The sequence below is a fragment of the Populus alba genome, chromosome 9 (genome assembly GCF_005239225.2).
Source record: "Populus alba chromosome 9, ASM523922v2, whole genome shotgun sequence".
NCBI classification, from domain to species: domain Eukaryota; kingdom Viridiplantae; phylum Streptophyta; class Magnoliopsida; order Malpighiales; family Salicaceae; genus Populus; species Populus alba.
The window spans coordinates 1958948-2103126 of record NC_133292.1 but is presented as its reverse complement, the minus strand read 5'-3'; the positions used below and the strand labels follow the sequence as shown (position 1 = coordinate 2103126).

At 32.0% G+C, this 144179-nt stretch overlaps 11 protein-coding genes and 1 long non-coding RNA gene across 21 annotated transcripts in view; 4 read left to right on the top strand and 8 right to left on the bottom strand.

The window, feature by feature from the left end:
- Window positions 1-7486: 7486 nt before the first annotated feature.
- Window positions 7487-16314, bottom strand: LOC118034711 (homeobox-leucine zipper protein REVOLUTA). 2 transcript variants are annotated; one of them, XM_073411351.1, is made up of 19 exons: window positions 15237-15338; window positions 15115-15154; window positions 14547-14706; window positions 13994-14076; window positions 13788-13878; window positions 13577-13672; window positions 13347-13460; window positions 13166-13249; window positions 12871-13026; window positions 12724-12798; window positions 12152-12258; window positions 11822-12005; window positions 10422-10610; window positions 9931-10011; window positions 9380-9514; window positions 8869-9200; window positions 8554-8659; window positions 8241-8390; window positions 7487-7908 (listed from the first exon to the last, which is right to left on the bottom strand). In XM_073411351.1, the coding sequence occupies exons 2-19, from the start codon at window positions 15132-15134 to the stop codon at window positions 7759-7761; spliced, it is 2313 nt and encodes a 770-aa protein (XP_073267452.1). In that variant the 5' UTR covers window positions 15135-15154; window positions 15237-15338; the 3' UTR covers window positions 7487-7758. The 2 variants fall into 2 exon arrangements, with proteins under 2 accessions (XP_073267452.1, XP_034895952.1); XM_035040061.2 differs by lacking the exon at window positions 15115-15154 and having other exon boundaries at window positions 15237-16314.
- A 17667-nt stretch (window positions 16315-33981) lies between these two features.
- LOC118034715 (vacuolar fusion protein MON1 homolog) lies at window positions 33982-42272 on the bottom strand. Of its 4 annotated transcripts, XM_073411281.1 has the most exons (16): window positions 41514-42272; window positions 39756-39835; window positions 39576-39647; window positions 39418-39457; window positions 38871-38972; window positions 38620-38741; window positions 38085-38162; window positions 37588-37720; window positions 37350-37441; window positions 37120-37212; window positions 36800-36881; window positions 36547-36611; window positions 35399-35701; window positions 35193-35284; window positions 34651-34715; window positions 33982-34149 (listed from the first exon to the last, which is right to left on the bottom strand). In XM_073411281.1, exons 1-16 carry the CDS (start codon window positions 41949-41951, stop codon window positions 34054-34056), a joined length of 1953 nt encoding a protein of 650 aa, XP_073267382.1. In that variant the 5' UTR covers window positions 41952-42272; the 3' UTR covers window positions 33982-34053. The 4 variants fall into 4 exon arrangements, with proteins under 4 accessions (XP_073267382.1, XP_073267383.1, XP_034895960.1 ...); XM_073411282.1 differs by lacking the exon at window positions 37120-37212 and having other exon boundaries at window positions 41514-42271; XM_035040069.2 differs by lacking the exon at window positions 38085-38162 and having other exon boundaries at window positions 41514-42271.
- A 10644-nt stretch (window positions 42273-52916) lies between these two features.
- On the bottom strand, window positions 52917-53822 carry LOC118034726 (protein S40-4-like). The gene has a single exon (XM_035040084.2). It carries the CDS (start codon window positions 53729-53731, stop codon window positions 53192-53194), a length of 540 nt encoding a protein of 179 aa, XP_034895975.1. The 5' UTR covers window positions 53732-53822; the 3' UTR covers window positions 52917-53191.
- Window positions 53823-72261: 18439 nt separating this feature from the next.
- Window positions 72262-74047, top strand: LOC118034723 (aquaporin PIP2-2). The gene is made up of 4 exons (XM_035040081.2): window positions 72262-72649; window positions 72780-73075; window positions 73476-73616; window positions 73715-74047. Exons 1-4 carry the CDS (start codon window positions 72346-72348, stop codon window positions 73826-73828), a joined length of 855 nt encoding a protein of 284 aa, XP_034895972.1. The 5' UTR covers window positions 72262-72345; the 3' UTR covers window positions 73829-74047.
- A 5264-nt stretch (window positions 74048-79311) lies between these two features.
- On the bottom strand, window positions 79312-83118 carry LOC140955914 (uncharacterized). The gene is made up of 2 exons (XR_012170674.1): window positions 82972-83118; window positions 79312-82856 (listed from the first exon to the last, which is right to left on the bottom strand). It is a non-coding gene; the product is annotated as an uncharacterized lncRNA (long non-coding RNA).
- Window positions 83119-88670: 5552 nt separating this feature from the next.
- Window positions 88671-92911, top strand: LOC118034716 (protein disulfide isomerase-like 1-4). The gene is made up of 12 exons (XM_035040071.2): window positions 88671-89325; window positions 89401-89530; window positions 89953-90118; window positions 90210-90328; window positions 90430-90510; window positions 90631-90717; window positions 90816-90890; window positions 91081-91149; window positions 91279-91359; window positions 91453-91587; window positions 92317-92373; window positions 92488-92911. The coding sequence occupies exons 1-12, from the start codon at window positions 88748-88750 to the stop codon at window positions 92653-92655; spliced, it is 1746 nt and encodes a 581-aa protein (XP_034895962.1). The 5' UTR covers window positions 88671-88747; the 3' UTR covers window positions 92656-92911.
- Window positions 92912-98446: 5535 nt separating this feature from the next.
- LOC118034728 (uncharacterized) lies at window positions 98447-99163 on the top strand. The gene has a single exon (XM_035040085.2). The coding sequence runs from the start codon at window positions 98535-98537 to the stop codon at window positions 99027-99029; it is 495 nt and encodes a 164-aa protein (XP_034895976.1). The 5' UTR covers window positions 98447-98534; the 3' UTR covers window positions 99030-99163.
- Window positions 99164-100542: 1379 nt separating this feature from the next.
- LOC118034712 (4-hydroxy-3-methylbut-2-en-1-yl diphosphate synthase (ferredoxin), chloroplastic) lies at window positions 100543-107097 on the bottom strand. Of its 2 annotated transcripts, none has more exons than XM_035040062.2 (21): window positions 106938-107097; window positions 106750-106813; window positions 106436-106649; window positions 105928-106085; window positions 105393-105499; window positions 105187-105287; window positions 105029-105105; window positions 104523-104642; window positions 104194-104424; window positions 103816-103932; window positions 103638-103712; window positions 103472-103549; window positions 103299-103358; window positions 103137-103199; window positions 102913-103057; window positions 102664-102802; window positions 102188-102265; window positions 101946-102105; window positions 101749-101847; window positions 101546-101650; window positions 100543-100842 (listed from the first exon to the last, which is right to left on the bottom strand). In XM_035040062.2, exons 3-21 carry the CDS (start codon window positions 106641-106643, stop codon window positions 100738-100740), a joined length of 2226 nt encoding a protein of 741 aa, XP_034895953.1. In that variant the 5' UTR covers window positions 106644-106649; window positions 106750-106813; window positions 106938-107097; the 3' UTR covers window positions 100543-100737. The 2 variants fall into 2 exon arrangements, with proteins under 2 accessions (XP_034895953.1, XP_034895955.1); XM_035040064.2 differs by having other exon boundaries at window positions 106754-106813.
- A 3810-nt stretch (window positions 107098-110907) lies between these two features.
- Window positions 110908-115888, bottom strand: LOC118034718 (uncharacterized). 3 transcript variants are annotated; one of them, XM_035040073.2, is made up of 8 exons: window positions 115370-115888; window positions 114053-114547; window positions 113567-113741; window positions 112756-113053; window positions 112427-112499; window positions 112259-112349; window positions 111853-111932; window positions 110908-111359 (listed from the first exon to the last, which is right to left on the bottom strand). In XM_035040073.2, the coding sequence occupies exons 1-8, from the start codon at window positions 115448-115450 to the stop codon at window positions 111096-111098; spliced, it is 1557 nt and encodes a 518-aa protein (XP_034895964.1). In that variant the 5' UTR covers window positions 115451-115888; the 3' UTR covers window positions 110908-111095. The 3 variants fall into 3 exon arrangements, with proteins under 3 accessions (XP_034895964.1, XP_034895963.1, XP_034895965.1); XM_035040072.2 differs by having other exon boundaries at window positions 115364-115887; XM_035040074.2 differs by having other exon boundaries at window positions 113567-113729; window positions 115364-115881.
- A 6974-nt stretch (window positions 115889-122862) lies between these two features.
- On the bottom strand, window positions 122863-131500 carry LOC118034730 (zinc finger CCCH domain-containing protein 24). Its single transcript, XM_035040087.2, has 14 exons — window positions 130827-131500; window positions 130596-130688; window positions 130177-130506; window positions 130003-130075; window positions 129626-129758; window positions 129398-129551; window positions 129135-129218; window positions 128797-128919; window positions 126569-126742; window positions 126364-126498; window positions 125964-126059; window positions 125489-125821; window positions 123472-123515; window positions 122863-123389 (listed from the first exon to the last, which is right to left on the bottom strand). Exons 1-14 carry the CDS (start codon window positions 131421-131423, stop codon window positions 123146-123148), a joined length of 2613 nt encoding a protein of 870 aa, XP_034895978.1. The 5' UTR covers window positions 131424-131500; the 3' UTR covers window positions 122863-123145.
- Window positions 131501-132264: 764 nt separating this feature from the next.
- LOC118034731 (serine/threonine-protein kinase GRIK1) lies at window positions 132265-139231 on the bottom strand. Of its 3 annotated transcripts, none has more exons than XM_035040090.2 (12): window positions 138918-139231; window positions 138379-138751; window positions 138159-138233; window positions 138025-138069; window positions 137663-137737; window positions 135507-135594; window positions 135239-135363; window positions 134089-134184; window positions 133269-133335; window positions 133055-133170; window positions 132873-132951; window positions 132265-132724 (listed from the first exon to the last, which is right to left on the bottom strand). In XM_035040090.2, coding segments are annotated over exons 1-12 (1320 nt in total). In that variant the 5' UTR covers window positions 138920-139231; the 3' UTR covers window positions 132265-132545. The 3 variants fall into 3 exon arrangements, with proteins under 3 accessions (XP_034895981.1, XP_034895982.1, XP_034895980.1); XM_035040091.2 differs by having other exon boundaries at window positions 132265-132730; window positions 138913-139230; XM_035040089.2 differs by having other exon boundaries at window positions 132265-132730; window positions 138918-139230.
- Window positions 139232-143525: 4294 nt separating this feature from the next.
- LOC118034735 (probable pyridoxal 5'-phosphate synthase subunit PDX2) overlaps window positions 143526-144179 on the top strand; it is a 4355-nt gene continuing 3701 nt past the window's right edge. Inside the window, exons 1-3 of the mRNA XM_035040095.2 lie at window positions 143526-143720; window positions 143808-143935; window positions 144040-144127. Coding sequence (XP_034895986.1) covers window positions 143666-143720; window positions 143808-143935; window positions 144040-144127 — 271 coding nt within the window. The 5' untranslated portion in view covers window positions 143526-143665. The remainder of the gene's footprint in view (window positions 143721-143807; window positions 143936-144039; window positions 144128-144179) is intronic.

Sequence of the window (144179 nt, the reverse complement as noted above, 5' to 3'; positions counted from 1 at the left end):
TCTTCAATCCAAGTTTATGGAGTATTTTTTTTTCTCTAATTTGATCCTCATTCTTTATTTTTTTTTCTTTTGTTAAAGTTATTTTTCTTTTTGATTTAACCCTTCAATCAAAATTCTAGGCTACCTTCTAATTTATTTTTTTCACCTTCATTCTTTTAATTAACATTTTTTTTTATCTTAGATCCTTTTATTAATTGATTTTTCCCTTGATTTCATCCTTTAATGTTTGATTTGTTTGAGATAGGGTTTCACATTTTCTTTAGGTATGGTGCTTCTGGTCTTATAGCTTGGATTATAGGTTTCAAAATTAATACGGGTTGATATTTTGTTTTTTACTTATTTCTTTTTTTATTTCATCATTCGATATTGTTTTTTTTTTTTTAAAATATTAGTTTGGTGTTTTTCTCTAATTTTTTTTTATTAAGTTATCTTGATCTTTAACCTAGGCTACAGATTTCACAGACTAACTCAGATTGGCTTGCCCTTTATTGTCCAAATTACATGTTTATCACGCTACCCTGAGTTGACTCGTCTTGATTTTTTTTATTCAATATCGTGTTTCTAAATATTTTTCCCCATGTTATCGTGATGATTTTTTCACATTTATTTACATAAATGGTTCTCAATTTATTTAGTTAGATGCTTGCCTAAGCCTTTTGATTTACACTTGGAATCTTTTATGTTAAAATACATGTCGAAAAAGCTTGTGTATCCAATTTTTTTGTTGGAAAAAATATATATAACATGTGGTGGAGCGCGGGTCAAATAACTAGTACAAAAAAAATTCCTAATTTCAACTTCAACTCCTCTTGAAAACCCAAAATTCCTTATGCACTTACCATTTTCACTCCGTACCCATAAAATAACACTAACCCACTTTAATTTTCAATCATTTCAATTTAGATTCAAATCCAAAATCATAACTTCCCTAATTTCAAAACATTATTAAATACATAAAAAAAAAAAACAGAAACACTAAAAAACTCACATTCATCGCAATAACGATATTGAACCAAAGCAATTTCCAATAAATACAACAAAAAATCCTTGACCAATCAGCCTTATAATTCATGTAGAAAAACCCTAAAAGAAAGTCAAAGAGAGACTAGGGTTAGGTTTTTGAAACCAAACACAACAACAAAAAATATAATGATTAAATAAGAGAAAAATCAATTAAAAAAACTCTAAATAAATAGTCTAGAAAAGTGATTTTAAAGAAAAGAAGAGGAAGGGCATAAAACAATTGATGGAAGAAATGAAGTTTTTTAATAAATTTTTTAAAGAGCCATCCTTCTCTCAAAACCCTAACCCTCCTCTGTCAAAACCATCAACAATGCCTCTTAATAGTAACTAATTACTAAATTGTCATCTCAAACCTCTATTTCAGGAAGTTTTTATATAAAGAAAACTAAACTCTAAGATCTTTTAGCTTTTTTATGTATTTTAAGTGATATATTTTAATTTAAATTGATAATGATTCAAGAACTAATATAGAGAAAACTAGACTCCACCATCTCATCTATACATGTTTTTTCTGTTAAATATGGATTTTTTCCTTATAGAGTTGAGAAATATATGTTTTTATGGGTTTTGAATTAATGTAGCACATGGTGGTTGTGGAGACATTTATGATCAATATAAGTTATTTTCATTTAGTCTATGCTAGACTATTTACTCCTGCTACATTGTGAATAAGATCAAAAGTTAGTTTTTTAATATAAAAAAGTGTATGTATCATCAAGGTGCTTTTTAGATTGAAGATTTTTTATTATTATTATGGACCGACTTGTTGATGCATGTTTAATAAAATAAATCAATCAAATTAATAAATAAAATTTGCAGGTCAGATGACATTCACTCTATTTTGATTTACAGAGGAAATTATTTTTGGCCTTTTTTTCTAAAAGAAAAAAATAAAACAACACATCGTTTGCTTGCCTAATTCTCAAATACTATAGAGGTGGTTGAAAATTAGGCATTTTTTTTTTAGATCTACAAATTTATTTCTCAATCTATTTTCACTTAAAAACACATAATAAACATTTTTATCATATTAATAAACTAATTTTTCAATTCAACACATCCCTAAATTGGTCCAAAAATACAAAATCAAATCAAGATTTTTTTTTCTCAACTCTTATCTACATTTTCCAATAAGATGAAGGTCTAAAAACACTTCAATGGACTTTTTCTCGTCGAATGAAACTTGTTAACACCAATATCAATCTTTTTTGTTACTAAAATACGACCAACCAATAAATTTCTCCCCCTCAATGTTTTTTAGCTAGTTTCCTCTCCTCTTCCAAACTTAGGGACTAAAAAAAATCAAAATAAACTTATTTACCAAAATTAAAATTTCAAAAGCAAAAGGGACTAAATCGAAGAAGAAAGGAAAATAGGTGGTTGAAAACTATTGTTTTTACCGACTTTGACACTAGCCATGTGTTTTCCCTGTATTTTACATCGTGGTCCTCTCTCATTTTATTTTATATTTCAATAATAATTTAAAACTTAATCGATAATAGAATGATTAAATTAAAACAAAAGGTTTAAATATAAAAAATAAAAGGAGTTGCTTCATTATAGCATATGACACGTCATCTAATTGCCTAATTTTCAACCATCAAAGAGGTCATTGTAAAATTAGATTAAGATTTTTTTAATCTAAAAATTCATATTTTAACATATTTTCGCTTAGAAACACCCGATTAACATCATTCTCATGACAATAAACCATTCTCTCAACTCAAAACACCCATGAATTAGCTCAAAAATACAAAATAAAACATAAAAAATTATTTCTCAACATTGATCTACTTTTTTTTTCTAGTGAGATAAAGGCCTAAAAAACTCAAATGAACCTTCTTTCATCGAATAAATCTTGTTAACACTAAGATTGGTCTTTTTTGTTATTAGATAATGGCTAACCGACAACTCCCTCTCTCTTTCACTATTTTTCAATAAGTTTCTCTCCCATCTTCAAAAACCTAGGGACTGGATGATACGGTTCAGCCTTGTGATACGACCCAAGTAAGGTCATATTCGGATTTTGGTGTAAAAAGCGCAACAGTCCAGGTTTACGGCAACAATCATAATTCTTAATCCGACCATTGGATCGGGCTAATATTTTATACGGACTCTCCAGACATGTTTTCCTATCTTGGGTTAAAAATTCAGGTCAATCAGAATTCAGGTAGGTACCACAATACTGGCCAACAAAGGCTGTACGAATTTTGTTATTTATTTTCATTTGACTTGTGAACTTCCTATTTGGTTAGGATTCTTTTCCTACAAGGATATGACTGCTGGTTTTAGGAATTTTCTAGTTCTATAAGGATCCTTAATGAGCTGCAATATAATTTACAAGTGTGGCAATGATTCATTAATGTTTCAGAATCCTTTTATGATAAAAATTCCTTATTCATCCTAGCTACACAAGGAAAGAAGGATTGGTGATATTTAATGATAAATTAATTATTTTTATTATTTTCTTTCATGTTTGGGCTTAATTAAAACTTTGTTTTGAGCTAGGGTCCAAGGCTTATTTGGATCATGTTATAGGCTTTTTAATTTAGGGTTTTTGGGTCAGTTTTGTATGGGGTCAGTTCAGTCCACAAGGGTAGATCCAATAGGGTTACTTTCAAGAACTATTTAAACACATGTAACTAAAATTTCGACAGCTTTGATGATTATTACTTCTGAATTTTTTAGTTTTAACGTGTGAGAGTGATTCTTGCATTCTTCAGTTCTTGAACGAACTGAAATCTGACTTATCTAAGATTAATTGTGTTCATGGCGTCATTCTACTCATTCCAATAATGTTGGTGCCTTGGGGCAGGTTTCCATTGTGTTACACTCCTATCAGACCTATTTTGACTTTCCGAGATCATATCTCAATCTTGATTGTGGGTTACGTGACCACGAGGTTCACATAAGTTGATACGGTTCAGCCCTGTGATATGACCTAAGTAAGGTCATATTCGGATTTTGGCATAAAAAACGCAACAGTCCAAGTTTACGGCAACAATTATAATTCTCAATCTGACCATTGGATCATGCTAATATTTTATGTGGACTCTCCAGACATGTTTTTCTACCTTGGGTTAACAATTCAGGTCAATCGGAGTTCGAGACGGCACCGCAATACTAGTCAACAAAGGCTGTATGAATTTCCCATTTAACTTGTGAACTTTCTATTTGGTTAGGATTCTTTTCCTACAAGGATGTGGCAGCTGGTTTTGAAAATTTCCTAGTTCCACAAGGATCTTTAATGAGCTGCAATATAATCTACAAATGTAGCAATGATTCATTAATGTTTCAGAATCCTTTTCTTATAAAGATTCCTTATTCATTCTAGCAACATAAGGAAAGAAGGGCTAGTGGTATTTAATAACAAATTAGTTATTTTTATTATTTTCTTTCATGTTTGGGCTTAATTAAATCTATTTTGAGCTAGGTTCCAAGGCTTGTTTGGATCAGATTATGGGCTTTTCAGTTTATGGTTTTTGGTAAGTTTTGTTTGGGGGTCAGTTCAGCCTATAAAGGTAGATCCATTAGAGTTACTTTTAAGAACTATTTAAACATATGTAACCTAAATTTCAGTAGCTTTGATGATTATTATTCTGAATTTTTCAATTTTAACGTGTGAGAGTGATTCTTGCATTCTTCAGTTCTTGAACGAACTGAAATCTGACTTATCGAAGATTAACTGGCTTCGTGGTATCATTATACTCATTCCAATAGTGTTGGTGTCTTGGGGCAGGTTTCCATTGTGTCACTCATATCAGGCCTATTTCAACTTTTCAAAATCATATTTCAATTTTGATTGTGGGTTACGTGACCACGTGATCACGAGGTTAGCATCACTGGAAAAGAAACAAAAAGATCTTTTGAACAAAAACTAAAATTCTAAAAGTGAAAGCAACATAATCGGAGAAGAGAAGAAATTAGATGGGTTAAAAAGCACTTTTTTACCGACTTTGAGAAGAGCCGCATGTTTTTCTCGTATTTTACATTGTGGTCCTCTCTTTTAATTTTATCTTTCACCATTTAAAACTTAATCTTATAGAATTAGGTAACAAAAGGTTTAAATAAAAAAGAGAGTAAGGAATTATTAATTTTATCTTTTACAATTTAAAACTCAATCTCATATAATTAGATAACAAAATGATTAAATTGAAATAAAAGGAACTTAAATTGAAAAAAAATAAAGAACTAAATTGAAAAAAACATAAAGAATAAGGAAAAAAAAAAGGAATTGAGTTGGTTCACTATTTACATGAATAATGATTCCAGCTCAATATTTTTAGTATAGTAGTTAATAACATCAAAATCAAGTTAAGCAAAGATTTTTTTTTTTTTTTTTTTTGAAAATTTGAAGCTGTAGAAAGAGAGAGAGGGAGAGTGAAGCCTTAGTTTAGAGCGCAAAAAGGAAGAGAAATATGAAAATGTGTTAATATTTTATTTCAAGGTAGAGTTAAGCAAATATGGGCTGTGCGATAGGTGAGTTTATCGAGGATACAACAGTGCTCCTTGGTTTGTAAAAGTGTAGATATAAGCTTTTTAATTCGAGATACACCAGACTTGTTTTTTTAAAATTAATCAATTTATTAAATTAATTAAAATATATTTTAGATATTATTTTATTAATTACCATTTAATTTTATAATATTTTATATAACAATCCCTTGTAATATTAGCAATTCTTTTATAACCCATCATTATTTTATAAAAAAATCTTATCTAGTTGCTTTTTAATAGCGTATTTTCTATTATTATATAATTTATTAAATAAAAAAACAATGTTTTTAAACCCCATTATCTTAGTAATTTTTTTTAAAAAAAATGCTTTATATTTTAAGTTCATATAATCAAGATTTTACTGACAAATAAAAAATATATAAGTAATATTTAACATGCCCGCATACCATGATTATGATTATTTAATGTTAATTGACATGTATTACCTGTTTAGAATTATATTTAGAATTATAGTAGCTATTATTGTTCAAAATATTTTTTTTTTAAAATATTTTAAAATAATATTTTTTATTTTTTAAAATTAACATAATCTAAAAATATAAAAAATTAATTTTTAAATACATAAACAATATTTATTATGCCTGCATATGATGATTATGATTATTTAAAAAAATACTTTATATTTTAAGTTCATAATCAAGAAGATTTTACTTACAAATAAAAAATACATAAATAATATTTATCATACCCACATATGATGATTATTTAATGTTAACTGACATGTATTGCCTATTTAGAACACATGTATTACCTATTTAGAATTGTAGCTGTTACTGTTTAAAATATTTTTTATTTTTTAAAAAATATTTTTAAAATTAACACAACTTAAAAATATAAAAAATTAATTTAAAATAAAAAATAATAATAAATTTCAAAAGCGTTCCCCGACACGCCCTTGCTGCTGCAAGCTGCCTAGGGCCTCAGGATATCTTTGTTCCAAAAGCATTTCTATTTAATTTGCGGCCGTGATGGCAATAATTAAAAAAGATGTCAGTGCACGAATTCCCAAGCAACCACGTTTAATGAGCTAGCTGATAAAACAGACACGAATCTTGGATAGAATCCCACGTACGAGAGCGAGGAAGAAGACGAGCGGGAACAAATTTTTAAAAACACCAAGATCTGGCATTCAAAGTAGGGTTCTCAATTCTGCTCTATTCCGTTTAAAATGATCAAAATATTCCATATTAATTCAAAAAATAAAATAAAATAAAATAAATTTCATCTCATTTTAAATCTCAATTCGTTCTAAATTTTAAAATTCTAAATTTTAAATTTCACCCGAAACATTCCAGTTTCGTTCCACATGTTCCATTCCGCTCTTGAAAAGTCATTAAATTAAATTAAATATTGCTCAATTTCATTAATTAAACCATCCGATTATAAAAAAAAAAAAAATTTATTACTATTTTAAATAACAATGATATTAATAATAATATTAAAAATTATTATTATTATTTTCATTAACAATAATATTAATTTTTTAAAATTAAATTTATTACTAATATTCATAATTTATATTCATTAAATTATTCATGTTTATACTTTTAGAAATTTAAGCAAAATAAAAAAATCTTTAAATTCCATTAGCCACTTGATAACATTAATATAACTTCATATTTAAAATATTTTACTTTCATAATATTTTAATATTTTATTTATATTAAATTACTTTAAGATTTAATCTTGATAATTTAAAAATATTTTAAATTTTAAAATTATATTTGTTTGGTATTGTATTTATATTACATAATTTATCTTGAATTTGAATTATATTTGTTGAATATATATATATATAAAAAAACAATGAAACAACACGGAAAAACATTTACCAAAACAAAATTGACAAGCCTCCCTCGTAAATCCAAGGGAAAGGAAAACTCCACTCGAATACTAGCAGTGCGCAATGTGGAGCTAATAAATAGCAAAAAATCTTAAAAGACAATGCAAGGCTCAAATTGAAGCTGGAGCTGGGTATAAACACTACAGTAAAGTGCAAGAAAAGCTCCGCTGACATTGGAGGAAAAGTATATTTACATGGACAAAGCGAACTAGATGAAAAATAATTAAATTAATATGATGCAAACCTGCAGCTGGGTATAAATATTACAAAACTTATCTTTTCATTTTCAAAAATCTCCACCATGCCTTTGTTGTCTCCATATTCAACTGGGAGGGAAGATGGGCAGAGAGAGTTGGGTGAATGAACTGTGGCCTTCACAAAAAAGACCAGTTTACAAAAGAGAAAGCAATGCAGTGGACAGTGTTCTCTTCAGCAGCAAGCACTTTCCATGAAACAGCTTGTTCATATGATACATTACGCCCCATTGTTGACATGCAGATTCCAGCAGGCAAGCATGCAAATCCCTGATCACAGGACAAGTTTCACCAATTAGGGTTTGCAAGTAATACAGTTTATGTTCCATTTTTCCCTAATGAAGGCAACCCGGAGACTAGCTGTGCCCAGTAATAACAGATGGCAATGCACAGAAAACATATTTACTGTAGCCAGGATCTCATTAATCAAACCAGCTACAACCATTGTCTTAGAATGATCCAATCATAAGAAAACAATTACGTCACGGATCTTTACAGTGCCTTATAATGATGAGGGAAATTTTCATAAAGAACCTAACTTTAAGGCAAACATCCAAACAAACGATCAGAAGGAACAACACATATTTCCAAGTAAAACTTGCCTGTTGCATTAACTTTGCGAAGTCTGTAAACAATGCCTTGTGTCCAGATTCATCAAATATCTTATCCAGTGTGATGTCTTGGAGAGCCACTAGAGTTGTCTCCAGCATGTCAAGTCCTGCCTGGTTAGCAAAGATGAACACTGGCAGTGCCTGCAACACCAAAAAAACATAGATACATGAAAAAATACTGAAGAATGGATGTTGTCCTCAATCGTGGCATCACTGGTCTGGTGTAGTATATGCAATTTTTAAGAGGCACTTCAACTAAATATTTGACAGATATGTCATGTTATCTAATTGGATGTAAATGTACCTCCAATGAACAACATAAAATTGCATCCGGATGATGCCATAGATGTTTCAGGACAGAATCCCCACCCACAGAATCAGATCTCAGTAATTCTGCTCCTAAATGGTAACTGATAAAAAAAAGAAAGATCAGAAAGTTCTATCAAGCTCAAAATATCATAAAAGCTGTATAACAAGATGCTTTGGCAAATTAATGAACAGATATTCTACTCTAAAACACATAATAACAGTACATGGGACAAATTGATTATTATAGCTTCATTACTATTAATATTATTAATAGTCACTAAACCATGATGAAACTTGAGGCAGGACTTGCCAATAACTTTGGCAGATCCAGTGAGCCAGTGTTAGAGCTTCAGGGGAGCCTGCAGATAGCTTTGGTCCCAAAGCTGGATTCAATCCTGATGGAGATATGGCCGTGGCAACCCTCTGGACAGATGAAATCACACTGCGGACATACTGACGGGCCATGGTGGCAACATTATCTTGTAGATTGCTCTCAAACGGGAACTGGAAAGCAATAGTCAACACTGATCGCAAATGACATGATGAACCATCCACTGAAGCATGGTTTGTTACCGGGCCCACTTCAAGACTTGATGTTAGATCCAGAGTGCGATTTGTGGTCAATGCCTCCTGCGCATCCTTCTGTATAACAACATCAACATATTGAAAAAAAAATGGGATGCAACTTCCACCAGTAAGGCCTCAAGCCAACACAGTAAAATGCAATTGAGATATGTTTACTTTATAAGCAACATGCTTAACAAATGAAACTCCGGTCCAATGAGGCCAAAGGAAAGGACAAAAATCCACTCATACTTAACTGTTTTTGATTCCAGTGGAATGACACGGAAACCAGAGGGTAGCAGTGGAGCATCATCCGGAAACATTTCATCAATTGGAGCAAAAACTAGTTCAGAACAGGCTCCAACAGCATTCTCATCAATTCCACTACATATCTGCCCAAAAGAAAGGAAACACCATTAAAGCATATGCAGTTGGTTCTAGTTAGTATATGCACGCTGGACTAAACATGATCAGGCCTCTTTCAGGCAGCCAAAAGTACTGCATAAAAAAAAAGTGCAAAAGAAATTTTCTGAATTCTGTAAAATAGTAAATAGGAATGAAATAAGAAACTGATCTCAACCTTGGTATAAACTAACACAGTAAAATTGTGAACCTAATAGGCTCATCAACCTGGTTACCATGCCCAAGTTGAACTGGTTGAGGTTAGCCGTGTCAAAAGAGGGGTGCAGATTGCAACTGTAGTAGCCCCAAAACTCTTTAACACTCAATTAAACCAAAAAAAAAACTGACTGCTACATGCTATAGAAAAGGAAAAGGTAAATAAATAGAAATGCTAAAAAAATAGCACCTGTAGGAGATGGATGTCCCGTGAAACAAAAGCATCTTCTTGTGCAAAAGAATGGCCTTCAAGTCGAATAACTTCAAGCAACTGGACACAAGTTTCAGTTAGGAACAAAAGTACTTGAAGATACATGTTCGCAACACATATGATTGCACTCATAGCAGTATATGGCTGAGTTTAGCAGGGCACAACATTTTTGTTTGGACAGAAGACTCGCCCACTAAAGCATGATAATGTTTTGAAATCCCTTGAGAGGACTAGGGTGGGAGGTCATGAAAAAAGAAGCAACCATGGACACAAAGCAATTGCTCAGTAATCATCGGGACAATCTGAATACTGAAATGCTCATGAAAAGGGAAACCCATAGCGCACCAAAATAAAATATGGATTGGGATATCACATCATCTCATTTTTAAGAAATTACATAATCTTTTTGGTTCCATTTATCAGTAATGTAGCGATAATGAGCATGAAACAATTGCCATCATAAAACATACCTCTTCTTGTTCAATTGTGTGGCCCAATGGCATGATGATTTGGCTCCCGGTAAACCTCATAGATCTCATCCCTGGATATGCATATGAACCAGCTTTCAACGATGCAGCAGAATAGGCATCAACACTGAAATCAGCCCACTCAGAGCGATGCTCCCTTAGGAAACGGACCAGCACAGCTGGAGGCACATTCTAGCAGATAAAAGGAAAGAGAAATCAGTTTTATCCAAAGTCATGTTGCACTAAATTCTTTCTTTTAATCATACACAAGTGCTAACGCTACGTTTGGCATGGGGCAAAAGAGGTGAAAAGTTCCCCCCTTTTGTAATGTTATGTATGATTTCGGGAAGGGAGGATAGTTTCATGGGGGGTAACATTGACCCCAAAAGGGGGATTAATGTTAGCCTTGTGGGGGGGAAGGTAAAGCAATTTTGGAGGAAAAATCTGGTTTATGTGCCTTCCCTCCCTTTTTTGAATTTTATATTTATGTATTCTTTTTTTTCTTCCACTTCCTATTTCGGACTGCAAATATATATTATTTGATATTTTAATAATTATATTTTCATTTAAAATTTGATTTGATTTATAATGGGACCTACTATTACTCTTAATGTTTTCAACCCCTACCAAACATCCTTTAACACTTTGCACACCCTCAACACTTACCCCTCTTAACATTTTCCCTCTGGATTTTTAACCCCATGCCACATGCAACCTAAGATTTCCACATTGTCTATAAACAGTACACCAACATTTGACATATCTTGATGCCAAAAGGAAGAAATAACTATCAGTTTCTATATCACTCCCTCTGTCCCATTATTATTGCCCCTTTCACAAAAAAACACAATTTAAGAAAACACCAATTGCTCATTAATTGGTGTTGAATTTGATATGTTGTTCCTTTTCTACTCCTAATTTTCCTTAACTAATCTACACCATTATATTGTAAGTTTAAAAGGGCATAATAGAAATTTAATATTTGTAAAACGTTTGATTTTCAAATTGGCCAAATAAAATGAAAAAGGGCCAAAAATAATGGGATGGAGGGAGTATAATCTAGCCTCAAACAACAAAATTTCAGACATAAAGACTATCCACATATAGCAAGAAATATGAAAAAGCCAGAGCATTCAGCGAATATCCTGAAAAGATTTCAGTTGTAATTTCAGATTCCAACGGCAAGCACAAATAGTCAGTTCAAAGTAAATAAGCAGTCAAACGTAGAGGACAAAAATTAAATTGGTTAAAAAGTGCACTTTATTCAACAACCACAATTAGCACTCAAGATGAAAATGCAAATGAACTTGCTTATTCAGGGTTTGCTAGAATGCAAGAGCATGAAGTTAACAATTACATGCTAAAGATTTCTTTATTTTTGTGATCATAGTTTCAAAACTTACTTGCAGTAGCATGGAAGCCTTTGCACAAAGAATCCCTCCCAAAAATGAAAGGGAATGAGCAGGATTATTAGCACTGATCAAATTCTTGGTTGTGTTAACAGCAATTATTACATCCTCAGCTCCATCCGAATTCATCAGTGACCAACCATCATCATTAAACCCATTGATTGCATCATTGAAGCCTCTATGAGAAGTAGACACAGAACAGAAACACACACTTAAATCATATGTACACACACACCTCAAATGCTTAAATATACATTAGGTTGGCCCACATGAATGTCTTTGCAAGAAGACCACTTAAAGTGACAGGCAGGGTCATATAACTACCTGCTTAATCTTTGGCTAAAGGTTCTCAGCACAGCTGGCTGCCTGCCCAAACCATACACCACCTCACCACTGGTTTCATGAGCTATTTGCCTGACATGGCGCAGCGCCTTGAAAGAAACCAGGTAATCAGTACAGTAGTGTTGAAACTTGTCTTATCCATTAAAGCCATAACATCATATGCAGCGGACCAATAAATAACAGTCCACATGGAAATTATTTTATTTCAAGGATTCCAAACTTGTAAACATGCCAAAATAATGTCATAACAAGGTAGAAGAACATGCCCGCATTAGAAAAAAAAAAGAAAAAAGATAGAAAGACAGAGAAGGTTCCTAATTTTCAACTTGCGGAAGAATAGCCTGCAATTTCACAAGCATAAAAGGCATCTCGACCATATCAAACAATAATGTAAAACAGATGCAAATTATTACATGCAGCAGCCCATGCCAAAATAGATTGATAATGAACTGACCGAGGGAAAGTCCTCTCATAATAGAGGTAAAAAGGGCAAAGATAGTTGATCCCTTGTAATACAGCTTTATGAAAGATGGTCGCATCAAGAACCTACTCACCGTGATTGTCACTTTCTGTGCCACTGCTTTTGATGATTCATAAAGTGGTCGCAGCACCTCAGGCACACTCCATGCCTGTAAAAAATATGAAAGAGATTAACTCTGACTTATTAAGAGACACTTAATGCCAATTGTCAAAAACTATACCTGAAGATTCAGGTGATCCACGATGTGGATAATTGACCCTCCTCCTTCACATGGCCTTATCAAATAGCCACTAGGAAGCATTTCAGCCCTCACAAACTGAGCAGCTGCAGCTGCATTTGGTCCAGCACCAGAACCAGAAAGAGACCTCTCACACACCTTAACATAAGATACAAGTGCAACATCTCATAAGGCCACTACAATTTAAAAATACAAGTGCAACATCTTGACACTAAAGCTGAATTGACAAACATTGATAGTCCGTACGAATTAGTTGAACTATGGAAGGTATACATACCACAAGACTGCCATTCTCTAAACTTATAGTGTATCTCAGAGTCCAGAAATCCCGCGCAGGAGCTAGAGTGGTCGGAGCATATATCTGAGCCAATTTCAACTTTTAGCTGCTCTGGTAAAGAGCATAAGAGTCTAGAAAAAAAATAGAAGAGTAAATCCCGCCTTTATCCATTTCTGATTACCTGACTGTATAATAGTTCAATTGTTCCACCGTTTCCAGCAGGAAACATAGTGAAAACTTCAAGGTTCCGACAATCCCGGAACCAAGATTGACGATCTTTAAGGATCTCTGCAAGCTGTCATATTTTGAAAAAAAATAATCAAACAGCACATATATACCACATTAAAACAAGCAGTCAGTAATAAATGACAAGAAACATCTTAAATTATTTACAAATATGAGTGTGCATACCTTTGTAGGTTCTAAACTTACAAGACCACAGGCTCTAGCTGCCACTCCACTGCACCTTTGTGAAATGGCAAAGATCCCAACCGAATCCGGACCAGGCTGCCAATGAATTTAAATGACTCATTCAGATGGGAAAAAAAGTACTTTCAAAAAAACTATCAACCAAACTACTGGTGGAATTGATGCATATAAGAAAATAATTAATGAAAACAACCTTCATCCCAGGCATCTGGACCCAATCAACAGCAGTTCCTGTAGCCTTTGAAAGGAACTCTGCCAAGGTCTCCTCTGCCAATGAGAGGAGTCTGCCAAAAGAACACAGAAAAAAGAAACATGATATTACTTGTACAGCAACAGACATACATCCAGCCAAACACAATGAAAAACATGATGGAAAACAGATCCTGGTGAATGATTTACCCAGCAGGGTTATTGGCATCTCTGAGTGAATGCTGTGGAGTGGTAACCGCAGAGTCACAGCTCGCATCAGCTGCCGCAGGTGCCTGTACAAAATATCAAATTATGTGAATCATGTCCAAACATGAAGAAAAGAAAGAAAATTACACAAGTTCTCAATCCAGAGATCTCGATTAGAGCTATCATTTATAAAACAGTAAAACACACTACTGGTGCTATAACTAATTAATGAAGTGAAACATGACCAAACACAGAAGAAAGTGCAGCAAGAAAATAGATGAACATAATAAGCATAAAACCACTAGCTTGAAGGAAGACAAAAACAAGATGTTAACAAATGAAATGTAAATACTATTTTTTTCCTTTCCCTAGATGCGGACTTTATTTAGACTTCAATGCTAGGGCCTCAGACTGCAACAATTATCACAGAATCACCCAGAAGTACATGCTAGAGTTACTCTGGTTCATCATGCCAAATTTATATCCCAAGATCACCCACAGTACTTCCCAATTTGGAATATGGATTATAAATAGAAGACCATGATCAGAAACTTACAGTTTGTAGTTGTTGCTGCATGAAACCATTTTCACACACCAGCTGTGACACCTGTTTTTGTAGGCGATCATTCTCTTCCATCAACAGCTTATTCATTGCAGTCAATTTCCTGTTCACAGTCTGGAGTCTTGAGGACTCTTTTCTCTGCTTCTCTCGACACCTGCACCCCCAAACACCACCTTCTCTCAGTGCCCAAGAAACCCCTTCATCCCCAAAAGAATTTTACACTATGATTCTCTTTTTGTACATCCCAAATTCAACTAACCAAAAACCCATATTGGCGTAAACAACGTACACTAATGCATTTCCTATGAATAGAAAGTACATAAACCCGGTGTGAAATCATGACCCAATACAGGAAAGCTTGCATTAATAGAAAAAAGGAAGAAACTAGCAAAACAAACAAAAATCAGGAAATTAAACCCAAATGCAGTAAGGATCTAGCCTTTCTCCCACCTAAAAAAATATAAAAGAAAGCGACACCAGTACTCATTCATGTACTAATCTGATAATGAAACTCAGATATTTATACAAAAAATATCAACGCATTTAATGTCAAAGTGTAAACCTTTTCTTCAAAAATGTCATTAATCCAGTCCCTCCCAGACCTGATCGCCCAAAAAATCAGTAAAAACAGACAAACAAACAAACAAAATGATTATGAGTAAATTTATTTTCTTTTATCTTAACCTGCGATTTTGAAACCAGACTTTGATCTGCTTGGGCTCAATATTAGCCAAAATGGGACACTCTCTGATCAACTGTTGCCTGCGCAAAGAGCTTGGCTTGGGGCACTCGGCGTAAACTCTTTCAAGAGCCTCCACTTGCTCTGATGTGTACCGAACATACTTTCCATTATCAGTAAGGTGCTTGTTTAAGCTCCCACTACTACTGCTCTCTCTGTGCTGAGGGGCCACCGCCATCGCCATTTCCACCACCAATTAAATAATCAAACACAGATATAAATAAAGGTGTCCGCTTTCTTCCCTGAGGAGCTTATCAGTTAAGATTCTTTGGCCCTAGTAATGTCCGTCTCTTACTCTTCGCAAGATACAAGAGATGAGAAAGGAAAAGACGAGTATGATTCGAGCTATGAAAAAACAAGAAAAAAGAAAAAAGGGTTTGTAGAGAGGCAAGTAAAGGCCAGATGGGGTGGTTTTTTTATCTTCTGTTGCAGAGGTTAAAACTAATATAAATATGTAATGCTATAGCAAGACAGATGCTGTGTGTGTAACTTTGTGAGAAACCTCTCCTTTATCAGTTTCAAGAATCTTTCAAGAAAAAACCCAACTCCTGCTTTCGAGCTAAAACCAAAAACAAAACCAAGACCAAAACCAGGAGCCTTAAAAGAGAAAAAAAAAAAAAAAAAAAAAACAAGCTTTATACTATCCCTCTCTCTTGATCTAAAATCTAAAAGAAAACAGAAACCCAGTTCAGTATCACAAAAAATTTCACAAACAAGCTTGAGTGCAAGAGAGAAATCTAGAAGCAAGGGCTCTCTCAAGAAAGAGAGCCAGTGGGTGTGACATTAGAGAGCTGCTGCTGCTGCTGCTGCTTCTATGGAAAATTAAAGAAATGAAGAGAAAGAATGCAACCCTAACCATGAGCACAAAAGCATTTTAGTAGAGAGAGAATGCGCGTGTGACAGTGAGTGATCTAAGTCTGAGCTTGAAACAGTAAGGGAGGAAAGAAAAAAAGAAAAGAAAAGGTGAGAGAGGAGAGAGGAGAGCAGTTTGATTTTGCACGCATCCCGACAAATTACTTAGACCGTGGCTGTGTAGTGTAGTGAGAGGATTGGTTTCTTTCTTTTCTTTATAATTTCGGTCGGCGCATTTACGCCCCTATCCCTATTCCTTGTCTGAAATGACATGTTTAGACTCGGAGCCAGCCAGAGAGATGGCAGCACCTACCCTCCCGCTCCCTTTCCCACTGCTAATTTTTTGTTAAGCGGCCTCTCCTTCACAAAAATAAAACAAAAAACTTCTAATCTCGCGTGCAGTTCACCCGACTCACATTATTAGAAGGAATTTTCACTACGCACGCTAATTTTTTTAAACACATAAAAAATAACCAAAACACAAACATCATTTAAAAGATTCTATCTAAACAAAATAAAAAAAAAAAGAATGAGTATTAATTTAAATATAAATGATTTTTTTAAAAAATAAACATTAATTTAAAAAAATAAAAAAATATATAGTTTTTTAAATAAGAAAAGGTCAATCACTACTAGGCCTAGTAAACCAAGCCAACCAGTTTGACTAAGGTTGTCAAAAATATATTTTTGACATGATATGGAAAATGCAAGATAAACTCGGATCGTAAAATCATAAAAATTGAAAGGAATTTTTTTTCATACATAGTTTAGGAATCTTAAAATACTTGCTTCTGATAAAAATTTATACATAGTTCAAGCATCTTAAAATACATGGTTCAAATAAAAATTCATACATAATTTAAGTAACTTCTCATTAACTAACAATTAACAAACTTAAAACAAACAATTTGTTGGTGTGTCATGTAAACTAAAACTAGTTTCATTGCCTTCATCTTGTTCATTATTCCTCAGACATTCATCAATATCATTATCATCAAGAGGATTATTAGTGTCACTACTAGTACCAACACCGATATTATAAACATTAGTGCTACTACTAATATCAACACTAATATTATCAATGTTATTTAACTCAAAACACATCAAGCAATTTTTACCAATAAATAAACCAGCAACATCATAATAAGGTACATCTTGACAACCTTGGGCGGCTCCTCTTAATTCTCTCAGCAATTCTATTTTTTCTTTCTCTATTTTCCTTCCCATTTTTAATGGAAAATGTCAAGAAAATAGCAAAATTAACTAGTTGGTTATGATTTTCTCCGATTTAAATGACAGTTCATCAGTGTGAATCAAGATATTTAATGGAGTAATTATTTCTCCAAGTCAATAATAATAGACAATTTGACATTTCAATTATATTTTATTCTCTTCAGTCTCCACCATTAACAAAATATTATAAACAATTGAACATATTTTCATATTCCCTTTACTGAATTTGCCTTCAATAAAACAAACGAGAGAGAGGCAGACACTAAGAGCATAAAATAGGCAGAGAGCATAAATTTTTGAATAAAAATACATTACCAAATCTGCAAATCACTTCAAATTTTCTACTACATATTCATTACCCAATCACTTCAAAATCATCATACTAATCATTCCATCAAGCAAAACATTATAAAGGGAATACTTTTTATTCAAAATCATAGGCAATCAGAACTGGGAAAAATACAAGGGATTGAGGAAAATGACATTGTAAATAGAACTTCTTATGGTGAATACTGAAGAGGAAGTCGGCAAGCCGAAGATTGAACTCTGAAGTCTGAAGACAAAACTGTTGATGTTAGGGAAAAAGAAGTTCGTTGTCGTTGTTGATGAAGAGTGAAAACTGAAAAGGATGTCGTTAATGATGGAAATAAAGAGAGAAGGGCAAAGAGCTATTGATGAAGAGTCAAAGACTGAACTATGAAGTATGAAGAGAAAATGGTTGGCATGGAGGAAAAAGCGAGATCACTACCGCTATTAATGAGAGGAAGCCATGAGACATGAGTCATCGATCTCAAAGATTTTCTCTTCAAAGATAAGGAATTTAGGGTAAAACATGGATGAGTGACAATTGGCATTCCACTTTTGGTTTGAAGGAAACATGTGCTGCCATATTGCAGTGCAACATATGTTTTTGTTGAAATCATAAAACCAATACTAAAATCATGATTTTTTATGATTTCATATGATTTTACCGATTTCACTCGATTTTAACCTGATTTTAACAATTTTTTAGTTTTTAAGGCGATTTTGCACATTAAGCATATATTGACTCCTAAAATCATACAATTTTACGAGTCAAAACGCGATTTTAACAACCTTGCGTTTGACCCATTTTGTTAAGGCCTTTTATGTTTTTGTAGCTGGGGCAAACGACATGTCACCCACTTTTATTTTTAAAACAAAATACTTTTACGGTTGTCGTTTGTATTGCTAAGTTTTCTGACCACTATGGTGGCTAAAAAACAAGGTTGATTATTTTTTCGACCCAAAAACTAAATTTTCAATTCATTTTTTACCCAAAACACCTAAAAAAACATCATAGGCAACATGTTAAACTCATTCATGGCCTCAAAAAACCTGAAAATCATCTTAAAACCCGAAATCAACCTGAAACAAAAAATCTTTCCAAGATCAGATTTGTTTTTCTTGGCAACTTCAATGTAAACAAAAACTCCTAATGTTAGCTCCCCTCATTAAAATGAACAATTTGGTCTAATAAAAGCCAAATAAAAAGAAAAAGGAAAAGGGACGAACAAAAGGGCAGTGTGAATAATTTATCCAACTTGGTGGTGAAGTACCAAAATGACAAGTGGAAAATTTTGAGGAATAAGATTGGCAAAATTGGCACCCCAATTCTGATTGACAAAGGGTCTCATTGGTGAAAATATTTTTATTTGGTGGTAAAGAAATGTAAATTTAGATAGGTAAGGATTCAATGATAATTTTGGAAGGTTTAATTAATCTTATTGAGGACTTGATTGCAAGAAAAATAAGTTTTTAGAGTTAATTTGGGTGTTAATTGGAATAAATTAAAGTCCAGGGATGTAATTGGTTTTTTAGAAGGTTTAATTGGACAAATAAAGGTTTTAATTGTAACAATATTGAAGTTTGATAGGTAATTAGGGACTTAATTGAAGAAATCCAAAACCAAGGACTAAACTAAAAAATATGTGTGATTGTAAGGGCTAAAACTAACCAAAATAGAGGCCAAATTGAAGGAAATTAAAGGTTTAATGGTCAATTAAGGTCCAAGTGCACTAGAAATCAAAGACCAAAATGAAAAAGGGGTTGAACTTTGAGACTATTGATTAAGTTTGGCAGGAGTGAAATTACATAAAATTAAAAGTTTCGGAAATAATTATAGGTGCCATTAAAAGCAATCAGAAGAATAGAGACTAAAGTCAAAATTTTTAAATCCCAAATTAAAATCCTAATTTATAGAGTTTAACCTTGATGATGCATCATTCAGCCACTATTCAGCTTCTTCTTTGACAATTTTTGTTGATCGAATAGGCACCTACCATTGAATGAAAGTGATGTCTCCAATTACCTCTAAGCTGTAACCATTACAATTCAACTAAGAAACACCTATTCTATAAATATAAGCCACTCTCATTAAATTTTTAAATCTTATTTTCTTCAACAAACTCAACAATATATTGTTCCTGATCAGCCATCACTGTATTTTTAAACTCTCGGCTAATCAAGTTGGCACAATTAAACGAATAAATGTGAAGCCATCGAAAGGTATGTTTATCCTTTACCAAGTTCAAGTGGTCTTTGATGACGTTTACATCAGAGTTGCTCTGGCAAAGCCTCAAAATTGGTCAACTCAATCAGTCTTGCCTGAGATAACCATTTGTGCAAAACCACCCAACTTTTTCGTGTGTTCACGCTTAGAAATTCCCAATGGTTCTTATTAAGGGTCATAAATCTTTCATCCAAAATCAAAAGTTGAGGAATACATGCTTTTATCTCCTAGCAAAAGAAAACCATATAAGTAAAATTGTTACATAAGCAATATCCCCAAACCATTGAAGAACAGAGGTTCCAACTGTTAACATTTGTCTAAAACCTCTCATTTTGATCAAAGGGTGAAGCTTTAATCAATTTATATTTGAATCCATCAAGAACACTTAGCAAAACCCTATAAATATCCCCTGGAAAACGACGAAAAGGGAGAGATAGGAAAAACATAGAGAAACACACTATGAAAAAGTCATAATTTAAAGGTTCAAAAACCTAACATAGAAGGTCTAACAAGCTTTGGAAGGAAAACATAGTGAAAAGGAAAGAAAGAAAGAAAAGAGAAAGAAAACAATAGTTCCTAGACAACAAGCTTAAAAAAAGCATAACTATGTAAAAGTTCAAGGGTGAAATCAATTTGGCATGCCTATTCATGATTTCTTGATGTTTAAACCTCTTTCGATGTTGTTTGAGCTTATCTTGAATTTTGGTTTGATTTTGATGCTAGAATAATATGATGTTTTTTGGTAAAGTTTGTTTTGCTCTTGTTCTTGTTCTAAACATGTTTTAGATTGCCTAAACTTTCATTATGATTGTTTGTCTTAGTTTTGGTCAGTAATGTGTTAGAGAGGCTTGCACTAAAGGCATGATTCTTAGTTTAGATGCTTGTTTGATTATGTGTTTTTATCCCAATAGCATTGTTGATGGTGAATTTGAGGTATTTTGATTAATGTTTTGTAATAAAATAGTAAATTGCTTTTGTTTATGAGTTAAAGATTTTGGAAGCATGTTGATCAATTTGATGTCTTTTAGTGCTAGTTCATAGTTCGCACAAGTATGTTTTAGCATATAAATGTTAAAAATGTCTAGTTTTGAATCCAAATAGCATGAATATATTTGTTGTTTAGCTTCGATAGTTATGAACTTTGGAACTTCATACATGTTATTGCTAATTTGTTGTTATTTATTGGTGTTTTGGATTCAACTATGTTTAGCATTGGTAATGTGGTTTGTAAGGACAAAAAACATGTTTCAAAAGCCTAAGAAGTTAGTTATGGGTTTAATAATAAACTGGGAATTTCTGGGTTGTTGGGTTTAATTTGTTCATAATCTTGGAAATAACATTGCCTTAGTTATATGATTTGGACCAGTTTTGATCCAATTCTTTGTACTAAACCATTCGGGCAACTTGACTAGTAGATAATCTAGAGTTTATTTGCATCAATAACAAGTTTATGGAGGTTTTAATCTTAGAGTTTTGATTTTAAATCGAAACCTATTTATGTTGATTATTTGATAACTAAAGTGAATGAATATTAAATTATAGATCCTTGCATGATTTTGAAAAAACCCTACCCTTGATTGCATGAAAACTTGTCTAAATTAAGATTTGCGTTTGTTGAGTTCTTGATGAATGTTCTTCGTGTTCTTCATGATTTGTTTTTCTGCGAAAATTTTTATGCTTTGTGTTAATTTTCAACTTTGATTTTGTTTTAGTTTAACCTTAGTTTTAGTTTGTTTTTTAGGTCAAACATTGGTTTTTAGTTCGGTTCATAGTTGAACCAGTGTCTTTGGGCTCACTCGTTTGGTTTTGTTTTGGGTCAAGTAATTAAGGTTTTGTTTGTTTGGGTAACCATTTGTCAAGAAATTTAATAAAAAAAAATGATGCCAAATAAAATAAATAACAATTAAAAGAATTGAGACCGAATTTTAAATAACAAAAATCATAGGGGGTGAAAATTGAAAAAATATTTATAAAAACAAAGAAAACCCGATAAAATATCATAAACCTTGTCAAATTTTAAAAACTCGCAACCCGTGAAACCCTATACTTAAGTCCAATCAAGAAGTTTATTATGAGACAATTTAAAAATATAAATTTTAAAAACTTGTCAAAGAAAAACAATTAGTAATTAAAAAGAATAAGGATTAAATTTGATAGGAGAAAAATAAAAATGAGTGAAATCATAAAATAAAATCATTTATGATTAAAAACAAAGTTGTCAAGGCTAAGAAATTGAAAAAAAAAAAAAGGATTAAATTTGATAGGAAAAAAAAAAAAGCAAAGGTCGATGAAATTATAAAACAAAATCAATTGAAAAAATAAATTCCAAATAAAAAAAAAAATTAATCAAAAGAACAGGGATCAAATTCAATAAATTATTCAGGATAAAAAAAATCATAATAAAAATAAAATGGGTCAAATATGAAGAATCAACAAATTAAAAGGTTGTTCTTGAATTTTCACGAATTGACGTGAAAATACAGGTGGAAGGAGAGAGAAAAAAAAAGAAAAAAAAAGTCTTTGATGCCAAACTGCCATGAATCTTGGCACATGCATTGTCTCATCTGGTCTGGGAAGATGATGTCTTTCAAATGCTGCCTGAGAAAGCAGCGTTTGATGGCTGAATGAGCCCCTATGCACCGCCCGAACAACATCAAAGTTGTTCACATGCTCGGTGCATGCTGTTGCGCTTGTGCCCACCAGTTTTTTAATTATATTTAATAAATATAATTTACAACAATACCTCATGACATCCTTGAAAATTACAATAAAAATAATGTAAAATGATAAAAAAAAGTCATTAAGTGAGAGTTCAATTGTTTTTCTTTTTAAAGGAATCAATGTAACTTTATTGTACAAAATAAAACAAAATTACTAATTTAAACCCATATAATTTTAAAAAATAATTATATGATATTGAAAAAACAATTTTATTCTAAAGCTTAATGCATTGTCTTTTTTTTTTTCTAAGAGTAAATTCATAATTATCTATTATTCGTGTTTTGATGGACGTTAACTTCCCTGCGGGTTGGTGGTGTCTGCTCACACCCAACATTATCCAGGCCTTTTCTATTATAGTTGTTTTTACTGAGGAATGTTTTCTAGATTTTATTTTTCTTATTATTTTTTATTTTTTTTGTAACGGAGAGGAATATTGCGATGACTGGTGTTGGAGGAAAGTTGTTTGACTACTGTTTTGTTTTTTGTCTATAGCATGTGTGTACGTGGCAACTGCCCAATGAATTTAGAGCTGTATTTTTTTACAGATAGTTTTCAATTTTACTTAAAATAAATACTCCTATAATTAATTTTTAAGACATGAAGATCATCTGACCTTCATGCAAACTTTTTTGAATTTTTTTTAATATTAAATTTTTAAAAAATATTTTGTATAGTTTTAATATGCTAATATTAAAACAAAATAAATAAAAATAAATAAATATTTTTAAAGAACACTTTTCACGAAAATATCAAACAAACTTTAAAGAAGATTATCTAATCTTGACACAAGCTTTGCCAACAACGGTACGTGGCTAATATTGCCTTGGTGAGCTATAAATGAATTCTTTATAAAACACTTGTCTATAACTTAAGAATTCAAGTGTCATATATATATATGCTATAAATGAATTCTTTATAAATGAATTCTTAAGTTATAGACAAGTGTTTTATAAAGAATTCATTTTTTATAAAGAATTCATTTATAGCATATATATATATATATATATTATTTAAGAGTTCAAGTGTGATAGACACAATCCCATTCCTCCTCGCATCAATAATAAAAAAGCAAGAAAATCATCTTTACCTTAGGGTATGTTTAATATTGTAGTGAGTTTTATGGTTGCATGTAGTTTTTTTATTTTTAAAAAATAAGTTTATTAAAAAACCTTTTAGTTGCGCTTAAAAAAATGTGTTTTTTTAAAACTATTATGAAATGATTTTTTTCAGGCAAAATAAATAAATAAAAAATAGGTCTCTATGAATGAAAAATAAGTTACTTTAGCTCTTACAAAATCAAGGTTTGAAACGCAATTATATGTGGGTCTAATGCAAAAAACATAAGCTATTTGACAACCCAAACAATTTTTTATCTATGGTTGGATAAAAAACAAATGCTACCACAATATCAAATGATCTTTTAATTAGTGTTTGGTTAGTATTGTAGTAGCTTCTGCTTTTCAAATTTCTCTTCGTATAAAAAAATATCAAATTAATTTTTTAAGTGTTTTTTAATGATTTTGATATGTTGGTGTCAAAAATTAAAAATTAAAAAAATATATTATTTTAATATATTTTCAAAAAATACATTTTGAACAAAATACACACTTAGAGTAGTTAGCTAAACCAGTTCTAAAAATTTATATCTTTCTTACCAACATCAATAAAGTAAATGAGTCGAGTATAAACAATATTTTTCAAGTATATGATGTTTTCCTTGTGAATATAAGACCAAAATATGAACCTAAAATAAATCAAATCAAAGGTAATTCAAATTTAAACAGGTTTAAGAAACAAAAATAACATGTTTGTAAAACTTAAGGTCATTTATGATAATTTTTTATTTTGAATTCATCTTTAATTGGGGATAGGCCTTCTGTATCGAGTGTCATTAAACTCCTTTGTTTCTTCATTTTCATCTCTTTGTTTGCTACTTTAATCGACATAAATAATAACTAGTTATTTGATTTACGCTTCGTTGTGTGTTGGAAAATTTCTTTTGGCAAGAAAGATAAATGTGCAAGCTTTTCAAATGCATTTTTACAACAAAAATCCAAATTATAAAACAAAACGTCTATGCATGTATTCAATCAAATAAGTTAAGAACCATATGTGCCAATAAATACACAAAATAATAGTGTTAACTTGTCTAGTTGCATGTCTAATAATTTTTTATAATGCAAATGAATTAATGTGTAGGCTTTATTAGCATGTTTTTTTTTTTTTATAGCGAGTAAAAAAATATAACTATGAATTAAAAATTCAATACTTACATATAATAAAATATATTGAAGATCATATTCATGAATAAAAACATGAAAGATCCCAAGCTTATTTTTAACGTAGTAGAAAAATAAAATAATGTTACAATTGCTACATTGAAACACCATTTTCTAAGTTTTTGTATAATAATTTTTCAAAAAAAAAGAATGTAAAGAAAAAAAAAGAAAAAAATTATAAAAGAATGACGATAGTAACAAAAAGAATAGTATGAATAGAACAAGTATATAGTGATAAATATTTCAAGTGTGAAGAATAAAAAAAATATTTTCTTCTAAAAAAAGGTGTAAAAAAGAAGAAAAAACTAAACAAATATTGCAAAAAAAAAATAAAGATATGAAAAAAAATGGTGATAAATAGGCAAAATGTAAAATAATAAAAATATAAAATATAAAAAGAAAAATAAATATAAGAAGAAATTGTTTTCTAAAAAAAACCAAAAATTATAGATTTGCCACCACTATAGTAAAAAACTAAAGAAAATTTCAAATGAGTCATTTCTACAGCAAAAGACCATTTCCTTTTTGTATATGTACTAGATATGTTGCTTGCGTGTTGTTGAGGGTTGACAATTATAGATTTGCGTGTTGTTTCTACAGTAAAATCAGAAAAACCTGATGAGGATGAAATCAATAAAAAATTTACCACAAATAAAAAAATGCAATTAAAAGAATTAGGACAAAACTTGAAAGATTAAAAAATCATAAGGAGGTGAAATTGAAAATCATTTGTAATATGATAGATTGTTTATAGATTAAAAAAAGATAAGGGTGAAATAAAAAAAAAAAATTAAGGGCTAACCCAATAGAATCAAACTAAAAAAATAAGACAACTAAGGTTAAAAAAGAGAATCAAACAAAAAAAAAATAAAGTAAAAAATAAAAGATAAAAAATAAAACAACATTAATTTAGAAAAAGAAAAAAATAAGGTAAACCTCTTAAACTTAGTCTCATCTCTAAAAGCCACATCCCGTGAAATTGTTTACCTATATTCAATTAAGAAGCATAATTCTTAATAAATTTAATTTTGAAGGATGAAATCTATAGAAAATATTAATAAAAAAAACCTACAAAAGTAATGAAAAGAATGAGAATAACACTTGATAAAAAAAACCCAAGGAGGATGCAAGATAAAAAATTAAAAAATAATCTCAAATAAAATAAATATAAATTAAAAGAATAATTAAGGACCAAATTTTAAATATTAAAAAAATCATAAAGTGGTGAAATTAAAAACATTTGTAAAAACAAAGCAAACTAGGATAAACATCCTAAACATGATTAAATCTTGAAAAGCTCACAACCTTTAAAACCCTAAATTCAGGTCTTATCAAGAAGCTTATTATAAGCCAATTTAAAAATATAAACTTTTAAAACTTGTCAAAGTAAAAAAAAAAAAAAAGATAACAAAAAAAGCTTTGAGCGAACTCGGTAGCCAACCTAGGTTAACAAATCAAACGCATGATGCAGGACATGAAATCGGGATGACCATATACATAGGAAAGTGAAAACAATACCACAACAAATATTCAAAATCAAATACTTAAAAAAAAAACAGAATTCAACCTGGGTTAATCTTTCAGATCTATTACCTGAGTCATAAAACTAGAGTGACCTTAATAAAGACAAACCTGAAAAAAATAAAAAAGCATGATTCTTAATCAAACAATTATTAAGGAACGAAATTAAGAAAAAAAATTAATAAAAAAATAGTGCAAAGAAAAAAGAAATTAAAAAAAATTAGGACTAGATTCGACATAAAAACTAAATAAAAATAAATGCTTATGAAAAAGTTGTTTGATATTTATGTTTGTTATGCATTGTCTTTATGTCTCTAGGTTGGCCTAACAATTAGTTTTCTTTTCCAAAGGTGCCTCCATATAAGTCATAAGCACTTTGAATTGGTTTAAGTTGTTCTTCTCGTTAATGTGCATTGTTGTTCCTATATATAGGCAATGTATAATATTTTCTATAATTTTTGTATTTAAAATTCTTTTTTTATGTATAATTTGTAATGATGTGAACTCTATTGTATTATATTGAAGTGAAATGATTCATTATTGTTACGAGACTTTGAGAAACATTTGAAGTGAAGTTATTAATCTTAGTAAATCATGGATTGTGATAAAACAAATAACATATAAATTGTAGAAATAAGAGTTTTAAATGTGCATTTGTAGTTCATTGGGGGAAGTAATTGATTAGTTTGTTAACTCTAAGCCTGCTTGAGTTTGAGGTGATTTTTGCTTCCTTTTTTTATTTTAACCACGACAATATAGTATTTGATTATCAAATAAAAGTGTAGTTTAATTTATGGGGCCTACCATTAAACGAAGCCTAACCGTAGTTGTGGTAAGGCTACTTTTTCGTGGTTTTTTTAATCATAAATCTGCTTTTATTTTTATTTTTTGGTTTTCTTATCATTAAAAAATTTATAAATCATTTTAACCTTTGTAATTTAAACGCTCTATTATTAGAGAAATAAAAGTTCTGTTTAGCTACAATAAACAATCCATCATATTTACACAAATCATTCCTATAAAATTTGAAGAGTTTTGAATTAAGGATCTTCATGCATGCTAAATGCCAACAACAAACAACAAGAGATATATTTTTTATGTTTTAATAATTACATGCTTCTTATTTAATATGAATTAAGCCATGAATTTAATACTTGTTCATTTTAGTTATTTTATTTTTAAAAACAGTTTTAACCAAATAAGTTTGAAATTTTTTTTATTTAATACAATAGTTATTTCAACAATAATTTTAACCAAACACATATAAAATTCAAATAACAATAATTAAAAATGTTTTTTTTTATTAAATCAATCTTTTTTAAACTACAATCATAAAAATTATCATAACACTAAACAAACTCTTTACAACTTGGCTTGAGTGAGAGGCTTCTTCCTTGATGGACTACCCTCTTAGTCTCTGTCTTCTTTTGGTTCAAAACAACCTTTGATGACTTTAATTGTCTTTGAGTAGAATAGCTGGGCATAGGCCCCTCAATGGAACCAGGAATAAATAATAAAACGAAAATCAAGTAAATGGAGGAGGCAAAATTTTTTTTTTTCAAATGTTCAAGCAGCTGAAGTTTCTTATTTGGACTGATCTCATGTGAATACGATGCCTACTTTGGCTTCTTTTTGACTCATGCATTTCATTTGCTGTAGGCTGGCCACGTTTTTCATATGTCTTTGTTGGTGCTGGAGTATTGTATGTTGTCTTTTCGTGTCACGAATGCATTTTAGTGCTATAAAGGGCTTTAAGAACTTTTTTTCGGGAGCTTTAGCCACATTTTGTGATTCCTGTAGGCTCCCAAACCATTTGCTACACTGGTTTTCTCACTCTCTCTCTCTCTTCGTGGCTGTGTTTTGCTTCTTGCTCTGAGGTTCATATAGCATCTTACCAAATCAGTCACGTTGTTTTTTTTTTTTTTTACTTTCCCCAACCCCTGCATTTGCTTTGAATGTTCTCTTTTGTTTTGTATTCGGTGTTGATGGTCATTTGTGGATTGCTTGATTCCTTCTGCGCTTTTCAAAGTATTAATCTTTTATTTGCGATATTTTATTGGGTGACATTCAGGTTTTCTAGGGCTAACCATGGCTGGTGCTTGCTTATGCCTGGGATGGTCTTTTTTTTGTTGATGTGGCTAAGGACTGCCTATTACAGGTTTGCCGACATTTACGCTCTTTTGGCTGTTTAACTTTCTAGTTTTGTTTTCATGGGGGTCTTTTTGACGTGGTTTTTCTTACCTCGGATAACATGCATGCTTGCTAGAGGGTGACATGCTTGCGACTGTTTTTTTTATCTCTCGTTCTTATCGATTCATTAAGTTGATGTTGTTTTTGTTACGTCCTTTCTCCTCTCTATCCTCCCAGTTTACTCTTCTATTCCTCCCCCATTTCCATCCTTCGTGATAAACAGATGCTGATTTTTAAGAGTTTACAGGGTGGAGCGTGGCTTTTGGAAGGCGTCTTCGAAGTCTGATTTATTAGGTTACCGACAATATTCCATGATCTTTCAAAAGAAGGGGAGAATTCTGACAGTATATATGCTCATCTTACAATAAAAGAACTGTGTAAAAAAAAGCCAGTATAAGACCTGCAATTAGAATTTATGAATGTGGATATTTGGAAAGCGCGCAGTAGCTTCCAGACTTTCAGTTGAGAAAGATTAGTGCACGTCCTTAGACATCAGAGTGAGACTGGAAAGATTTTTTCTGATTTAATCAGTAAGTGAACATATATATTGGATTCTCGAAAGCATGAATGTGTAAAATCTGAGGGATGACATACTTTTTTGGTCTCTCTGTTGGGACATTTCTTGCTTCAAGTTGGTAGACATTAGTACATATATAGCTTAATGTTTCTATCATTTAATGGCGAGGTCGGAAGCGGGTTCGGAAAGAGCATCCATCTTTATATATTAACTGGTGGGAAAGCAGCCATTTTCGAAGACAGAAGACAGATCAGCAGCTGCCATGTCAACATTTGATGATGCTTCACCGGCCGTCCAAGCAGATCAGATCCTCGATTTCCCCCAGAAAGTTCTTCTTCATGTTTAGATGCGCATTCTGTTCCGACGTCTGGCAATTCCACGATTGTGTAGCAGAAATCCAAGTTATCTCTGACCCGATCGAGTATAAACTATAAAGGTCATGCATGGCATTTATTGATATGAAATGGTAGTCTTCAGAGGTGAAATGATTACAGGATGAAAGCACTGTAAAAATGGGGCTATACGCGAAGAAAAAGAGAAGCATTCAGAGATTTAAATCGATCAAGAAAGTCAACATTTTATGCTTTTTGTGTGGGGACGCCATAACTAGTCTGTCAGGAATCAATCAACCCTCCTGGGATTAGAATCTAATAAGAACTTATTTCGGATAATGGCTTTCGGGATCCAAATGTGTTCATGAGGCGCAGAATAATAACTTGAAGCAATAGAAAACCTTTTTTTGAAAAAATTGTATGATTAATTAACGAATCATAAGCTCATTGATTCCAGGGGTGCTTATAAATTTAGTTAATGAATCGGCTTACAAATTAATCTAATTTAATTTTTGGTATTTTATAAATTATAAACCCTATAAATTTAAATTTTTTGGATCTAGTTGGATATATATAGTTGAACTAAATTTTTTATGGATATATATATATAGTTTATGTTGTTGATTTTTATTCGTTGAGTTTAATTAGAGTTAAGATTTGAGCCGGTCGAATTGATTGGATTTTGAAAATCTTGACCAGTATTTTAACTTACTATCAAATGTAATATTTAAGTTGTGTTTGTTTATCGGAAAAGTGATTTTTGAAAAATTATTTTCCAAACTTTCGTGTATTTATTTACTATTAAAAAAATTGGTCAATGAAAAACATATTTCAATCAAAGAAAAATTTAGCTTGATTTCCAGAAAAGTGTTTTCCTTTTATTTTAAGCGTAAAATATTTTCTAGAAGTTGTGAAAAACTTAGAAACATCATATTATTTGCTGATTATATCGAATTTGGTCCTCAAACTTTTGATTGTTATATATATTTTATTTTGAATATTTGTTTTTCAATTTCATTCCGTAGAATTTAATTTTTATATTAATTTTGGTCCATATTTTTATAATTGTTTTTTGCTTTTCCCTTATCATTTTTAATTGAAATTCTTTATCTATCAAATTTGATCATCGTTATTTTGATTGTTACTTATTTTATTTGAAATAATTTATAAAATGTTAATTATTATTATTTTAATTCTTTTCATCTTTCAATTATTTATTTTTTAGATTTGATCTCTATTATTTTGATTATTATTTATTTTATTTGAGATAATTTATGAAATTATATTTTTTTTTTCAATTTCATTCTTATTCAACTTTTTAATTTGTAAGATTTGTTCCTCATTATTTTAATAAACTTGAAAAAAATAAAATATTAATAAGTTATTTTCTAGCTCATTTTCCATGATATAACTAAACACTGGAAAGTATTTTTCAATTTATTTTTCATTACACTATCAAACATCGAAAAATAATTCAATTTCTCGGAATTTACTTTTTTTAAAAAAAACTACTTTCCAGCAAACAAATGGGCCCTATATTATTTGACTTTGAGCAACTGAATTGGATTAAATAATAATAAAATTGACTATTTTGAATATCTCTAATCAATTCTAAATGATTTTGTTTTGTATTTTTTTAATAACTAGGTATCATGACTAGAATTCCATAAACTAGATTAATTTTCTCCATTTTGAAGAAATAAGTTGTTACCAAGTTTTTGCTTCGAAGCAATTGAAAGGTCATTTGAGTGCTCCATCCATCCATGGCCATCTTTGGCAGGGCTAAAATACAAACAAACAGCATGTTTGAAATCATCAGCACGACCAGAGAGAGTAAAAGCTGGTCTGTGATTGACAATTATTTTATTTTATTTTATGGATAAATAAATAGGGTCCATGTTTCCCATAAAAAACAAAATCCATATAAGTACAAATCAAATGTATATGATGATGGGATATAGCAAAGTCAAATGGCTATATATATTCTTTTCTAAGCTTTAGGTGATGGGATTAACATCCTTCCACTTTGTCTCCCTCTTTTCTTTCTCACTTTTATTATTATTATTATTATTATTTGCCAATTCTTCGTTTTTATTGGATTTGTTCCTCCTCCCTCCCTCCCTTGTGGGTGGATGGAGGGTTCCTGTCTCCTTTTTCCCTCGAGCCATTGCTTTTTCTCGCAGGGAAAGTAATCATGCCACTTCTTCTTAATCCCTTCTGGGCCCCGTCCAGGTCCAGTCATGTGGGCCCGACTCTTTTGGGCCGACTCCAAAAAACAAAAATTGTTGCGTAAATCAATGGGGGCGATGACGTGGCATTGCTTTGGGGGGGGGGGCTGGTGTCGTTGAAGTGGAGACCTGGCCCACCCGAATTTAGAGACTGTGGCCCTGTGCTCTCTCTCTCTCTCTCTCCCCTTTGCTTGAGCACCACACTCATTGCGGATATCACTTTTTTACATCACTTCATCTCACTCTCCCTGCCCTATTCTTTTCACCGTGAAGGGTAAAGGTGCCACCACTGCATTTCTTGGTGGTGGTTGGGAGTATTGCTGAAGCAAAACTAGTCTCTCTTCTTTTGAGCTGATTGCTTGTGCCATAAGGGACTTAGACAGGTCCTCTTTATATTCCATGACTGTTCTTTCTTCTTCTTCTTTTTCTTTTTTTTTTTATCTAAAACCCTGGAATCTAGAACTCCATTAAATCCCAACTGATCCAGTTGAGTTGGGTTGGCCATTAAAAGATAAAGCTCTTCATGTGATAATGTATTCAATTCATAAAATTTAAATTCGAGACCTTACTTAAAAGAAACAGGTATCAAACCACTTGAACTATTTTATCACCTAATTTGTAATGACTAATTACTCCCTATGTAATTAGCACACGGTGAAACCTTTTGTAATGAAAAGAATAGACATAAATACATGGTTAAGTTCAATTGAAGATTTTCCAGGCTCGGTTAAGGGAAGGGAAAATTTGATAGGAGAGATTTTTGGCTTACATTTTGTCAAGTAGATGATTGAAAGAAGAAGAAATAAGGCAGGTGAGGCTAAGATCTTGATGTTCCATTTTTGTAAGGCTCAGCTTTGAATTTGTTTTGGAGCGGAGGATCTCTGCTTAGATTTGAAAGGAAATGAACGTTGGAGCAATCTTTGAAAACAGGCAGCATAGACTTCGGTCTTGGATAATGAAAAAGGGGCTTGTTAAACTGGGTGAACAAGTAAATTTTAAAAGAAATTAGTTATTATTAGATAATCCAGTTAATTTGAATATTCTAATGGAACTCAAATTACTTGTAAGAATATATTGGTAGTTTAAAAAATAACTCAATAACTTTTTTTAATATTAAAATAAAAATATATTTAATTGACTTAAGTTTTGGAGTTTAATTTCTCGAGCCTATAATTCAAGTTATTGATTCCACTTAATTTAAAAAATTATTTTTTATTTAATTATATAATAACAAAAATAGATATTCATAGAATCAAACACTTTCTAAATTTTAAAATATTTATTTAAAATTACAATAACTTTATAAAAAACAAACCAAAATAATTTATAAAAACATTTAAAATCAAGCAAATATTAAAAAATAAAATTACAAAAAAAAAGGAAAAAAAGAGAAAGTGAGGTGGCATCTTATTGTAAAATTTAGTTATATTAAAAGGGTGATTGAAAGTATAATAGTGGTTGAGTTTAAAGTGTTTTTAGTTTAAAAATAAATCAAAATTATATATATATATATATATATATATTTAATATATTTTTTTAACATTAATACACCAAAACAATATAAAGACATTAAAAAATTAATTTTAAACAATATTTTTTTTTTTAATGAATTTTTAGGAAAAGTGTTTTTGCTTAATTAATGATTCAAAACCATCTTGATTTCTTTTGAATAAAACTGTCTAGCTAGCTTATGTTTTTCGAAGTATCATCAACCAGACATTTCCTAACAGTCTTGGACCTTTCACTTCAGCTAAGATCCTTGCCTAGTGAAATTCTGGACCCTAGATCAAATCGTCAGTAATCAACATAAAGACCTGTTATATAGACAATTATATTGTTGTCCTGATAAATGGATAAACAAGGGGAAAAAATCTCAAATTTTATTTCATAAGTAATTGAGGGTTAGCTTTGACCTGCAATCTGTAGATGTTCTGATAGCACCCAGCGGCAGATTTTTACAGGCGGGAGTCGTATAATCAGGTCCAAGTGTTCCTCGAGCTCTTCGCTTCTACGTTGAAACAAACAAACAAAGAATACTCTGGAAGCCTAGGCTTGAAAAAGAAGAAAAAAGAGGAAGTTTTGGCTTCCCAACTTATACCCAATTCGAAAGGAGTGTATATACCAAATCTAAAATTCGTTGAGTTGCTGCCAACGATCTGATATTGCAAGGACGACTACAATTTCTGGTAACAACATGAGGATGCAGCTGTATGCAAACCTTTAGAAAGTAAATGAAACAGATTTTTGGTAAACTATTGGCATGCTTCAATTAAACGTGAGATTCACAGAAATCAAATGTGGGATTTTATTAAATAAACAAACCCTAGTATACATGCTGTGTTACAAGATATTTTTGGGGTCACCATGAAAAGGGGCTTGCTCCCAGCAAAAATATCTCATTTTCAACATCTTTCACCCATTGACAGACCCTGTTGCAAGTCTTTATTGCCAGACCCTGCAAATTCAATACAGTTAAAAAGTCAGCAGTGTATCTAGATTGTGACAAAAATATACCAAGAAGGACCAAGCAATCCATCTGCAGAGTTATTTTAAGAGGAGTGGCAAGCAGAACGATCTAGTCTGATCAAATGCAAAGGCAGCATAATTAAGATAAAAGTATTTTAAATATTTTAAATGAAACAAGAATATAATAATGAAAAAATGAGAGTACACGAGATCAATTTGGAATTTGGAGAACAGGTCACCCTCCAAATTACGAGGACATCAAAACAATAACGAGCTTGGCCTTCAGCCCTTCACAATTAATGATCCTGGAAGCTTATCTGGTGTGCCGAAGAAATATCTTGTTCGGTAGTAGATTATAATTTATAGAGTCCAATGAGCTAGCCAAAGTGATATGGTTGCATAGGCCTAAGGATTCTTGTCTCAAGGTCAGGTGTCCACAGTTTTTAGAATACAAAGGAAGAACTTAAACATGCATGAGAAAATGTCAAACCTTGTCTGCAAGTGGATCAAATGTCGCATAAAGCTCAAAATCTGGGGTGACCCAACAGAGGAGAACTGTCACACAAAGTAGATACAATTTCACCATGAAAGTAATTTGAACTAGTGCTAAAAATTGAGCCATTGAAACAAACATCAAGGAACATGATTAGGGTAGAATTTCAGACAGCAAAAAATGAGGCTTGTTGAACAAAATCATCAATCAGAACAATAAAAATGACCTTTGCAAGACATTTAGCATGGTTATTCAAATTCTAAGTTATATGCACTGAAATAAATTGCTTGATCCATAAATCTACTGCCACCGTCACCTATTATATATATGCAAAATTGATATTTAAAAGCACGTCTAACAAGACAAGAAAACACTTTCTTCATTTGTGTTACATATAGATAAATGCGTACTAATGGATCTTCCATAATTTCATAAACTATGGAGCATATAAATACACACATTGCTATATTATGTACTTTGTGGATCTGATAAAAAACAAATTTAAGAAAAAAACATAACATAAATAAAACATAGTTTACCATAATTCTCATCTCTTCTAAACTGTGTTTTGTGGGCCCCATTGCCTTTATCATGCATCGAAGCGTAAAGTTTCTGGTAAGCCCTGTACAATCTGCAAATGAAGATTTTAGTTTTGAACTGATAGCAGATGGCCAGAACATGGTGAACCATGGAGGGCATTTGAAATTTCTTTCAACAAAAAGACCCAAAGATTCAGCAGCTTTACCTTTTCTGCTGTTGTGGACTATTAATTGGTGCTGAAAACTCAGAAGATATATATTGCTCCAGATAGATACTACGATATATGAAATGCCAAAGTCCAGCAGGACCACCAATCCCAGCAAATGGTTCCCTAAATCTCCTAGGAGAATTGGTCGGTTCCTGATGCTCCCCAAAATGAGGAGAAGCAGATCCAGGACGAGACAAAGGATCAGCAGGCAAATCCTCAACATGCATCCCACCATCCAGCATGGACCTCTGAACTTCGCTAAGAACATTTGACTTCAAAAGAACCATTTCGATACGAATCCTATAAAAAATAAAAAATGTCAAATTTTTTAATACAAAATAGAATGAGAACACAGCTAAACGAACCACTCACTCCATGATAACTAAGAATTAATTTCATTAAAAGCATATTGGGTAATAAAACCAACTCCTACCACACTCTTATTGCATGCTGAAAATCAGGTAGAAACTGTGAAGTAATTTCGAATTCTAAAGCACCTTCATTCCCCATAAAATAATTTCCTAACAGTGTTAGAAATATTAAAGCTACGAGAAGTGAAATTTTAGTAATTTTAACAATAAGCAAAGTAAAAGTGATGGAATAGTAATGACTTTACTTGACATTAGCGGGATTATTTGTTTCCCTATTTTTAACACTGTGACTGCTCACTTGCAATGGGCACAAGCAATGGGCATTTCAACTTGTATTAACAATAAAATCTAAGCCATGATTAATTTAATTAATTTGGGTTTAGTATAAGAAAATCCTGCACATGTAAATTATGGTGAAAATATACAATAAAGGTTCAGTCATTAGGAGACAATAAGATGTATCTCTGGTTATCACTTAAGTTGATGCTTTGGGAATTTATTGAATAATGCATAAGTTTGATTTTTTTGTCCAAAGGAAAGTTACATTTTAGGCTATTATTATATATCATATAGATTTTGATCATGTGGGAAAAAAAGTAGTTAGTATACCAAAACACATCTCTTCAATTTGTTCTGAAAGTCTCTTTCACAGAGAAACAACTTGTCATTTTTCTCCTCTCTCAGCAATTCTCATGACTCAAATACCTAAATAAGCTCAATTTCCCTCCACTTATCTTAATCTAAAATATACAAATCATAGAGTAAATTGCTTACCTGCAATCCTTAAGATGATAAAAGGCATCTGAACTAGTGGTAAGCAACATCAAGTATGTGTCAACCTGCAACAAGATTAAGGTCATGCCAATTTCTATCAACTCTGACAACAATTAGAAGTACAAACGCATCATTTAATGTGGATCAAAGAATTGTATACAGCGATTGTCTCCTACAATCACTGTCCAGAAAAACAGGAGTATGAAATTGAATGTGCTCAAGAAGAAATGCTGTTAAACCAAATTTCTCTCACATCGAGATACTGGACATAAGCATACAAAAATGCCATTGGGTTATATCTTGGCAGGCAAATTGGCGAGAAAGATTCAGATGTCCTGCATAAAGTTAAGAGAACATGTCAGCCAGAGTCTCAAGAAATAACCTGGAAATGCCACCCAAGTTAAGATAGAAATAACAAGCACTAATGAGAGATAACTTTTTCTGTTTTTAATTATTGTGACCCATGCATTTTCTATTTGAAGAACTTGGAAGTGCCATCCATAGGTTAGGATAGAAATAACAAATACTAGTGAGAAAGGACTTGGAAATGCCATCTCCTGGAAGCTCACTGACCTCTTTGGGCTCAAATGTGGCATTGCTGATTTCAGAGCAATTGAAAAACCCATAAAGAGATGAGATTCAATTGTTACAAACAGAGGTACTAGCCTATCGAAAATTCCAAAGAGTCATTTCGCACCATCAAAATGCCCATAGCAGGTTCTTAACAAGAGACTAAAAGATTTCTCAACATAGAGAGAAACGAATGGGATAACAGAAGTCTAATGAAAGTCCATTTTACTTGCCTAAATGATTCTGAAGACATTATGAAGTTGGAAAGTAGCAGCATGTCATCAGGATGGAGAGAAGCTTTTTGAGCACCAACAAGACTAACAACCTGAAATTAAGCCTCAAGTAATAAAGTGCTGCAGCAACTAAAGGAAATTCAAACTAGAAAATAAATGCAGTTTTTAAGAGATGGATGTTTCTTAAAGCCAAAAACAGGGAAAAACAAGAAGAATGGGAGAAAGAGCAGTTATTTACTTTGTGTTTGCACATTAATATTGCAAAGAGAACACCAGAATCAGCAACATCATGCAGTATAGCACCTGCAGCTTGCCTCGTTCCATATGCAAGGGGAAGACAAGTGTATGCATGGAGAAATGTTGCTGGATTCCTGACAAGAAAGAAGCAAGAATTCCAGCACCATCCAATTTAAAATAGGAGTACAAAAACATGCACTTTGCATCTTATTTCAGGACAAGAGGAAATGAAAACATCAGTTAAATAATTCAATAAAAACAAACAGGAAAATGGCAGACAATTACATTCTTGTAAAGAGGGAGAAAATGGAAATAAGTATTTTCAACTCACCGATTGTCAATGACAAGGAAAAATAATGGGGAACAGAACCTCTATCATAGTTCAAGAACCTAGCAATATTGTCTACCTAAAATAGATAGGATAGTTCAACTAATACCACTGCTTCGCTGGTTACCAGAGATGGCAACAGAACCATATGAACATCCAACCCAACTGACCTGAATGGGCAGGTTTTAGTTTTTTGGATAGTTACTTGACAATCCAGACAGTTGGCCACCAAATATCTTTGCTTGTTCCTTAATAATTAATACATATTAGAATTTTTCAGCATTGTCTATAAAAAGAACAGAACAAGTACAAATCGTAACTTCTGAGTACAAGTTTAAACTTTTTATTATGAAGGTTATTTTGGTAGGTATTATAAGAAAGTTTTTTATAAGAACAATATTTAGCCTTAATCACATTTCTTGTATTACAAAGTATAAGAGAATGATATCCAGTTCTGTCACATTGTTCATACACAATCTACAACAAAGTGTCTTTTCTTTTGGGTATGGGGATTAAAGCAGAGAGGTTTTAATTAATAAATCTGCATCCATGAGATCCACTGTTTTGCTTCAGCAATTTAAAGACTCGCACAAAATCAACAAAGCAAGCAGCAAAAAAAGAACTCCTACCATCAGAAGCAGAGACATATTTCTATTTTTCAACACCAGCAAAAGGAGCCATGAGAAAAAGGAGCAGAGAACAAACCAACTAAATGAATGGATGAGAGATGAGAAGACAACATCTGTTCCTCCAAGCAATGGAGTCATATCAAACTTCGGATTTTTCTCAAAACATCTATTAACCGACTTTGTTAAAATGAGTATCATCTGCATCATTTAGACAAAAAACATGAGAGAATATGAAGATCAGGAGAGTTTTTGATCCATTTCAAAAAATGTAAGAAGATAATTAGAAAGTCACCACATAGAAAAGTGGAGTAGTGGAATTAATGCTACCTGACCATAAATAAGCTCCAATTCCCCCCTCAATGATTCATATGGCTGTTCCGTGCAGCTGATGCACACCAAATAAATTGGTCCTTTTACAAGAAAAACCACCTGAACCCAAAAGAAAACATTTGGAGTTCACAAATTGGTAGATATTATGTAGATTTATCTCATGCTCCTAGTAAGAAATCCCACTCCAACAAGATAGAAGCAACAGACTTGGTTTGTTTGAGGTAGATGCTCTTCGGTCTTTCACCGACCAGAGAGCTTCGAGAAGACGCTTCCACAAAACACATGCACGATTGAGGAAATTGCTATGAAAACTTTGGAGTAGCATATTAACTTGGAGCTATTTAAAATCATCTCCAAAAAATAAGAGGATATCCTTTTATTTTTTAATGATTGAAAAAAAAAAAAAGAGCTTGGGCAAATTAAATTAGCACGAGGACAAAAAAAGGTTCTATTTTCTATCCAGGTCCCAGAGAACAAAGGATTGATTAGACAAAGAAGAGGAGGATCAATTTTTTGAAGGCCACGTGATAAAATATGAACAAACCTGGTGCTTTCCTGCCCTGACCAATTTGACACGATCCCCCCTGAAAAGCAAATAATGAATGAATCTATTGTAAGTCCTCAAAAGAATGCACTTTAGAGTAAAAGGAATTCAAAGGATGGTCATTGAAGAAAATGAGAGTTCACAGGTTCATCCAGTACCCATTCTCCACAAATGAAATTATGGCCTGCAGTGTTGCTGAAAATCCTGCTAGCTTGTGTTCATCTCCATATCTGGAAGTTAATAAAAGAATTTGAGCAGAAAGCTAAAACACTGAAACAAAAGGTGATAGATTACACTATGGTTTGCATCAGTATGAATAAGAAATAGTTGCACCAAACCTGGAATATATTGGTTTTCCAGAGTGACTCAATATAAAAAAATGCTTCTTCCTTTTCCTCCATGATATGGAAGCATCATCCTGCACTTCATTTATTAATCAAACAGGGTGTAATATTGCAGGAGTCCTCTTTTTGTCATGTACAAACAGTAGGTAAAAATGATAAACATACACAATTGAAATGAAATTTCAGATATATGCTTAACCATTGAAAGATGCAAATATCATTCACTAGTAACCGACAACCCGGACTAAAACAATGCAAAATACATACATGTGTCCTTAAAGGCTCCCGTTATCTACTTTCTATCTTTCTATCTATCTTCTGCTTTTCTTGTGATAAGTGCTTTTGCTTTCTTTCCTTTGACCAATCTTTTGACTATTTGTGCGTGTTGTGATACTAAAATAATTTCTCCTCAATTTGACAAATAAATGACCACATTAGCACAATGTACAAGACGAGCTTTTCGCAAGACTCTGATATGTTAAAACAATATTGGAACTTCCATTTGAAGATGAAAAGATAGGCAAATGCATGCGAAACTGGTACAGGGAGGAGAAGGTGTTAAAGCCCTGTCCTGAAGCTTAGTTTCCAATCATTTGTCCATTCCAAAACTGAAAGCTGTCTCCCCTCACAATAGAAGGCACTCGATCAAAATTATCAAGGGACTGGCTTATAATTATGGCTTGTTTTGCCCTTTTCCTTTTCATTAACTGTGCAAATAACACCACACAAACATGAAAATGTTCTTAAAATTGCAGGATAACGGGAAATTTTTACCTATTCCAACATTTTCTAATAAACTTTCCAGCACAAAAATCAGTGCTTGTTGGATTGCTTGATTTAAAATTCTCTAGATGAAACATGCTATTAATCAAGTCAGCAAGCCTATGTGAGGGAAATGGCTGTCACATATTTTGCACATTGACCTTTAGACAATCTGTTTGGCATCCCTCAATGAGTATGTGAAATTCAGTGGGTCCTTGGTTCATGTTCTATTGCTTGTTTGATGAGAACCTTCTCCCACTATTTTAAAACACAAGAGAATCCTCAAATTTAAGTTACATGGTTCCAAAGGCATGTGTTTTAAAGAAAATTATTGCTTGACAAACCCAGTCAAGTTTGGCAAACATCTAAGCATAACTACTCTGCCCTTTTTTTTCCCCTAATAAAATCTTCTGATACCTAAGAAAACTTAAGCAAAACTAACAAAAGCATATACTTTTAAGGAGAACTATTCTTTACAATAATGACTTCTAAAGAATCCAGCAGCAAAACTGATTTTCTGTCTGCATGTCAAAATCAAAACTTATAAACCACCTATAATGCTCTCTCCCATAACTAGAAAGGTAAAAACTAAGAAAAGAAACAAAGAAAATACCACACCAGCACCATTCCCAGATAAATCTATCTAGAGGTATAAAAAAGCCCACCCCTAATGGAGATTAAAGATTTTCATCCACACAGGCCATGCAAGGAGGTCAAGAAACAAAGACCTAGAGTCTTAATTGTGAGCTTCCTTTAACCACAATGCCAGTGCATTAATCAATTTTGCATAGAAACCTTGCTACTCAGTATTAAAAACAGGAAATTTACAAAGCTAATTTCTCTTTGTTCAAAGTTTCACAAATCAAATTTCAGCATAGATATAGTAAATTCCACCAAGTTCAATCTATTAACAATCAGTAATCTAAAAAATTCACAACTAATCCATGCTTTTAATACGAAGAAAAATAAAGGTGAAAAACCAAAGAGTACCTCATCGACATGACGTTTGCCAGGCAACCAGGCAGCTTGTGAATCAAAAACCTCGTGGAGAGCACTATCAATTGCAACCTCCTGTATCTCATCATCCTCACTGACGCCACTGCTCCCTCTCTCGCCGGCGTATCCACTGCTGCTCGGGCTGGAAGGCCCGTTCACGTCCACTTCCACCTCCGAGTTCGTCCGCCTCAACACGACACTCCTGACGAGGCCAATTCTGTCATCTTGTTCGTGATTGTTACTGTTTACATTCAGCGATCCATTTAAAGAGGAGCCTTGATCTTGTTGCCGTCCTTCTTCGTCGTCTTCGTTTTGGATGATGGTGCTACCGGATCCTTGTTCAAGGTTTAGGGTTTCGAATTGGTAATCCAAAGGCTTGGGGTTAGGGTTGGGATCGTCAACGGAGGAGGAGTTGGAATCGGATGAGGACATATTTGGAATTTCGTAATTACGAGAGAGGAAGAGGAAGAGAGAGGGTTTTTTTTATTTTTATCTTTTTGGGTCTGTTATATCTTTTCGGGTGCGTTGGCTGTTAGGTCTCTACCAGTCGGTTTTTTTGTTGGATTCGAGGTCTCTGCAATTAGGTGCGTCGTTGCAAAAGAGGGAGAGACACACGAGAGACGAGGCTTGACCAGTAGGTGGATTACTTGGATCCGACTTTACATGTGTCGGGTCTACTCTGTCCTCTTAGCTTATGACGATGTGATTTAAAAAAAAAGAGAGAGAGAGAGAGAAAAACGGTAATGATGGAATCTAAGAAATTAAATAAAAAGGTTTAATGGGTTATGAAATGTAAAATTATATATGTTGAATAAGTATTTTGCACTTTCGTTTAGCATTTTGGTTTTTTATGACAATATAGTATTATTTAATGTTCTTATTTTTTTTTATAAATAAATTACTTATTTCGTATTTTAACAATTAAAAAAAAATTCCTAGTTAGAAAATTTCTCTTTTTAAATTTATTATGAATATTTTATATTCTTATTTTTTTAAAGACATTATTAACATGGCGCTCTACATGAAACATATTATTTTTTTATAATAGGAAAGGGAAAAAAAAAAGTATATTCGCACACAAAACTTGTCTTCCTTTTCTACTATTTCCTTACCACTGCTATTGTCGTGATATACATATTATTGAATGGAAAATCTTCCCCTAAACAAGAGAATTTTCAAGGGATTTATCATAAAATTATAATTTAAATAGTTAAATAATTATTATTTTATATTATAATTACTAGAAAATTTACTGGGTATATGTAAAAATTTGGATAAAAAAACTATTTATGTATGAAAAAATGCATCATCTCCAATATATTTTACTTATAGTAAGTTATATAATTGATTGTTTTTTTAAATCGTGTTTTTATTTATCAATTTATCTAAAGTTCAAGAAAAGTTCTCAACGAAAAGAAAATTCATATCTTATAAAGCTAAAACCTAACAATTTTAAAGTCTAAAATTTTATAGTGTATTTATTTCTATTTTATATCTTTAATGCCTTAAAATATACTCTACAATGTATTTTTATATTCTCAAATATTAAAGTCTATAATTAATTCCTAACATTTTATGTCTGTCAAATTACGTAGTTTAACACCGGGAATATGAATTACATTGTAAAATTCATAGTCCAAATATTAATTAAACAAATTAATTTTTGCGGTGTTTTTTAAAATTTTTATCAAACTCTAATAGATAATCATAAATTTGTTATGATATCCATCAATTGATTGTTACATTTTTTAAAGTATAAAAAAATATTATTTTTATTTTTATTTTTATTTATAAAATATGCATGAAAGTTTTTAAATTTAATCGTATGCATACAAATAACAAAATATTTTTTATTTTTATAAATAAGAATTTTTTATTTATTTCTCTGTATCTTGAAGAAAAAAATGTATATTTAGTATTGGATTAGTATCTTGTAGTGTAAATTTACAGCCTAGATATTAAATAAAATAGTTAAAAAATACATGAAGGATCCACAAATAATTTTTTAAAAAAAAAATCTTTGAATTTTTCATAATTTTTAAAAATTTATTTGAGGTTTGTTTGACAAAACAAAATCAACAAATAAAACTGTCAAAAAATTATAAGGATATATTTATCCAACACATTATAAAAAATAATAAAAATAAAAGCATTTTTTCTTTGTAGAAATTTGCACCACCAAACAAGGTTTAAAGAGCACAGCCACGTAGACTAGGCTTAACAACCTAGCCCAGAACCAGTGCAGGCCTTATACAAGGAAAACTATGTGGGCCCTTTTATCTATAAAAAATACAGGCCTTGGTGGAAGAAAACGGACCAACGGGCTAAGGGAACAGCCATAAACAGAAGGCCAGGCAGGATGTAATGATGGTTGTGATATAAAATTTTTTTATTTAAAAAATATATTAAAATAATATTTTTTTTGTTTTTAAAAAATTATTTTTATTAATATCAGTATATTAAAATAATATAAAAAATTAAAAAATATTAATTTTAAATAAAAATCAATTCAAATTTTTTGAGAGTTGAATATAAAAACAGATGACTCCTATATCTCATCTCATATTTATAATACGAAAAAGAAAAATAACTGGAATGGAAAGTTAGATTTATGATCCCAAGACAATCATATATACTGTAAGAGATAATAATTAATTCAAATTTAATAGATACTGAATTAATTTGTTAGATAGTTTGTTTTTTCAATAGATAATAGATATACTATGAATAATTTTCAAAACTCATCCAAAACTTAATCCAAACATATATATATATATAATTTAACTAGTAATTAATTACCATAATATAATTTTAATAAATAAATAAAAACTCTATTTATAAGTATCCTTGCCATTCCCACATTCAAGAATCAAATTCTATTATAACCCTCCGCTACTCTAAATTTAAGGTGCATTTGTTTTTGCAATTCTACCTGTTTTTCATCTAAAAAGATATTGAATTGATATTTTTAGATGTTTTTTAATAATTTTGAAAATTTAATATAAATACACACATGTATATATATAATATTATATTAATTTAAAAATACTTCTACAAAAAACAATTACATGCACTGCATTACCAGAACACACTTAATCCAGCTAAACTAAAATTGTGTTTGTTAATATACATCATGAAAAGCATGTATTCCATGAGATGTGCGCGCGAAACACATCGCTTAAACAAACACGCTAATATGGTTTCTTTAAACAAAATAGCATCCATGGCCTCAGGGAGATGGTAGTTACCACATCAGCACAAAAATTGGGTTATCCTAAAAGCCCATCCACTATAGCCCTGATCCTGACCCATCTCTAGTCAAAGTGGCAAACGGCAACGTTTCACTAGCGTAAAACTAGCCGTCAAACTGCAATTGTAACTAAAATCTCTTGTTTATTTGCTCAAAAGTAATTTTTTTTAAAAAAAATAAATTCTAGAAAAAAGTAAATTTCAAGAAAGTGTTTTTCGATGTTTAATAGTGTAATGAAAAATAAGTTGGAAAATATTTTCCAGTGTTTGATTATGTCATGGAAAATTAGCTGGAAAATAACTTATTAATATTTTATCTTTTCTCAAATTTATTAAAATAATGAAAAACAAATCTATAAATTTAAAAAGTTGAATGAAAATAAAATTGAAAAAAAATATAATTTCATAAATTATCTCAAATAAAATAAATAATAATCAAAATTATAAAGATCAAATCTAAAAAATAAAAAAATTGAAAGATGTAGAAATTAAAATAATAACAATTAACATTTCATAAATTATTTCAAATAAAATAAGTAACAATCAAAAGAATGAGGACCAAATTTTATAGATAAAAAACTTTAATTAAAAAATGATAAGGGAAAATCAAATAGCAATTATAAAAATAAGGACGAAAGTTAATATAAAAATTAAATTTTAAATGATGAAATTAAAAAACAAATATTCAAAACAAAATATATATAGCAATCAAAAGTTGTATGACCAAATTTAATATAATCAGCAAATAATATGATATTTCTAAATTTTTCACAATTTTCAAAAGTGTTTTTTATTTAAAATAAAAAGAAAACACTTTCCTGAAAACTAAGTCAAATTTTTATTTGACTGGAAAATATTTTCCGTTGACTATAAAATATTTTCTGTTGATCAATTTTTTTAATAATAAACAAACATAAAAAAAAAAATTAAAAAATAATTTTTTAAAATCGACTTTTCAAAAACGAACATAGCCTAAAAATGCCTTGAATTCCAAAATGGATCTTTTTGGGTGGCAATGATCTGATAGCGAAAGGAGATTTCTGTTGAAGGCGCTAAGAATTGGTAACCATAGAAATAATCAATGGAGGTGGAGTGGTGGACGTAGCTGGGGCTAGGCGTGATTCAATTCCTGTGGAGGTGAGTGATTCAATTGTTACCATAGAAATAATAAATCGAGGTGCACGTAGCTTTGAGGGTACTTGTCATTGCATTTTAAAAGTATTTTTAAAAAAAAAAGTAATTTTTTTTTTATTTTTATTAATATGTCTTTGATATTTTTAGATTATTTTGATATAAAAAAAAAATTTAAAAAATAAAAAAAATATTATTTTAATATATTTTAAAAAATAAACATTATTATATTTTCAAATATCTTCAGATTATATCATGAGAGTATTCGTGGAGGCCTCATTATTGTGCTAATCTTTGGAGAGAGGAAACGGCCATGGCGAAAATACATAAAAGATTGGTGTAGTCGATTAATTCACCCTTAAGAAAGAATATGATGAAATAAGATATTTGAGTAACAATTGTTCTATATTGCAAAAGAAGAATGACTTGCTTGAGTTAAATAAACCAATTTCTAATGGTTCCTAAAATAGCTGCTAGTTCTATCTTGAAGGAGAAAATGAATGTGATAAAATAAGATATTTGAGTAACAATTGTTCTAAACAGAAAAAGAAGAGTAACTTGGTCAAGTTAAAAAAGAAGAAGAAGAAGAATATATATATATATATATATATATATATATAAAAGATGATACTTCTATTTTAAAGGGAAAAATACATTTGGGTCACCTATGATGGGTCAATCCAATCCATATTGATATTATTTATATTACTAAGGTAATATAAAAGAAAAGAATAAAAAGTTATACATGACAATAACTGTTAAAGGCTGTAATTTTTTTTTTTATTAATGTGAATGTCCAGGTTAGCGTGCGCATATCTTGACTAATCTCACGGGCCCTGAAGTTAACAACCATATAAGTCTTAGTGATCATCGTATTAGCAACTACAGAGTTCGAACCTGAAACCATAAAAGAAGCAAATTTCTTAATCCTAAATTTTTATTACTAAATTATCTATTAGATAATTAAGGTAACAAATAATAACAAGAAAAAAAAATATAGAACAAAAAAAAGAAGAGAAGGGACTCTCAAAGCAAACTCCATGTCATAATTCTTTATTATTTAATGTGATCGTGACTAGTGATACAAGTTTCACGAGGCATAATTATATCATTTTCTCCTTTTTACTAATTTTTTTCCCCAACATTTATAATTCACATGTGTTTCAACATGGTGTAATCCCATGTTTAGTTTGGAATTATGAATGTATTCAATTCTTAAAATATATTTTATTTTAAGTTTATGATCTTTACATAATTAATTATGTTAATGATAATTACATACTAGGATCTTAGATGATGATTATTAATATTGTGAGCTTTTGATTCTAAATGTAATGTAAAATCATTGTTGACATGATTAATTGATGTTACTCTTTCGTTATGACTGATTTTGCCAAACAAATGAGTTAAAAATCATGATTCAATCAATCTAGTCCTGATATGTATGTATATATGTTTAGGCATTAATTAAATGTGAACCCTTGACTACTAAAATAATTTTCCATGTGCAAACAAAAAATTGTTGTAGTCCAGCGGTGGAAGGGTCTTGTGTCTTTTCTCTGATTCAAGTCTTACTTGTGCATGCCTGTCATCCACGTGGTGCCTTACCTGCTTATTAAACTTGCAGGATATTCAGTGAGTCTGGAGATTAGTCGTAGTGCGCGTAAGCTGGCCTGGATACCCTGGATTATTAAAAAAAAAAAAATTACAATAACTACAAAGAACATTGTAGCCGAGCTCAGTAAGAGCGAGAAGTTGAATGACGACAATTATAAAATTTGGAATATGAAAACCCAATATGTGCTTGAGGAGCTAGAAACGCTAATTTTTTTCATGGAAGAGCTAGAAAATGGGATATGGCCCAATATATAAGGGATCATGAAGCTTATGAGGTTTGGGAAATAAAAAAACTTAATCGTTTGCATTACGTTGTTGAGTAACATGGATGATGATTTTTTTTTCAATTTAAATATTTAATATTAAATTTATTGAAAGTATGTTTTAATTATATAAAGATGCTTGAAAGATCAAGAGAGAATTTATCATTTTATGTAAATTAAAAAAATATATTTAATTTGTTTTCATATAGTATTGATTGAGAAATTTTTGGCTAATATAAAATAAAATTTAAAAAAAATTTTAAATCATATTTAAATAGTTAATAACTATTATGTAAAAAATAAATATAATTTAATATAATAAATACATTTCATGTTTTAATATTAAATAAAAACATTATTAATGGAAGAGTTTGGTGTCAAAATGAGAGGCTATGGGTTTGCAAGAGATTTAGCAAAAGACAAAATAAAAAGGAAACTGGGGTTCACGGGTATGGTCTCCTGTGATTATGGAGAAGGAGAACGGAAAATAGGAGCCAGGAGGCTAGTGTTGTTTTATTGTCAAAACTATGAGGGAGACTCTCTTTTTTTCTTGGATAGAGACAGATTAAAAAAAAAAGAGACTTGGAGACAGATTTAGCAAAAAATATTTTTTTTTAATTTAAATATTTAATATTAAATTTATTGAAAGTATGCTTTATAATTATACGAAGATACTTGAAATATTAAGAAATGATTTATCATCGTATATAAATTAAAAAAATATATTTAATTTATTTTTAAATAGTATTTTAAATTTTTAACGGATAAATATTTGGTTAATGTGAAATAAGATTTGAAAAGAATTTTAAATTATATTTAAATAATTAATAATTATTATGTAGAAAATAAATATAATTTAATATGATATATTTTATGTTTTAATATTAAATAAAAACATTATTAATGGAAGAGTTTGGTGTCGAAATAAACAGGCTATGGGTTCACGGGTATGGTCTCTTGTGATTATGGAGAAGGAGAACGGAAAATAGGAGGCCAGTGCTCTTTTATTGTCAAATGGAGGGGACTCTTTTTTTTTTTTTCTTGGATAGAGACAGATTAAAAAAAAAGACTTGGAGCTGTTCTAATGAAGCAAATCATTATATTTTATTAAATATCCCTATTGATTGATATTACAGTAAAATTATAATTATTATCGTGGGTTTTAATTGTGATATTTAGTTAAATATTGCTTTTTTTGAATAATGATATCTTTGTTTATGATATTTCAAGAATACTTTAAATAACTTTTATAAAAAATATAAAAATAATTAATTATTATTTTGGTTAATGATACTTCAAGTATAGTTTAAATTTTTTTTTGTAACAAATAAAAAATTAATTAACATTCCCGTTTATAATATTTCAAACTTAGTTTAAATATTTGTTTATAAATAATTAAAAAGAAATTATAAAAAAATTAATTAATATTTTTATTTTGGATAATTTATGGGTAATTTAAATGTTCTTTTTTATAAAAAATAAAAAATAAAAAAAAATTATTTAGAATGCTTTAATGATAATTTTAATTGTTTTATCAAACCATAATATTGGGTCTGGCTCGACCATCAGGTCTCATTATACTAGATATAACTTGATCGTTAAACTCAAGATATTGAAAATATTTTTTATATTTTTATTTTTTATAATTATGTTATATTCTTCGCACTTTACTATATAGGCGGTGAAGCGCTGGCCAGCATCGTATTTAAATATTTGTAAACTTGTACACAATCTGCTGAACTCACAAGTCACCCGTCGCAATCCTAAGTTAAAAGTTCTTCCACGCACCTACCTATCTTCGCTTGGCCTCATAAGAGCCATGAAAGTCATGGTGACCACATCATGTCAACACTTCCCACAAGAGAAAAATACAGTTTCATTTTCATATCCCCATGTCGCCATAAAGTGTGAGACAGGACAATGAAAACGACGCCGAAACTTAACCCAAACCACAATCCACAGAGTCTAGCCTCTAGGGTACCCTACCATAGATAAATATATCTAGCGGATATCCTCCATTCTTTGCCTTAAAACGAAAAATGGCTGTCAAATCCTTTAGCATTTCAAGACGCCTGGTGGTACAGCTATTTTTTATTTATTTATTTTTATTTATTTTGTGTGTTTTTTCATTTATTAGCCACAAAAACAAAGAGGCAAAAAATCAAAGTAGTTTCTTTTCTCCTTAGTGACAGGGGAGTCCTTGTTGTTTGGCTATTACGTAAAAGGGTTTCATACAATGAGGTGTTCTCCCCTTTTTTAGGCCTTTTCTCCTAAAAGTGAAATTTGATATTAGGAGCGTGTTCTCGTATCGTGATAATATATACATACATACATACATACATACATATATATATATATATATTAATTTTTTATTTTTAACATTATCACACTAAAATTATCAATAAAATAAATTAAAATGTACTTGCACTCAATCAAGAGCAAAATCTATTTGAGTTTTGGAATAAACAAAATCCTTATTTCCCTCCATGCCATCCCTTTGCGTGTCAAACTCAATAATCCAAAAAGTAGAGATAAGTTTATGATTTAAGGCTATATTTGATAATGAGTTTGTATTGCATTTAATAAGAATGTTTTTACTGAAAATACTATGATTTGATGTTTTTCGATTGGTATTTTTTCTCTATGGTTTTAATATGATTATATATATAAAAAAATTTAAAAAGGTATTATTTTAATATATTTTATGTTAAAAAATACTTTTTAAAAAGTATCATACACAACATTAATAAGCATAAACTTGTTTGAAAATGTGGTCGTTGTTGCTTTTCGAAGTACTTTCACTTGAAAATACATCAAAATAATATATATTTTTTTAAAAAATTATATTTGATATCAGCATATCAAAATTATTTAAAAACACCAAAAAATATTAATTTAGAGCAAAAAAAAAAATAAAATTAAATTAAATTTTTTTAAAAAATATTTTTTAAACTAAAAAAAATCAAGCTTAATATATTTTCAAGAAGATGTATTTTCATAAAAACACTTAAACTGAATTACCAACCATAAATTAAATAATCTGCTATCTATAATAATAATAAAAAAAAAGAGGGAAATCGAAGGAGACCCACTTCTGGCAATTATTGCCCGGCTCTAAGCCAATGGATAATAATTTAATTAAATGGCCCTTGTGCTAGGTGGATTTCACGTGTGGTTTCTAACACCAAGATCGCATATTTTGATATCCTAGCTTAAATATTAACATCCAGTTCCTTGTTTATCAAGATTTAGAATTTTTAATCTCTCGGAAGCAGATCCAATGTCTAGATTGTTATCCATTTGCCCTAGAGTGATTAAAGAAAACCCACCATTAATTAGAATCATTATAATATAATTATCCAACAACTATAATTAATTGCACTGTTATTAGGATAAAAGGCACAATAGCCCCACCTACCCTACCATTATCTTATCCCATTAACAAGATTAATTGGCTGGTACCCATGTTCCTTTCATGTTTGGAAATGTTGTTATAATTAATTTTTTTAAATAATTTTTATATTAAAATATATTAAAATGATATTTTTTTTTATTTTTAAAATCAATATATTAAAATGATAAAAAATATAAAAATTAATTGAATTTTGATGGAATATAGTTTATACCGTGTTCTCAAACACTTAGGATAATTGATAGTTATTTCTGTAATATTCTTTTATTATTATTATTATAATGGATCAGTATTCCCAAGCATTAATTAAGTCCACAAATTAATGCTAATAGGCAAACTCGGGTCTAGAAATGTCCTAGTATGGAACTCGGATAAGCTTTGAAATCTTTACAACATATTATTAGCTTGTGTGCACGAAATACATCTTTCAAATCACTTAAAAAACAATTAATCTCTAGATTCAAGAAATTTAATTTCTATTGACAACAACAATACCTTTATAATCTAATTGAAGCAAGTTATGAATAAAACTGTAAACTTACATTGAAATTACATGTAAACAACAGTTTTGTACAAGGAAATGGAAAAGGCCAGATTTGACATCTTTAAGAAGTTATGGGATAAATTAGCCAATTAGCACGTAAAATGCAAATAAATGAAGAAATGATATACAAGTAAAAAGTTTTTAAGTAAAATAATACATTTTTAAATGTTATAATTAGTAAATATGATAAAATTTTAATTAATATCGCGATTCACAATCATAATATTTATTTAAATTCAGGATTAATTGATAAATCAGCTCATAAAAAACAATAACAAACCTATCAAAACTAGAGGGTATGGTAAAATTTTTGAAATATAAAAATATGATGAAATAACAATTTCATAACCACTCAATGTAAAATAGCATCTAAATACTCTTGTAAAAATTTAAACTTGATCCAATAATCAAATAAAAAATTATCATATCCTCTTGTCCAATTAGTTTATAAACATATCTTCTAAATTATCCATATTATTTATTCAAGACAGATAAAATTATTGTAAGAATAATAGTTTTTTTAAAATTTTAATTGGAATTTATATTTTTAGTATCCAAGATGAAAAAAAAAACCCAGTAAATATGTTTTTATTAGTAAAAAAATCAATGGATTATATAAATAAAACCAGTTATACTCATCAAAAGTTATCGCGCTTAAAAAGAGAGGCATGTTTAAGAGGATGTTTGGCAGGTTTAACCTGCTTTTCAAAAAATTTCAATTTTTTTTTTTACTAAAATTGAGTGCGGTTTGTACTTTTTGGATCGTTTTGATGTGCTGATATCAAAAATAATTTTTTTAAAAAAAAAAAACATTATTTGCATGCTTTTCGGCATGAAAAGCTATTTAAAAAACAACCACTACCACACTCTCAAACCCCATCTAAATATGATTATTACGAGACGCAACTATCCTGTAGGCGACAAGAAGGGTCATTTATTCATGATTGTAGCCTCTGCTTTTCTTACCAACCCTACCCACATCAAACCCAATCCCCACCCCCCCTTTGTAGAACCTCAAACCAATTTCTCTCCTTATCATCCATGTTTCCAGAAATGCCCCTATATCCCTCCCCAGCAATTTCTACCTCCGTACTTGAAAATAACACACAAATTCCACCAGCCAAAACACACATCAATGTTCAAATTGTAATTAATCACATATAGTAACTTCCTTGATAAAATAAAATAAAAAAAGCATCGAGGTTTCCTCATTCCAGTGTCGTGTACAATGTCGAAGATGTTAGCAAATCACAGGGCTTAAAAATTACCACACCGGAGCAGTAGAAAAAAACAAAAACAAAATTAACCCCTTCAAAAAAGAGAAGAAAAGAACAAAATGGAGTCGTTTCATCTACCGCGTACGCCCTCTTAACGTAATAAATACCTCTCTCTATAAAAATCCCCCTGTTATTTTCCCAAATTTCTCTAATAGACCCCAAAAACTTCTTGTTTCTGTTCAGTCTTGGAAGCCAGTTTTTTCCCAAATTGCATTTCTGACCCTACTTAGATCCCTCCCTTTCAAAGTCCTCCCTATCCCCTCATGAACCGAGAAGGACGCAATCCTTGTCCTCGCCATCTGCCTCGCCAACAACTCGTGAGGTGGGACCCTCACTCCGCCATCGAAACAATCATCACCGTCCATGTCGTCGTCGTCGTCGTCGCCGTCAACAACGTCTGCCCCCCTCCGGTACTCGTCCTTCAATATCTTAGACCAGTCTGGTATATTAACCGGTAGCGAAGACGATGTCCCGCATGCTCTGTCCCCGGGATCCGTTCGCCTGCAGGCAGCCGCAGCGGGAGTTGACTTCTTCGCGAGGCGGGAACTCAGGGCTGGCTTGCGGAACTCGGGCGAGTTAGAGCGGGCTGTGGTGTGGTAGTAGATGTCGGACTCGTCGAGTTCGAAGGGTGAGTTGTGAGTGAGTGGCACGTGGTGGGTCAAGTCGGTTGAAAGGAATCGGTAGTTTTGCCTTGCAAAGCAGCCCTTGCTTGTGGCCATTTGGAAGAGAACAGAGAGGAGGAGTTCCTTAGCTGGGCTTAAATTTACAAGGGGCGGATTTAAAACAGATATGGAGATGAGAATATGAAAGATGGTATTGGTCTGCTTTTATAAAGGTTGCGTTGAATAATGGATAAGGCTCTTTCTCTCTGCTTCTCTGTTTTTTTCGTTGAAATTACCAAGACACCCTGCGAGTTTCATGGAAATTGCCACGTCGGATTTATCCACCTCCCCCAGAGCAGCCTTGTCGATTTTCTGTTTTTTTAGATGAGATTTCTAATAAAACATTCAAAACCCCATTTTCTACTTAAATCCCACCGCGTTTATATATATAACATTTTCTTGAAGTAAATGATTTTATACGAGTAATTGTAACAAGCTTAAAATTCAAGAATATAAATATTTTATTTATGTATGATAAATATTATAAAAATATAAATATAAATATTTTAAAGAATAGAAAAAAAAAAACATAAAACCCTTACCTAGATGATTTCGAAAATATTTATAGTTCTTTGATTATTTTATTTCACTAAAAGACTAGATAGTCATTTCTTTTTAAAAACATAAAAGAGAAAAAAAATATTTCTTATATAACATTAATGTTGATGAAAATAATCTTTACATCAACATTAATGTTGATGAGAACACTAAGGATACGTAGCATACTTTATATATTATTTTATATATAATATTAATATTTATTGAAATAGCTTTTAATTAACATTAATGATGATTGGAACAAGACGTGCAATTGGAAGACTTTTACATGCCTAGAAATGTAGAGAAATGGTTGTTCTAAATTTTGATCATTTTATGTCAAGGACTATAATATAGCCTTGTGACCTAAGATAAAGCTTATAAAGACTTTTAATTTTGGGTATATTCAGACTTGAATTGATTTTAAACCAAAAGTTGTTGAATTAGACATCTTACTATATCTATATGTACTTGGGATTCAACGAGTAGCTGAGCTCTAAAATGTTAGATCTAGTGTCTTGTCAGATTTCAAAACACTTGAATTTAGCGTGTAGTTAAACCCTAAAATGTCGGGTTTAACATCTTATCAGATTTAGAGGCATATAAAATCAATGTATAGCTAAATTTATGAGCATTGAGTCTTAAAGTAAACCGGATCTATATTATTTGAGCTTTGTATTATATCAAGTTTAGGTATATTAGATTCATATTATTTTTTTCGTCTTTTTCACTATAAGTTTTTGAAAGAAACAATTATGTATAAATTTTGTTGATTTTTAATTATTGTTTTGACTATCATACCAAAATTCTAAAAAATTAAATGAGTTTAATTAAAGTTTTCTAATTTGTTTTTATTGTAATTTATTTTAATTATGTAATTGTAGAAAATATTCAAAATGAATACATGAACATTTCAATTTCAAAATTCAAGTGCTCTAAAGTTCCGAATCAAGTTTTTTTTTTTTTAATCATACCATAACAAAGATAAAAATATATATATATATATTTTTTTTCTATTTAGTCTTTATTTATGCATTGTGAAAAATTCATTATATCTTATAAAAAAAAGAGAGGACAGATCCATATGTATCTTTTTACTTGAAATCAGATCTTGTTAATTTCTTACATATCTTGATTTCATCCCTAAAAAAATTGACTAGTAATATTTTTTTGAAAGAATCTTACTCCATTAAAATATTTAAAACTGCATTACACGAAATAATATTTCGGTAATAAAAAACAGTTTCTAACAGTTTAAATTAAAATTTACAACCAAGTAGTAACTGAAAACAAGGATAAATTTTAAAAGTTGCTTTTTAAACGTGCTAACCGGTATCTCAAACACCACTCTATTGCCACGTGCCACTACAACTCCATCCCTTAGACCGTGAAAGTGTGCCACCTCAAATCCATAACCTCGAAGCGTAACGCAAGAACCAACCACTGCTAGACGACAAAAGGGACATTCTGGGGAGTCCAGGATCTGTCCGCATACGATAACATCTTCGTACTGCTAGTTCAAATTTGTCGTGACGCGACAAGAGAGAGAGAGGGGTTTACCTGACCTGGTTCTAGGAAGAAGACAAAAGTGGCCCTCTTTAGACGATCGATGATCTTGACACCTGTCAAATTATGGCATTGATCGACAGGTGGCCTCGTCCCGTCCCGCACAAGAAGTGGGGCGTGAAGGGCACGTGAAGGGGGAGCCCTCTCTCTGATCTAGCGCGTCTTTCTTGCCAGCTGGACCTCCCCCACCCGTCCTATCAGACGCGACACCCTTAGCATGTCTCCACCGAGAAGTTAGTTTATCGTATCGCGAGACCGGCTTCCAGGAGTATAATACTATTATTAGTGATTTATCGTCTGCTTTTTTTTTTTTTGTTCTTGCAGTTGAACGTTGAAGAGAACATCATGCTTTACGTGTGAAAGCGAAATGAGGTAGCAGTACTTTAATTTCTTTGGTTCTGTTCTGTTTTGAAGGGTTGTCCAGTGAAGATATGATAAAAGTGATTCAAAAAGAGAAAAATTCCCATTGAATTGAGTTCAAGATTCCATAAAACTCGATAAGATGATGCGTTTTGCTGGCAGCCATTAGAATATAATAATAATATTATTAATTGGGTGGCTACTGTAGTCTGCGTTGCCAAGCCAACAATGACATTTCGAGGTGTCTCGTCTTTTGACGATAATATCTCTCGTTATATTCTTTGGTTCTCCAAAACCAAAAAAGTTTGTGTTTTGACTTAAAAGTGTGCTTGGCATTGCAATTTAAAAGTATTTTTTTAAAAAATTAAAATTTTTTTTCTTTAAAATAATATATTTTTGATGTTTTCAAATCATTTTGATGTGCTGATCTCAAAAATAATTTTTTAAAAAATAAAATAATATTATTGACATGCTTTTCTAAGTGAAAAACACTTTAAAAAACAACTTCAACCACACTCCCAAACACGCTCTAAAAGACTAGGAGGAATGATGACTGATATATTCTATTATTATATAGTTTTTCTTTCAATCAAACTATTGTGCTCTTGTGTTTAGTGTTTGATTGCTTTTGAGATCCAATAATTTTAAAATTTATTTTTAAAAAATATATTAATATTTTTTTTCATGGTATATCAAAATTATAAAAAAGTATCACTTTATTATTTATTTAGATGAAACACATTTTTAAAACACATATAAAAACATAAATTACTATACTCTTAAACTCAAATATTATCATAATGTACTTCGTTGTTATTTATGCGCCCGAAATGACATGATCAATTGTTTTTGAAATTTGATGGGTATTTAGGAATTTTACAAAATAATTTATGTTTTGTGTTCTTATTTTACATATTTATTTTTTAATAACTTGTAGAAAAATGTATATGATTGTTAAAGTCGGGAAGTTATTTCTCCAAAATTGAAAACCAAGCATACGCTAAATTCACTACTTGATAACTTTTTTTTTTATAAAAAAAAACATAAATTTTGGATTTGTTTTCATATGGAATGTCTCAATTTTTCCTCAGCAACAATTTGCTTTGTATCAAATAAGTACAATAACGAAATATATATATAAATTTCAAATTTGTGTTTTAAAGTTTAATAAATATTTGAATTGAATTGACAAAAATGAACTGATCTTCCAATACCAATTGACCAGAGGTTGGAGAAGCATTTTCCACGCTCTAGCTATTCCTCTATACATATCCGAGACGGAAGGCATGCTCTGTTTATATTTACTAAGCAGGACTCGAACCCTCCACGCTAACAATGAGGCAAGCGCATTATTCAGATAGGTGGCGCGCTGTGCTGCAAGCCAGACAAAAGAAGAAGAAGAAAAGCTAAGGCGACTACAAGTTTTTCTAAAATAACAAAAAAATAATAATCTGAAAGTTATTTAATTAACTTGATTGATTTGTTAAATAAATTTAGTTAATTTAAATAATAATAATAATAATAATAATAATAATAATAAATATATTGAAAAAAAGAGGTTAAAAAGCCCAAACCGAGCTCATCCAGATTAACATGTTAAATATGCGATCTAGTCATGATATCGGAATAATCTCATTGTGAGAAAAAAAAAAAAAAAAACTATGAAGCTCATTTATTAAACAACCAAACACTGAAAGATAAAACTGAAAAAAAAAAATCATTAAAATAAGACTTGAATCAAATCGGGTTAACCAGCTAACTTCGTGACCAAGACTTAAGATTAATATAACCTTATAGAAAGAAAAACAAAAAAATAAGAAACATGTAGACGGATTTCCAATCAATTAAATGTTAAAAAATGAAATTAAAAAAAACTAATTTATAAAAAATAAAATCTTGAAGCATCTTATTTGGTAACGAAACAAAAATTAAATGAGACCTTAATAACCCTCAAAGCTTAATTTTTAGCAAATAAAACATCGAGGAGTGAAATTCAAAAAAAAATATAATTCAAAAAAGTAAAAGAAAACCCGGCTTGAACCCACTTGGGTCAACATGTAAAATATATGACATAATCATGATATTAGGGTAACACTATCGAAAGTAAATTGAATAAAACTATGAAACTCAATTATAAAAAAAAAAACTAATGTTTAAGAGAGAAATTAAAAAAAAAAAAAAGGATCTAAGTCAATCAGCTTAACTGACACGACTAAAAGATTGATGTTTTCTCCCAAATGTAAGAGTGTCGAAGTAATAAATAACTTGGCAAGACTGTGGTCGAACCACATGGAGGTTAGTTGTATAAATTATAGAGAACAACAATAACAACAATAATAGAAGTAATAATAATAATAATAAGTTGATGAGAACTTTGAGATGGAAGATTAATGTAAGGATTACACAATGACAAAAATAAATGTCAAGGTTAGAGGATCCACTAATGGTATTTCAAACAAGTATAGTATAAACTCTTATTATTCAACTGGAAACCACACATAAAGAAGGTTCCAATCGGATGATTTGTTATTAATAGCTCATTATAAATTGTTAAGATGATCATATTAATTATCTTATTTAAGTAACACCAAACATTTAAATATTGTCAAGAATTCATGATGCTAACTTATGTTAACAACAAATCAAGTTCCTTTCATAGCACAGGTATAGGTAATATCATACTGTTGGGCTATGAGAGTGCCAAGCATTTGTTGTATCAAGTGTTATACAATACAAATCTAAATTAACCATTTAACAAGCAAGGTATTAAGAATTAGTAAGATAAAAAAATAAGACATGTTAATTTAAACATTAAGGTCTATATTGAGTTTACACTATTAGTGTAACCTTTTCACCTTAACATAATAAACTTAGCTAAACATAATGAAGAAGATGAACATAAATAAACAAAATAAGAACATAAATAAGATACAAGTTAACTAAGTAAAGGAAAGGAAATGAAAAGCATAAACAAGATATCAATGAAAGCAAAACTTAAGAATTATAAAAAATATAAAGAGAGAGAGCAAGAGCAAGTTCTTGATCTGAACAACCAAGCTCCCAAATGCATGGCAAATGCCTCTTTTTATAGGCTAAAATTTGAAATTATTGATTTGATGACTAATTATTAAGTGGGTGGCCAACTCTTGACTTGGTGAAAATCCTTATCTTCTTGTCTGAATAAAACGTTATTGTTAACATCATAACTGGAACCCACTGTATGCATGAAAGTTATTGGAAATTGTCTTATCTTTTCAGAAAAAAAAAATTGAGGTCATTTGAACTTCTAGAACTCGAGATATGGGCTGAACACTGAACAGTGTCTGGGTTGTAGGACATATTCGGACTTTTCCGTTATTACTAAAATTGGGACTTGAAAACGGCTTTTTTAAATCTTGGACTCCACATGAAAGTTATACGCCCATGTCTTACCTTTCCATCAATATAAAGTAGACCTAAATCCGAGATCTACAGCTTCAGATATGACCCAATTACTGAACAGTGTTCCAGTTTGGACTGCACCAATATTTTTTTCAAAGTTTGGCCCTCTCTATGTTCTTTTAATTTCAATATTTAAACTCATCAATCAATCCTTTCATTTATATAATAGGCCTGCATTTAAGATGAACATTTACCATAAATTAAATGTATCTTATATTATTAGATATGTTATTATAAAACATGTTTTAGTTAAGGAGTTATTGATACTTCTGAATTTCCTTAGATTTCTAAATCTTTGTTTATTTTCCCTACAATTTACGAGTTGCAAACACTTGAAATACTAAGAAAAAAAAAAGCTCCTAAGCACATGAAATCTCCTTAGATTTCTATCTTAGTTGTTTTCTAATTCATAGGTTATAAATTTAGTTCAAATCAAACATAGATCTTGATCTTCGACTCCTTCTGTAGAGTTTTCAGCAACACTCTGCTTTTTCCTAGCTTCTCTACCCCTTTTCCCAAGCTCACTTTCAATTTTAGTCTCTAATTTTTCAAACCTATCGTCAAACCTATTCATCATCTCTCCAAACATGAACTCCATCTGTTTTTACATTTTAGATAACCCATCCTCTAGAACTCCTCTCTTTTTTGGTGACACGCTGCTAGAAGACATTATTTTGTTTTTTATACCTGCATGAAATTGTTAGCAAAATAATAATAATAATAATACCTCGCACACTCATGTTTCACACAAAAGTATAGGCTTTTCACTCTAATATGCTCACCACACCTCTTTCTCTCTTTCCTTTTTTTTTTTTCACTCAAAATTGCCTTTCCTTGGTTTTTAAGATCACTTAGCAACAATTTCAGAAAAACAGCCAACTACACAGTGAATTTATAAACGCAAAATAGACTCAAGAAGCAAAGAATTATGACACTAACAAAACAAAACTTGATGACAAATTCACGAATAACAATTCAAATTTGTACGAATAATATGACGATTTGAAGATATGAAATAAAAAAGAATAAAAAAGAGCTAAATAATTATGGATTATCAAGAACAAGAGAAATTTCTAGAAACTCAAGAAATTAACTAACTACCTAAATTTTCAAGAAACACAATCAAGACTATCCAATTGCCTAATGATCAAGGTTTCTTCAAGCATGTATTCGGCCAAAACTCAAACAAAGTGATTTTTTTTTTGTGTGTGGCAGCAATTAAGATTTCAAGATCAAGCCTCCTTATATATATATATATATATATATATATATATATATATATATATATATATATATAAAAGTGGCCGAATCAAACAAGAAACAACAAAGACTCAAATTGACGGTTATAACTTGTGATTAGATCAGCTTTGATACCAACTGATGCGAACGCTAGCAGAATTTAATGGAACTCACGACCCCAAGATTAATCTAATCCAAGTTTGTTGAGATTTGAATGAGCTTATCACAATCGAAGACTTGCTCTGAGGTAACAAGAGTATAAACCAACTCAATCACAACGCCTACACCCGGAGACGAGTAAAAGAAGTGTAAATTCACAACAAAAAATGGTCAATTCTTTGAAGAGTTGAAAGTTCAGTCAAGAACCAAGATTGAGCAACCAAAAGTTGGCTACAATGCTGAAAATATCATCAAAAGTCTGCCCTAAAATTATTTCTAAAGAGTATTTAAACTCCAAGCAAAAACCCTAGTTTCCCTAATGGGTCATTAATAAGCCCAATTTAAATATTAATCAAACCCAGCTAAAACTAATCCAAACTAATTAAAATAAACAAAATAAAAGTCTAAGACCCAAGTAAAATATCTCCTTTCAAAATAAATAAATTTTGATAGCCCAACTAATTAAATAAGACAAGTTTGTTGTTTCCACATTCTGTTTGGTAGCAACAAAAGCCAAACTTAAAACGAATAGTTCTCCCTCGTCTTAATAAATTAGAAGGCATGCCATATATTGTTGGAAAGGTATGGAAGTCTAGTTTCCAGCCCAACTAGAACCACATCAAAATTATATATGTAGCTTCAATTATCACCTAAAGAGTAACGAAAGGTCAAACTATCTGAATCTAGTCTTCTTTTCCCAATCCTTGTGTAACGATCTTGGTTCTACCAACAAGCCCTTCTTGAACATGAATTAGATTAATCAAGGCATGCTCTTTATTATTACAAATCCTCTTGAAGTCCACCTTAACCCATGTATCTTAAAGAAGTCCATTGAAAGCATATTTGAACTTCTTAGCTCTAAGCCTAGAAACTGGACCAACTAGAACCTCCAATGGATCCTTTGATGGTTGGATCGCATCAACCCGTTATAGCACTTGACTTTTCTTTTAGGATCCAAACATAATAAATTCAAACTACCACTAGCATTCTCTCTTAATTGATAAAACTGGTACAAGATTCCAACCACTAACAATTAAAGATAAGGTATAAAGAAATTAAGTATTACAAGAGATAAGAAATATTTAGTGTTTACATGTGTTCTGAACCATGTGGCAGATTGTTCATCTTGTAATTAGAAAATTTAAATTCAGTTATATGTGAATTTTAAGATAGTAAAAATTAACGATGTTGCTTACGAGGAATTATTCAATATATTAATTTATGAGAGGATAAGAGAAAAATTATTTGAAAATAATATGTTAGTTATTGTACTTATTGAATAAAAGGTATAAGGTCATCTAGGAAGAGAAAATATTGACAAATTCATACTCGAAGACACTTCCTTGTTGTTGTCATATCATGGAATGCAATTGATTCTTGTTCTTAAGTGAGCTCGAAATGGTACGAGTTGAATAATTATCTGCATGAAATTAAATGAATGTTTTTTTTTTAAAAAAAAACAATAGAAATTTAATTAGGATGCATGTGTAATCCCTAACCTCACAAATGGATACATCCATCTTTATTATCATATCAGATTTGCAAATTGTCTAGACAATATTTGTTTCAAGCTTTTTCATGTATTGAGTATGCAACTTGTTAGAGCATATATCTCTAAAAAAGTGACTGATATCTGCATTTCATATTTCATTTGGCAATAAATCCCGGTAAGAAGTTGGAATGAAAGTTTGTATAAATACGTGAAAATCATGACTCTTCATTCCATACAATCTGTCATCATTCAAATGACCCGAATGATCTTAAATCCATCTATATATAATTGAAGATGTATGTTCTGTGATTCCATGAAAAACTAAGGATGCTCCTTATTAAAATATTTATAGGCTTCACCATTGAAATAGTGTACAATGACTCCATCCATCGCATCATGTGAATGAGTGTCGTGGTGATTGAATTTGTAATGATGTGAGCTTGATTTACAATAAGATAGGGGGGTTGTTGTTTGCTCTCTCTCTCTCTCTCTGTCTCTTTTACAGAAAAAATGGAAGAGGAAGAAGAAGAAATAAGGAAGGGGAAGAGAGGAGGTCGATTGCCAGGTTATAACTTAAAAACTACTATGGATTCACCGAGAGATATTAGCAACGAGTTGATTTTTTTGGTAATATTGTCTATAATAATAACATATCATTTTTCTCTCTCTTTTTCATTTCATCATTTCCAACTGTAATTCTCTCAATATACACCGACATAAAATTGTTATCAGCATATACTGAGGGACATAGCAAAGAAATATTCTATTGGTAAATGTCTTAGTAATTTACTGATGGTAAAAGTTCCTTCGGTATTTTTGTTTGTATTTTGTAATTTCTCGGTTGTGTAACTTCTTATTCCTATAATTTGGTAAAAAGTGTGAGGTTTAAGGATGCAAGTCTTTCAAGTGTACATCGAATGGAAGTTGGGAGAGAAAAAGAAAATAAAAGAAAAGGATTTATTGATTATTCAATGAACTATCACCCTGGAGAATTGTTAGGAGGAGAAGGCCAAAGTTATACTAATACTGTTGGTAGCAGTGGTAGTAAAGGCCATATCGTTAAGGATTTTATGAGTTACCAGAAAAAGAATCGCCTGGAGATACTATGATGCCCTAAGACCATGTTGGTGATACGATATAATTGATGATGTTTTGGGAGTATCATAACCAAGATTATCCTCAACATGGTTAGGTTTTTTTTTTTTTATTTTTTTTTATTTTTAGGGTGGCTACTAAATCCATCATTCGTTGAGTAATTTTAACCAGCATCGATCATAGCCATTTAATTAGAGGTAACTTACTAGTGAGCCCACCTTTGAGTGCATTTGTCGTGGGGCAATGATGTGGTATTAGGAAAGAATTAGGAACACTTGAAACGCATATGGATGGAAATCTGTAACCGGCAATGCTGGCAAAATCACCTCCATGATTAGCACAAATTTTGTTTTATGTGTTTTCTGGCATTTATTCACCATTTATCCTACTAATTCAAAGTTGATTACACCAAAGCTTTAGCTTTCTTTTTTCTCATATTTTTTTTTGTCTATTTTATGCACTTTTGTGCCCTTTGATTTTGGCATTCCATTGGTGGAACTCAGGCAGGTATCTCCTTTTGTTTTCGCAACGATTTTTTTTTTTTTGGTCATATATATCAATGAAAAACGATTTCCTCGAATCTCATTACAATTAGCATTCAACTTCCAAACTTTCATGAACACATTTATAATTTGATATTTCTTTTTAATTATACAAGTTTTTATACGTTTCATTTTAGCTGCTTTTCATCCGGTCGAAACGCAAGACAAGCATAAACAGAAATGCTCAAAGTTTAAATATAATTGAAAAGGGGTGATTATTAGATAATGAGCTATGCATGAGTTAATCATAAAATTTTATTCTAATAGTAGGTTAAGATGATTTTATGGTATCAGAGTCTTAATGATCAAGTAGTCTCATGTTCAAATCTTACAATCCCTATTTATTTGATAAAAAAAATTAGCACAAGGTAATGAAAGTTTGTGCACGCTTCAAGTTTAAAGAGTTTTTAGTTTGAGGGTGTATTAAATAATAATATAAATCATGTGATCTAATCACTTAAATTATTAGGTTAAAATAGTTCTTTGACAGCTAATACGAAAATTCAATGGGGATCATGAGAGTTGAGAAAGATGAAGCGTGGAACAAGTGCCCGATTCGATTATGAATAACGTCTTTCAAGGGTTCAACTGAACAAGTTAAAAAAAAAGGGGCAAAAAATGCAATGTTTTCCTCTTTAACAACGTTGTTTACAGCTTTAACTCAATCATCATCAATCATGGTGTCTAAATGTGCTTATGATGAAACACGCAGAGCCCAAAAATGTAATGCCTATCAACGAAACAGATTACATAAAGTCGAAGCCATCGAGAGAATCGTTGGAATTACCGACCAAATCATCACCGGGCTTTATCAACATGAAGCTGTTTTTTTCTTGCCAGCTGCAAGCATAGAGTATGCAAACCATCAACTGGTTAGTTTCAACTTCGTTGACAAAAAGTTGAATTAAAAAGCTATATGCTATATTCATCAACATCCTAAGAGATTTTTGGGCCAAGTTTATGGGATTGAGACTAGGATTTTGTGGATGAATTTCTGTGATTTTGGCTGGGTTTTTTGGATTGAATTTCTATGATTTTAGCTGGAGAAGAAGATGAACAAAACGACTCCATTTTGCTTCTTTCATTATAACCTCTGGATTTAGTTGTTTATTCTAGTTTAGTGATTGGTTTCCAAAAGTGTGTATTTTTGGTCAATTTTGTCTCAATTCTTATTTTTTTTATTTTCATTTGCATCCCTAATTGAATCAATTAGACCCCTGGATTGGGCACTTGTTACATATTTGCTCTTGGTCCTTCAATTCTATTAATTTCTTTTCATTTATGTCCCCAATTGCATCCTAAGTTTTTTTTACCTACCTTAAATTCAATTATATACATATACATATAGATATACATATACATATATATATAGGTAATGAACCGGACGTGGATTTGATAATGTCAAATAGATTACAATTTCTGAACCGGACGTGGAGTTTAAACCCAAAAATGTTAAGAGTCATAGTGGAAATTAACAAGGGCGACAGGGATTTGAAAAAAAAGCACGCTCAGATAAATAGTCACAGTTGCAGCAAAAATTGCGTTGCATGGCCCTGACGTATATAGCAGGCCAGAGCACGGCCTGTTAAATGTGAAGATTTAAGAAGCACAAAGACATCCTAGAACACCAGGGATGCAATTACTTTTATCTCCTTTCTTAAGAAAAGGAATCAAAGAATCACCATGCAGCTCAATCTTCATGCCCAGATTTGAATCTCCCGTCGTTCGATGTCTCCACCGATTTCTTTTGGAGGGAAGACCCATGAGTGATCCGATTTTGGAGAGACAAGCAGGCCGGCCGTACTGACTTCGCCTCCAGTGACCTCGACCACCTGAGATTAAAACCATTTTGGTGACTTTTTAGCCCAGCAAAATGGGCTTTCACAATCGGTTTAGACTTTGGACCGAAGAACGATTCAGTTATGCTTTAAATTGGGCAGAGCTATCATCGATATGTGTACAAGTTTTTTATATATTAATATATAATATATATATATATTCTCTCTCTCTCTCTCTCTCTCTCTCTCTCTCTCTCTCTCAATGGATGAGTGCTAAGTCGCTATCGGAAAGGTGATTTAATTACGGGTTTAAAAAACGAAGAAACGCCACCGACCACTATTAAACATTACCTTACAAAGCCAAAAGGGTAGAAATAGAATTATTTTTTTTTCTTCAACTTCATTTTATACAAGACACGTGGTGAACTTCCAGCCATAACTGAAAATTCAAAGAAAGCACCACCCTAGTCCACTCCACAGACTTGTGCACCAAAATTTAAAGTATATTAAAGAGTTGATTATTATTATTATTATTATTATTATTAATTATGGAGTTGTTGTTATTTATTTTTGATAAAAAAATCCAACAATACAAGAAGAAAGGGAAAAGTTGAAGGACTAAAATATATAAAATTGACAAAATTGACAATTCAATTTTGACAAACAAAAGGCTTCATTAGTGAAAATATTTTTCTTTGGGGTAAAAATAAATAAATTTAGATGGTTAAGACACAATGAGAATTTTAGAAGGTTTAATTAATTTTATTGAGGACTTGTTTACAAGAAAAACAAGTTTTTGGAGTCAATATGGGTGTTAATCGGAAGAAATTGAAGTTTGAGAATTGAAATTAGACTTTGAAAGGTTTAATTGGTCCAATCATAACCATAATTGTAAAAAAAATAAATTAAAGTTTAGAAGTCACTTAAGGGCTTAATTATTGATTCTCAAGACCAAGGACTAACCTGTAAGTGACGCGTAATTTTAAGGGTATAAATTGGTCAAATTAGGGGCCAAATTAAAAGGATTTAAAATTTTGGTAGTCAATTAAGGATGAAATTGAACACAAATTGAAAACAAAAAACTCGTCTCTAAAAGGCACTGAACTCTGGGGTTGATATTTAAATTTGACAAGGGTGTAATTGCATATAATTAAAAATTAAAAAACAATTACGAGTGTAATTAAAAGAAATTAGAAGAGCAGGGATCAAATTGAAATTAGCCAAATCCAAAATTAATAAAACTCTAATTTCTAGGGTTTAACCTAGATGACTTATCGTTCACCCATTATTTATCTCATTCCTTGACAATTTTAGATGATCGAGTACGTATATATTCAGGTGAATGGATATATATTATTTTATAAGTTTTTTATATATGCATATTTACATGATACTTAAAATATAATTGGCCAGTAATTCAATCATTATATTCACATGGAATATATGTCATTTATCAACTTTAAAGAGATATACAGTTAATTAGAAGAACAATTTTACTATATTATTTGAGATTTATATTGAGATGGGATTTCGTGGAAGTGATCGTTTGTACATATACAATAATTGCATATGCACTTTAAATTAACTTGGTTTATGATTAACTGATTTCTTGAAAAAGAAAAAATAAATCAGTTAATCATAAACCAAATTAATTTAAAGCGCACATGCAACCATCACAATCAGTCAATGATTATCCTCCTCTAGGCTTCCTAATTACTAGTTACCCACTGAAAAGGGGCATGCACTTGCCATTTGATCACTAGTTAATTACAATTAAAAGAAAGCCCGTGCAGAAGAATTTTGATAAGGTAGAACATTAATTCTTAATTGTATTCCTTCAATCCTCCTAGAAAACCAAAGCTCACTTGTGGTTTTATAAGAAAACTAAAACGATTTTGGATCATGACAAGAAGGCATTTGAAGTTATACTAGGTCCGAAGTAAACATATTTGAATAAAGGGATGCATAGTATCTGCTTTTTGGTTGCTATTAGGATTATGAAGGGACAACATGGACAAAATCACAAGCTAACTACACTCTTATGTTCAGTTGAGCTTGCAACAATAATAAAAATAATAAAAATGATGCCCGACCTTATATTAATTTGATAAACACAACCAATACTATCATATAATTACAAAGTCTTTTTTTATCTTTTCTATTGGAAGGTGGGTTAGGTGCATCTAATAAGATCATCAGGCAAACCATCAATATCTACCAAATGAAATCCTAGAATTCAATATGCTTAGAAATGAGGTTATTTGGTGTTTTGATAGTGATTGATTACTTGTTCATATTGATATTTCTTTCACCATAACATAGGAAGTCTGTAATTACTGGTAAGCATCTTGATACCTGCAAAATAGTCCCTATCGGTAGGGTTAGGGACCTTTAATGATATAGTTAGTGGCTTTTAAATATGAGAATGGAATAACTGAAAGAAAGAGCTTTAAATTTCAAGAACATGGATGTTTATTCTTGTTTTTTAGTATGATAAATGTTCTAAGAGTTAAGGTATGAATGCTTTGAGGGTAAAAATTGTAAATCTCTTACTCAAGTGATTAAGGAGGTATATATACTCCCAGAACCTTGTCGTTTTGATGGAGTAGAGAGACTGAAGAGTAGTTTTCTATAGATGACATTAATGATGAATAAAAATATCTTAGATGAAAATAGGATAGGTCTTTGTGACACCTTTCATACACTTGCAGGTGTTAGGAGATTATTATTTCTAACCTTTTTCTAGACCTACATGTGTAGGGAGATGATTATTCATAACATGAATAGGTCATGTTAATAATCTTAAGATAGAACCCTATAGTCCAAACATGGATCTCTAAGACCAATTAGGTCTAGCTCATAACCAAACCTATGGGAGATGGGTCTAGCGGTTCATTAGATCCATGATGCTTTGGGCACAACTTACGATTGAACCCTAGTATATTGGGTCTAGCAAGTTGTTAGACCTATAGTGTCTTGGGCTTAAATCATGGCTAAACCTAAACATGTTGAGTCTAACAACTTGTTGGGGCTTAACTCATGGCTACACCCAAGTATATTGAGTTTAACAACTTGTCAGATCCATGGAGTCTTAGTATCAACTTACGGTTCAACCCAAGTATAATAGGTATGGCAACTTGCTAGACTCATAGTGCCTTAGGCTCAACTCACGACTAAACCTAAGTATATTAGGTATGACAACTTGCTAGACCCATGATGCCTTAGGCTTATTCATTGCTGGACTTAAGTATATTGAGTTTGATAATTTGCCAGACTTAAGATGTCTTGAGCTCAATTCAAGGCTGAACCTAAGTCTATTGGATCTAGTAACTTACTAGATCCACGGTGTCTTGTGCTCATCTCATGGTCGAATCCAAATATATTGGGTCTGACAAGTTGCCAAACCCACGATGTCTTAGGCTCAACTCATGGCTGAACCCAAATATATTAGGTCTAACAGCTTATTATACCCATGATTCCCTAAGCTCAGCTCATGGTTGATCCTAAGTATACTGGGTTTTGCAGCTTGTTAAACCCATGGTGCCCTAGGCTCTACTCATGGATGAACCTAATTATATTGATCTGGCAGCTTACTAAACTTGCAGTGCCTTGGGCTCTACTCATAGCTGAACCCATATATATTGAGTCTGCTAGCTTGCCAAACCTATGGTGCCCTAACTCAGCTCTTGGCTAATCCCTTGTATGTTGGGTATGACAACTTGTTAAACCCATGGTGTCTTAGGTTTATCTCATGAATAAATCTTAGTATGTTACATGTCAGACCTATATTCACTTTGGTTCAACATATGGTTGTGCCTAAGTATATTGGGTTTGGAAAAATGCTAGATCTATGTTAACTTGCGCTCAGCACGTGACTGAACCTAAATATATTAAGTCTGACAGCTTACCAGACTTACATTCACTTGGGTTATCATCATGTTAGGGGTTTAGCTTGTTTTGGTGCATGAAAATTAACTCATCAGTTCCCCCTATGTTTTATGCATTCGTTGCAAAAATACTTGAAAAGCTTTTTTGGAGACAACTGGTCAGGTTTATCTCATCTTCCTTATAAAATAGGTGTCTTCCTATATTGATTTTAAATATTGTCAGAAGGAGGCGAAACAAATCTTTTAAACAACTATTCAGCTATAAATAATCAATTCAATAAGCGACATAGATAAAACTTTATCTTTATCAATCCCATTTCTATACTTTTGCCAAGATTTCCTTCTATTCTTTCTACAATTGAAGCCTTAAACAAGAAAAATAGGTTTCTTTGTTTTTGCAGAAAAGTCATCTTCTAGGTAAACACACAATGCACTTCATCCTTTCTTTGCCTTTTATTCTAAACCTTTTAGAAAAATGGCTTCTAGAAAAAGAAAAAAAATCATGTTTTTCTAAAGAGCATTTTGGTTTCAGGCCTTAAACTGTAAATACTTATCAGGGATCTACGATTATTAGAATAGGCTCTAAATCTAACAGTGGTGCTGCTCAACCCTTTTCTACTAGAAAAAAGAATGAGAGTGTTCGTCAATAGGTTTTAAACCTCGAAGGACATATAAGGTTACCTTGGACACCTTAGGATAAGGCAAAAGGTATGATGTTATATGTGCATATGACCCTAGTGAATTCAAAATAGCCAGGAGAATTTATGGTCTTATTGCATAAAATTGGTGGCCGGGTTACCCAGGTAATTAGTAAACCTGTTGGACTAAATTTTATCATAACTACCTTTATATACATGTACGAGTTTAGGTACTCTTTTTATTTACAATGGTTTGTAAAGGAAGTATTTTGTTATTTCCATCTAATTCCTACTGAACTTCACCCCAACGAGTGGATTCCTTGTTAGCTTTTGACAAGCTGATGAGGAATCTCCAAGAGGAACCTACAGTTAGGGTGTTTAGGCATTTCTAATTAACGATGCTAATAGGCAACCTTACATACCTTTTCAACTAGCCACGAGTGCTTATTAAAGGTATCTTTCAAGGTAAATCTACCCAGTCAAAGAAACAGAAGGGAAGATGGGTGGTTGTGAGATTTAAAGGTATGGCTAGACCATAGAGGAAGTGTAGTACTATTTAGGGTTGTTTCCACCGTTAAAGAGCACCCATTTCTAGTGTGAATGACAAATCTTTCCTCAATTAGAAACAGGAGGAAAGGGTATGTAGTAGGTCATCTGCACTTTGAAATGAGTATGAAATAAAGTGCATGGCATAAGGGTTTTATGACACTTTTTGGTAATTTTAGCTTAATGTGTTTTAATTTCATATGTTATTCATCATTTAACTTTTTTCCCTGTGCATGATCTTTTTCAAGAGTAGTTGAATTAAAGTTCAGTGGATATACATCATTCATGCCTAGCCATGTGACCACTTTAACACCTAGTTGTTCCTCTTCATCTGAAGACATTGTTATCTCCTTTCCTAAGGAATTCCTAGTACATAAAAGGCGGGGTATAAAAGTAGCTTCTATGGATGTAGAGGAGTTTTTGGTGGTTACTTCTTGAACTAAGGTAGGGCGTTAAGGCACTGCAAGAGAAAGTCGATCTTTCATATTAGGAGGTCCTAAGGAGCTTACTCCCACATTAATCATTATTGATGTTGCTTCTTGTTAGAAGAGAAATGGAGTATTTATTACTTTTGAGTCTTTGACTTTTATATAAAAGTGATTCTTCCTCTTACCAGTAATCATGTTCCAACCATCCTAGTCCTTATGCTCGCTAGGTCTTCCAACTAGGTGCCTCACACCTCGAGGGTGGAAGACTTCTCCTCCATGCTAAATTTGGATCGCGCTTTTCTTTGTTTTCCTAACCTAAACAAGAATAAAAGAAACGTGATGTAGTCTATCTTTCAGGGGAGGCCTACCTTTAAGTCTGAAGGACTAGTTATAATGAGCCCCTTTCATTTACAAACAAGAAGATATAATCACTAATACGTAGAAAAGAATAGTATTAAGCATGTCTTGTCTCATGAAAGATATTGTTTGAGCAAAATTTAATTGACTAAACAAATTCAGTAGTGATATTTTTAAATTCGATAGGATAGACATTAGGACTTTTTAAAATAAAATGATGTGATTTTGATAATAATAACTTAACTGGATTGATACAATAACCCGTGAATTGACAAAACAACTCAATGACTTAAATTAAAAATATTTTTAAAAATAGTAAAATCATCCCTTCACCTTATAACACCGGAATTGAATTAATTAACCTTCGAGCATCGTAGCAGCTAAATTATTAGTGGTGGGGCCATGCAAGCAAAGAAATCACAATCAAGGGGTATGGACGGCTAAAATTTATGTTAATTATGTCATCAATCGAAATGCACTTATATTAATCATTGTTCATATGTCCACTCCCTTTTCTCTACCATAAATACTCCTTCACCACTCACATCCCCAGCGACACATTAGTAATAGCAGCCTTTCTCTACATTTGAAGTTGAAGTAGCTGACATGGCGAAGGACATTGAGGTTGCAGAGCATGGAGAGACTGTGAGGGACTACCAGGACCCGCCTCCAGCTCCACTGATTGATGCGGAGGAGCTAGGACAATGGTCCTTTTACAGGGCTCTTATTGCAGAATTCATCGCCACCCTTCTCTTCCTTTACGTCACAGTCTTGACTGTTATTGGATACAAAAGCCAGACAGACCCAGACAAGGGTCTGGATGCTTGCGGTGGTGTTGGCATTCTTGGTATTGCTTGGGCCTTTGGTGGCATGATCTTTGTCCTTGTTTACTGCACTGCTGGTATCTCCGGTCAGTTGATATACTCGTTATAATTACTTAACACTTAATTACGTCAGAATCACCATTAACAGCTAGCATGCATGAATATTACAGATTCCTGATTGATTAATAGTAATAAATTTGCACTTTACACATGCAGGAGGACACATCAACCCAGCAGTGACCTTTGGTCTGTTTCTGGCGAGGAAGGTGTCGCTCATCCGGGCTGTTTTGTACATGGTGGCTCAGTGCTTGGGTGCAATATGCGGCTGTGGTTTGGTGAAGGCCTTCCAAAAGTCTTATTACAATCGCTATGGAGGCGGAGCCAACGAGCTGCAGACAGGGTACAACAAGGGCACTGGATTGGGTGCTGAAATCATCGGTACTTTTGTTCTTGTCTACACTGTCTTCTCCGCCACTGATCCCAAGAGGAATGCTAGAGACTCCCATGTTCCTGTAAGTATCCCTGTTATCGATTTAACATGAAATTCAGAATCCAAATTAATGCAACGGGTTGAATAACTATGATTTGATGTAGCGTGAGGGTCGTTTCCTTTCTGACTTTGATTGTTTTTCTCATCTCGGGATCTTGGTTTGTGGAGACTCCATTAATACAGCTACAATCTTGAATTGAATTCATTTTTTCTTAGGATAATTTATTATAAATAGTAATTACTATGTAAATAAATGGTGCTATTAACCTTATTTCATAGCTCACAGAAACACCCCGCAACTAAAATTTTAACGATCATGTAGCTAGCCATGCTAGTTAATTTTGAAGGATTTTATAAAAGGGCATGAAAAAACCTCATTAGGTATTATTTTTTTTGGTTCCCTTGTCTTCTTTGCTATCAAGGTATTGGCACCTCTCCCCATTGGATTTGCTGTGTTCATGGTTCACCTCGCCACAATCCCAATTACTGGCACTGGCATCAACCCTGCTAGGAGCTTCGGAGCTGCTGTCATCTTTAACCAAAGCAAGGCCTGGGATGACCATGTACGGATACCCTCTTTCTCCTCTCCTCGTCTTTAAGAAATAACAAGCAGACGAGTCTTACAGTGATTATTTACTATTTTCCCCTGATTATGTGACAGTGGCTCTTCTGGGTTGGACCCTTCATCGGAGCTGCCATTGCTGCTTTCTACCACCAGGTCATTCTTAGAGCAGCGGCCATTAAGGCTCTAGGATCCTTCAGGAGCAATGCTTAAAGCCTTCTCAAATTAATTAAGGGTCCATCGTGCAATTGGGAAAACTCTCTCTTCGCCTTCTCATGGGAAATTTGGATGGCAGTGGAAATATTAATAATAATAATAATTAAAATATATATAAAAAAAGTCTTCTCAATCCCTGTTGGTTTTTGCTATTATTGTATTTCTCAGTTGGGTCATGTTATGTCTATCCTTAATCTTTATCTTCCTTTTTAACCATCTTTTCTTGTCGTGGTTCATGTTATTTCAACATCATTAATCTGGTGAAACGAACTGGTCCTCTTCTCTATCTGCTTGATTGTCTATGTTTTCCACGTAATCATGGTGAAATGTATAGTTGTCCTCCCCGCTTAAACATAGCTTGTCTTTGCGCTCAACTGTATTTAAATGTTTTTTTAAAGATGTATTTAGCTTGAAGAAATATTAAATTAAAATTTTTTTAAGTGTTTTTATATAGTTTTAATGCGTTTATATTAAAAATAAAAAGAATTATTTTAATATATTTTTAAACAAAAAATATTTTACAGTAAAGCCAATGGAATAATTACGATAATGAGTCAAGTAAATTATTTAAACTTATTTACTATGATTTTGGGCATATATCCAGCACTTGTGGCCACATATAACATGTGGTATGTTCATATATAAAAGCACAAAAATAGTAAAATGTTGCAAGCATCAAATAAACATGAGTTGTGAGAAGGGACGACATGCGAAGATTTGATATAAAACTTCAGACCCAGTTAATATTTTGTTTATTTTTGCATTTTAAAAGTGTTTTTTTTTTTAAAATTAAAATTATTTTTTTGTTTTAAATTAATATATTTTTTAGTATTTTCATATCATTTTAATATACTAGTATAAAAAATGATTTTTAAAAAAATATTATTCTAATACATTTTTAAATAAAAAATATTTTAAAAAACAACCACAACCATATTTTTTACATAACCATACTCCCAAACAAGTATAGATTTTTCAAATTAAGGATATCACCTTAAGAGACAAGACAGTACATTCCATGTGGATTTAGAATAAGTGTTTCTCTTAGCATACTTTAGACCTCAAAATAACGTGAAGTTTAAATTGGATTTTGTTTTACTGCAAAAACATTGGTTTTGTCTGGGTTGATTTAGGTATTATTACAATGTTAAGTATTTTTTTAAAGATGTTTTATTAATTAAGAATACCTTTTTATTATTTTTAATATTAATATATCAAAATCATCCAAAAATATTTAAAAATACATTGATTTGATATTTTTTAAGATAAAAAATTACTTTTAAAAAATAAATTATAATACAAAAATAAACACCCACTAAACATTCTATCATCAACCAACTCTATTAGACAATTACAAAAAAAAAAAAAAAAATAATGTTGATTAAAGAGGTTATGTCTACCAATAAGTATTAAAAATCCTACAAGCACTTGATGATGACATCCCTAAACGGATTGATGGGAAAGTGATGATGCATTTGATTCTTTATGGTATTATTATTATTATTATATATGTTAGTGTTAATTAATATATTAGATAAGGGCAGGGGGGGCCTTGAGATTCCTTGCTTTTCTCTCATCTTCCATAAATTATTTGGTGGTCATAATTTACCTTATCTTGTCCTTAATTTATGGTTTGTGGTAATATTATAGAGCTGAGTAGGTGAGGGTTTAGCTGTTTAATGATGCACATTTTGGCCTAATTATATGGGGAAGGTGAGATCTCTTGGCATTTGTTCTTGGACATGATAGGGAGATGTTTGGCAATAGAAGTGAATCTATCCCTATGTTGGATTGTTTTGACTTGCTATTGATGTCACTTCATCTCCTGTTCCTTATCTTAATAATACAACATAAATATATTTAAAGAATACAATTATAAAGTTAAATAATTAAATAAAAAAGGATGTAAATAAGTTATATTCCATTTCTCAAGTATATTCCATACAAATTATAAAGCGGTATTCCTCCAAAAGCATATTTATAATTGATACTTTTGTTAAAAAAGTATATTTTTTAGATTTTATACTTTTGTTACAAATTTTATATAAATCGGATCAATTTTATATATTAAAATTAAATTTTTTAGATTATATTTTAAGCAAGCCATCTATATTTGAATTGATATTTTTTTAAAAAAAATATATAATTTTTTTTTATAGGATTTGGATCTTAAATAGAAATTTCATATTTAGAAATAAAAAAAAAACTCTAATTTTCTTGATATTTGAACATGATAATATTTTATTTATATATTTTTTACATTTTATTTTATAATTTTATTTTTATTTATTTTTATGTACCTATTAGTTATTTCTTACCATAAAAAAAATAAAAAAAATGTTGTGTTTATGACGAGGAATAAGTGATGAAGTCACATCAATAGCACCTCAAACACAATCCAACCTGAAGATATTCCCACTAAAAGCATATTTAGATGCTGCATGATGTCATTTTCCATATACTATAAAAAAAAAAAATTATAATATAAAAAAGATTGTTAAATGGGTGTCTCAAAATAAATATGAAAAAAAGCATATAAACCCTTTTTTATGATATATTATAATATTAATTTCAGTATATTAAAATTAAAATATTTTTTAATCCAATTTTAAGCAGATCATTTATATATTTGAACTGGTGGATTTAAAAAAAATAACCTTTTATAGGATTTGAGTCTAAAATTAAAAAAATAATTAAAGAATACATATACTTTATTAACCAGACTAATCTCCAAATATAGCATAATGATTTAAATCCTTGGATCATTAGAAATCAAAATTTTAAAAATTTCATATTTGTAAAATGAATAATACAAGCAAAATAACAAAAGAATTTTATAATCTCTCTCAGGAAACAAAATAATATAAAACATTTTTATTTTTCTAGGGCTGTCGCGAACCAATTTCGGCATGAAATCAGCCCAACTCCATTCTTTTTTTTTTCCCTTCTTTTCTCTCTTCATCATAATTAAACCAGACTTGATATTGACCTGACCAAAAAACCGGATCTTGAGTTATATAAATTAATTTGAATTAACTTCAGAAATTTAACCTGGAAAAAATTAAAAATATATATTTAAAATTTTAATATTTCATATAAAAAATTAAAAAACAATTCATATAAATATAAGATAGATATGTTATAACAATAAATTTTAAAAAAATATTTTAAAAGGTTTTTTACTCCACATTAAAAAATACTATGTTATTATTTTAAGTTGAAGTATTTAAACAAAAAAAAAAATTTATCCCACACTTAAAAAAATATATATTTTTTTTGTGAACATAGAATATATATATATATATATATATATATATATATATATTAAAGGACTTCAAATCCCATATTGAAAAAATAAAATATTATTCTAATATTTATATAGTGAACTTAAAAAAAGATTAATAACCAACTAAAAAATATAAAAAAACATTGATCTTTGGCTAGGAGAAAAAACACATTTTGCTTGGTTTTTAAGAAAAGTATTTTCCTTTTATTTTGGATGGAATACACATTCTAGAAGTTGCAAAAAAAATAAAAAACATCATGTTATTTGTTGATCATATCAAATTTAATTCTCAATTTTTTATTGCTATTTATTTTATTTAAATAATTTATGAAATTAAAATTTGTTGTTTAATCTCATTATTTTTCAACTTTTTTATATGTCAAATTTGATTTCCTTTCATTTGATTGATATTTCTTTTTTATATGAAATATATTTTTTTTAATTTCATTCTCTTTTAATATTTTTACTTGTTAGATTTGATTTTTATTCTTTTAAATAAACTTGAAAAAGGTTAAAATACTAATAAGTTATTTTTTATCTAATTTTTTATGGGATAATCAAATATTATAAAGTATCTAACTTAACTTAAATTTAAAATTTTCTTTTCATAAAAAACTATTTTTTAAAAAAAACAAATAGGATCAAATAAGAATTCAGTGAAAGATTTTAAATTGGCAAGTGGACAAACATCTTTCATCAATGAAATCAATGGTGGTTTAAGGATGCTAGAAGTTTTTATAAAGACAACCTAAAGCTAAAACTGAAAGTTTCAAATAATTTAATTTACAATCCAGATAGTTCGAATTAATGAAAAGGAACAGTTTCAATTAATAGATATTCTAATATTTGTATTATAATCAAACTCATCTTCAAATTTTAACTACCATTCAAATTTTGAATATAAAAAACATTTTTTGTGATTGTAGTTTTAAAAATAGATTTACAAAAAATATTTGTAGTTATGATTTAAAAAAATATGTATTTGATTAAAATTATTGTGAGATATATTTTTAGGTCTTCATGAATAAAAAATAAATTATTTTAGTCTGAAACCAAGATTTAAAATATAATTATATGTGAAGTTCAAAGCAAAAAATAGAAGATTTTGACTTAACCAAACAAATTTTATTCTATGTGATTCCATTAAATAAAAAAAAAAAAAGAACAGAAGCTACCAAAATCTCTAACTTGTTTTGTGTTTGATATGATTATATGAAGTGTTTTTAAAAAATATTTTTTAATTAAAAATATATGAAAATAATATAGTTTTTTAATTTTTTTCATTGATACATTAAAATTATCCAAAACAATCTAAAAACATCAATTTAATTTATTTATTTTTAGTGAAAAACATTAAAATAATATATTTTTTTCAGTTTTTTTATTTTTTTATATTGGCACGTCAAGATTATTCCAAAACCATCTAAAAACATCAATTTAATGTTTTTCTCTTGAAAAACAATTTAAAAAGCTATAAAAATAAAAGTTTAAATTAAATATTTTTCAGACAGGACACTGAAGCAGCCAATTTGAAAGGGGAACAAGGATCTTGTGCAGATGGTAAATGGGCCTGTTTTATTTATATTGGTTTATTGCAGGGGCGTGCAAGTTGGGTGGGAGAGAGGGAGATGACAGAGGTCACGATCATCCCCACGAGATGTAAAGAAGGGAAAAAATGGAATTTGGAAATAGGATATAATAGCAAGGAATAAAAAGCATGGATGGTCATGACCTAATTTATTAGGGGGGGGAGAGAGCGACAGAGAGAGAGAGAGAGAGAGAGAGCATTGATTTAAGCCCTAGCATGCTCACCGTCCTCTGCAATAATGTTAAGGGCAGGTGACACCGGCTACTGTTATTATTAGTTCTTACTCAACATCAAATGCATGCTTGTAGCCTTAGCCTTTGCTGGTCCTCCAAGCTAAGAAAGACCCCATGTTTCCATTATCCTCACCTTTTCAGCACTCAAGCAACAAAACACAAAAAAGGGAAGAAAAAAAAACAAACCTTGACAAATTTATAGGATGATTAAATAACAAGTCTTTATGTTCATACAATGCGTGTACTTGGGTGGGTTGTAATTAGTTGCAGTAATTAAACAGGTTTACATGTGATGATCGCATGAGTATTAAATAAATTGATTTCCCATTCCCTTTCCTACTCTCTTGACTTCCTTGTATTAGAAGGCACTAAGTAAAGCTAGAAGAAACATGAATTTTTGACAAATTCATTAACAATAGATGAAATGGAAAGAAAAAGGTTTGGAACAATCACAAATCATTTTGTTCCCTCCTTTCTAGGATTAGTCTCTATCACTGATAATTCAATACCAAGCAACAATCACCTCACAAAACGACCTTATAAGTGCCAGTTCAAAGCACACTACTCAACTAGAGACTAGAACTACTTCACTTTCGACTCAGAATTGGATACTCAAAGCAAACAAAACAAGACAGAATGGCTCTCATACCTTCTTTCTTTCTCTTCTTCTCCTCCTCTTTAACCCTTGTATTCTTCACCGGAGCGGGAGCACAAGGGAGAGCTCCTCATGGCCTTGTTTATGAGAACCCTGTGGCTTTCTCACCATCTGCAGTTGAATTCTTCCATCCCAAAACACATGAACCAAATGCGAAGAGTCCATGTGCTGCTTCATCTAGTTGCTCACCATTGCCTCTTGCAGCTCAATTAGAGGCTACTGATCAAGCACAAGAAAGTGAAATATCAACATCCCAGAAAGGAGGGAATCGACTGAGAGCTGGTGGCATTGCTGGCATTGTACTTGGTGTGGCATTTGCAGTGCTTTTGACAATGGGTGTCTACCATGTAACGGTCACACGCAAAGCCAACTTAAATCAAGCCAATTCTGTTCAAATTAATGCTTGATGTGGTCATCCAATAAGTCTAAATGAATCTTACCAACTCCCTCTGTTACTGCACTGTCTCTCTTAGATTTTGGGCATCGAGTATATGTAGTGTCATTAGTTAGTATTGCGTGGCATTTTACAATTATTACTACTCATCAGGTTGTTAATCATTTCAGTCTTTTAGAATATATAAACAAAAAATGTTCCTTTTCTTTTCCAAATTCAGAGCATATTAGTAGTGTTAGGAAGATAAACATCCAATCTAAGCTGTAAAAAGGTGCGCACCCACAGGATCCAGAAGTGAACACTGTTAGATTGGAGAGAAGTAATTCAGATTACACTAAAGCATGAAGGAAACCATGTAAACAGCTTAAAGAAAACAAAGTATACTGCTATCACAACCATTGGGATAGCAAAAAAACAATTCATGAAACCACAGCCCACAGGAATGATTACTTATATTGTTCATGGATCTGTTCCCATCCAGAGTCGAATGAGAAAAAAAAAAAAAAAAAAAACTCAAGATCTCCCTATTGATCATTCCTCCTAATGGTTAAACAAGGTTACCCACATATAAGCTAACGATTTCTATACAATTTTATTTTTTTTTGTTTAAAATTAAAAAGAGAAGGAAAGAAAACATGCACTAACAATTTTATGTTTTAATTATATTGCATCAAATTTCATTACCATGTACTAAACATTAGCTAGAATAGAAATAGATGTGAAACAGCTGATCTGATGAACATCTCATTTTGGGGGACATGAACTATCACACGCATTTGGCTTTCTTTCATTTATTTGTGATGAAGAGACTGGTTCAGCATTATAAATCAAGAACCATTATGTCTATATAGCACCATTACCTACTACATTTCTTTGCAGAATATGAAGATCCATTTAGGTGTAATAAGTTAACAGGACTGCACAGAAATGTTTTGGGAGGAAACCCAGCTACATAAACTCAAACACATGATACCCAGTTGATCGCGAGAAAGAATGCAGAGTCCTATAATTTGTAATTTATAATATTTATTAGCACTATTTTTGTAGAGAAAGCCCTGGGACACATGTGGCTATTCAGTGTAAAGCTTATATTCTTGGAAGTGAAGTCTCTAAGAACAGAATTTGTGAATTCACAGCCATGAGGTCTTGTAGATCCACAGCCAAGAACAGAACTAGGAAAGCAGTTCTATCAAATTTGAAATATTTATCACAATGAATGATTCGCTTAAATGATATAACATGAGGCTAGATCTAAGCTGAGAGATAAGAGTAATTCCTATGAAACTAGATCTTATGGAGAAATACTAGATTTGCTCCAGTGGCCTCCCATATTAAGGGACATCCAGATTTTGAAGGTGAATGGGGTGCTGGGAAAGGTTTTACCATTCGGCCAAGGTCTAAAAAAAAATCTGGTGGACTTTGATATTAAAAACTAGTTCTAAAAAAGGCCTAAAAATCATATGACTCCCTATGTATATGTTAGGCACTTGATATATAGCAATGAATGAAATCAATATGAAAAAGGATCATAAAGGACTTAGGTTAAGATCCTAGAGCAAATCAGATGGTTCAGATAACAAAGAAGATAAACAGATAATAAGCTATGTCATACAGCTTTTTATAAATTCCAAAATACTCCAAGTGCAGGTAATATATTATTTGCTTTTCAATCATAGCCCATCTCAGTTCAAGTCCCATAAAATGACTTAGTAATCTTGCATATACATGGCACAAAACTTGATAGAAATGTTCAACTGATAGAAATGAAACTAATCCGAAGTTCTATTGCCTACGTGAATTAAGAGAAGCAACCATGGGTGCTTGGTCCACAGCTTTGTTCCAAAGAAGTTTGAACTATGAACAAAATTGCTTGCCAAATATAGGCTCCCTCAACTGTCAGAAATTCAAAGTTAAGACAATTAAAAGTTCATGAACACAAAGGTTTGACTTGTCAAAGAAAATCACAAAAGAAATGAAAGCACAGTGTAGATGCCAGTTTGAAACATATGAAAGCACAGACCTCTACTCTAGTGAAATTTCCAAACACGGAAGTTAAGTAAAAACCTGTCAAATGACAAGTGTATTGTAGCATGAGCTAAAGAAAGATGGTGGAGAAAACATCTTGAATAAATGGCTATGCGTACAAATGGTTTCTATTGATGATGAAAGAGGGAGTATAAATGCTTTCAAACACCATATGTAGCAGAAAGGCTAGATTTTAATGTCAACAACCAGAATCCCCCAGTATCTCACTTGCCAAGGAGCGAAATACCATACACACAGAAGCATAGTTATCTTATTAGGTCATACAATATCCATCCTGTATCTAAATGAGTAAGAACAACCCTTGGCCGCCCAGCAGCGCACTAAAGTATCAACCAAAGGGGACCATATTACAAGTCTTGTGCATCATAAAACTGAAACTCAGAATTTTGATCCCAACAATATGTTTTATAATAGAAATGCAGTTGTAACAAATCATTACGATCTAACTTATCGACTACATGCTACAAGTTTGTTTGAAAGAAACATTCTGTAATCCAATCCAATCGGAAGCCTCTTTTTGGCTTTGGTATTGTATTACCAAGCAAGCAACTTTGTGATATCAGCATTAGACAAAATCTAGAGGGTGGTCTTATAATAAGAAATTGCATGCCTAACCTCTTCTATTCTTAGCCTTAGGTAACTCTCTCGTTTTTTGCAAATGTAACCTATTCGTTGAAAAATAGATAAAGAAATGGATAGATAGATAGACAGGGTTTCATCTTTCCTTGTTTTTAGGTGAAATGGGTTGATAAATGCTTTTTCGTATCTCAAAAACAAGGAAACCCGCAAATGCAGCCCCCAATATGGCACCCAGCAGACGCTCCTGCAATTCCCATCAATAACACCAAGAAACATACCAGTCGCGTGTATAAATCAATTTATAATCAATTCTTAATCCAATCCAACAAAAAACAAAGAAAGAAAGAGTTGAAGATTACTTGTGCAAGGATACTGATCATGGTTTGGTGCTGCTTTGTTGTATTGTTTTGTATTGAAGTAGCAATCTGTGAGATAGATGGATAGATTTGGAGGAGGAGGAAGCAGAAGACCAGACGTACCTATTTGCAGAAATAAGGAATGAATGAGGTGGAGTGGTGGACCCCCGGTGGTCCACGATAACATAACCTACTATTATTATTGTTATTATTATTAATTATTATTATTAAACAAACACTAAACGTCGTTCCCTTCCTGTGGACACACTATGAGTGTTTTTTTTTTTTAAAGTTAATTTAGACAAAATTAGCCTTAATTAAATTGTTAATAGATGGTTAGAACTAAATTATATGTGGAATTTAATTCAATTTTATATGTGATTGAATTCAATTGATAATCTATTATAATTTTATATTTAAAATAAAATATTAAACTATATAATTAAATTTGATTATATTGTTTGGAATATTTGTATAAATGAGTTGAATTAGCAATTTGACTGTATTGTATTTAAAACATTTTTTGTTAAAAAAAACTTTTTTTTATTATAAAAACCTTATATTTACCATTTATTAACTACTATCCTTGTAATATTTCTACCACCTTTATATTAATTTTTCAGTCTAGGTGTAGTATCTGATGTTGGATCACCTTAAATTTTATTGTTTATCAAAGAAAAGGTAAAATGGTCGTAGTTGCATTAATGATCTTGAGAAAAAAAATAAGATTTAAGAATATTAATAATAGGCTGAGTGCAAGAACATATAATACAGGTAGAGGTTTCAAGTAACAAACATCAAATTTGAAATCATTCATTCATTATAAAGAAAATGATATTTAAGCATATGGAAGATTTTTTTTTATGCAATTGCTTCTATAGCACATGTATATATATATCTACAAGTTCTGCCTTAAACTTTTACATTTGATTTTTTTTATGCAAATAAGATTAGACACATCAAAAAAGTTCATGTAAAAAAATAAAAAAATATAAAATCAAACTTGCATAGCCATGAGAACAATTATGATCACAAACCCCATCTCTTCTTAAAAAACCTTGTCGAAATAGCCTTTCTAATTTCAGAATTTAGTTTTGGGTTTGGAGCGATGCCTACAAAATTGATGCTAGAGACTAAAGATATTTGTTGTATTCTTGGTTGTTTCTCTAAGTTCCCCGTCATTCTTCTAAGCTTCAATAATTTATGAGATAGATAGGTTTAAAAGTTTGGATAAGTCAAGAATTTCATGACTTTAAATTGACATGGAATTTGATCAGGTTAACACTAACCTATGTTAAGTGTTTAAATTAGACTTTTCATTATTTTTTAAATTTATTTTTGGATTCATTTTTTAATTAGATTTTAGAATTTATTTGATTTGTGTTTTATTAAGTAAATCAGTTTAGCTACTATTTAAACAATTTCAAAGGTTATTTTTCAAAATAATTAAGAATTCTTTCAATAAAAAAAACCCAACAAAAACTTGACCCTGTACATGACCAAAGATGTATGGAAATAGTTTCAGCCATCGTAATAAAATAATAAAAACAACTAGATGCTCACATAATCTATAAAATGATATCCAGACTGAGAAAAAGATGATGTAATAGTCTTATTGAACTCCATGGTGACTTACTCATCTCCTAGCTTCTTTTTATTTCTCCATGGACACCTTTTGATAACCTATCATAATAACTAACGTTAAAGTCATATTATGCTTCCTTTAACAACATAACAAACCCATAATTATCCAAATTTAAAATACATATCTAATATGTATCAAAGCTTTTAGATAAAATCAATTTCTAATATATTATACCTCAATTCTCAAATTCAATCACAAACCCTAAAAATTCCATTAAAAAAAAAAAACAAAAGTAACCAAACATATCCAAAAAAATCCATAGAATAACAAAATTCAAGAAATTCAAATAGCTAGACATATCTAAATAAGCTATAAAGCAAAATACAAAAAAAAAACCAACAAAAAACTTAAAAAACTACAACAAAAAGGAAACATTATTTGTGTCATAACCCAATTCTGGGTTATTCTCTAAAATTCACTTTTTTTTCAAAATTAAAATAAAGGCTGGCAACGTGGAGAAAGCAAGCCGGGGAATCAAGCTGCAATTTTGGAGGAAATTCAAAACCTAATTGTACCCCATTATGCCAAAAAATAGAGAAAAATACAAATTTAAGGTCAAATTAAATTATTATTGGACAAATTTGCATAAAATCAAGTTAAATGACATAATTAAACTTTTAATAGGCCAATTTAATTTAATAATGGGCCAAATTGAATTTTAATTATGTTTACGAATTAATTTGGGTTCAATTGAAGGATTTAATTAAGTGCAAGGATTTAATTATACTTTAAATGGGTCAAATTAATTTTATTTGGGGCTTAATTGATGAAAAATTAAGTTTGAGAGCCTAATTTAGGTTTAATTAGAAAGTTGGAATTTTAAGAGACCAAATTTAATTTCTACCAAGTTAATTGATTGTAATTAGGGGCCAAATTGCAAGAAAATTAAAGTTTTGGGATCAATTAGGGGTTAAATTGACAAAATTCATAGACATGGATCATTCTTCAACAAGCGCCAAACTATAGGAGCTCAATTGACAAAAACTGGGGGTGAAATTGAAGAAATTGAAAGTTTATTGGTCAATTAAGGATTAAATTGCATAAAACCGAGACCAAGGACTACAGTGCAAAAGGCACATAAATTTGGGGTTCCTATTCAAGTTCAGAAGGGGCTAAATTGCACTAAAATAAAAAATATAGGGTTAATTAAGGGTGCAATTAAATCAAATTTAAAAAGGGAGAATTACAATGAACTTTGGCCAAAAACATAACTCTGGTACTGTTCATCTAACAAATAAATGTATGGCTTGAGTCTGCCAGTTCCAGTTGAATCAAGCAAAAAAATCAGCCTTTTCCTTATTTCTGCCACCTTCTCTATCTCTCTGCCGTCCCACAGCCAGTTGTTGCCACCACCACTCTTAGCAGTGTTTTTTCCACCACAAGTAACTGCTTGACCACCTCATATGGTGGTTGCACCACCTCCTTCTCTCTCCCCCCCTTTACAAAACTCTTATGCTCTGCCACCACGACCCCAACAGCAGCAGCAACAACAACAACCACCTCATCCAACCACTTTCATCCTTCCCAATAGCAGCAAGGGTGGTGACTCTCTCCTCAACCACTCCAACAGCTCCAACCGTGAGCAACTGGAGTACCGACCATGGTAGCAGCAGCTTCAGCAACGTGAGTAGCAACAGCTCCAGCAGTTAAACTCTCCATCAACGTCGCCACCAACTTCACTTCATCCTCCACGCTAGCCAGCCATCACCGCCAAGCCCAGTGGTCCACTCTTTTTCCCCTTCCTTTTCTTCTATTTCTTCTCCTTGCAGAGTTCCATTGTTCGAGTGGACTTTAGGCCGGACCAATTCTAGCCTAGACCAAATGTTTGGGTCGGGCCCATCCCATGCATTTAATATATATAATATAATATTTTTAAAAAATAAAAAAATCTTAAAAACTTTAAATTAATTTTCTTTTTCGAAAGACAAAAAATATATGTTTTATTTTCATGTAAAAGGCCAAATCCTAAAACTTTTCCGTGCATGTTTTCATAAAAACAAAAATTGCATCTTTCTCATGTTTTAAAATACAAAATGAATATCATAACCAGTTTATGATTATGTATTAGAATTTGGCCAAATTATCAAAAACCCTTTTATAATTTTTTTTAGGGTTTAGATGTAGACTTTAATAACTTGTGGGGATGTAAAACTAGACAATAGAGTGCACTCTCAGTTATTAAAGATACAAGATGTAGAAAATGCAATGCTAAATTTTGATTTTAGAATGGTTAGGACTTCACTCGATAAGGTAGAGACTCTCTTATGAAGAGAGATTTACCTTGAATCGTAGATGAGACCAACAAATGGAAACCCGACTTAAAAAGAAAAAACAATCAAACAACAATGCAACATATCTTAGGTAGGGTGCACTTGGGGTGAAGTGTATTTTCCTTGCACAACCAATCCCTTATCTAGCCTCTCGCAGGCCATATGTTTTTTAGTGACCATGATACTAGGTGGTAACTTTTAAATATTAATTATAATTTTATAATTAAATTAAAAAACTCTTTCCAGCACACTCACAACACCTCATCAGGAGGCACGATAAAAGTCTCTGTCGTCGCCAGACAACGTCGTAGCGCGTACCCTACAACAGTGTGGAGCCTCGATCAAGAACAAATGCACTATCAACTCCTTTCCATTGATGGCTACCATTGGTTTTTATGTTGCCTAATCTATTTATTTTTAAAAAATTGTTTTTATCCTTTCAAGTTGCTTTTTTTTCCCTACTCTTGCTCCTTTATGTACAAAAAGAAGAAGAGAAATGGGGTTTATTGTAGGTGTTGCTTAGGGCTGAATTAAGAGAAGTCATGGCTTCTTCATTGGAAAAAAGTAATGAAAATGAAAAGGAAAGGAGAAAAGGAAGATAAGGACATAAAAATGGGAAAAAAGCATGGCTACAATTTAGCCATGTTTTTTTTTTTTTGTAATATTTTATATAATTAAAAGACATAAATGCCTCTTATACTACCATGAGTAAAACAAAAAACCAAGAGAAAAAACAAAAAAGTTCCTGCAAGAAAGTTTTAAATTCTTTGATTCTAAACGAATTTAAGTAATTTTACTATATAGTTAAAAAAGTAATCTTCATGAAGCCTAGGATAAAAGTTTTTTTTTTTTTTTTTTGCCTAAAAGGTTATTTTAATAACTTAATTATTCAAAGAAAATGCTAAAAGACCTTTCTGGCCCAATAAATTTATAAATAACATATGTATTTACGTGAAAAGACTATATTACACCAAATTCTAGCTGCATAAAGTTTTTCCAACAAGGTTTAGTGTTTTACTTAATTAATAGCTTTGAACCAAAAAAAAATCATTTCTATATAATCTTACATTCTTTTAACAAATAGAGAAAAAAGTTTTAAATTACACACAAAATACTTATCACTGTTACCAACTAGCCTGGTAAAATTTTAGAATAATGTTCTTTTAAATTGAAAACAACATGGTAATTGAAATAAAAAAAGAAAGTCACTGGACGATAAAAGAACGTACAGGTGAGGATATGATGAAAGATTGAATTTATTTCTCTGGCCGCCTCCTTTTTTCTTTTTTTTCTTTTTTTTTCTGGCCTAGTATAGAAAGCGTGATCGAGGTGGGTAACGCAAGGATATCTCCTCCCTCCCTCGTTCTTCTCGTCTTGCTCTTGCCCTCTCACATCACATGCGCCTCCATACCGTATGCTCTTCTCACGCACGCTGGTACTCTTCAAATTGAGCTGTAACTGTAGTAAGAACACCCGAGAAGCCGGAGGAAATAGGAAACTCGCTTTGGCTAAAATAAAAATCAAGACGACGTCGTCCAGGACCTGGTGCTGTGCTGACTTGAAAAGCGCCTTTAGAATTACGTTTCAATGAAAATTTAATTTTTTTAAAAATAATTTTTTGATGTTTTTAAATTGTTTTAATATATTTATGTAAAAGATAATTTTTAAAAAATAAAAAAATATTATTTTAATATATTTTTAAATAAAAAATACTTTAAAAAATAAAAATTTCCACACCTACAAACACTCCAATTTAACATTGACTTTTTTTCCATTTCTTTCTATAAACCCCTCCTACTGGCACCGCGCTCACTGCAGCTATCAGATCTCTCTCACTCTACTGGATCTAAAAAAAAAAAACACAATGTCGACTCGCTTCATTTTCCTCCTCTCTCTCACCGTCCTCCTTCTCTTGTCTCAGCTCTCTCCCTCTCTCTCAAAACTCCAAAACGCTGCCGCCGAAGATGACGATGAGGATCTTAGTTTCCTCGAAGAAGAAACCGACGCCGTTCCCCACGGCCACGGCCACGACCACGACCACGACCACTACCCCGATCCGGACCAATTCGACGAAGAATTCGACAACGAAGATGACCTCGACAACTACTCTGATCTCGATGATTCCGAATTGGATTCTTACAAGGAGCCTGAGATTGACGACAAGGACGTCGTCGTTTTGAAGGAAGGGAATTTCAGTGATTTTGTGACTAAGAATAAGTTTGTGATGGTGGAATTCTACGCGCCATGGTGTGGTCACTGCCAGTCGTTGGCTCCCGAGTATGCGGCGGCTGCTACGGAGTTGAAAGCGGAAGGAGTGATGTTGGCTAAAGTGGATGCAACGGAAGAGAATGAGCTGGCTCAGGAATATGATATTCAAGGCTTTCCTACTGTTTATTTCTTTGTTGATGGAGTACACAGGCCTTATCCTGGCCCAAGAAACAAGTAAGTGTTTGAGTTTTTTTTTTTATATATATATATAAATTTACGATTGATGTAATCGAATGCAATGTGATGTAGAGATGGAATTGTGACATGGATCAAGAAGAAAATAGGACCTGGTATTTACAACATAACAACAGTGGATGATGCTGAACGTTTGTTGACTTCTGAAACTAAACTTGTCTTGGGCTTCCTCAACTCTTTGGTGGTACGCTTTGCTGCTTTCACTATTTCCCGGTTTGGTTTGGTTTCACAACAATGCATCCTAGTTTTGTTTCATGTCTTTGAACTTATGATCTGCGTTTCAATTTCAAATTAATCGCTTCGGTGTCAAGTAGCAATTTCCTTTCTCACTGTGGATCATTTAGGCAATTTATGCTCTGAGTTTTGCATCATATTCAAAGGTACAGATCTGCTGTGTAGAACATGTGTTAGCTTAATTTTATTTTTTTTGCAGAAATAGTTCTGACCTTGAATATCAAATTTAGAAATGGAAAGAGCACAACTCATGAGCTGATTCTTGAATGGTTTTCACATCTTGAGATTATCGTAGTTATTAGAACATTATGTGCATTTGTTCTATAATTGATTCTATGCTAGTTTACTTCATAAAAAAAAAAAAAAAAACAGGGTCCTGAAAGTGAGGAACTTGCTGCTGCTTCAAGACTTGAAGATGAGGTCAGCTTCTACCAAACTGTGAATCCTGATGTGGCAAAGCTTTTCCACCTTGACCCACAAGCTAAACGCCCAGCTTTAGTCATGCTTAAGAAAGAGGCTGAGAAACTGAGTGTTTTTGGTTTGTTCTTCCCTACTCCCATTCTTGTTGGAACTCTTAAAATTAATCTTGTAATGGGCATTGCTCTTATATATAGTTTCTCATTCTGTAGATGGTAATTTTTCCAAGTCTGAGATAGCTGAATTCGTATTTGCCAACAAACTGCCATTGGTGACCATTTTTACTAGGGAAAGTGCCCCTTTGATTTTTGAGAGTACAATTAAGAAGCAGGTTTGGATACACATTGCTTTGTTTTGGACTTCTGAGTGCAAGTATGTTGTTTCTAAAAGTGTACTAATCTGAACAATGGTCCCATATTTTCTTATTCTCAGCTTTTACTGTTTGCAATTTCAAATGATTCAGAAAGAGTTGTCCCAATTTTTCAAGAGGCAGCCAGATTATTCAAGGGAAAGGTAACTTGAGTTCAATAACTAGTAACCTTCATTTTAATACCTTTTGCTGCTGATAATAGACATGCAATTATTTTTTAGACAACTTTGTGGGATATAACTGTAATATATCATGGACTGCAGCTTATCTTTGTATACGTGGAAATGGACAATGAAGATGTTGGGAAACCTGTTTCAGAATATTTCGGTATCAGTGGAACTGCCCCCAAAGTAATTTTTCTTCTCAGTATGAATTTAAGATACTGATTATTGGTAATTTCATATGTTTGGTGCAATTGAAGCTTTTGTTGGTATCAATTTCTATCTAGGTTCTTGCATACACAGGAAATGATGATGCTAAAAAATTTGTACTTGATGGGGATGTTACATTGGACAAGATTAAGGTGGGAACTTTCTCCTTATGGTCTCCAATTTATATTCAGCTTTAACTGTGGTTGGGTAATGGTTTTTCTTCTTCTTCATGCATCCATTTGTTCGTTCATAGGTTGCTTTTCCTGCTATTTTGATGAGTTCAATGAAATGGTATGCCAATGCCAAAATCTGTAACATTTTGATCTTTTTATCTTCTCTCAGGCTTTTGGGGAGGATTTCATTGAAGACAAGCTCAAGCCTTTCTTCAAGTCGGATCCAGTTCCTGAATCAGTGAGTTGCTAAGTTTTGTTTTCTCAGATAGTTTATTTATTTAATCATTCTTTTATTCAAGAAGAACTAATTGATTTATTTTATTTTGTCATATTATCTGACATTTTTTATGGTGTTTGATTGTTGTAGAATGATGGGGATGTAAAGATAGTGGTTGGGAATAACTTCGATGAAATTGTTTTGGATGAGTCAAAGGATGTTCTTCTTGAGGTATTGTTGTGACTGATAAGTGCATGAATAGACCCATTCTCTTTTTAGTTCTTTTTACTTGTGCGCTTTCTAAATGTTTGTTTGGTTTACTAGATCTATGCACCATGGTGTGGGCATTGCCAATCTTTGGAGCCAACATACAACAAACTTGCCACACATTTGAGGGGCATTGAGTCTATTGTTATAGCCAAGATGGATGGAACAACAAATGAGCATCCCAGGGCAAAGGTACTTGTATTTCAATTTGATCTATGGCATGGGATTTGAAAATGCCAAGAACTTGTTTTGCCTTTGTGTTTTTAATATAGCAGTTTGTCGTTTTTAGAACTTGGATTTATAATAGATGAGTGTCCTTTGTGAGTAAAATAATTTGGGAATAAACTTCTATGGAGGATTAAATTCAGACTGGTTACCCATGGTTTCCTACTTATAATTGCCCAATGTTGGGAGCCTTAAAATGCCTAGGTATGTACCTTGAATGCCACTTGCAACCCGTAGTTTTTACCTGGAGAAGTCAAACTCAGTTGAAGACAGGTGAATGAAGTTGTTTGACCAGAAACTAGTAAACACGGTTTGGTTGGGTTTGCTTTATAGACTAACTTGTACAGGAGAGAGGCTTGAACTAAGACCTCTACTGTTCCAAAGCTGTTTGTGTTGGAGCGTATTTATATTTCATATATTTTAAACATAATCAATTTACTTAATTTGTTTTTTCCTGGTTCAATCTTGGTTCAATCTCTGAATCTTTGATCATCTCCATTTTCCAAAACAATGACTTGGCAATTCTGAAAACATTGACTTCTATAAAGAGTGGAAAGTGGACGGTTTAGTACTTCTCCTTTTCAATTCAATGCACAATAAATTTTTTTTTTAATGGTGTTGGAGTGCAAAAACTCAAAGCTAAAAGTAAGAGGAAGTTGTAGTGAAATTGTACTCACTTATTTTTTCTTCATGCAGTCGGATGGGTTTCCCACGCTCCTCTTCTTTCCTGCTGGAAACAAGAGCTTTGATCCAGTAAGTGGCTGTTACAAATTTGACATTGTGTTTTCACTATGGCCTCTGCCCATTATAGCATTTAAATTTGGAGTATATTTTTGTAATATGTTTTGGATTATTGGTGTTGGGCAGATCACTGTGGACACTGATCGTACCGTGGTTGCATTTTATAAGTTCATCAAGAAACACGCATCGATTCCATTCAAGCTCCAAAAGCCAGCTTCAACATCAAAAGCAGAAAGTTCAGATGCCAAAGACGGCATTGAGAGCAGCACGAGAGATGCGAAAGATGAATTGTGAGGATCTTATGTGCTTCGCTAATTCATGTATCTTGTAAGGTTAAGGCAGTAGTTTCAGCAGAAAATAGAGCGACTAGTGTAAGAAATATCCAAAGCAGAAAATCTATTGTGAACACCAACCCACCACACCCCATCCTCAGTGAAACTGACTGGGAAAAAATTGAATTATGTATTATCGTTGTGAATTTTGCTTCGTTTTCTGAAGGTTTTCTGGAAGAGTTGAATAAATCTGGGTGTCTCTTCCCTGGTTCCTGTTATGTGCACTTGTTGAGGAAATGAATTTCCCAGATCTTTGTGGGTTCTTCTTCTAGTCAATCCCATCACCTTTTTTTCCATGGTTACCGGACTCAGGCTGATGGGTTGATCTGAGACACGGCCTGATTGAAGATATGTAAATGCTAGGCTTATAATTGGCTGGTGAATTTTGCCTAGATTTAGGTAGTGTTTGGGAACGCGGTTGAAACCGTGTTCTCAAAAAATTCAAAAGTTTTTTTTTAACTAAAATTTAATGCGGTTTGTACTTTTTGGATCGTTTTAATGTGTTGATGTGAAAAATAACTTAAAAAAAAAAATAAAAAAAATATTATTGGCATGTATTTCGGCATGAAAAGTTATTTAAAAAGCAACCGATACCATACTGACAAAGAGCTATGGCTTGGTGAATTTGCCTAACTTATCAGGTCAACTTCCGATGAAACCTAGAAGAGCTGTGGGTGTGAAGGTTTGTATTTTTGTGTGAGATAAAAATATTTTTGGTTGTGAGATAAAATGTTTTTAGAAATAATCATATATATATATATATATATATATATATCTACTGTATTGTTTTTTAACTTTTTTATATGGGATATTAAAACCTCAAAAACTTTTTTTTTATTTTTTTCAGGTTAATCTGGATCAACCCGTGTGAACCGGGACTGGCTTCTTAGCCAGGTCAACTTTCAGGCGGGGTTTGATAGCTATGCTTTTTTCTTCCTCCAACCTCGGGTGAATGATTTTCTTCACTTGATGGTTGTCCCCTGTATACATAACTCGATTTAAATTTAACTAGACAGATGGCTCGCACTATGTCTCATGTCAATCTAGTTTTTTTTTTTTTAATGTAAAAAAAAATATATCAAGGTGATGCAAACATTTTTTTTTTAAAAAAATATGATTCTAGTCATTAACTCGAATGAGTTTAATAAGCTCAAATAATTTAATAATATGATTAGAAAATAAGATATTGACAACAAATAAAGTGAAAAAAAAAAATCAACAATGATTCAATGCAAAACATGAATATCTATCAATATTATGAAAATATATCCTAACAATATTCCTAAAACATCTCAATAATCTTATTTATTAACAAAGTAAAAATTAAACGAGATTAGGATAATTGCATAGAAAAAAAAATTGAATCTCGATTCCCAACAAACAAAATTATAAATGACAAAATTGAAAAAAGAATAATTTTAAAAAACAAAGAACAAATTAACTTGAGTATATCCGAGCCAACATATAGGTGAATTCTTAGAAAAAAAATACTTTTAAAGGAGCTAGACATAAACTATTTTTATCATCCAACTTGAGTGAAAATCAAACAAGATCTATAACCTAGCCATGGAACTAAGATAACCTCGAGAAAAGCGAACTAAATAAACTTGTGAAGCTCAACTCTCAAACCAAAATTATATTAAAGGGTGGAATTGAAAAAAAAAATAAAAATCAATGAGAAAAAAGGTTTGGGTAAACCCAAATAAACTTGTTGAATTCAAGACCCAAAACATGATATCATGATAAATTCATAGAAAGAAAAATTCTAAAAAGATAACAAATATCGATTTCCAACAAACCCAATGATTATGGATAAAATTTTAAAAATTATTTTTAAAAAAAGACTTAAAACAACTAAAGCTAACCTGGTGTAATCTTCAAGACTTATGACACAGATCATGAGACCGGATATTACAACATAAAAGGTAAACCTAAAAAAAATATCAAATTCCCAACCAACCAAAATAATTAGTGACCAAATTGAAAAAAATAATTCAAAAAAAAAAGAGTAGATTTGAAAAAAATAAGGATCAAATTTGACACAAAAATAACATAATATAAAATTATAAGGGATAGAGATACTTTCAATTAAGAAAGGATAACAAAAAATAAAAATAATAATCAAAGAATAAGGACCAAATTTGATATAAAAATTCATATGTCAAGTGATGAAATTGAAAACAAAAACTAATTCAACACAAGATTCAAGATTAAATACATTACAATAAAAAATAAGGACTTAATTTGATTCAACAAACAAATAACCAAGCTTCTTTGTTTTCTTACAATGAACATCGTGTTTTTCTAGAAGGGGAGAGAGGAAAGAGGGAGGGAAAAGAAAAGGCACAACCAAAGCTCAACCGCTTATCTTCTGGTGGCACGCGCCTCACCACCGTGATAGTAGCAACAATGCGCTTCGAACGCTGCTTTGGAAAGCAATGTTCAAAGTTCTTATGGTGGCGTCGACTAATTTTTTATTTAAATTATATATATATATATATATATATATATATATTAAAAGACTAAATTATCCCTAACCCCACATGAGAACAAGAGAAAATGATAAAGGTACATTTGCATCCAACGCTAAAAAAGTTTAATTTCAAGGGGGATGCAAGTCATTACACTATACAAAAGAAATTGAAAAACTAAAAATGTCTCTTAATTGAAGCAATTTTTTTTTCTTTTAGGGGTAATTTAGTAACTATACTATGTAACAAAGATGTAAAAATATTGATTAACCCCATTCATTCTTATAATGACTAAAGAGTCAAGCTAAATGATTTTGCCCTCTAAGAAAAAATAATTTCATTATATGAATCTATAATGAGATGTAAGTGTGTATGTAGTGAAAAACTTATCAGGTTTTTTTTATGAAAAAAAAAGTAGATCATTGGCTCATGTTACACTACGTCATGATTCAAATTATTATTTTTTTAAAATGTAAAAAAAAAATTCTAGTCATTGTTAATGTTTTTCATAGTAGAAAAAACTTTTTAATCGTGTTAAAATGTACTCGATAAAATCTAGTTGACTTGATGGATCTAAAGGCTAAAGTATTTGCTTGTATTTTAGACCAAGTTATATGTGTATTTAAGGGTTTTGGAATCAAACATCTTTGTTGTGTTTTTAATATCTACTTCCAACCCTCCCAAAAAAATGACTAAGACTTGTTTTTCATTAATCTTAAGTCTTATTCCACAATATATCAAAATCCTAGATATACATTTCCAACTCTCCGTTTTGCTTCAAATCTATCAACTCTTCTAAATGATCCTCTTATCCTCTATATTATAAGCATATATCTTCTACATACTCTTCACAACTTACTTTTTGGTCCCCTAAACTTCTTATAATTTTTTTACATTAGTAAAGAGCAATACCATCTAGATAATATGATGTTATTTTAAGCTTTTCAATATATTAAATACATTTATGAAGCTATTTGTACATCTATTTACGAACATGTTCACCCTAAAATACTGAAAACAAGTGTTTGGGTTTATGTACCTTCTAAGCAAGGATTCTTTCTTCATTCACAAGACGAGCTCTGGAATCTTATCCCCTCCTAGATGCAAGTCTGTTTGTCTTTGCCTTGGCTGGAGCTACCATGAACTGAAGAAAACTTTTGCAAAGTGAACTTTATCTATTGTGCCATAGTACTCATCATGTTCCTGAGACCTCTAATATGAGCTTCTTAACTTTTGATGGTATAATCCAACTTATGACTTTGTACTTATAGTAGGTTCATCAATTGCTCATACTTATATTCCTAATATCTCTAATATGAACTTTTTGATTTTTGATGGTATGATCCAACTTATAACTTTGTATTTTTAAGAGATCTATCAATTACTTATACTTCAAACTCATTTTATTTTAAATTTTTTTAATCGAATTCTCTAATCGTTTAAAATCAACTACTCTAGTATCAGGTGTTCTATTTAAGATAAGTATTATAAGGTATGCTCTGATACCACTTGTTACAAGAGTGATGGATAACTCTTCAATCATCAATGAATCCTGTGATTGATTGAATTTAATGAGACTGATTTGTAGAAAATAGATGCAAGAAATTAAGTAATGTAGAAGAATGGAGTAGACAAAGATGAAGAACATAAAAGGGATTCACCCGAATCCAATTTCCTTTAATTTCTCATTAGTGTTTTTCCATTAAGTTCTCAAATGCTGATACATCTTTGTTATATAGCAGCCAAAACAATTTCCAAGAGCAATTAACTTTGTCTTCTATTTTTCTTCTAAAGCATGCTAAACGCAGCGTAGCACCGAGTAATGGAAGCAGTGTACTGCATCGAGTATTCAGCAAAACGATGAGCATCAATCTTAATGAAACGGTGCGTTGCAACTTGTAGCGATAATTTCGGAATTGAATTTAAATAACCAACAGTCAACTTCTTCTTCTTTCCACGTGACAAAGTGCGGCATAATCTAAGGGGTCAACTTGCCATTTACTTAATCTTAACTACACTTGCGATCAACTTAAAGTGGGAGTCCATTACATGATTCCAAATAGAAGACAAAAAAATTATGGAAGATTTGCCTCTAAGCAAGGGCCAATGTCCACCTTTTGCTTTTCTTTTTAGGTTATTTAAAAGTAAGTTTATAGTTATTTTTTTAAAATATTTTTTATTTGAAAATATATTAAAATAATATTTTTTTATTTTTAAAAATTATTTTTATCATCAACTCATCAAAATGATTTGAAAGCAACAAGAAATATTAATTTAAAATAAAAATAATTTAAAAAGTTTAAATTTTTTTAAAAATACTTTTAAAATATTAAAATTAATAAACCTAATATATTCATGTACTTCCGTGATAAGAGCTTGGGGTACACACCCATCAGTCTCCCACCTTCAAAATTCATATTTAGGAGAAGTATTTTCTTAACTATATAGTTATCTTATCTTAGAGACAAGAAGGCAGCGAAGATAAAAATTACAAAAAAAATAAAATAAAATAAAATAAAATTCTATGGTTTTTTATGGATACTTGTAGAGAAAAGAAATACACATAAAAAAATATATAAAAAAATGAGTTTTCAATAGAGTGAATTCTTATTACTTTTTGTTGGTTGTGATTGTGAATTTTATTTTTTTTAATTGCCATCCTAGAAATAAACAAGATACGCCCTGTGTTCCAACCACAAGATAGCGTTAGCTGGCTTTTAAATAAATAAATAAATAAAAACTAAACTTTATAAATATCGTACCGAAAAAGAAATCGCATCCCGCATTTACCGTGATATCCTAAAAGGAATTATCCTTAATAATCATATTTTATTATCTTATTAATCAATTTACTTAGATCTTAAACACAATTCCGTTAGTTAGCATCAATCTCTTTGTCGGTTAATTATTGCAGTGTATATTATATTATATTTCATCCCTCTAATCTCCAAACTCTCAAACTGCTGTCCTTCCTACTGCTCAAATTGCTTTTCCTATAATTTCAAGTTTAAACCATGTAATTATTAATATGATGGTCGCTAAAAATTTATATGGTTATTAATTTCAAGACCTGTAGGATTAGTCGAGATATATATAAACTGGCCTAGATACCCATGTTAATAAAATAAAATAATGGTGATGATAATAAAGGGTGAAATTAGAAAAACCAAAAGAACAAGGACGGAATTATTATAATATTAAGAGTAGAGGTACGAAGTATTCGATCACTTTCACACACTTCCCTCACAAAACCCGTCTATTATTTAAACTTCCTTCCCCCTCCAGATCTACTGCTGCACTCACCAAACTTGCTCAACTCTCTCTCTCTCTCTCTCTCTGGCCATTTCCTAGTTCTAGTTCAGATTCAAATATGGGTAGCATCACTGGATTAGTGTTTGTTTTAGCCTTGTTTTTATTGCAAATCTCCTCCTTCTCCGCGGAAACACCTGAACAGTCACCATCTCCATCTCCATCTACCGAAGAATCCGCCGCCCCCGCCAATTCACCATTTCTATCTCCTCCTCTTCCATCTCCTTCTCCAGAAATTGGATCTCCGTCAGATTCTCCATTGGCATCCCCACCAGCACCACCGCCTTCAGATCTGGTTCCGTCCGTTGTTCCAGGCTCAGTGCCTGCATCAGCGCCGGCGCAAGGGAGCGAGATCAATCACAGCAACAATGTGGACGCAGGAAGTGAGGGTGAAGGAGAATCGAAGGGAATGAGTGGAGGGAAGAAGGCGGGGATAGTAGTGGGAGTGATAGCGGCGGCATGTATGGTTGGATTGGGAGGATTGGTTTATAAGAAGAGACAAGATAACATTCGAAGGTCTGATTACGGTTATGCTGCTAGAAGAGAGATTCTCTGAATCTGAATTATTATTTAAATTTAATTCTTTTTGCTCATTATGATTATGATTTCTGTATATTGAGGAGGTTACGATTCTATTTTTTTCATCCTTTCTTTTTAGCAATGAATATTAATGTTCTATTATTATTATTATTATTATACTTTTATGATTTTTATAACTCTCATGGTTTACACATTTTTTTGGGCTTTCTTTTCATTTTATCGCAAAATAGGGGTAGGCCCGAAGTATAATTATAGGATTTAGGATTCTAGCATAATAATAATAAAAAAAAAAAACATTGCAAAAAAAAAAAAAATTAAAATACCACAATTTAAAAAGTTATATATCATAGAAGTCATTACAACTATATAAAATTACGAGAAACAAGATTAGAGAGAGAAAATTCTAGAGTCACATGAGATAAATTTAATAATATTAAAAAAAAATTACGATAATATTATTAATATCATTAAAAAAAAAATCATTAGGCTTTTCTTTTTCATTTTATCGTAAAATAGGGGTAAGCCCGAAGTATAATTATAGGATTTAAGATTCTAGCATAAAATAAAATAAAAATACATGGCAAAAAAAAAATATTTTAAAAAATACAGCAATTTTAAAAGTTATATATATCATAGAAGTGATTTACAACTGCATAAAATTAAGTAGAGAGAGAAAAATTTCTAGACTCGCACAAGGTAAATTTAATAATATTAAAAAAAAATTACAATAATATTACTAATATCATCAAAAAAATCTCATTAAAATAAATATAATAATATTAAAAGTTATTAATAGTAATTGGAATGAGTTACACTATTTGTTTAAAAATATATTGATATCTTTAAATAGATTCATCTTGTAATTTTTTTTAATTATATTAATAATATTATCATTAAAGTTTTGATGTGTTTTTTTTATTTTTTTGAATATTGTATTGCATCAATTTTATTTTATCATGCTGGAATCCCAAAAGCTCTATTTATCATGGACTATAATTCACTACTTATTCTACTAAAAGTAGAAAAAAAAAAAGATGAGATCTTACAAATTTTAAAATTACTATAGGCTTATATGATCATAAATTTTAGAATTCATGAAATTAATTGATATATAATTAATTCAGATACTCTTAATAACAATAATAATAAAAAAAAAAAGGTGAGGCGATGCCAAATAAGCAAACACCTACCGATTCTAAAAGGGTTGAAAGATGGGTATTCTACTAGAAATACTCTTCACCTCTAGTCGGAAAGTATATTTTCTGAACAATAAAAACTTAATAAATTATAAAAAACAGAAACCAGGTTGCAAATCTCAAATTTTTTTGGAAGCCCTAAAAGAATCATATGAATTTTACATTGATAATCTTTAGCGTGGTTCCTAAAACTAACTCATTGAATTTGATCTAGCAAATATTTACGATTTTTTTAAAGCCCTCAACAAAATACTGGGACCTCTCCAAACAATCTCCTATTTTTTAAAATTTTGTTTATATTTAATGTTTAAGATAAAACCCAAGGTACAAAAATGCCTGAAAATGAGTAACTGCTATATATAATTGAGGAATGATGAAATTGTTGGTGTTTACAAATAGAGGATGAGATACATCATAATAAATTGCATGGAAACTTATTTTCCTTTCCTCATGGGGACACAGCAACAGGATAACAACGATGAGATTGCCACCTTTGTTTATTCCTATCTGTCGACTGAAACCATCAGTTTACTCCTCTGCCGGAGGAGGGTCTACCCAGCGGCCATTGTCTTTAATAAGCTGGATCAATGCGTCGGTGGCATACTCCATTTCAATTCCACGCTTTACCACCGTCTGAGACCATCAATGCCATCCATCATTCAACATGAAGAACAAACCTCTGTACCACATTTTTAACCCTAATCTACTATCATGCATGCCAGCCAACTGCATTCTCGAATTGGGCATGATTCCTTTATCTATCTGAGAGCATGCTATTAATGATTCATCATGGTAAGTATAAAATGGCAGAGTGATGGCTGTTTAAGCCGTGAAGAGTCGGAGAAATATATGCCGAACAGCATTAGTATCATGCCACAGAAACTTTTCTAGTTGTGAACAAGAACAAAATGTTTGCAACAACACTAAAACTTCCAAGCATGGCCTACCAAACGCAATAAGCAAATAGACTTTAAAGGTCAAAAAACACATGAAAAGGCAGTGTTTCAGGTTTGCCGAGGGCAGGGTTCTATGCAGTACTGAAGCCTACCACATTGTTATTGTTTGTTGAATTCATATATTTTAAACAATCGTTAGAACATCCAGCCTAAAAAGGTTAAGCTAGTCAATGGACAGGCCAACACGCTTAATAGATAAAAAATCTCAGCAGGAAGATGGCAAACTTTAGAGCATCCTGCATAAGTTTAGGCTAGTAGGTTCAAAGATCCATAAACTAAATGATATCAGACTCACCTTCAGATGCTAATGATTTAAGTTACTCATCAGCATAGATTGATAAATGCCCACATGAATTTTCAAAGCAGGATAGCATTATTACCTTCCCAACATAAAGGTCAATCTTTCCAGGAGCACCACCGACATACCCAAAATCTGCATCAGCCATCTCCCCAGGGCCATTCACAATGCAACCCATGATCGCGATCTAAGAAAGAAATGTAAGAAGACAAATTACATATTTTATCAGAAAACAAGGCTAATCAACATAAATCAAATGATAATTCAAAGGTATTGGTTGTTCACCGAGACACCAGGCAAGTGTGATGTCTTTTCTCGTATTTGTGCACTTATCTCTTGAAGATCAAACAAAGTTCTTCCACATGATGGGCATGAAACATATTCCTGATGAGATTTAAGCAATTCAATTGATTAATAAGACCTTATCTCTAAGCAAGTCAACACATCTGTTTTTTTTTTTTTTTTCCCAAAAACCTTCATACCGTCTTTGTATTTCTCATTCTGCAACCTTGTAATAAGTTGAAAGATGTGCTTCTGAGAAAATCAAAATCCTGGTCTGGGGCTTCTATTAGGACACCATCTCCTAGACCATCTACTAAAAGAGCTCCAGCATTTGTGCCAGCACCAATGACCAATTCATCCCTGCAAAGCGAAGAAAATAGTATAAGCTAAAACAAATCATGCATGCATCGCATTCAATGAACATTGCAAGCTTCATGATTACCTGTGGATCCCTTTTGGAAACTGAAGATGGTGAATCACGGGGACATTCAAAGCATTTTCTGCAAGATACTCAAATAACCTGCAGCAAAGATAGAGTTTGAACTGTCAGGACTAGGGAGATTTCACAAGTCGGTGAAAAATCCTGTTGCAATTAGAAAATAACACACAAATATATTAAAAAACAAATGAACAATGGAGAGAATTGAAAATAGAGATGAATCACGTTTACCATGTTGAGTCGCTAGGTACACCCTAGGCATTAGTTTGGGTCTATTCAGCAATATAATTAACACTGCTGACATAAATGACCAACAGGCAAGTAGTTGAAGGTTGAAGCAATCAACAACAAAATGGTTTAAGAAAGAAGGCTTCTCTCAGGCAAACATTATCTGAATGTAGAAGTACTGATGGCTTGGTATTATCTTACTGCTTCGGTTAATGATCATATCATAAAATTCAAGTGAAGAGCAGTATTACCTTCTTGCTGTATGCACTCTGCCAATCTTGTCTTCTGAAAAGGGTAGATCATGAAGAAGCATTGTGGCATCAATGTGTTTAAGAATTTCCAGTTCTTCATAGGGCTCATCACCACGCAAAGACACAACCAAGCGTGTACCTGAGAGGTAAAACTCAAAAGTTTTCAATAAAATTCAGCACGGAAAATAGAATAAATGAAAACATTGAGCATAAGAAACCAACAATGTGACAATTGCAGAAAAGTAATACCTTCCGGCAAAAGCTTGTATGCCCCAGTTGACAACTCCTTAAGGTTGACAAGAACCATGGCATTGGGTAATGGCTTCGTTAGCTGCTCTGATAAAGGAGCTATTACCCCCATGCTAACTTCTATCAGCCTTTTGAGCGCTAACCGCTGGTCACGATACAGTATAAATATTGAGTTATTCTGACTGTCTAGTAAATTCATCTAATTCTAAAGTTAGGGTTCTTACAGCATCGTTATCATCCACCGGTGGGAGCTCTCTCAATAATATTGAATCAACTGTTGCCAAATCCTAAACAGAAATATTTTTGCCAATAAAAACAATTATGGATTCAGAAATCATCTTCAAGACACTACTCTTTCAATGCAATAGAATTAGGTCAGAACATACCTTAAACGGCATCCCAACAACAAGCTTTGCCGCAAGTGACTTGTAGAGAAGTTCAGGTGCCTGGAAAGAGAAAATTTTCAATAAAATCCTTCAAATGCTTCACTCTAAATTAATAAAGTAAAATTTAGGGAGAATAGTGAAAAGATAAGGTAAGAGTACTGCTAGGTGGTTACTTTCAACTGATCTAGAGAAACTGACATGAGCACAGAGCCATCACGGTGCAGGACACCTCTATAATCCACCTCCTCACCCTGTAATTACATGAACAATCAGCTCTAAAATCATGATCAAAGAAATTGCTAACGAATTCTAAAATTTTCATAGAAATTGAAGGACAACCTCCTTTTGCACTGGCAATTGACCAGATCGGCGCTGGAAATCAAAGTAATGCCTGTACTTTTCCTCAAATGGTGCCTGGTTGAAAAAATTCCTCCAAAAGTCAACTAATAAGATTTCATATGGACAAATTTACAGACCATAATTGTGTTAATTTGCTAAAGTGCACCATAGAACCTACCACTCCTTGCTGAATTTTGGCTGCTCTCATACCAAGATTAGCTAACTTTCTGCAAGGATCTATCTCCTCTTCTGGTGGTTCTGTAAGTGAAACCCTGATTGTATCACCCAATCCATCCTGCACATTCAACAGAGTTCTTGACTTCTACAGCGATCACACCACACATAATGCCTTCCTAGTGATATGATATTTAACCATAAAGAAATCAATTTTGATGAAGTGCAAGCACATTCACAACATAAATTTCCATCTTAAAATAACCTACAAACTGATGCATTTTAAGCAAAATGCAAATGAGTGTTTGAAAGCTGAGAAATTTATCAGAAAAATATATCATTAGGATTCTAAAGGATTAGTAGTTTTGTGTTGTAGGGGTACCTGAAGAAGAGTCCCAATGCCAATCGCAGATTTCATCCGCCCATCTTCACCTTCTCCAGCTTCAGTGACGCCCAAGTGTAATGGATAATCCCAGCCTTGAACATACATTTCTGCTACAAGTAGACGGTATGCCTGGACCATGACAACTGGGTTGCTTGCTTTCATTGAAAAGACAAAATTATGAAAGTCTAACTTCCGACATATCCTAGCAAACTCAAACGCAGATTCAACCTGTTTGATACAAGCCATTCAATATGATGATACTGTGTCTAGAAGTACAACAGATGGAAGAAAAGTGTTAAACGTTATGGGGGCAAATAATTTTTCACCATTCCCCTAGGAGAATCTCCATAGTAGCTCATTATACGATCTGAAAGACTGCCATGGTTTGTCCCAATACGCATTGCCCTTCCATATTTCTTACATTTCTCAACCAATGGAGTAAAAACCTGGCACAGTAAAAAATAGAACACAAAACCTCAGGTAAAAGTAACTATATACATATTTATATTCGAATGCTTAAAATTGACAATCCTGTCTTTACAGCTTAAAGTTTATGATTTAGTTAAAATAGCTTTCAGCAGAGACAGATAGAGCTAACAAAACTTGTCTCATTTCCAATCTGTTGACCACTTCACTTTGACATACTTGCCACACAACACTTCACTTGTTTATCACACTCTTCATGGCTAGACATGGAACCATGTTGGCCATTTTGACATGATATATAACTCAGCAGGTAAAATAAGTTAATTTGGCAAGGATCATCTACAGATTTATACTTCTTATTCAAAACTTTTTAAGGGTGATCATTTTGATAAAGGAATGGTCTGACCTTCTCGATATGCTCAAGCTCTTTCTGATAGTCATCATCTGTGTACTCCAGCTTCTCAAACTGAGCTCGCCTATCAGCTGCAATGAACCATCTCAGTGAGTTCAGAATAGCTGCATTCATTACCAAAAGAAAAATGGAAGAAGGGCCTTGTGGCTTACCAAAATTTCCTGGGTTGACACGAATCTTGTCAAAGCATTCAGATACTCGCAACGCAACAGATGGAGCAAAATGAATATCCGCAACCAGAGGAATATTGTAACTGCATATATACTACAGTTAGTGAAAAGGCACATATAAAACATGGATGGAAGGTTCCTTATGGTCTATCAGAGCTTTTCTTTATTTGGAAAAAAAAAAAAATTACTTTTTCTGCACCAGAGAGTTTTTTATTTCAAAACATGCATCAGCTTCTCTCTTCCCTTGAACTGTTAGCCGAACTATATCTGCTCCCTTGTCTGCTATTATCATCACCTACCAAAATAAACAACAATTAATTTAGTGAAACTGCTGAGAAAAAAGAAAGCAATCCTGACAGACATGCTCTATCAACTTGAAGATCGAGGTCTTTCATCAAAATGAATTGTACTGAGAGATCAATTAGTAACTATTTTCAACAGACAGCCAGATTTGTTTAATACCAGATCCAGTGATCATATCATTTTCAAGATGGGACTATACAAATGACTATAGTTATTTGTTTATTGAACCATGGGTTTACGGGAGACTTTTTCCTCCTCTGTTTTTATTATTTTTTTAAAAAAGTACCGGAAAGAAGACAATCACAAGCCAATCTTTTAAACAGAAGTCGAAATAGGAAGAGTTACGATGGTTGGTATCCCTTGCTAAGCTGGAAGATCAATAAAACACCAATGGTTCAATTAGAAAGAGCTGAAAAGAACCTGTTCAACTGTCGCAGCAACATCCTTAGTGTCAGTTGTAGTCATAGTTTGAATCCGTATAGGATGCTCACTCCCAAGAGGAACATTTCCCACCATTACAGTACGTGTTTTCCTCCTGACAGTCTTGTTAATGGATTCACAATACTTTTGTCTTGGGACTGCATTCAAATAAACAGCAAGCATCAGAGACGAAAATTCATATCCGACATGAAGAACCTAAGATTGCTTTATTTTTCCGAAAAAGAAGGCGAAGAAAAACATAAATTTTCCCCCAATTAAAGTTTAGGGTTATCTTTACTAACACCCCGAATACATAAAAATCTGGTCTTTATATTTTCTGTGCATATATATCTTGTAGCCCTAATCATATTCGATTAACAATAACATTAAAAACCAGCATAAATGCCTCAACTCATCATTTCTGATCATATAAGCAATCAAACTAATAAAAAGAACCCAGATTAAAAAATAGGAATCATACAGTACATGTGATGGTTTGTTTTAGTACCTAATAGAGAGCTCCCTTCTGATGCTGGTTGAAGCTCAACAATATCACGACCAGTATTGGAGTTTCGGATCATTGAAATCTTTTTTCTACCAGATTTAATCCTCTTTATATCACAAATTCTCACAAAATCCATGCTTTTTCCAAACCCTAAGCCTGATTCCTTCATCTGTAGCCCCGAAAACGATGCCGGTACTGCCCCAGTAGCCATTTCCACCTACGTTCACAACCACAAAACAACACAAATCTATCACATGAGGAAAAAAAAATTCCCTTTTTTTGTTCTGTTTTTTGCTGCCAAACAACTCACACACAACTTACGAGTTTCAAATGGGCAACGTTTCTTTTCTCTTCTTTTCCTTTTAGCAACTTAAACACTAACTGCGGAAGAAAAAGGAAAGGGAGAAAAAAAAAAGATTTCAAGAACCAAAATATTGATCAGAATTCTATAGCGAGTGAACTTAAAAGCAAAAGAAGGAGAACGATTAGGCAAGGTGATAGTTACCTAAAAAATGACCAGAATTTAAGGTTCGATGGAGAAGGACCTGGACTAGTGAACTAGTGGTGGTAGAGAGTTCCCAAGGAGTTGAGTATCTCTGCCTGTGTTTGAGGATTTTGAGAAATTTACTTCATTTTTATTGCATTTTTTTTTTTCCTGTGTGAAAACAACAGCAGAAGCAGGTACCATTTATCATCACAGAAGTAGACAACAAATATGAAAATAATGCATGATTTTTCCAAGAATTTTCTCTAACTTACCAAATTATATTATGTTTCCAATATTCTTTGTATTTTATCTCTGTTTTATTTTTTGTGGATGTTTTATTTCCTTTTTTAGAATGATTTTTCTTGGATTTCGGACCGGATTGCATTCATTCATCCATGTGTTCAGCACTCATATATATATATATATATATACAAAACATGAACGATTTAACTGGATTTTTTTGTCCGTGAATTATTAAAGTTGTGGAGTATTGAAGCATTTACTATCAATTTTGTCATTAAATTATCATGTTTTAGAAAAATATTGTCCCTTTACTGTTCAAATTAGAAAAAAAAAAAAACATGTTTTAATTAAGACATGATGACACAGATTAAGAAATTAGTTGGGTATTTTTCAATTGCATGAACCAGATAAGTAAAGAATCCTTCTGAGATCGTTTTACCATATTCCCTGTGGCGGCATCCGTCGGACAACCAAACCCCTGTCTGTGTATTCCATGCGCTGCGGTTGGTTTTATAAATTTTCGATTTTTTTTATTTTAAATTAATTATTAGGTTATTATGATGGGTTGAGATTAAAAATAAATTTAAAAAATATTATTTTAATATATTTTTAATAAAAATAATATTTTAAAAAATAATTTTACTACCCTCTCAAATACCCCAACACTAATTTAATAGAAAACACTTTATATATTATCTAACTTATAATTACTTGGGATAAATCTTGAATTACCGGTTAAGTGGATCAATTTGAATACATTTGGTGAATTTAATTTTTTTATTTTATAAAAAATTTACTGAGTTTTTCTTAGATAATTGGGTTGAGGATCAATTCAAATTTTTGACCAAATTATAATAATTTTTTTATTAATTTAGACCCGGGCAATGATCATTAACATGGCAGGTGGAGTTTTAAAACAGTGATTAAGACTAAATTATCTTCCAAGGTGCTTTATTTAGGAAAAATTAAGAAATCTTTCTGATTACTACTGGTCACAAGAATTCAACTCATAAAAATTATAAAAAGGAGCAAACGCCCACCCAATCTATTAAAATCAAATCCCACACATATATGTCATGGTTCACTATAATATAGTAAGCAATTCAATAATAAAAACTTAAGACTAAAAAATTTGTTTTTCCTATAATTTAAAGTTAAATCTTGTAATTATTAATATAATGGTCACTAAAAATTTATATAATTATTAACTTCAATAACCGAAAAATTAGTCGAGATAGTCTGAACAGCCATATTAATTAAAAAATAATCATTCACCACTCATGTATAATGTCATGGCTCACTATGCTACAGTATTAATATGGAAAGTATTTTATGGTGACAGCTCTACCAATATGAAAGTCAACATATACTTGTTGACCATCATCTTCATTGACTAATTACCGCGTCAAAAATAGAAATCTATCTGTAATATATTTCTCGTCGGCGAGGACTAATCTGTGCATGGATAGAAGATGGAGTAAAAGCTTCCACGAGACTCACGTTTTAGATGTGTGACTGGCTATATGAAATGGGTTTTGTCGTGGGTGAATTATTTTTATTTTTTATAAAAATTTATATATGTTGGTTTTTTAAATTTTTTATAATTTAAAAAATTTAAAAAATTAAAAATTTTATGCATATATATATATATATATTTAAATAAACTAAGAATTATATTAGCTAATAAATAATTAAAAAATCATTAATGATACCTAAAAACAAAATTTTAAAAAATCAAGAGACAAATATAAATCAAGATATTTAATCTAAAAAAATAAGACATTTACCTGATCATGTTTGCTAATTAATTGAATGATAATAGAAATAGACAAACATATTAAATTAATTGAATAAAATAAAAAAAAAAAATAGCAATGTAAGGCTACACATATTAAAAATATCAATATTTGTTATTTTTAAAAACATAGTTTATCTATATAAAAGATAAAAATAAAATCATAAATGAATCAGAAAAATTTATTTGAAAACTAAATCCATAACTAAAAAATCACTATTATTTAAAAAAAAAAGGGGTATTAATATAAATATAATTAAGTTTTTTTTAAAAAAAAAACTTCAATTGAAATTAAAAAAAAATAGAAAAAAAAAAAAATCAAACGCTACTAGGCATTGTAAGCCAAGCCAGCCTGCGGACCATTTCACAAGGGCGCCCCTCTTTTTTATTTAATATGCACATGGGATGTACACATGTCTGCTCCTTTTTTTTAAAATAAAAAAAAATTATTAGCCAACATGATGTTTATTTTGTCTAGATTTCAGCTACCATCATAATAACCAGAAAATCATAACTTATATTTTTTTATTCAAAAACCTGTTTTTCAATTTATTTTTGCTCAAAATATCTATAAAACATTTTAAAAACAATAATAAATTTATTCATAACCTCAAAAAACCCAAATAACTACCCAAAAACTAAACTTAACCCAAAATCAAAGATCAATCGGAGTTGAGATCTATTGTTTTATGCACGGACAGAAGATGGAGTAAAAGCTTCCACGAGATTCACGTTTTAGATGTTTGATGATATCGTCACTAAATTCATGTTTCACGTGAAAATTGCAAGAGCCCCACCCTCCATCCTCCTTCGTCCAGCGGCTGATTGGATGTCACATGAATCACGCCATTACTGAAAGCTAAGCAGCAGTCTATGAAATTAAGGAACTTAATTTGTGTTGGATGATGATAATAACAAAAATCATCTACGTTCTCTCAACATTGATGGTGTTTTCGAGACAACTTGTACCCAAGAACATATTCTTAAAGATGTATTCTCCATCATATTGCATATTAGCCTCGGGATTTGGATTTAAACGCAGAAAGTTAAGAGATAAGCAGTTTTGGCAAATGTTGCTTTTTTTTTTCTGAGCCCCATCATAGTGCTTTTTACTGGAGTTCTTGATTTTAATTAAGTGAACAAAATGTTTACTCCAGAACAATTTCTCCAATGTTCAGTTATATATTAAATCAGCTCTGACAAATTAGAATCCTTTGATAACGTAGCATTTGCCCAGAATTTTCCAACCTTAATTTTGTTCTTCTATAACCCCTGCAACAAAATGTACTCTTTATTTGGATTTCATACGTTATGAAATCACAGTTTCACCAGGATGTAATAATAGTAATTAAATCTACAATCCTCCTCCTGCAGGTGCTTCAATTTTTAACCACGTTTTAACCAAACACCTATTTTTTCAAACCATCCTCAACGCAAAAATATTTTTTATAAAAATAACTTTTTAAACAACAACCACAACAGCTACCGCAATACTAACACACTCTAAATCTTCTGCGTACCAGCACCTGCTTGAATCAAATTCTCTATGAACAATTTGATCACAGTTATATAATAACAAGCGAATCACTGCCCATTCTTCCTCAATTATTTCTTCTATGCAACAAACCAGTTATATTGACTGTTTAGGCAACTGGACAGCCACATATAAAGGAGCAAATGCACTGTTAAAAAGTTAAGACGTCCCCTCCCATTTTAGTAAGAGGATGTCTGACAGAAGTGATTGTGAGCACAACAACACAGTTAAGAAACTAACAGAAAAGAAGCCCAAGTTAAATTACAATTGAACGTTTAATATCCAAGATAGTTATAGATATCAAAATTTTAACAACTCAACATTTTATTTTCTTCTAATTAGCATTAATTAATAACATGAAACAATGTAGATTGTACAAGTTTCAGCTTCAAATAGCTTAAAGCAAACTAAAAATATTCTAAAAATAATATAAATTATTTCTTAAAACTTCACCTATCAACTACCAACTTAAATTTTAAACTCTGTTCATAGAAGAAACCATGATCCTACTTAAGGACATATCACAATTTACAAAGCCACTTAGCTTCATTTAGACACCATCTAGAGCATTTTGCATTTTAATTATTCCTAATGAGATAAAAATTTAACTCCCACGTAAAGTTTCTGGATTTTCCACTTCATTCGGCTGGAAGTTATGATGGCCTCTAGTTGATGAATTTGATGAATTTACAGCTCTTTGAAATGGGCCTGGACCAGTAATTACTTGGGAACTATGCAGCTGCCCATGTTGTGCATGCCACCTCCTTCTCCATCTAAAAAACTCAACGAGTATGGAACTCCCACTCATTGCTACGCCAAATCCAGAAAGTGTTGCAAGGAGAATGGCTAGAACTGCTTGCACATTGACCTGCATGGCATAAAGCAACAAGAGTGGAAAGCATCTAATCAGAGGACCAATACATGGAGAATATCCAGTGTAAGATCACTTAAACTTAAGGTTCAAACAAGGTCAGAACTCAAGCCAGGACAAAATCTAAATTTCAGCTATTTGTAGACTTTCCTTTGATCTAGGGATGAGATTTAATGCAATCACAGAATCACATTTTCAACACAATTTTCTTTAACTTATTCCAGACAAGCTATGAGAGTTGGCACCAGAAAACAGCTAGAAGTGATTGCACATCAAATCCTATAATCTGTTACCAAAACCTCTAGTCAACAAAACCTTCAATCCCAATGAGCTATATAATAAATTTAGCTCCTTATTTAATCTTTTCTGGGACATTAAATGATTGCTGTAGACTGTAGTGGTGGAAGTAGTAGTTGTTCGTCTTCTTCTTGTTATGTTTTGAAAGTGGGATGTGTGTTTTGGAAATGATAGTAGATGAGACATTACTCACCAAACTGTAGAAAACATGTGCAAAGAGAACGACCAGGGCAAACTGAATTGATGCATAAACCCAAACAAATCTTCTCCTTGCTGCACAGAAAAAGCTAAAAGGTGAGAAGCAGAAATTATATAAATAAGCGAGAAATCTAAGGAAAGATTTCCATGAACATTAGATTTCCAATCAAAAGTTTTGTAGTGAGAAGTTGCTACCATAATATTTGAATCTACAAGGAAAATAACTTCCTTGATATGTGTGCATGTGTATATGAGACCAAGCAGGTCAACCTAGCAAATCAAAGTGGTAATATTACACCACCTGTTATTGTATTCCAATTCATAGCAAGTGATTTGTGCATGTAAGATCTTTCCAGTACTTAAGGATTCAAACCTCATTTTTTTTAGTACAACCAGCTTACCCATAGTTGATGAGATCATAGATGAGAGAAGGCCCAGCACACAAGAAAAAGGAAGGGATATAGCAATCGCTCCCATGCCCATCTTTGCAACCTTTAAAACAAAATGCATTGAGAAGGAAGGAAAAGGCAAAATTTGACAAAATTGGGATGTCAAGAGGCTTTTCTTACCAGGAGCTGCTCAAGAAAACAAAAATAGATAAGCATGCTTACAATGACAAGCACAGGCACTTCTTGCCAAACCCTGATTGCATATAAACTGGTCAGTCTCAGGTATATCAATCTAGATTCGATGTGAAAATTAATTCAAAACTACAGTTTTGAGTTTACCACAATTAATAAATAGCCATGATAAAGCACTAAAAGCACAAATCTTAAAACAGAGTTCGATTAGGAGTGCCTGCAGGAATCTGAATTCTCCGCTCCTGCCATTTCTCAGCCATTACAGGAATCATAACTTCATTTTCTAAGGTATGAAGATATACCAGAAATTTACTTGCCTGTATCCATTAACATCTTCCTGATTAGCTCTGCTTGCTCCGGTAGTTCTAGAACAGACACCTTGCATTCGTAACAAAGTCACAGGCAGGTTCTGAACCTCTTGCTTGCAAACATCACAGATCTTGTTACCTTTGATGCTAAACCATTTTACAGCACATTCTTGATGGGCCAGAGCAAGTTCACCTTTGCAGCTGCACTCCATCTTAAGGGTCTCTCCACCTTCACACAATTCAATCAAACAAATTCTACAAACAGCCTCTTCTTCGGGTATGTCCTCACCATCAACGTCATTGCTTTCTATATCATTGGAATAGAATAATAAATTTGTTGATAACGACAACAGGTACTGGACATTGCAGAGTAAAAAGTAAATATCCTATTTTTGCATTAGAAAAGACATTCAAAATATATATATATATATATATATATATATATATATATATATTAACTTTAGAAATGCTGGTGTGTAATTGAGGTTTTGCTTGTACTCCCATCTTCTCAAGATCCAAGTTTTCAAATCACTTAGCTTGAGGGGAATGATAATGGCTATGATGTTTATTGATTGCAAGGAATGAGGAAAACAAATCATAACAATGAAGTCCAAAAGCCACCAATTGTTACAACACTTAAAAAATTATGAACCACATAGAATGATAGTGCTAGTGCACATACAGGCATGTAGCAAGTAGCAACTCTCAATGGATTCAAAAGTGACAAAACATAAATCTAAGAAGTTTCAGATACACAAATATGCAATGCCCAAAAGCACAAGCACAAGCCCATTATAAAAAATAAATAATGGCAACATACCAGCATCAACACTTGGAGATGCATTTGTTATTGTATCTCCTTCCTTCACTTGAGGAGTTGAAGGAATCATGCGGAAAAAAGAGTCCATCCTCTTTATGCTTCTTTCTTTATTATTAACAGGAACCGAGAGTGAGCGAGATATCTGCCGCTGGGTTCCTTTCCTCTGCAAAGACATCTATCAAATGAGGACAGAAAATAATGAATTTAAATTTGGCAAAGAATTAAATAACCCAAAAGATGCTGAAATAATTCGTGGTGGTTGGTGTAGGGAACTAAATTAATTGATCCATTAGCATATGCTATCTGTTAAGAACAACTTAAGTAAACCAACTCCCTTGCTCCTTAGGATCAGTGGAACAAGAAAATAGCTATATCAGATAAGCAAGCTATATTCCTAAAGTTAACCAACATGCATCATTTAAAATTTTGAAGGCCATTAAGGCAACCAACTAGGTCACTTTATCCATTCAATAAACAAAAACTTACACTTGAATTAAGCATGCCACCAACGCTTCCCCCACGTGCAGACTCTGCCTTAGAATTTGCGATTGGCGTCACGGGAAGTGATGATGTTTGCTTCATCCTAGGGGTGAAGATCCCTGTAAGTGACAATGACCTTGAGATTGAAGGTTTCTTCCGTGGAATAGATGAAGCATCTGGAGCTAGGGTGGCAGCCTTTTCAATATCTGAAGTAGAAATTCGAGACTTGAAGCTTAGTTTAGGTAACAAACTTTTTAAGGATGATTTGCCTTTTGATGAAGAGGGGGCTGGGGAACCACTGGCTCTTGCATCCACAGAACTAGGTGTCAGGAGAAAATTTACTTTCCTAGGAGATGGACTAGGTGTCGGGGGCATCCTGATTACAACAGAATCCAGCGAGGAGTCTTCCAATGTTCTTGAGGGTATCTCTAGAAAGAGATTTCTCCGCTTCCAATGTTGAAAAGTATCAGTTTCTTCAACTATTTCTATTGAGTGTTCAACCTGGGAAGAAAAAAACGAGAGAGCAAGATAATAGAGCAGTGAGGTGGAGAATATGAAGAATGATCATACAAAAACTGACAGTTCATTTTTCTTCTTGTAAACAGAGTAGCTAGTCAGCCCAGGGTCATCCAAGTGTTTACAAAAGTCTGTTATTTAACACACATGAACAAGCGCAGGTGCATGGACGCGCGCGCGCACAAAAGAACACGAAAAAGATGCATACGGAAAGCAAGTTAAACTGATAAGAACAAAAGGCCTAAATAGCTTCCACAACAAATGGTTCATCGTTTAGATTTTCCTTTTTCAGTACAATCCAGAGAACTATAGCTCCAAACCAACATAGCAGCTCTACCCGAATCCCCATCCACCTCGTATACCACCATAGCTAGCCCCAGGTGGATGGCTCGTTGAAATTTGGAGCAGCCCTCCTTCATGTTTCCGAAAATATAGGTGTACATAGGCGTTTGATCTGCTAATACTATTAGTTATAAATCTATTTGTCCTAGGAGAAAACACAAGTGCCTCTCACATACTTATTTTAATGGCATGATCTAAACCAAATTACATGACAATAAAGGAAAAGGCACAGAAAATAAAGAGAAGTAAAATCAAACACTAAAAAGAATTGACAAGAACAGTATTATCAATATAGAGAATCAAAATCAAAGACCAGCTTGTTGTTTACACATGGATGATGATGACTGATTTTTAATTTTTATTTCTTCCTAAAGAAAGATTACAATGAAGAACTTGATCCAAAATATAGCAAACAAAGAAAAACTTCAGAGAGAAGAGATCAAAGAGAAAAACAAAAACCTTAACCTTGCCAACTGCTTCTTGGCTTAAACATACACCAACACCTTGTTCCCCCTCATTCACAGGCTTCTCTTGATTAGTTCTCATTATCTTACTGTTATTGTTAGAGCATGAGAAGACAAAAACAAAACAGCCCAGAAGCTCAAAAGTCTCAAGAACACAAAAAGAAAAGCTCAACGAAAACGTGCAGTGGTGGTACTAGCTTGTTTCTTGATAAATGTGAGAAAGAAGTTGAATATATATATATATATATATATATATATATATATATATATATATAGTAGTGGTATAATAAATGAGTTGATGAGGGGAAGGTGAGGGGAGAAGAAGGGGGATGATGGGTTTCCCATCAAATCAAATGTTCTTTTCATTTATGGCAAAGCAAAAAGAGGCGGTCGGGAGAGTGGCCTACTGCCACTCCATTCCCTCTCTTCCAGCACGCTTGCACAATACCACTCCAGTGCGCGCGGACTCTTTATTACATTTTTTTTTGTGAAGTCTTGCTATGCCTACCGTACCCAACTCTTGTTCCTTCCATGCTTTTTGCCCCGTGTCTTTCTGGAAATTCATATTCTTGTCCTCCTCTGTGTTTCAAATTTGTTGGAAAAAGATTGAAATACCCTTTTTTTCAGAAATGTAAGAAATAATTGATTTTTTTTCTTTTGAAAACAACTGCTTTCAAAGTGTTTTGATCGCAAGAATAATGGGTATTTAGGGATCCAAATTAACTTAAAATCCATGAATATTTATGGAAACCACCTTGAATAAATAATTTTTAAAGAATATTTTGTGTTATACTGAACAAAAGTATAACTATTCTCAAATGAAACTCAATTCAAGCTTAATTTCAAATACATATAAAATATTTATATTTTTTTTATTAAATGAGATTTATTCCTATTTGATTATATTTTAAAATGGATATATTCAATAATAAGGTTTTTTTGGTGGTTAGATTATAGATTAATCAAATGTTCATTTAAAATAATTCTCTTCTTCAAAGTAAAGAAAATTATCTCTTGATAAACACCCTTGAATTTATAAAAAAAAATCTTCTTTTGGGGGATTTAAGAATCATCATATAATAAAGTTAGTAATTTTATAAGAGAAAAAAAATAATAAATATGCTAGATAGCATCAAATTCTAATAGCAAGATTGTTCTTGTGTTGAATATAAATGTGTTTTTTAATGTAAAGTCATGAACCTTTTACTTGAATAGTTCAAGAAATATTTATAGCACATGAATCTTGTTTTTTTAGTTGAGGAGTTGAAGGGTCATTTTACCTTTAAAAAATTAATTAGAGATAAAATTCATTTAAACATACATTGATAAGGAAAAAAGTAATTGAGCTTAAGATACTCATTAGGCCCATAAACATTATATTGTATTATTGCAAAAATTGAGGCTAGGGCCTATAGGGGTGAGGCAAATGCCTAGCAGCTAGGGTACACTGCACCAGCCCACAAGGTTATAGGCTTGTGTATGCAGCCCGACCCCATGAGGTACTAGGCACATACCTAACACCTAGGCTCAGGTGTATTATCTAAGTCCAAAGGGCACTCGATATAGCCTCGTGACTATTCTCGAAACCCATTATAGGCTTGTGCTAAAAGCGAACATCTTTCTATCAAATATTTTTTTAAAAAAATGATAAATCTTGCTCCATCAGTAGCCCTTAAAATCTGTGTGATATTTTTATCGAAGAGACTTGAAAAATATATCAATTTTCTTTAACGAGGTTCTCAATATTTCTTCATGTAAGAAAAGTAGGGGCATATCAAGACGCTTCACTAGAGTATTTACAAGTAAAATGACATTTTAGCTAAAAGAACACTTATCTTGGTTGGATGAATACTCAGTGGAACACTTCATGATAGTATTAATTACCTCATTGGGGATTTGTGAAGGTGGTGACATGTGTCACCAATCCAACGGAGAATGGGAAGACCTCCTCCTATATAAAAACCTCATTCACTTCATTTCAATTCATTTAAAGTCTCTCTCTAAAACTTCTATCTAAACCATTGTGTGAAGATGAGTAATTGTATGGAAGCATGTAGTTTGTGTGAGATGTGATAACTTCTTGGAACAAAGTAAATGTCATCTTAAGCTGACCTACTCCTTCTCAGCATTTTCCATTCAAATGACCACTAAAATAAGGAAGCAGGTAGCATCTAGTAGTGACTTTATATTTAGACCATGACAACTAGAAACTAGGGGTTCTAGTGGTGGACCAGGATCAATAGGGAATGGGTTAAAGACTAGAAGGTTGGCGCCCGCCCACTAGGAAACCCTTAGTTACCCATGGCTCTTAAGGATAATGGGGAGAGTACCTTGACTACTAAACATATACCCAAGGTCAAGTGCCTACAAGGAAGGGATTATCTAGCCCTACTCCCTGATAGATCAAAAGGGATTAGTAAACAATCCAGGGGTGCTCGTAATGGTTTACACGAAATAACAACCCTTATACCATGTTTGAGTTAGGATATACTTTTCCTTTATGAGGTTTATGAAGGACATGTTTTCCCATTATAATTTATGTGTTAGCCAACTTCATCCTAATAGATAGGTTTTAGTTAAGGCTTTTTAATAGTGTTTTGCAACTATAGAGGTGAGCCAAACCTAGATATATTTAGATATTGTTATACACTAAATGGTTGTCCTTAAGGGGGGGCATGATGTTCATTGGTTCTTCACCTTTATCGGTCACCCTAAAGCTCCTATAAAGAACATGTCAGAGGGTAGGATCTCTCATGTGAAGGATTGATGTGTGAAATGTTTAATTGTAAAGAGTAACATACAGCAAAAGTTGTGGGGTTACCTTTATTTTTGGCGAACTTTTCCTCTAAATACCAATGAAAAACTAAGTCTTGGTAACCTTGATCGAGTGTATTTTTGAACATGGCATGGTCTTCCCTTCATATAACATTAACTGGTTGGCTAAAGGACAATACCAAGTGAAGAGGTAGGGTATGTAAGAATTTATACTTTGTATACTTTGATATATTTATCATATTGTAACTTTGTTTTATTATAGATTCACAGTCTTAAGGGGAGGATAATAAATGAAGTGTAGAGGTTGAGGGGACATCTAACTCTTTGGTTGCAGAGATGTAAGAGATTCATCAAAGGATAGATATCACTTGTAACATTAAGCCTCTATCCGAGCCAACCCCTATTATGAGAAGTCAATCACCTACCTCTGATGGAGAAGGGAAAATTTTTCCTTAATGTTCTTTTCAAAAGCTAGAAGGGCTAAAGTGAAAAAAAAATAAGAGTGTTTGCTTCACAAGGTGATGCGAACCTTATAATCACGTGGTCACGTAACCCATAATAAAGATTGAGATTTGATCCTAGAAAGTTGAAAAAGATCCAATAGGTGTGTGACATAATGAAAACCTACCTCTAGGCATCAATATTATTGGAATAAAGTCGAATGACACCACGAAACTAGTTAATCTTTGATAAGTTAAATTTAACTTATTTAAAAACTAAAGAATGGTAAAATCTCTCTCACGCGTTAAACGAAAAAGGTTCATAAGTGTTATACATTAAAGGTCATTGAGACTTAGGCTTACAGGAGTTTAAATACTTCTAAAAAATTAACTCTAATGGATCTACCCTTGTGGACTGAATTGATTCACTTACAAAACTAACCTAAAACCTATATTAGTAAGTCTAAACCATGATCCAAACAAGTCTTATATCCTAGCTAAAAACAAATTATTAATTAAACCCAAAAAAGAGCGTTGTCGCTGAAATAATAAAAACATAACTTATAAGTTAATTCTCTATGTTGGTATGAGAAGAGAAGAAGAAAAGAAAATGATACAAGTCTAATATAAAGCTTATTTATAACCTATAATGCTACCCAATAATCCTAGAAACCAATTTATCATTAAAGACCACCAGCTCGCATTACCTGATGTAGCTAAGATAAATAAGAAATCCTTGTAAGAAAAGGATTTTGAAACATTAATGAATCCTTACGACACTTAAAAATTATGTTACGACCCATTAAATATTCTTGTAAAACTAGGAAATCTAAAAAAAAAAAAACCCAACACATCCTTGTAGAAAAAGATCATTACCAAATAGAAAGTCCACAAGTCAAAAAAAAATAAATAATAAAATCCATACATTTTGTTTTGACCTCTATCGCAAGACCTTCTTGAACTCCAATTCACCTGAAAGTTTTTCCCAACATAGAAAAATAAATGTAGAATCCAATGGTTTGATTTGGAGTTACACTCAATAATGTAAAATTAGACAGTATGAAATTTTAACCCAAAATTCAATTCTTACCTTGCTTGGATATCATAAGAGCCTTATTCTATTGATAGGGGAGTAACACCTATGCCTGTGACCATGACACCATCTCCAACGCCTTCTTAAATGGCCAGAACTACAAGGGATTTTGTTGAGGTTCCTACACCCCAAGGTTGTTATTAAGGGTTCTACATCCCAAATTGGACCGTCTAATCCTAAAGCAAGTTCTTTTCATATTGGACCGTGGATTGGCTTTGCAATTCCTTCTCCACTATCCTTATCTAAATAGAAGATGAACATATTGCAACACTTTAAAGGGGAAAATGATATTATATTGGATCTGATGGCATAATAATGAAGGATATGATAGATCTAAATAGGAGAGGTTATTAGATCTCTTTATATATATATATATATATGTGTGTGTGTGTGTGTGTGTGTGTGTGTTGATCAGCTATCTAATCATATTTTTGTTCGCCATCTAGCTCTTATTGGTCAACTTCTACTCCATATGTAAGCATTTTATCTAGTATACCTTGTTATATGTACTTGGATCTTTTTTTTTTTTATTATTAATATCATTATTTTATTCAGAGTTCCATACTAAATGCCTATTCTTGAAGACATTGGACTACCAAGAAAGCTAATATAAGGTTAACCCTGGCTTGATTAAGAGAAGACCAAGAAGAAGTATGAAGCCTTTATGAGGCAAAGCTAGAAACTTAGTTAAGGGAGATCAAGGAGGTATATGACATTTATATCCATGATTCTCAAGAAGTTGAATAAGGATTGAGATCATTAGGATTCTAATGAGTGATGCCTTGGAAAGAGTTTGTTTATCTGAGGAGGCATCGTCCTTCCTAGTGCAGTCCTATAGGGTTTTAAAAGTAAAGATGGTAGATTTGAAGACCGAGATGGCTACGACTAAGGCTGAGGCAAGGGCCTCTAGAGAGGAATGTGCTCGTTTGAGGGCATTGAGGTACTTGTCTAATGAGTTCTTGATAATGTTTGGGGGATCTCAAGCCTTGGATATATTTATTAGAGATAAGATATTCCAAGTTATGTCCAACCTTCACTTTTATCATCTATCAAGGGGAATAATGGTGGACTTCTTAATGGCATTTGACCTTATACTTGTTCCTGATTTTGTTGATATATATCCAACTTGGGTGGTTGTTGTAACCCGTGACGAGTGTTTAGCTAAGGAGCTTGACAAGTGATAAGAGTCTCTCAATCAAGAGCAATAGTTTCTAGGGGTTATTATCCTCGGTCTTATGGGTTTTCTATGGTTGTATTTAAGTATATTGAAAGTATTAATATATGTTTGTGATTCCTTGTTATGTTTAATATTTTTCATATTTGTTGTTCTTTAAATTAAATAGGGTTCAAAGCCACAAGTATAACCAAGGTCTTATACTTTTCCAGGTGGGGGAGCCAATCCCTATTATTAATCATTATCAATCCTCGGTAGAAATCATACTTGGAACAATGGGTTTCTATGTAGAGGCTCAATACGTTGATATATAGCCTTATCACAAGATGTGTCATTCCATTCATTTAAAAAATTGTTAAGAAACCATAAATGTCTTTGGGGTGAAGTAATCTATGTTATTGTTTTATCAGCCACCTAACTAGAACCTAGAGGAAACTCTTAGTTGCAATTGGTTTTTAGTGTAGCCTAACTTGCGAGGGGCTTACGACTCTCCTAACTGGAGAGTAATATTAGAGAGTAGAGAGCCTATGGCCTTCCTAGCATTGATATGAGATGTATGGTGTACCCTATGTGAAAGTAGTCTTACCAGAGTGAGAAGCTGTAGCCTTTTCAGTTGAAGTGTGTCATAACTTAATTTTAGGTTTCTTCTAAATTTCCTTTTTCTTTTATATATATATATATATATATATATATATATATATATATATATATATATATATATGAATAAAGAAAAAAACAACAAAAAAATAAAAAAATGACTGAATAACTTAGCAAAAACAAGTTAAGAAAGAAACCATACTTAGATTTTGGACAAAACTAGGAACCAAATTATACCCAAGATTGAAAGACAATATAGATTTAGGGTTATTAAATGATTACTAGGTGAATTTGCATAAATATTAAGTTTGAAAACTTAATTAAATTTTTAATAAGCTAATTTGAATTTAATCACAGACCTAATTAAAGATTTAATTAAGTTTAATAATTAAGGTGGGTTTTTAATAGGTTAAATTAATTTTATTAGGGGTTTAATTGGTGAAAAGTTAAGTTTAAAAACTTAATCTTAGGGCTTAATTAAGAAGATTGAAATTTTATAGGAACTAAATTTAACTTTTACAAAGTCAATTAGGTAAAATCAAGAACAAAATAACAAGAAAATCAAAGTTGAAACCCAAAGGATGCTTAGTAAGAGTCCAGTAATTAGGTCCATAACTTTTCTTGAAACCATTAAAGGTTTGTGTCAAAAATAAATCTTTCTATCAAATATTAAAAAATATAGATAAATTTTCGTCGATTATTTTCCTGAAATATATGTGTATTACATTTATAATTTTTTTATTTAATTCTTGTACTTGTCTTAAATATGGTTATATTTTTTATTTTACATTAAATAATAAATAATATTTTAATTGGTTTGAAAATATATTTTTTTGTTCGAAAGAAAACGAAATACATGGACAGGATATTGGTAATCCCAAATCCTCAATGGAAATGCATGACCGTGTGAAAAATAAATTTGTCTGGAGCAGGGTGGACCAAGTGATCGTGCATCCCGCGGTATTAGAATGGACAGAACCTAAACCAAATAAACTATATAACATAATTAATTTGCATAAAAGAAAATCTTATCGACAATTATGTTTTGGCCCACCAAAACCATATTCGTGAATGGCTTGAAAGCGGCCTGCAATTTCCAACTGGGGTTGACTCTCAAGTCTCCTTGCCCTTGCCATCCACCACCATGTTCTTTCGTTGGTAGGCAAAATGGGCAGGCTGACATGTACTCCATAGAAAACCTTACCTTGTGTTTTCACATCCATTTATCTTTGGAAAGATCCTTGACATGTTCCTATTGGAATCCAAGTTTAGAAGATTTCCATGAACAAGGTGAATAAGATCTACTATTTTCATCATAACGAGAAATCACAACTAAAACAATCAGTGTTATAAAAAGAATGAGGGCCAATAATGGCTTTCCAGACCAATAATCTAAAAAAATGTTTAAACAAGGCTTCGTGCAACAGTAATGCAACTTTTGCGATCTTTAATTGTTGTTGGTAAACAAATTCCGCAGGGAAAAGAGTACATTACGAGGATGAAGAACATTCGTTTTTACTCTAAATTACATAATAAAAACCTAAACAAGTAGAACAATGACTGACAAAATTGACCAAAAATTGGAACAATCAGAAGGAATCTACCAAAATCTTGGTTCGCAAAAGGACTCAACAGAGCCTTTATCGATTCTGTTAGGGTTTGCCATACAATGAACTGCCCGACATTCAGAAGGTCTACTTACCTCTCCAGAAGCATCACCATTTCGCAATGTGGGGTATGTGGGAAAAGATCAACAGCCACGGCTTTCACAGGTCGGAAAGGCTCTGAAATGGGCATAGACTTGACTCTGTGCCGTGCCAAACCAGCGCTGCTCATCTTCCTCCATGCCCTGTTTCCATTCCCTTTTTCAACTTTCTCAGGAGAAGGGGTGCAGAGCTCAATAGCATTGGCCACCAAGGTTTCAGGATTGCAAGAAATGTAACTACAAAACACCCAACAAGGTAAGTCAAACTTTCACGAAAGTATATGTATGTGTGTTAAGGGAAGCAGGGTGTGGCACTAACACAAGTCTCCGTACACGTGAATGTGTTCTCAGAACTTTAATCACCTGCATTTTGACCAAACAGCCATCAGTAATGCTTTGAATGACATATTTATCAACTTGGTGATCAAACAGATATTCTGAATACTTGCAAGGGCACCATTCAACTCAAAGACAGATGTGAAGGAAATTATGAGAGAATAACTTCCAAATTAAATAGTCATAAATGCTGTGAGCATGCAAATACTCATTTGCAATTGATGCAGTTACTAAGTTTGAACGCTTCCATCATAAGCATATATATTATCATCAAACCATTAGGAACAGCATTTGAAAAGGAAAAGGTGGATTCAGCGGGATGTATGCAGCATGACCAATTTCAACATTGATTTGCCAATCTATTAATACACTTATATTTTAATCACTGAACTAGTTCAATTAATGTAATATGCATATTGTGACAATGCAGCATGCCCTAAGCTTTCATAAACCTAAGTTTCATTATCATATAAAAACCCAATAACAACCCTTCTCGAGCAGCAGAACAACAAGTGCTACTTTTCCAGTACCATAGCCAGAATAATGCTTTTCGATGGCATCAACAGCTGGACCAATTGAAAGAGTGGAAAAAACAATAAAATGCAATTGATAGTTGTCTTTCTCAATTAAAACCATTTTCCTGATCCAGTTTGTGGGTACTATTTAGGTTCAAAGTAGAACCTTCAACTTCTTGACCTTATGGTTGGACTGTGACATCATCATTATCAAGCTGTGTAATGAAATTTGAGATCTAACAAACACGGTAAGCTACCCTTTGGCTGGGTCAAAGCTGTTAGGGAAAGCATAAAAACAGTGCACATCCAACAAAAGTTAAAATTCCATGTGAAATAATCACGAAAAAACAAGGGGCCAATGACTAAAGGCACCTATTGTAGTTCAAACCATTAGTGAAGGTGCTCAAGAAAATAGAAGCCAGAAAACTTAAACAAGGGTATAGCTTAACATGAAACCTCAAGCCAGTAATATAGGGAACATAACTGACTGAACTCTGCAGTCAAATGATTAACGAATAGAATAACCACCATGCCAATTTGGACAAGGCTAAACCAAAAATTTCCCCTCTATGTTATCCCCAATCAATCAGTTTAGCCCCTATGTTAATAATCGAGTCAGGTGAACCCCTTATAATACAATTCTAGTCAAACATGGCCAATTAGCAAAATTTTGAAGGTTGAGGACTGGTTTGTTAATGAACATATTGATAGGGAACTATCTATTTGATCGTTATCCATTTATTTATTTTTTAAACATATTCATTAATATGTTACATATGATATTGGCTGATCTCATATGCATGTTTATATAAATTCATTTTTTAACAAAATGAAACTTGTAAAAGATTAATTGATAGCTAAAGGCTTTTTCTAAGTTGCAATGCAAGCTTTGCAATTTATCCATGATATATACAGTTAAAACAAAGATAGAAATCTTCATTTCAATTAAAATTATTTTTGATATCATTCTTTCAGTTGTCAAGTAAAGGAAATGCTAGAAAAAACAATTGTATATCATTTTACTTTTTATTTATCTTTATAACAAAATTAGCTGATAATTTTATGTTATTCAAAGATAATATAGATTTACATATACGTATATTTATGCAACCATCAAAGTTTATGATTACATATGCAAGAAAAGTGTTTAAATATGAAGTAGCTCAAATTAATGAAGGCAAAGTAAATGTTATTTATTTGTCAATCAACAAAATAAAAATTTACATTTACATTTTTTTTAGTGGAAGATCAAGTAGAGAGCCCCAATTATATGCTCATTAGCATATAGATGGCTATCCTTCAAAATCTTGCTAATTAGCTCAACTGACCTTGTTGACTGCAACTCTTTAATAAACTGACTCAATAGTATGAGCTAATTGGCAGACTTAGAATGACACAGAGAATAAATATGTTTTGCCATTTGACAGATGGAAAATTTTTGGTACAAAGACAATCACATGCATAACATAAGGAGACAGCACTCACAGTGGGATGCAGCCCGCCACGGGGAGGATCAACAATGGCAACAACATTTTTGAAGTGCAACATTGAAGAACTCCCTTCTTTTGATGTGCAACTCTTCTGAAGTTGACTTTGGATTTCTTGTCCATCATTTTCTGAATGCCCAGAAGCACCTTCACCATTTCCAAGATCATGGCTTGGGTTCTTGCTAGAGTCTAGGACATCATCCATGGGAGCATTGTTAACTTCAACAATTGCTATTTCTTTATCCCTGATTTCAGATGCATTCAGCTGTCCACCTTCTTTCTGAGGCACATCTAGATACTCCTTCAATAAAGACCCAATCACATCCTCTGCCTGTTACCTCATCATTAGTGGAAATGATAATTAAGTGATTGAAAGAAGACGTTAAGAAATTAGACTTTATCATCTTGATAAAGGCCATCTAATTGGTGTTACATATAGTAACCAAGTCAAAAAGGATAAAACCAAATGTCACCTTTGCACAAACAAATCTACAGTTTTTTATGCCATTAATTTCAGCATTCCGATGAGCATCTGAAACTGCAGAAGCATTCATTTCAATGCCAACAACCTGGAGAAATTTCAACATGAAAATAAGCTCAGTCGCATATTTATCACAGAGAGAAGAGTTAAGAAAATAAGAGAGGGAGAGAGAGAGAGGGAGACAAATCTACTAATTTCTAAGTATAATGGACATAATGTACCCCTTATAACAACTTCAAAAAGCCTCCGGAAGTCGAGTGTTTTTAAAAAAGATTATATTTAAAAAAAATGCAGTTATATGTGCAACAGGCCAGTGAATGATAAAAAATCCCAATCACAGTGTGGCTACTTTAAAACAAGAAAACATACAAAGAAAGGCGTACGATTATTACCATACCAACACGATCTGCTAAAGTGAGGCCAATTGTTCCTGTCCCACAACATATATCAAATAGCAAGCTATCTGGACCCAGACCAGCCCAATCCCCAGCAAGAGAGTATAGTTTCTCTGCAGCAAGGGTGTTAACCTGCAACGTGATTGCTAAGAAGAAATTCAATTTCACAATCCAAGAAAGATAAGAAATACTAGTTCCTCACCTGGAAAAAAGCTGTTGGTGATATAGAGAACCGAAGATTACTTATATAATCATGAATTCTTGCTTCAGCAACATTACTGGTTGCTTGAACCTCGGAACCACCATTTGCGTTTGGAAGGAGAAGCGTGCGCAATGGAGCATCAGCTGGTGCAACATTTGATAGTCCTTGGTGATCCTAAAATGAAACAGTAGTCAACATTTAAGGATTTGGAGAGCGAATTATGGGATCATGAACCTAAGGGAAAATATAGTACATCCAGAATTTGCAGCAAGGTTTAAAGCATCAAGTATATCCAAAAAACATACACAACAATCATACAAATAAAGAGAGCATTATCATAGTAAAATTCTCCAGCTGCAGCTAGAATTTAAGGAATTGACCCATGTTTGTCAAATTGAGATTGACTTGTAAATCGTGAAGCTCATTTTTTGGATCATGAATCATGAGATTCAGTAACAAGTTTAAAATACCTTTCAAAGGATATATTTATCAAATACAAAAAGAAAATCATTATGATTCAGTTTGCAACTCCTTCATCTCTTTATTTTTTTCTCCCAAATACTGGAATTCCCTAATTTCCAAATCTGTTTTCTTTTTTCTTTTTTTTTTTTTTTTGGGTGGGGGGGGGGGGCACTCAAACAATCGTACAATATTTCCAATGCAATACAATTCAACATGAATCGTGCAATTCATGATTCTTGTACATGTCAATTCATGCACCTAATAGAAACGATTGATGCTTGAATCGTATAATTCCAACAACCATGAACCAACCTGCAGAGCTAGCCCATTCTGTTATCCAATCCTAACATATTTAACTCAGTAATGCAGCATTTAATATATGTTCATGATGAATCCAATCCCATGCGACTTTACTAGTCAAATTTTATGCTTTCTGATTTCCAAATAACCCACTGAATGGTCAGGCCCAACTGGAACAGTTATGGGCTGCCTATTCAGACCATGCAAAGACCATATTGCCTAAAAACACATGTAAAGTAAAGATGATGCGGGATAACAAAGGCCATTGGCAAGGCCACATACATTTGAGGGGGTCAGTTGAGCCGCATTCCAACTCCCACTTTCCCATTCTTCTATAGGTCCATGAATTCCTTGAAAAGGTGGACACAGCCCTTTTTTCCCTCACTTTTTAAATTCCAAGAGCTCTAAAATTTCTTCCTTTCTAACTTTCTTTCTGAGTGAGGCAAAACTCTTTTTTCTTTGTTGTCAATTCTCTTTCCTCGATCCATTAAAAATAACAACTTATTATATCTCCTTTAATTCTTATGTAATTTCAAGAATTCAAGTCTCTCTTCCTTTCTATCAAATTTTCAGTATTTTAATCTCCATTAACAATATAAGCCTATAAGGTCTAATAAGTTTGGTAATTTAATTTTTAAATATTTTGTATTTTATTGATTGATTTATTTATTATTAATTAAATTTATTTAAATAGAAAAAAGCTCAAGTCTATCCTTATGTATAATTTTTTATAGGTATTCTCAGAATGTCTCATCCAAATTAACAAAATTTAACATGTGCATGTGCTTTATAGATAGATCATTAATAAAATTTCTACTACTAAACTAAAAAAACAAGAACAATTAAATTCATCCATTTGTTTCATTCTACTTTATCATTCAATAAAGTAGTATTAGTATGAAAATAATCAATATAATTTTTTAAAAGACAGTAATTATAAATTCAACTTGATGAAGAAAATCTTGGATAAGCCACTGACAAGGGACCTAAATCTACAACCTCTCCATTATTCTCTGACCTCAATCTATCCCAATCAATCATGCTTCAACTATATATGCTTCCATATACAGTCCCTTGCCAAATTTTATATGAATTACACAAAGAAACGTAGAGTATTTTAAGCAATACAAGGACATAGATGTACATAGTATATAAGAACTAGTCTGCATGAATTAAAGCAATTAGCAAAACAGAACTAAATAAATCAACTGTTCTTTTAATGCAAGTAATGCCATCGTCATCTCCAGATGATAGCAAGATCTATCAGAAACTATACACTATTATTTGGTTGGTCACACAGAATATTGTGAGAAGTTTCTGTTTTTATGGGTTATGTTTTGGTCAATTATGTGAGATAATGAGACAGAAACACAGAAGCTGCTGACAACCACACTGATTTTCAGTGCAGACAGCTGTTCATCAAGTTCAGCTCAGTAAAAATAATGAACACTGCAATGAACTGGTACCTGAATAACCAAAGCTGTTAAAGGCAAAGGTGGAGCACTTCCAGCAGCTCCAGTGGTAAATGCATGAGCCAACCCCCTTAGTTCATTGGTTATCATGTCATCATCAAAGCCCACAGAGGAGACCTAAGTAATCAAATTACCGGAAAAAAATTGTAAACAGTAACCCAGCGTTCTATGCAAAGAACCATTGCCAATTGACAAAGAAAACTTGAATTCGATCATTTGATTTGTGAAAAGTATACCAAAGCAAACAAAACTTGGTTATGCTGCCTGTCCTTCATCAAGACATATTATCACTTTAACAGAGAAACACTTACAAAAAATCTTTAAATACAAACCTGAACAATAAGCATGACCTCTGATATGTGGGCCTCGGGAATTGCAATATCAGCAGCTTTCCTTGGTAATCTTCCTTCTCGAACCTTATAAGACATATTAAGATATAGAATGCTAGATGAGACAAATGAACTTTAGTTTCAGACATATTTCAACACAAGATTACAAAGTTTATTGGAGTTGCAAGAGAGCAACAGGAAGGAAGCAGCAGCAATGCTATTAGTTGAACTTCTTCCATTGCCTCTACATGCTCTGCAACACATACCGTTAATTGACGCCAGAATCCAGTATTCTTAAATCTATTCCAAATTGGCAAGCCAGATTGTTGCAAAAATTCCTGAAAGATTGACGCATACTTGCAGGCAACACTAGAAACATTGGGGCAGCCAAGAGGTTCTTCTACAGCTGTCACACCTTCCCTGGAAAAAAAAATATTAGCACATTCGAAACAATCCCCATGCCAACAAGTACCTAAAAAACAAGTGACTCATACCTAAAGTTTCCTAGCATAAAACCCACAGTAGGTTTTCCTTGAAGAGAATATCCAACAGAAAACTCGCATTTATTACGATATCCATTTCTAAGTGGTGATTCAAGTATACCCTCTAGTTCACATGGAAGACCACCTGCACGGATCAGGGGGGAAAAAACACAGCCGTGATAATCCATAAGAGTCTCGTGCAGCCTTGAAGTGGAATGAGAAGTAAATACAGACAGTTAGTAAAAATGTTATGACATATATGGGAGTCTTATTATTTCATGAGGAAACCCTTTGTTCCTTCCTCGAGCTTTCAGACCAACATTGTTGTAAGAAAGAAAGTAATTCTCCTGGAGTGATAATATATGCAAAGATTGAAAGGAAAACAATACCTATTTCTCTAGATCTGAGAATCCATTCTGGAAGAGAAACTCCATTGGGACAAGCTTTGCGTGTATTTCTTGTCTGTCCCAAAAAAAAATGTAGCAGTTAAGTTTGCTGAGGCGCCACATTGCAGCATATAGTATTTTACAAATATAAAGTGAAACAGAAAAGGTGTTCCTAACAAGTTTTTTGAGCATTTGCATGATAGAGTTCTTCTTGTGCTCCAACTGATCATCATAAGGCATGTGAGCAAGAGGTGTTGCGACATCACGGGCACATTTGGCCTGAGAGCTTGAACCATCTTGTGTTGAATTGACATTATTCCCATCACCATCCCCAATAGCATCTGAAGGTCTAGAGATCCCAGCATTTTCTCCATCCAATGCAGGTTCCATTGTCTGCGGAATGTTTTGAGGGGCAGCCATTGCTGATTTGATTTTCTGCTCAAATTGTCGGGGAATGACATCGGCAACCTTTATATTCTTGTTTCCAATAGATCTTCCTTCCAGCTCCTACCACGTTCAAGTTTTCAGATACCAACCACTACAGAGTGCTAGCTACTTATTTTGAGTTCATGGGGTATATATAATATTTGGAGTACCTCGATTGCTTTTTTCAATTGCTCAGCATCCTCGAAACTTAGGAAACCCACGGACATGCCTTTCTTTTTCTTAGCAGATTTGAAAAGAATCCCCTGAAAAAACAGAGACGTTGTAATGAAAGCTTGAAATAATTCCTAGTTATATTTGATAATGACATAACACAGATAACAATCGATTATTAGGAAAACCACAAAACTTAATAAGAACAAAAAAAAATGAAAAAAACGCACTTCATCGCTTAGAAACTTCCTCAAATGATCAGAAAGCCACTTGCGGGGCAAATGTACCAAGCATTTACTAAGCCCGGTATCCAAACAACCCCCATCACCATCACCGTCAGCAGCAATATCAGTCATCATGATCTCCTCATCTTCATCTTCTTCCTTACTATCATTATTATTGGTGGTGTCCAGCTTGATAGCTTTCTTGGCACGCTCCGAGGTAGGATCCCAGGTGTTATCCGGGCGGGGCCTCAACTCCTCTTCGCCGTGCGCGTACTTGCACGCACTGCCGTGGCTACAGGAGGCCCCCATGTGCCGCCTGAAGTAGGAACAGAGCGAGGTTTTATAGAATGGATTGAGTGAAGGGTCTGTTTCTGTTTCTGTTTCTGCTTCTGTCGTCGTTGTTGTTGTCTTCTCTCGCTTTCGCTTCTCCCCAGTTGTGGTGGCGGTGTCATCTTGGTTGTTGGACGGCTGGATTTGTTGCTCAGGGGGGATGGGTGAATCTTGGGCGTTCATTGGGTTGGTCTGGGTAAGGGAAGTTTCGGTCGGGAGGTTTAGGGTTTCAGAAGAAGAAGAGAGTTGGTTCTTTGGAGATGACGATGCCATGAGTCGAGTCTGTTTTAGTCCCGGCACCCTCGTCCTTTGGTTCCTTCTTTCTTTCTTTTTTTTTAAGTAAATTACGTTATTTATTTTTTAAAATATCTTTTATTTAAAAAAATATCAAAATAATTTCTTTATTTTTAAAATTTTATTTATAATACAGTCTAAAAAATAAAGTTGTATATCCAAAATGTATTTTTAAAAAATTATAAGGACCGATCATCTAATAATTTAATAAAAAGGGGATGAAAATGAACTTCGTAAGTACGTTACACACATTTTTCACTTTGATTTCCTATTTTTCAATTCAACTCTCCCAGTAAAGAAAAAATGCATTTAAGGTCTAATTTTAGCTCAAAAAACATTTAAGGCTTGCATTTGTTGCCAACATTTACCTTAAACTCTCTCTCTCTCTCTCTTTCTGATATAAATACATTGTTTTAAATCTTTACTATTCTTATAAAAAAATTATAATTTTTTTTAAAAAAGTGAGTTTTTATAATAAATATAAATATGAACTTCGTATTTTATAACTATCAATATTTTGTAATTATCAATAAGAAATACCACATATAATTCAATAATTCAGGTGTGAAGGGCTAATTAACCTGGAAAGGAAAAGAACAAGATCAGAAGAAATCCAAAGGGCATAAAGTAGAGTTCTTTAAATCTGTAAAAACATCATTTAAAAACCCCTGCACAGCAATTCCGAGAGACAGGGGGAGTTTTAAATGGTGATTAGTGGTTGCAATCTGGGAAGAAAGAAAAAGGGATTAGTTCTCAAGCAACTGAGATAATTTGAGTTAAAGAACACAAATACATAAATATAATCTGAACTCACTAAAACTGCATGAAGGAAAAATCGAAAGTCTTTCAGTTGAAAACACTAAACTCAAGAATCATATTCCCGCTATTGGGTCGGAAGTTAGGACATATTACTACATAATCCTGACAGCTTGTCCCAAAAGCCTACATCTTTCTTGTTTCTCTTATTTTTCTGATTTTTTTTCTTCAAAATCCCAACCACAGCTCACATCCTTTTTTCACAAGATATTATGGCACTCCGGCCAATCACATACGGGGAGTTCAAAAGATAAACCAAAATGAAACTGGAATTCCTACTATACATTATACAATTTTGCCGAACTCGCTGCCATTTGATTCGGTGTGGTTGCGAATACCATCGTCGTTCCCATCAGATGATTCCCTGCTACTGCGCTTGCACCAACACAAAAACTGAGGAATCGGCCCATCATCCCCAATAACCCAGGTATGATTCGCAACAGCATCGAGTGTCATCCTCTGAGCTGGGTCTTAACAGGACAAGTTTCAAGTCAAAACAGGATATACGAGGGATAAATATAAAAGGAAACGTGTTTACCCAGTAGGGGAACTTGCAAAGCCTATGCCCTAGCTGGAAAGGCCAAATGTTGACAACAAATAGATTTTACTCACCTTTGCAAAGAAGTCCCTCGAGTAAGTCCTTCAGCTGCGAGTTCAATTCATCAGGGAGCACCAGGGGGTTGTTGACAATCTGGGAAAGAGGAAAACACAAAATCACTTGTTTAGAAATTTGTAAAGCACGAGGCTTAAATAAGCCGAGAAGATAAAATGAAAATGTAAGTTCGTTTGCTTGCCTTGTCATATGTATCCTGGAGTGTTTCTCCGAGAAAGGGGTATTGCCCGAGTACCATACAGTACAAAGTCACTCCCACTGCCCATGTGTCTGCAGCTTTGCCATGGTAAGTTAGACCTGATCAATCAGAAGGCAAATCCAGTCACAGATGTAAGCTGATCTCATGTCCTGTTAGCTTAAGCATTACAGATTTCTCAACTTAAAAAAACACTTACCGAGACAGCACTCAGGTGCTGTGAAAACAGGAGTCCCAGGAGATCTACGAAGTTCATCGTTATCATCCTACCGAACCAAATAAGGCAGTTATAAAAAACAAAAATACTTCTAATAAGGAGAAAAGGAGTGTAAAGTGGTGTCATATCACAATATCCATTTTTTGCCAGCACATAGCAAGCAATATTTTTACTATTCTAAGGAGCTGGACCAGAAAATATGCACATCATATAGTACTAATTCTTTCTGCATGACCACAAATGCTTGTGAAGAGCCAAGGCCAACAATAGTGAGGCATGTAATCTAATTTGTGTGCCAGTAGCCATTACAGTTTAAATATTAAAAAGTCCCAATAAGTTTAAAATTTAACAACTCTTCCATTTTAGATACAAGTAAAACCTCATACTTGATTTCTATAAAGCACTCAAATGATCTTAGCTTATACAGAGCTGCTGAAAGCCTGAAAGATAATCGACATCTTTACAAGTTGAACTTCAAGGAGTATCCCAGCAAGGAAGAAGAGGAAAAGGGAATATTCAAACAAGCAGATGCTAGCGCAAAATTCTGACTGTTCGGGATAGAAATGATATTTACAAGTACAACATTCATCAAGGCCAGCATTGTACAATTTAAACTTTTCCTTTATAAACTTTCAGTACCCAAAAAACATTCCCCCCATGGAATAACTCATATCTACCACAACAACAACAAATGAGACAGAACATCTTATAGTCTACTTTAAAATCATAGAATTTTGTCACTAGCTCTTTTCCATAAAAGAAACTAACTGGAACAAAACCTGTGTTGAAGCAATTTCATTACCTCGACTACTTGGCTGACGCTGAAATCTCCTATCTTCACTGTACCGGAGCGAGTAACCAACAAATTGTCAGGTTTGATATCCCCATGCACTATATTCTGTTTAACACAAGAAGAAAAGTTCACTATAGAAGAGATATTTGTATATTGAAAGGAAATGCACACACAGCATCCATAAAACATCTTGATAAAATCAAAGAGAATACAAAGCTAATTCACATTAATTCCATAGAATCCCATTGATGTAACAAAAACTACAATGTTAACTCACAAAACTTCCATAGAATCCCATTCATGTAACAAAGTTCAAGAAATCAATGCAAGGATAAATACTGTCTGCTTGGACTTTCCTCTTGTTTGTCAGTTATCTTTTTTTTTTTTTTTTTGGGGGGGGGGGTTCATATTTAATTACATCAGAGTTCTGATGGAGTGAAAACTACTAATATTGTGAATGCTAAAATCAAAAGGAGATCAAAACTAGATCTAGTATCCCAATTAGAATGAGATTAAAATAACAAGAACAGGCAAAACCAATGGTTAAAGATTTGCTTTGGCTAAAATTACCTATTGAAGTCACCATCTTCTAACTATTAGTACTGAGCAAGTCAGACTATATATACAGAGAAGATAACAAGCAGTAGTTTAAAGTTCCAAAAAGATATTCAAAACGATCTGGATTAATATCAACCATCAAATGTGAATGTAATAATTCGTCATAATCATCAAGACTAGCAGGCAGTAAATTTTCTTTTCTTCTTGTGATGAGTAAGACAATGGCAAACATTTTCAGAGACCAAATGTTTAAATAACAACAAGCTTGTAGTACCAGCAACCACACTGTCATTCTAACATTCAAACATGCAGGGAAAGGAAGTTACAGAAATACCAGTGAGCTTTAAACCATTGTTTTCAAATCTACTATGCCAATTACTGTTAGTCTAATAGTGCTACATGAAAAATAATGATAACATGTCTGAGTGCACGCAAGTCAGTTTGGTAATGGATAACTTGATAAGAAATACTGAAAGTGGAAGATCAAAACACAAAAATGATTCTTATAGCAATAGACAAAGAAAATAAAATAGATGAGAGAATAATCAGTTGAACATACTAACAAAACAATATCCAAGAAATTGAGCTATCAAGAACATACATGAGCATGAAGATACATCAGACCAGATACAATATCCCGCAAATACTTTCTAGCAGTATCTTCTCCAATTCCACCAGGAGGACCAGATCCTTCCCACACCCATTTTCCATCCACATATTCCAGAACTGAGAAAAGAAAAGACATTTCCAGTCAATTAAGAAGCTGTCCATCCTACTTAATAAATATGTATTCAACACAAAATCACAATCACGAGATTGAGCACACTAAAATTGAAACGATAAGGAAAAAGAATGTGGTTACGAAATACCCATGTAGAAGTGATCTGTATTTGGGTCATCAATCACCTCAATGAGATTGACAATATTAGGATGGTCCAACATTTTCATGATTAGAACCTGCGAAGGAAAAAGAAATAACAACTTGTGTTACTTCATCCAACAGTACTTCATGGCAAATAGCTAAACAGATCAATTAACACTACAAACATGCAAAGGGACAATCAAGTATAATGAGCACCAGGCTTTTACAAAATACAAATGGAATGTTCACTCAAATGGCTGCATCTGGTTCCATTAGTCTTTTGTAAGCTGTTGTGATGCTAGATCATTTTTCATCACTTCAACTCATCATCTTTTGTCCACCACCCTCCCCTCTCTTAATACTTCAATTTGATTACTCTTCCTCACCAGGGCATCATAGATCAACATAGGAATAGACAAACCATCAAGAATAACTCTACCTCAATCGGGTATCACCTGCAACTTCTCATAAATGTACTCATTTCTTACTCAATCCTTGTGCTTCCACGCATACATCATAACATCTCAAACTATACTCATTTTATGAACATTTTGATATTCACCTCCACCAATCACTTTCCCTCATCCAAGTTTTGAATTTTGTCAATTCCAACACTCTGATACAATTTCGATAAGAACCACCCTGATTACAAATAACATTTGATTCAATGAATGGCTTCCATAAGTAGTCACACGACAGCACTTTGACCAATAACAATCCCCCTTGGGAGAGCAATCATCATTTGATCTATATCAAAGAAAAAAAGAACAAGAAAAACATATAGAATAGGGACAAATTACTACAATCCACTGGACTAAACCCTTGAACTCGCATGAAAATTTCTGTTTTTGCAATCCACAAGAACAAACAATTGTGCAAAATCATAAAACTCAAATTCATTCATCAAATGGCTTCTTGAAAAAACATTGTGTAAGTGTGATTATTTAGGCAAAAAAACCCTAAAAGTAGGAAATATATTAACACTCGTAATCAATAATAACTGCTTAATATGAAATAAGATAATTTTCTGAAGATAAAAATGCTGAATAACAATTTACAATATTGAAAGAAATTAAGAAAATGAGTTCATAAACAACTTCTTCTTACACTCATCACCAACTCTATATCCAATATTGCTGAAATTACAATGTATGTACTCTGTTGATGTTTTGGTAGTCTATAACTAGAGAATTCTAGAGTGTTCTTCCATAACTCCAATTTTTTGTTGGTCCTAGCTCTAGTTTCATACTTCAAAAGTATATGATTTGCAAATAGCACACACCATTGAATATCATCTTGATACAATTTTTCAGTTCATTCACAAACAGGGAAAAAATACATTTGGACTCAAGGCACGACTGTAATAGGAAATTCATTTCTGTCACCACCAGGAAATTCTCTTCATACCTACGCTTTCTCGCATTTAGTACCAAGTAGAATCACTCCCCTTTTCTTCAGCACCCATTGAAGGACTTTTCTTGGTACCATGTCAAAAACCTTCTTAAAATCAATTAGGACCATGTGGAGGTTTCTTTTCTTTCTGTTTCTCTCCATTAAACTCCAGAGAAGTAAGATAACCTCCATAGTCAGATCTCCCAGGCACAAAACCAAACTGATTTTCCAATTAGAAGATCTATGCTCCATTTCTCCTCATAGGTACATCAACTGATAAATAAGCTCACTGCCTCAATAGTACATGAAACTTAAGTATCACTCTTGAACTCGTATAGCAAAACAAAGGACCTTTTCTAATCATCCAGTACCTTCTTTGATATTCCATCAACAGCTTTATCAAGCACATGACTTCCACAACTATTCATCGCAAAACTTCAATGGCGATTTTGTTAAGCCTGCAAGATTTTTGAATCTTAATTCCTTCAGAATCTCAATACCTCTGAAACCCAAATCCCATGTGTATACTTAAGGTATATACACTTTAAATAACCTTATGCAAGCTATTGTAGACATTACAATAACCACACCACTGTAAATACAGTATGGGTCTGATAAGTAAGGTGATGCAACCACGCCAACCAATGAGCTTAAAAATAATAATTTTGTAAGGATAAAGCAAGAGCATTTTCCCAAAGGTTCAGATGTTGGTATTGCAAATTGTGAAAGCACTCGAGACCACAACACAAGAGAGTAAGTAGAAGCGGATACCTCACGAAGAACATCAGTCATTGCAGTCTCTGAAGGAGCAACCCGCAGCTTCAACAAATGAGACTTATGAAAGGCCTGCAATTGATGAAAAAATTTGCACATGTTTACAAGAAATAAGAAGAGTTGTATGCTACTTTAACTGAGAGTTAATCTCACTTTCTTCTTATAAAAAAAATTTCAAAAGGGAATAGAAAAGAGAATTCTCTACAAAAAAAAAAAATTAAAACTAATCCATCCAAGTAAGTTTCATAAAAAAAGATGTGACTACTCTCTCTAAGTTGCTGGTACTTCTTTTGATAAATAGTTGTTCCTACTTTATCCACCACAAAAAGAAGCATTCAGATTCAGAGAGAAAACACTACCTTAATTGCACAAAGCTTTCCATCTATACTGCTTTGATATAAAACCTGTTGCAGAAACAAGGTTGATAAAAAGCTAACAGACCAATTTCTTAACCAAGACGAGCAAAAAGAATGTCTCCCCACATTATGCTTACCACTTTTCCGTAGCTACCAGCACCAATCTTATACTGGCGAACATATTCATTGATCATCTTATTACCATCTTCATCCTGGAAAGCATTCAACCAAACAATGAAACAAGAACCCCTACTCGGAAATGTAAGTTGTATGCACAAAAATAATACCCAGGAGATACAAATGGATTATAAGCAAAGTCCATATTAAAAAGCAAATTCAAATGAAAAAAACGATTACCTCGGAGCGAACGAGTAGATGGGTTTCCTTGACAGGAGATTTCCTGCAAACCAATCCATTCAGTTCCCTAAGTCTTAAATTCTCTTCAGAGCGTTTGGCACGATTCGGCAACTCGGCATAATCACAATAACTAGTGCCGGTAATGTCACCATTAAAAGAACCCTCATCCTCCCCACCATCATCATCAATTTCACCATCTAATAATAATTCCTGGGAGAGATGATTATTATAATTGTGGTGATGATAATTTATCACGCCGCTAGAAATGGGCACGGGTCTTCGCTTGGGCTTCCTGAGGAAGCCAAAACAGCTACAACAACCCATTGCTCGAGCAAACGAATAGCTCTTATGTATCATTCTCAATAGAAAAACCCTAAAATTCAGAGCCAGGAAAATAAAGAATCAAAAGGCTGGAAAAAGAAGACAGAAAAAGGAAAAGAAGAGATGATCGGATTTGGGATTATTCCAAAGGATGCCATTCAGCCAAATGAAAATGAAGATAGCTTAAACTAAAAACAATATTGAATAACCAACCATACATCGTCCTGATTGTGACTCCACTACAACACCAACATAAAACAATCAAATATCAAAATGGAGTTTTCAGAGAAACCCTACTTTTGAGATACAATTTTAGGGGTTTATTTGGTGAGATTTGAAGATTGTCAGAGAGAGAGATATGACACTTTATACATGTGAGAAGACATACAATCAAATAAATAGAGCATGTATGGAGCTGAAATAATGTTTTGGCTGTTGGAAACAAAAATAGGTTTTTTTTTCAAAAAAAAAAAAACAATAGGAAGCGTGTCCGGAGAAGCTGTTGAGGATGTTTGGTACTCCTACACTGCTATTATTAACGTTTGGAGAAACTGGTTTTATTTATGCAATTATTATTAAAAATCTCCTATTTTTAGTGATTTTTAGTGAGGAAATATCATGTATATCAATTATCAATTGCGGTAATTTACTGTGGGCCGGGTTAACATTTTTTAAAAAATGATGTTCATGAATTAACCCAAAATATAAAATTGAGATAATATTATAAAAAAAATTTGAATCACCAAAATTAACTTCACTAACCATAAAATGAGATTCTAATTAAAATAAAAGTAAACTTTAAAAAATTATAGAAAAAAATTAAATTTAAATCAATAAAAAAAACTCGAGTTATCTTGGATTAACTTAACTAATAATTTAATATATGACAAAAATAAAAAAAATATTATGACAAAAAAATCTATAATTAAAATGGGTTAACTCAACTAATCTGTTACTCAAGATATAAAATATTAATAGTCCCATAAAAAAAAAAAGTAAAACAATCAATGAAACTTCAGATCTTATAATCCAATATTAAATAATGAAATAATTAAAATTAAATCAGGTGTATATTCAAAGGTAGTGATCAAAGTCTTGAAATCAGGAATAATTCCTAGAAAGCAAAGGCAAAAATCATAATCACAAAAATTAAAAAAAAAACCAACAAATAGAAATTGAAACAATAAAAATCAAATTTGATATAAAAACTAAATGAAATAAAATAATTATGGGCTAGATTAAAAAAATAGCAATCAAAATAATAATGATAAAATTAAAATAAATAAATAAATAAAATATTAAGGGAAAAAAAACAAGAAGATATTAAAAAAACAGGAATTAAAGAAATAAGTATCATGTTGAAAATAAAAACTAAAGAAAATAAAAGATCATGCAGCCCCGCTAAGAGGCAGTTATTTTTTATTCCAAAGATAGATTAGCAATTCATTTTAGAAATACTAATTGAACCGTGGAAATATCATTTTATCATTGCTTGGCTTGCATTAAAAAGAATTAATTCACGATAAACTAAGGCTTTCTCCACAGTGTTTTACTAGTCTTTTAGTTTTTTTTTATAACATAAATCTAGTAAATATAAATTATTTTTAATTATTTTATATTTTTAAAAAATTAACATAGATATTAGAATTAATTTACACATATCTTAACTAATTTTATAAATTTTAAAATTAAAAATCATATAATTTTTTTAACATGCAGTGCTGTCCGAATTTGTGTTTCTAGCACATATTGTCATGTTAGTGGGTTATTAATGCATATAGATATGTTTATATTTTCATCTTTATTTTAAACGAGCATGGATATAAAAAGTATAATTTATAAAAATTGGCATACATTTTTTGAATCAATTCACAAGGTATCGAATTTTTTTTGAGAATATAAGTTTGAATTCAAATGAAATTTAATTTCTAAAAAACATGTAAAATCAAATCAATAAGAGACTTTCTAATTTACGACATTAAATCAACATTTTAAAAAAAAACTCAAAGCAACAAAACCCTAGTTTTTTACGGAACTCCCCACTATCTCTTCTAGCCTTCAATTTTTTTCCAGCCCTCGTCATCTCTTTCCACCTTCTGTTCTAACCCTGCCGTCATTCCTAAATCAAAGGGCTTTGATATTTGATTATATGAAGAACACAAATGGCGTATTTCTTCCAAGAACTCTTTGCATATTCATTTTCATCTTCATGTTATTGCTCTAAAAGAATATTTAAAAATATAATTTTATCCGTGTTTTTTATAAAAATAATTATTTTTATTAAAAATTAAATTTTTATATATATTTTAAATTGTTTTGATACACTAATCTCAAAAATAATTTTTAAAAAATAAAAAATATATATTAATTTAATTTATTTTGATATAAAAAATATTTTAAAAAATAACCACAGTCATACTCCTAAATATCACATATTACAATAACATTTAGTACTTTAGCCAATAACAGAAGATGAGTGTGTTACACGATAGCATTTGATTAGAATACAGGAGTTAAATTATTAACAAGAATGAGTCAAGAAAAAAATGGGTTGGTAATATATTATTGAGAGTTCAAGTTAACCATAAAAGTTATGACTAATATTTATATAATTGTATTAAATTTATTCTGTATGACGATATCTCTTGAATTATTAAAATTAAAAATTATTGAATCTTTATGAATTATTAATATTGCCAAAAATATGTTGGTATTTGGTAACATAATTTTTATTGGTTTGATATTTATTTTATTTAAGTTTGATTAGAGTAAAATAGTAGAATTTTTATTGAAATATTCCTATAATATTCTTCCTCAACATTCCAGTGAAAATATTAATTCGATCAAATTTTTTTAACAAATATATAATTTAATGTGTTTAATAAATAATTAATATGATGTAAGTCTATTTACATACTCTTTAAAATGTTTATATTTCATGTCATTTTAAATAAATATAAGGGTTCTTGTAACAAAAATAAATGATATCTGAATCAAGGACAAGATGGTTAAAATTGCCAATTCATTTTATTTCTACATGTATTTAAATAGTATAATTGAAATTAATTACGTGGTTTAATATTTTATTTAAGACATCAAAATTATAACAGGTCATTAATTGAATTCAATTTCATATGCAATTTAATTATAAATACAAAAATAAGTTCTTTTTTATTAATTTTTCTTTATGTTTATTTTATGTTGTTCATATTTTTTTTTTATGTTTTTGTATGGTGAGGTGATATCTATTGAATTATTAGAAATAAAAATTGTCATATCATGTTAGTCTATTTGCATTGGTTTGGTATTTATTTTATTTAAATTTGATTTGAGTAAAATATTAGAATTTTTATTGGAATATTTCTATAATTTGTTTTCCTCAGCATTCTAATGAAAATATTAATTTGGTTGACTTTTTTAACAAATATATATTTCCATTTTTTAATAAATAATCAATATGACATGCCTATTAATAGTTTCTTTAAAATGTTTATGTTCCATGTCATTTTAAATAAATATAAAGTTTCCTGTAACAAAAATAAATTATTTATTAATTAAAAGTAAAATGATCAAGATTGCTAATTTATCCTATCTCCACATGTATTTTAAATAGTATAATTGAATTTAATTACGGGGTTTAATATTTCATTTAAGATATAAGAATATTAATACATTACCAATTAAATTTAAATTTGCTTGCGAACTTAATTTAATTTCACATGTAATTTAATTTGTTTTCAAAGAAGGAGCTATTTTAGTAGTTCCCCTTTATTTATTTATTTATTTTATGTTGTTTATATTTTTTATTTTTCTAGCTGACTTATATGCAAAACTTTAATAAAGAAATAAATATTAATTAAAAAATTGGAAAAGCTCAAATATATAAAACCAAAACTCTCATGAAAACAATACACACTCATCTCCTTTAAAAAATATATTTTGTTTTTGTAAATATGATTAAAGATTAAAACAATTATACCGATAAATAAAAACTGAGAAAACAATTTTAACAATCTCTTTTATTTTTATTATTGTTTTTGAATTTTCAAATATGTTTTTCTATTTGAAATTGGAACCAATAAAAAATTAATAAATATCATTTACTTTTTAAAGTTAAAATTAAATAAAAAAACGTAATCATGCACGAAGGAATGAGTGTTACCCAACACACTAGAATTCAAATGCATAATTATAAAACCTAACCTGAAATCAATATCGAATCAAGCTTTAATTAAGAGTATTAACTTTTATTGAATCAATTATTTTTAAAGGATTAAAGCCAAATATGTTTTACCATAATTTATTTTTTTTTAAATTAAAGGGTTAGAGTTGGGTTTTATTGTAAAACAATCTAATTTTTTTTTATTAACATGAGTTTTCGGGCCAACTTACACGCACTTTCACTAATTTTAAAAATTATGAAGTTAACAACCATGTAAGTCTTCAGTAATACTAAGGTTTATGAGACTTGAACTGGTGATATCTAGAAAGCAAATCTAGAATCTAACCAGTTAAATTATATTTCTTAAAATTATTACTCTCTTTATTTTTATTTTTTTAACTCGGATTAATGGAGGCTATGAGTTGTTAGATACTGAGTCAAGCGGCTGACAAATCTGAGTTTTATAAATAGTTTGATTCTAGATTAAAAATATAAAAAATTAATTCCGTCATCAAACCTATTAATTCACGAGCCTAAAAATGGCAAAACTGAAAGAAACGGGAAGTTTGGGCCTACAACATTGTGTGGGCTCGAAAACTGCAAAATTGGGCTATGAAAGAAATAGTAACAGCACTGAAAAAATACAATAAAGAAATGAAAAAGCAAAAAACAAGAGGTGGCGGCGCTGTTCCAGTCCCCACTCTTTAGCGCCATAGAAAAGGAAAACAAGTGTTCCCAAATTTTACAAGTCTCTCTCTCTGTATCTCTAAGAAAATAAAAGGGAGCCGCCGTGTTTGCACAAGGATGGCCGCCGTCGGCGTTCTCGCTTTACAGGGTTCTTTCAACGAACACATTGCAGGCACTTTTTTCTTACACAAACCTAGTTTTGTATCTGTTTTTGGATGTTTATTTAGTTACTCGAAAACAAGTTTGTGTGTTTTGACAGCGCTTGCCAGATTGGGAGTCAAGGGAATGGAGATAAGGAAGCCAGAACAGCTTCTAAATGTCACCTCTCTTATTATTCCGGGTGGTGAAAGCACTACCATGGCTAAACTCGCCGAGTTTCACAACCTGGTCTCTACTCGCTTTTTTTTTCCTTTTCTTTTTGTTGATTTATTTATTGATTATATGAATGGGATTTTTTTTGTCTGATGGTCCTTTTCATTTCTTAATTGCAGTTTCCTGCTTTACGTGAGTTTGTTCAAATGGGAAAGCCTGTATGGGGGACCTGTGCAGGTCTTATCTTCTTGGCAAACAAGGCAATTGGTGGGTTTTCCTTTCTCTCCTCCTTTTCCTATATCCAGTTTGGATTTCTATT

Bases quoted from the DNA above. Each gene is read 5' to 3' on its own strand.
- LOC118034711 (XM_035040061.2), bottom strand. From the start codon at position 15,475: ATGGCGATGGCGGTGGCCCCTCAGCACAGAGAGAGCAGTAGTAGTGGG. The intron at 14,707-15,236 runs GTTAAGATAAAA...TTGGGGGTGCAG, and splicing joins GTCTGGTTTCAAAATCGCAG to GTGTCGAGAGAAGCAGAGAA. The intron at 8,391-8,553 runs GTACATTTACAT...TTGGTGTTGCAG, and splicing joins TTTTATGTTGTTCATTGGAG to GCACTGCCAGTGTTCATCTT.
- LOC118034715 (XM_073411281.1), bottom strand. From the start codon at position 41,951: ATGTCCTCATCCGATTCCAACTCCTCCTCCGTTGACGATCCCAACCCT. The intron at 38,973-39,417 runs GTTTGTTCATAT...TTTTGGGTTCAG, and splicing joins TCAGGGCAGGAAAGCACCAG to GTGGTTTTTCTTGTAAAAGG. The intron at 35,702-36,546 runs GTAAGCAATTTA...TATTTTTTATAG, and splicing joins TATCATCTTAAGGATTGCAG to GATTCGTATCGAAATGGTTC.
- LOC118034726 (XM_035040084.2), bottom strand. From the start codon at position 53,731: ATGGCCACAAGCAAGGGCTGCTTTGCAAGGCAAAACTACCGATTCCTT.
- LOC118034723 (XM_035040081.2), top strand. From the start codon at position 72,346: ATGGCGAAGGACATTGAGGTTGCAGAGCATGGAGAGACTGTGAGGGAC. The intron at 73,076-73,475 runs GTAAGTATCCCT...TTTGCTATCAAG, and splicing joins CTAGAGACTCCCATGTTCCT to GTATTGGCACCTCTCCCCAT. The intron at 73,617-73,714 runs GTACGGATACCC...ATTATGTGACAG, and splicing joins GCAAGGCCTGGGATGACCAT to TGGCTCTTCTGGGTTGGACC.
- LOC118034716 (XM_035040071.2), top strand. From the start codon at position 88,748: ATGTCGACTCGCTTCATTTTCCTCCTCTCTCTCACCGTCCTCCTTCTC. The intron at 90,511-90,630 runs GTAACTTGAGTT...CATGGACTGCAG, and splicing joins CCAGATTATTCAAGGGAAAG to CTTATCTTTGTATACGTGGA. The intron at 90,718-90,815 runs GTAATTTTTCTT...ATTTCTATCTAG, and splicing joins TCAGTGGAACTGCCCCCAAA to GTTCTTGCATACACAGGAAA.
- LOC118034728 (XM_035040085.2), top strand. From the start codon at position 98,535: ATGGGTAGCATCACTGGATTAGTGTTTGTTTTAGCCTTGTTTTTATTG.
- LOC118034712 (XM_035040062.2), bottom strand. From the start codon at position 106,643: ATGGCTACTGGGGCAGTACCGGCATCGTTTTCGGGGCTACAGATGAAG. The intron at 105,288-105,392 runs GTAATTTTTTTT...GTATATATGCAG, and splicing joins AACTCTCTGGTGCAGAAAAA to TTACAATATTCCTCTGGTTG. The intron at 100,843-101,545 runs GTAATAATGCTA...TGATGGTCTCAG, and splicing joins TTGACCTTTATGTTGGGAAG to ACGGTGGTAAAGCGTGGAAT.
- LOC118034718 (XM_035040072.2), bottom strand. From the start codon at position 115,450: ATGAGAACTAATCAAGAGAAGCCTGTGAATGAGGGGGAACAAGGTGTT. The intron at 112,350-112,426 runs GTAAGAAAAGCC...TTTGTTTTAAAG, and splicing joins GTTTTCTTGAGCAGCTCCTG to GTTGCAAAGATGGGCATGGG. The intron at 111,360-111,852 runs GTGAGTAATGTC...TATGCCATGCAG, and splicing joins CACATGTTTTCTACAGTTTG to GTCAATGTGCAAGCAGTTCT.
- LOC118034730 (XM_035040087.2), bottom strand. From the start codon at position 131,423: ATGGCATCGTCATCTCCAAAGAACCAACTCTCTTCTTCTTCTGAAACC. The intron at 126,499-126,568 runs GTGAGGAACTAG...ATCACGTTGCAG, and splicing joins CACCAACAGCTTTTTTCCAG to GTTAACACCCTTGCTGCAGA. The intron at 126,060-126,363 runs GTAATAATCGTA...AAATTTCTCCAG, and splicing joins TAGCAGATCGTGTTGGTATG to GTTGTTGGCATTGAAATGAA.
- LOC118034731 (XM_035040089.2), bottom strand. The intron at 133,171-133,268 runs GTAAGTGTTTTT...CTGATTGATCAG, and splicing joins AGCACCTGAGTGCTGTCTCG to GTCTAACTTACCATGGCAAA. The intron at 132,731-132,872 runs GTGAGTAAAATC...TGTCCTGTTAAG, and splicing joins CGAGGGACTTCTTTGCAAAG to ACCCAGCTCAGAGGATGACA.